Raw genomic sequence first — 144,179 nt, forward strand, 5'->3', positions numbered from 1 at the left:
CGACCCCTAGTTACAAACGGACCTCTGGATGTTGGTAATTCACTGTACTTTAGCCTCAGGCTACAATCATCAGCTAAAACAGTTATCACAGGTGTCTGTAATGAAGCTTTATTGTTAATCCTGGGTCTTATGACTACCCAACATTTTTAAAATCCAATTTTACAGAGGCCATAAAGAATTTTGCCTGGGGATACAATTATAAAATATACAGTCCCGACTTACATACAAATTCAACTTAAGAACAAACCTTCAGAACCTATCTTGTACGTAACTCAGGGACTTCAGACTTCATGTATGGAATTGCGCTAGTCTTAAACTTCACCAGATTTCTAGAGGAGGGGCAGAAAACTCAGCTTTGAGATGAACACGCACCGGAAACACAGGACACGAGCTGGCAGGGTGCTAGATAAACTTTCATTAAATGTTTTTATAATTTTTAACCGCTAATGCTAGAATTTTATAAAAAAAACTGTTTTGGGATAAGGTATTTATTGTCTTTGAGGACATGGGGAAGGCTCAAAAGGGGTCCCTGGTTACAGGTTCCCTTTAACATCTTAAGGACAGTGGCATTTTTCAGCTTAAGGACAGGGTAGCATTTTCCAAATCTGACATACATCACTTTTTTCATTACAGATTGTACTTTATCATAGTTGTAAATTTTGATTGATATGATATGATGTGCTTATTTCTTGTTTTAAAAAAATTAGCATTTTTTATGTTTGAAATATCCTGCTTTACAGACAAATGGTCAAGGCGTCTAAATAAGTTGCTTTATCATATGTTCCCTTTATGTTGGTATCATCCTTTTATTATTTTAGGAGGTCAGAAGGTTAACAAATTGAATAGTATTTTTACATATAAAGTTTCAAAAAGATTTTAATAGGCTAATGAATCAGAAACCTCCTTAATTCCCCCTTTGAATTATGCTAAACTGCTTTTAGGTTGTTTGTCAAACCTTTATGGAAGCAAGCAGTAGGTGACAGCTGCCAGAAGGGGGACAACTGGGAAACACAAGGGGTTAACAAGCATGTAGGGAGGTGTGTGCCCTGAGTGTCAACTATCATGGGCACAAGAAATTTCAAAAATGCGTGCGTTTTTAAAAAACGGATGCGTTTCTTAACGCATGCGTTTTTTAACGGAGTGCTTAAAAACGGAAGTCACACGTATGCGTTTTCAATCCGTTTTTGGCCCGTTTTGCTTAAAAACGTATTGAAAACGGATTGAAAACGCATACGTGTACCATCACCCTTAGGGTGGTTTCACATTGGTGTTTTTTTTTCACATCAGTGATTTTCCACTGAACCCATTTTGACTTACTGATTGAGACACTGAAATGAAATTAGTGGTGTCTAGTAACTGCGAATGTATAAGATAACACAGAGACAATTATTTGTTAATTCAGAGACAACCATCTGCTATTAGGGCCATATAGATATACAACAATATTCTACACCTATCACTGAGTTTCTCTGTATACTCATTTCATTGAGGCTCTGTGCATACATCTTATACGATACTCATACTAAACAGTTGGTATATCCCACTTGTAATATCTCTGTAGGTAATCCCGGGCTATTAATCTACACTATACCAATACATAGGCCACCCATTGATGATTCTAGAAATTTTAATAGTCTACTGATCCACTGAGCACTTATGATGAGGATTATCATCTTTTCATAATTATGGATTAAACATTATATTTTAAGTTGCATGGATATGGGTCATCAAGGACTGTTTTTACAGTATTTTGGCTTCAGGAAACATACAGATTGATTTTCTCTTCCTGGCTTCAATGATTTGTCACTGATGCCTTACTGACCCATTCTTTTCAATGGGCTTTTTCACACTTCAGTTTTTTTTCACTCATCAGTTGTTGTCAGTGAACTCAAAAAGAACAGGTTCTAAACTGATCACTGATCAGTAAAAAAAAAATGAAGTGTGAAAACACCCATTGAAAAGAATGGGTCAGTAAGGCATCAGTGACAAATCATTGAAGCCAGGAAGAGAAAACCAATTTGTATGTGTCCATGAGCCAAAATGGACTCATCAAATGGAAAAATCACTGATGTGAAAAAAAAACCCTGATGTGAAACCACCCTTATTGAGAAGGCAAATTATGTTTGTCATTACTGCTGTTAAAATTATAATCAAATACATGTAAATATAATTGAAGAAATAAGACCTTGTGAATGGACAGTAAAAAAAACCTTAGGAAAGAGGAGAAGGACAAATTAGGGGTGTTTTACTGCCCCTCCCCCCAAAAAAAACCTGACTGATTGACTGTTCTTAACCTTCGAACTCTTTTGATTTCTGATGCTTATATACAAATTTCCAAATTGAGCCGACAACACTGCCCAATGTTTCGGGTGCATCCACATGTTGCAGTTAAATCTGCATAATCAGTTTTGAGGTGGTTTTAGGTACAGTTTGTTAGCAAGTGAAAGGCATGAACTGAAGAGGTGAATCACATTTGGTGAACAGGTTTTCCTTCAAAATCAAATTTACCCGTTCAGTTGATGCCTTTCAGCTGTTAAATTAACAAAACTGCACCTAGACCCGCCTCAAAACGGATAACAATGCAGCACGTGGATACACCCTAAAGTGGAATAACTTTGTGTCACTTGTTCTCATCATGTTCAACATTGTATAATGTGGTCTGAGGCTGCTTTATCCTATAAGATATCCATCATCTGAAGAGATGATACTCTATTCTGTGTGAACTGCCGGTCCATGATGCATTAGATATACTGAGAGTTTGGACGTTCAGCTATAACCTGCGTTAGGATTCTGGCCAAGGCTATAGTAGATTCTCCTCCCAGTCGATTCCTGCCCTCTTTTCAAAAAAGTAGTCTGGGGGTGGCGAGAGGGGGGGGGGAGGTCTCATTTCCTATATTTGCTGCTTCATTACATATTTTAGATTTTCCTAAGGTATTTGTTTTGGAATTCCTAACTATAAGTTTTGTCATACCCCAAAAGAATCTATTTTATCACTTATTCTGAACAGAGTTACTTATCTTCCAGTTCCATATCTGGACATTTACTTCCTTAAAGCCCAATCTGGCATAGATGTCAACTAACTGTAACCTGCCTTAGTTTTTTTGGCACAGGGTTTAGTAAATTTGGCTGGTCAGGGCATCGATGCCCACCTTGTACTCCACCCCACCACACCCACTGGCGCACAAGGCATGATAGATTGTGGCCATTGTGTCATCACATAAAGCTCTTCCTAATGCTATCAATTAGGGATATGCTTCTGTACATGGGATTAATACATTACAAGAGCTCCAAAGACACCTCAACAACATTACCTGCCTAATGTAATGTATGCAAATTTGTATATTTTCCAAAAACTAATTAAACAGAAAAAGGGACATTCTATCCTATCAAAACATTTGGCTTGGACATAGAAGAAATTAGGTTATCCTTCTTTTTATATTTTACATATTCATGTTATACAAAGTTCAGTTGTAGGCACATTTTACCAATAGTAGAAAAACAAAAACCTCTCTTGTGACCAGAGTACCACATTACTATCCAGGAGTACAAGTATATTCCCTAAGTTTAGAACATACTAAGGCTTGTACTTCATAGTTGACTGACTGTAAAGGTGGCCATAGGTTACTGATTTCTCCCTCAGAGTAAATGCCAGTTTTTGTCCATCTTGAGGACTCTTTCACATTGGCGTTGTTTTTCACATATGTGGTTCATTGATTTTTATGGATGCCTTTACTGAGCCATTGGTTTCCTTGGGCGTTTTCACATTTGTTTTGTTTTGTTGTTTTTCACTGATCCATGGAAAAAAATGTGGAACCCGTCTGTTGTTTTTCACTGATGCGGATCATGGAAGGCGATGGAAGTCTATGGGTTTGCAAGATAAACTGATGGCAGGTGTTAGGGCGTGGGGACAAATGGAAGCAAAATGGAGACACAGCAACAAAATCTGAGCACACGTGCCAATGTGAAACCACATTAAAACTCTATATCTTACCCAACTTATCCATTCGCTTCAGGATTGTAAATCAGTTAACTAATATAAAATACAACTACGGTTTCATGGTAACTCCAAGCACTTGGGGGTCCTTGTCATGTACAGGTTTGATCACAGTCGGTATTTTGTCTGTAGATCATTTTCGGTCTAACAGGATTGTGATCTGGTAATTGCTATAATAGACCATAACAAGTATGGAACATGTTAAATACATACGTTAGTAGAAAAATAGATTTATTAAATTAAAACTTTTCTTAAATATATATATTTATATATTTTTGGCCTATGCTCATGCTCAAAGGTTTTTCAGTCAAGGGGAAAATATGCATGCTCCACCTGCTACCCTCCTTATTTGGGGATTTTATTTAGCTACAAAAACCCCTAATTATTAGAAAGGAATAGGCGTGGCACTAATAAATCACAGTGGGATGGTAGCTATATACACAGAGGCAATATCATCGTTGCAGTTTTCTAATCAGATGTCTTGGTGTAGCATAGTAACATAGGATTCTATTCACCAATGAACTTTGATTGAATGATATACAGTCATAAGCACTTAAGAATCTCTTACCAAAACAAATATTTCCCATTCGCATATTAAGGCTGGTAGTATCCAAAAAGGGATAGTCTTATAGTTTTTTTTTTACACATAAAAGTTCAAACATTTTTAATAGTTTACTGTGATCATGATCATACTATGAGTTACTTGCTCATTAAGGTTTTTATAGAACGGGAAAAAGTGCTAACTGCTGTAGCCACTGTAGCAGATTGCTTGGCTAACTGGCTGACTACAGTCTGACCATGTCCTGCTGTGCGGGCACTGGATTCCTCTGCTGCTCTGAGCAAGAATGTATAATTCCTCACTACTTCTTCTACTTTGTTTAACAGTTCCTGACGTTGACTTTCTGATCGAATAACAAAAACCAATTTTACAAAAGTCTCAATCAAGCTACACAGAACCTGAAAGCTCGAAGTCACAGCAGAAAGCATATGTTCTGGATTCTTGTCAACTCCAGCCATTCTCCTACAAGATGCCCTGAATTCTTTAAAGCGCACGGTTAACTCTTGTTTGCGTTGGCCTAGATGCACTGAATTTAGCTTAGGTGCTCCTGCCTCGGTGCTGACTAAGCACTGGCGCAAAATGGTAAGAAGTTCACTGGTGTCAAGTTGAACAGAAATAAATCCATCGGGTAGAGAATAAGAACGTCCACGTAATGCATTAACCTTAGCAAGACTGCCCTCGAAAGTGGCAATGCGCAGATCAATCTCTTGTGTTTGAGTATCATCAGGGCCACTACATACAGTAGCATCCAGTACTTGAAGGGTTTGACTTAAAACAGGAGTGTTATCTGAATTTATTCGCATTCCTGGAAGGATCTGCATTGGAATGGAGTAGGATAATTCATCCTTATCATTGCTATCATCAGCAGATAAGCATCTACGGCAGTTAAAGCAATGGCGGAAAGAGCAACATTTTTCTCCTGTAATTGACCCTTCCTCTCCAGGCAACTTAGTTTGGACAGAAATGATGTCTCCTTGTCGTGGGAGAATAGTAGGAGCCTTTGTTTCCTCCTTGTTTCCTGATGTATCTAGTGTTTTGCTTTTAGGCATCATAGAGTCACTGTCTTTCTTCTGTGGTTTAGTAGGAGGCTGGTTATAGGGTGGTTCTTTTTTATCCCCGTCAGTTACACTACATTTTTGTGGTAACTTTTTATATTGCACATTGCTCTCACCATGAGTTGTGGAAGTGTTGATACATGAAGGCATCTTTTCTGTTCCCCGGGACTCAAGACTTGAGGACCTAACAAGTCTTACACCGGTAGGCCCTATTCCATCTGCTCTCGATCTGTTACTTAGTTCCGGTTCTAGAACAGGGTTAGCTGGGACTCGTATACCTCTTGTAATACGTTTACAATCACAGCTACGCCTCTGTTCTCGAGACATTCCAGGTACTTTTTGCAAAGGACTACTCCGCACCTGACATGAGCAGCGTCCGGGTACCAGTGGACAAGGAACTTCGCGTTGTTGTCCACTTATTTTTCCCTGTGGCTTCAGCAGTTCTTCAAGAAACTCCATTTCGTATTGCTTAACCTTGAGCAGCTGTGCTTGACGCTCATCTGTTTCCCGTCTCATACGCGTGGGGAATGTTGCAGAAAAGAGTTTTCGCAACTTGAAAGGGGCTCGAGCTCTCGGTTTTGCCGGTGCATCACAGTCTTCAAGATGAATTGGAGTAGGCACTTTTTCAGGTATTCTCAAGGTTGTTGCAATGTCAGTTTCTGATTTCATTATTTTTGCATCGTCTCGTGGATGTAAAAAGCTACTAGAGGCAGGAGGCGGGATTTGCTCAGTTTTGAGTACTTTCTCACTTGTTTCTTGCTTTTGTTTGCTGGGGTTTAGTGAAACTATATTATCTATATATGATTTAGGCATCTCATTTTTTTCAAGGATGTTTTGGCTTTGATGCTTTTCCTCCAGTGTCTTGGCAGAGCAAGCTTTAGCATGGAGCCTTTCATCATCTGTTGGGGATAAGTGAAGTACACCATGTCCTCCATTACTGGGTTCACATGATGTTAAGGCCACTGCTTGTGGTAATTGGCAATCACACAAGCTATCTGTAGAGAGTTTACTTTCCTCAATATTTCTATCCTTCTGAAATTTCAACCCATTCTTGAAGCCTTTTTCTGTTGAGGGTGAAGAGATTGTGTCGTAAGAGCTTTCTGTGAAAACTGGAACAGGTTCTTTATTCGAAACATTTTGTGAGATTTTTGTGGTCCTTAAGGGTGTGGTAAAACAAGGGTCGTCCCTAGATTTTTCAGGAGATGTATGTGTGGTTGCTTCATTAGGTAAATTAAATTGTGGATTTGTAGCTGTATTCATTGACTCTTGTGGCTGGCCAGCCCCTATTAAATGCTGTTGTAAAACGGCAGGCTTTAACAGAGGGCTAGCGTCCAAACGACCTAAAGAGTAAGGAGAGGAGAGGACAGCCTGAGCTGTACACGTCTGGATTCTAAATGGGAGATCCTTCCGAGAAAGCAGACTCTCCTTATTAAGGTGCTGGGCCAAGAAGTAGGCAGTGTTGTGATGCTGCTTCATTGCTGTCACCATATCTGAAACATCAGTGAGTTCTGAGGAGTTGGTTTCATGACCTGAGTCCAGGGATGACTCAGGAGTAATGGTCGCGAGAACAATGAGGCCTGCAATATAAAAAAGATATATCATGGAAGCAAGGTTATGACATTTTGTTGTCTGTTCATGTCTGCTATCAATATATATTAAACAGCCGGCCCCCTCTTTAAAAACACCTGACTTACAGATGACCTCTAGTTACAAACGGACCTCTGGATGCTGGTTATTCACTTTAGCCCTAGGCTACAATAATCAGCTGTTGTAGCTATAAAAGGTGTCTGTAATGAAGCTTTTTTGTTAATCCTGGTTCTTATGAAAACCCAACATTTTTAAAATCCAATTGTCACAGAGACCAAAACAATTCTGGCTGGGGTTACAATTATAAACTATACAGTTCCAACTTACTTAAAGGGGTATTCTCGTCTCGGCATTCACATTCAGTTTCATTAATCTTCCATATATAAACATTTCTTCAATTGGATGTTATTAAAAAAAATGTTTGTGTGAAGATAATTTCCCATAAACATAGCCATGTTGTCCCTTAGAAACGAGATAGCTTCCTCGGTTACGACCACCTCACATTTTGGGAGCAGTGGCCAGACATGTACTATGGAGCCCTGCCTGACCTCCTGGATTCAGCGATCATTACTACAGGATGGCTGGGGGACATGTAGTAATTCTCAGATATTTCATATACAAAACTTTTTTGTTTATTTGTGCAATCCCTTCAGCAGAGGTGGCCGTATCCGAGGAAGCTATCTTGTTTCTAAGGGACCAAATCCCTACATCTAAATGCTATGTGGTAGTTGAGCCGTACATGCACCTACCTCCAAGCTGTGACATTGACTCACTGGTTCTATCAGTGAGCGCATGCCCACCCAGCTGTACTCAATTGTATTGCACATGCAGTGTGCTTTTCAGGAGCTGCTCTGCATGTAGGGTGACACCTGATGCCCCTCTCAGGCAAACAGAGGCGCATGGGAATGGTGTGGTGAAGTAGGAAATACTAGTGCCACTAATCCAGCTAGGCTCACCACTGCCAGCTAGACAGACGGTAGGCTCATACCACTGCCACTGCGCTAGCTAGTCCAGCAACTCGGCTAACACCTACCTATAAAGGTAGAACTGGTGGTAGGTGCATGAATGGGATGTGAATATAGCCCTTTTTAGAACTAATCAGTACCTTTTTTGTTCCTTCTACCCTGAGATCTTCGTCTCGTAGCTGCGTGCCCTTGTCCTAGAAGCCGGAGTTCTGCACATGCACAGTAGCTCCAGCTTTGGAGCAGCGGTCTCACATCCGGCGGGCCTGTGTTCTGCCCATGCGCAGAATGCCGGCTTCTTGCATGAGGGCACGCAGCTACGAGGAGCTGCACGATGAAGATCTCAGGGTAGGGGGAGCAAAGAGGATACTGGGGCGTGGAGTATCCACGACGTGTAGCCTCTTGTCCGGCTACTTCACGCCCCAGTAGCCACTTTACAAGATTTACATATTAGGGCACTAAAGATTTTAAAAAGATAGCGGGGACGTGAGGATAAGCTCTAAAAAGGGCTATCCTCACGTCCCATACATGCACCTACCACCCGATCTACCTTAATAGGTAGAATCGTGGTGGTAGGTTCCCTTTAAGTATGATCTTGTAAAATAATGGTGATTTTTTTTTTAACACTTTATTTTGTCTGGAGGCTACAATAAAGATAGTAGATGAAAAATTGCATTCCAATCCTATTCCCATTCCAATTAATGAAAACAATAGGATAATTGCAACATACCTGCTGTAGGCTGAGGTGTTGGGCTAGGAAAGTCCTCAGAAGCAGCAAGAGCCTCCAAAGCTTGCAGGGTGGAAACTAAAGCATCATCAAGTTCCTTAGCATGATCTTTGACTGTCCGGGTTTGGACACTGTCAATTAAGGTGACTGGTAACTCCTCATATCCACATACTGGCATCACAATGTCTTTTTCCTGTTCCCTACCTTTATCTTGAACTTTTACCTCAATCCTTTTGGTTTCTTCCTCATCTGAACTGTTATCATCCCCAAATCCTGGAGGTGGGGGGGCTGCAGAAGGCAAAAGAGTCGCTGTCTCGCCTATCTCCCTTTCATCTGAAGCACCTCCTCTTTCATCCTCATCCTCTTCTTCCTCTTTATTTTTCTTATGCTCAGGAGGCGGCAAGGATATGAGATCAACTGTGTTGTCCCTACAGGATGAGGATCCACATGGGATTTTGCATTTCACATCCACGCCGCCTCCCTCCAAATTCTTTATTTTGGCCTTACAGGAGTCACAATAGAACTGGGCATTCTCCAGTTTCACCTGTGTGTCCATTGTGAAGGAACGGGACCTGCTGACTTCGGGCGAATCCGGGATCCCCACCGATCCAGGTTGGCTGGATGTGCCCTTGGGTGTGGGATCAGACTTTGTTCTTGGTCTGGCTTCGTCTGAAACAAGATTTTGGTTGACATCTCTCCCCTCCTTGTCCCGTAAGTTGAGGTAGCACAAACCGATAGGCTCCTGGTTCTCTGGTGGGGCACGGGTTGCAAGAGTTGGGCCCTTTGAGAAGGAGAAATCCGCAGATGAACTGGAGGGGGGAGCTGCCTTAGCCGAGGTTGGCACGCGTGGCACTGTGGGCATACTGATGTGATCTAAAAATAGATTTTACACAACACAGTTCAATTAAACAGCATTAAAATCAGAACTAATCAATAAATCAATAAAAATTAGTTATGGTATATGTATAAATTTGCTTATGTAAGGTTTTTCTGGAATGAAAGTCGTTAAGTGGAGATCGGTTGGGGTCCTGTTTTCAGAGCATTGAACAGTTCCAGATGGCAGTTGGTATCTGGTCAAATATATATACGCTACCTGGGCTGGCTTCTTGCCCACTATCATATCATTATAGACCGGGTTTATTTCTAACGAGAGCTGGCGGTAGGTCTACTGTCTGGACCGAGCTCTCACTGAACGGAGTAAAAAAGGGTCTCTTGACCTTTCAGGATTCTGGGTAAGTACTGTACCGGAAGTTGTGTGGGCCACTCTTTCGCACTTTCTATGTCTCCTTGAACCTGTGTGGCCTGGAGTTGTCTGTGAAAACAATAGCTAATTCAACTTACATACCCCTAATCGACAGCAACTTTCAGATTTTATCTTTGAGGGTGCGGTTACACGTCGCGTTTAACGCATTGCAACAGCTGCAGAGAGATTTGCCTAATTAAACAGCTGCTAACACTTGTGTTTACAAAACGCAACCGTTAATGCATTATTAATGCATATTAACTGAATGTTAACGCATGCATTAACACAAGTGTTTACATTTGCATCTTGTAAACACAAGTGTTAACAGCTGTTTAATTAGTACATTAGTACATTTTTAAAAAACTTTTTTTGCTACGAAGACGGCGCGAAACGGCTGTCGTCTTCGCTCAAACCCCTGCTCCTACCTCTACCACATGTCGGATGTATTTTATCTACAAATTTTTATTGCATTAAATGCATTTTTTATATTGTGGGGTCACTCTTAAACCTCAAGGGGACCTCTAGGGGGAATCTACAATGATAATCTTGATTTCCCCTATTTCTTTCAATAGTATTGTTGTCCTTACGATGCCAATACGATTGAAAGGCATGGCAGTGCTGGGAGTAAAATTCTCTATCATAAACAAACATAAAGCTTTGCCAATAGAACTGTATATTGTCTATAGACAGTGCAGGGCCAATCCACAAGCAACTAGATTCATCAACAGGCCTTTGCTTATCAAGCTCCCAAATGTCCCAGCAGCTCATAGTAGGTCTCCAAGTATTCTCAACCAAAACTATGGATGAAGAGATATTTGGATAAAGGCAAAGGCATTTCTGCATAAACTACAGTAGAAGGGGTGGTCCGGGAATTAAAATGTCACTGCCCTCCTCTGTTTGTTTAAAAAGGCCTCTGGTGCCATCCTGACCACTGGCATGCGCCTGCTACAATACGAGTTCAGGCAGGAGCGGGCACGCACCAGTGGTCAGGACAGCAATGACAGTCTCTATAAACAACAGGTGGTGTATCAGTAGTTTATTGTTTTTTAAGCACCTCCACATCCATTAATCATTTTTTATTTTTATCTCCAGACAACCCCTTTAAGTGTGAAAGATTTGCAGTCTGCTCAGCGCCATCTGTGTATGGCTTTTACAATACACGGGACTGTGTGCTATTCTATAAAGCAATGGATAGGACACGGTCCATAGAAGCATTACAAATTTATGTTCCAGCTAGTTTCCTTTTTGCTCAAAGACAGTACGACTGCATTAGTTGGGAGTAGACATAAACAGACCCCAACTCAAGACCAACTCATGCCCCCACTCTTCTCCCTGCTTAGGTTGCTGTACACAGATTACTCTCCTCTCTCGCCCCAAATAAGGGCAAATCCTCCGCTGATCTCCTGGATCCAGATCTTTTGACTCCATAAAGTGAACCACACTTGCACCGCACTTGTCATCTCTGTCTCTAAACCACAATTCCAGAATGGGAAGCCCAACCCCATATTTGGATCCTGGAAACTCTCCAAACAATAGATCCATTTGTAGAACGTTGAGACAAAACCGCACACTCTTTGCGGACATTAACTGAAAAATTCCAGACTCATACCTTCCTTTACTTTGCATACCTACAGGCGATGAGTGTACCTTACCACATCTACTGGCAATGACTGGGACAATATTTGCACAAGGCAGTACATATTTCCGCCAACTTCCTCCTGGGATGTCACTGGCGGGTATGGGGGTGTAGTCACTATATTTACCAGATCTCAATATTTGGGATGTAGGGCGATTTGGAGACAGGGAGAGACCTTTCCTGAGACACACCTGCTGAGCTACAGTACATCCCCTTCATTGTTTGTTAGGAAGTGTTTGGCTAGATTGACCCAGTGCTATTTTGCTGTAGCCGTGGAATCAGAAAACTGTTGTATCTAACATCTGTGGCAGCTTGAAAAGCGATTTTACAGGCCACCCATTCCGCATATTATTTTTAATATTCATTATTATTAGTAGTATTCATTATTTTTAGCCAAACTCTTTTCTGCATTTGAAATGGACTGGGTGGAGAATAGGGTAGAAAGGTTCTTTGAGACTTGGGAGTCCTTTATAAGGGTTCGGTCTATAAGGATTAAACAAAGGGTAGAAGAATGCATTCTAAAACAACTAACAGGTATAGGTCCATGTTGTAGGATAATCTGATGTGATGTGGTTGAGGTCGTTGGGTGCTCAGGAGCCTTTGGTGTGGTTTGTTTCTCATCTCCCTCCATTCAATTGTTACTTTTTGTTTTATTCTCTCCTTGTCAATTGATCTTTAAGTGCCGCCAGATGATGGATATGGTTTTCGTTTATTCTGATTAATTCTGTCTGCTGTTAGGTCTCTGATGTACTCCTCCTCTTGTGTTCGCATGTCAACATTTACATAATGGCCACAAAATTGATTTGTATGGAACGAAGGTTGATTGCCGCTAGCAATGTGATACCTATAACTCTGGTATCGTATGGCATAGAGGGCATATATGGATTGTTTTCATACTGTTATGATTTTGTGAAAATAAAAATGCAAAATAAAAACATGTGGGGTGGATTTATTTTTTCTTTTATGGAGTCTGATTTATTATTATGGACTTGGTAAGGAATTTTTCCTATTATGGGTTATGGCACGAACCTTAGGTCTCATGCACACAAGCATGTACTATGAGTTAGCCGCACAAACAGCCGGTAACTCATGGCCCCATTAATTTCTATTGGTCAGGTTCACGGTGGGGTACATTCCCCAGTCTTTGCGCCCAGGCCAGACATTTGGGGAGTCCGCATGGTTCACCTGCTGATGTCAGATGGACAGCAAGCATCAGAATACGGCACATTGCTTGCAGCCAGCGAAATGCACACTTTTATGCTTATAGGTTGTTTTTCCTCCAAAACTGTATAATTATTGGTTGGCCTTGACAACCTGCAACATTATTTAAAGTTATGAACTATGAATTCTACAATACCTTGATCATACTACGAAGTATAATATTGGATTACAGTAGGGTTTAAATATATTCTTTCTGTGGATAAATATGATAGAACTGATGAAAGTCATACCTGCCTTGATAATCTGAGGAGGGGGCAAGTGACCTGTTCTGTAAAAGATGCCTTTCTTGGGGTCCACCAGCAGTCGATAATATCCGGCCACCAAACAAGCAAAGCTTGTGGCTTCAGGCCAATCCATGAGCAATACAAGAGACTGAAAAAGAGGAACACAAGGACATAAAAAGAAATTGTAATAAATTGCTTAAAATATAAGAAAATAGGCAAAAATATTTAGGCAGGGTTTTTTTTCAAGATATACTGACAACATACAGTTGAAACCAGTCAACTACATACACTATATAAAAAGACACCTTTGATGTGAATAGTATCAGAATACACTCTTCCTATCTTTTCCCCGTGTAAGGAGCGGTACGGTGCTCCATGCGGTCTATTGGGGATGTATGTACGGCCACAAGCTTGTGGTTGTACATACGTTCCCCATATGGTCCGGTGAATTAAATCTGCAATCATTACCTTGTACAGAAAGGCAACACTGTTCCAACACGGTCTTATCTTGCCAATTAATAATTTTATTCCAATATAAGAAACTTTTGTACTTTATGTAAATCAGCCTCAGAACAGGAAGGGGGGGGGATTAGCCAGATAAGCAGGCAGAGAATTCCCCTGCTACCCCTCCCATCTCCTACTCTTTTCATCCCCCCCTTTCTAGCTCGTCATTACTTATTGAAGTGTCACTTATCTCCAGTTTTGTGTGGGTTGGTTTAGGTTGCCACCTTCATAACTGTCTCCTGCTGTGCCTCCTGACCCATAACCTTTCCTTCCCCCTTCCCTAACTACCTGAGAGATAGGAGATGGCCAACAAGAAGCAGAGGCCCAGTGTGACATTTCCTGCTCCAACAGACAGCAAGGAATGAAGGGAACTGTATACATCTGTATTTAAATATGGGCAGGCGATCCCGTAATACTAGTTCCGTACAGGGAAAAGTCTGTGGCCACAGTAGAATATAAGGTGGGGGAGATAGGAGGAGATTATGTGATAGCTTCTTGAACTCTGGCGCAGCTGCTGAAGTTTTGCAGTATTTAAAAATAGCGCATCCATCTGGGTTGCGATTTATGCCCCGCCCACCAATGTTTCTTATTGGGCATCTCAAATGCGCATAAATTGAGAGTAGACATAATCCTGACTGGACTGTGCATGCCCAAAGTTTCTAGCGAGATTGTACCAGTGAGATGAGTCAATAAGGCACAGGAAGGAAATAATGAATATGCAGGACTCACTTTCTGGGAATACATGGATTGGACTCACCTCAGTTAAGTTACAAAATTTATCTTATGGAAAGGAAAAGGATAAGGGAAATGCTTTTTATAGTTTTTAATGAAGTGTGTATTTCGGGTGGGTTAAGTTCAATGGCAAAGTCTCTTTAATGCAAATCATCCTCAATAAATAAACTTAATCCGAGTTTTTATGTACCTTTGTGTCAGTGACGCTGGTTTCAACACGCGCTACGCCTTGAGTTTCTCTGAACAACTGGACCTTTGTAACTTGGGTGAATTCAAATAGAACAGTTGTGAGATTGGTCTTCAGATCAATGACGTGACTGATTCCATGACGGGGACCAACAAGAAGTGTTGTTGCTGGAGTTTTTTCATCCTGCAATAAAAAAAACAAACAATATAAAGCACAGAAGGCCGATGAGATAAAATGATAAAGGAAACACATACATAAGCATGTAATTTTTATTGTACATAGAGGACATAATGGGATATCTGTTTATGGTTTCCAAAGCCATTTCTAAAAGAGATCATCTCGCTAGGCCTTTGGGGTTCTATTTTATCAGGGGTCTGAAACAGTACATTAGTGCAGTCAATTACAAAGGCCGGGACAGGTGTAATTATAACAGTAAATATCTACACAACCAAAATCCACTGTGCTGAAAAGTTTATATACATTGTCTATACTTAGACAAGGGGTATTCTGGGAATATGGACGTCTGATACAGCTGCTCTGGTTAACCCCTGCAGACCCAGCGATTACATCACGTGAGCACTGCCAGCTCCGGCATTAACTGCATTGAGCTACTTCAGCACTATGCGATGAACAAAGGAGAAGGCAGAAGCGATAATAAACTGCTTCTGCCTTCTCCCTAGGGTCTCTGGCTGTGTGTGACAGCCAGAGGCCCAATCATGCTCGTGCATTTAGTGTTGGGGCAGTCAGGACCGAGTTCTTGTGGCCCTTTATATGTAAATGTAATAAATTAATATAATTTTTTATTTCTTCTTTACTTTAAAATATCACAGATTTTTTTAGTTTTCTGGTGAACTATGTACACTTAACTACAATACAAGGCATATGCTGACATTAATCAGGCTGTATGTTACCATGGCAACTGTATTGAAGAGGACGCCAGCGAATGTTGGCAGCTCATTTAGAATACGCAGGTAACGCAGCTTGGCTTGAATGATAGACATCTGCAGGGAGAAGAGAAATAGCTTTACATCATGCAGTGACACTGTCACAATATTACTGTGCTGTTCACCTTACCTTGTTACCAGATAATTGGTTTTGGTGAATTTTCAGATGCTGAGCCAGTGCCTTGCGGAGGGATTTTTCTTTATAGACCTGTAACAGGGATGGAGGAAGGAAAGGTTCCAAGCCCCATTCTTTTCTAAAAAAGAAAAAAAATACAAAATAAAGAGCATAGCTTTAACAGTCTTTGATTAAAAAGATCAACATGAATTTAAGGATAAAAATGATGCCCCTGTCACAATTTTTTGGTTTACTGATAAGGTGATTTAAAGGGAACCTGTCACTAGGGGGCAATTTTTAGTTGGAATCACGTTCCCACAGTACTGTATATCACACACTTTTTTTTTTAATTGTTATGGTAATAAACCATATGAAACTTTACCTGGCTCCCAGCCAGATTCCTCAGCTGAGGTCGGAGGGGGCGAGGGGGAGGGTTCCAAATCATAATGTATCATAACGTATCATATTCTCAGTACATAAGTGCTAGGATAGCTTGCTGTGGTGAGACGACATCAGGGGGAGGAGGAGAGAGAGAGCATTTAGGAGGGGGTAGGAGAGGCGACGCTGATGAGTTGAGGCATCCAGGAGAAGACAGAAATCCCTCCCCTACCTGAGACTTGGCTGAGGGATCTGGCAGGGAGGCAGGGAAATTTTCATCTGGTTTATTTCAATAACTATATAAGGCACAGCTGTTGACAGGTTCCCTTTAGGCAATGTTAATCAACTTTTTGTATAGATGAGAAAGTGTTTGTCCCAAGTACCGTATTTTCCGGACTATAAGGCTTCCGTGGAAATACAAAGTGCGCCTTATAGTCCGGTGCGCCCTATCTATGGCACAGGGCACAGGGCAGCGGACCATACTTACATAGGTCCCCGCTACCGGAGACCGGAGATCTCCAGCGGGAACTGCAGACCACGCGGCATGAACAACTTCTGCCGCGTGGTCTGCAGTTCCCGCTGGAGATCTGCTGTCTCCGGTAGCGGGGACCTATGTAAGTATGGTCCGCTGCCCTCCTCCACCTCCCCCTCACCTTCCCCGCTCACCTTCCCCGCGTTCCCCGTCGCGTCTCGGCGTCGCGTCCCGTCGGGTCTCCGCCACGCCCCCGGACCTCCGCCACGCCCCCGGACCCCGCGCCTTATAGTCCGATGCGCCTTATATATGTAATTATTACATATATAAGGCGCATCGGACTAATGCGCCTTATAGTCCGGTGCGGCTTATAAGCCGCAAAATACGGTAGTAGTAAGGACAATTTGTTTAGAGGCAGAAAAAATATTTTAATTGTGTCTATTTTTATTTGTACCTGAGCACACAGCTAAAAATCCTTTGATAATATGTGCGCTATATAAATAAAGGAATTATTATGGAGGTCCAGAAGAGATGATTGCATTAGGACATTGTCGCTGGCATACAGATTGTTATTCTTAATAATGGGACTTATTTACTAAGGGTCCCCAGATCGCATTTCCGTCGGACTTCCCAATGTTTTTGCACGGGATTGCACAGCTGGGACAGGTATTTAGAAGGGGATTGTGTTGCACGCGATCTGATTTTGGCGCAATTGCCCCGGCTTTCATGCATCAGAAATCGAGGGGGGCTGGCCCGGCGGACGATCCGACTGATTCGGACTGAGCGCGGGATTTAATTTTAAAATTGTGTCGCAAGACAATGCACTTACATGCACCAGGAAGAAGAAGGTGAACTCCAGTGGACCTAAGCGGGGAAGCGACAGATGCAGGATATCGGGTGCACAATCTTACTGAATCGCGCCAGAGTGCATTATCGTTGGAACAATGCACTTCGGGTGAAATCCTCATTTAAATTCACAAATAATAACTATACCAGAGAAATATCATGTCTCCTGTTTGCAGTGCAGCTTAAAGAGCTAGGCAAGGATTAAAACATTGGGGCACATTTACTAAGAACAGTGCAGTGTGTACTATGTGCAGTTTGCTTGTGTATAGTGCAGGTATTTAGGATTTCTGGCGGACGTTCTTCATGAATCTGGCGCTCCCTGCACTGCCCCGACAGAGTGCACCAACTTTTTTTGGTGCACCTTTAACATAGGGCGTGCAACACAATTCTGTTGGACACTGAATGATAAATCGGGTGCACGGTCTGACTGAGCACTGAAACACCACCTTCAGTGCATAAATTTTTGTCGCATGAAGCGTGCTATGGAAACTTCTTAAATACCTGTACAAGCAGTTTGCACCGTGCAAAGTCTGACAGAAAACTGGCGCATGTCCCTTGGTAAACGTGCCCCATTGAGTGGGTTGCTCAATTGCTCTCAATCATCTCATTAGCCAGCATTAAAGTTTCTTTCCTGACAGTTATTGGTTTACCCACCTGTGTGTTAATTATTCCTTGATCTAAATCTATTAAAAAATGAAAAAAGGAGGGTAACACCATGAACAATGCACCCCCAGTAAAATAATTATACCCCCCAAAATAATAAATCACAGAATTCACAATTTTATCTTTATTGACAAGATAAAGACAAAAACATTCATTACAAATTTTACCAAAAATGGTCATCAGATGGAGTCAGGCATATAATGATGAAAAACTAGGGTTGTAAAGAACACTATGGGGCACATTTACTTACCTGTCCGACGGAGTTCAGCGAAAGTGTCCAACGATAATGCACTGTCGATTCCCGGCTCAGTGCGACACAATTTGAAAGTTAAATCCTGCACTCAGCCAGATCGCCCAATTGCACGCCCCCTAATATGTGTCGCATGGAAGCCACCGCAGGTGTGCCAAAAAAAAGATCGCGTGCGACACAATCCCGGCACAGACGCCTGTTAAATACATGTCAAAGCCCTGCAATCCCCGAAAGAGATGGAACGTCCGGCGACAGTGAGATCCACGACCCTTAGTAAATGAGTCCCTATAAGTGCATTCTGCTAACAGTGTATCATTGCTCAAAGTCAAACAGCTTCAAACCATCTCAAGGTGTTCAGACACCAGTAACACCCTACCCCACATGTATTTCCAGTAACATCTGGCTTCCTCTGGGTTTCCATATGATGCACTTACCCTACTCTGATTTCAGGTCTTGTATTTCTGTAGTACTTTTGGTTTTCAGCCCTGCGCCAGGACCTCCTTGGACCAGGGGACTACAAAGAAAGTGATGCCCCATGGTCAGAGGAAGTGATGTCTCACGGTCTGTGGAAGCCAGTAGGTTCTGTGAACCCAGGAGCTTCCAGCCGGGCGCAGCAACCAGAAACCAGAATATAAATGTGGATATAACATGAAATAATTTGAAATAAATTCATAATCAAAAACATTTTTTTATATTATGTGGTAATTTATTAAATAGTACAATGTGGCATTTAATATTAGAAATCGAGGTTAGTTATGGAGTCTGCTGTGACTTTTGTAATTATCTATGGTACAGTATTTTTGTCTTGTAGCATTAAAATATGCTGCCTACACATAGAGCAACATATTCTATTGACAGTTGTGTCTACATTTCTGCAGAACAGATGGACATCTGGCTTAGTCAACTTCTTTATTTTAGTCTTTTTCCACCAACTCTGTTCTTTTTGGAGTTCGTCATATGACATTTAGGGGAAATATTATTTTAGCACCTGTCGTATTTCTCTTAGGAGAAAAGTTAGCATTTCTCATCCACCCTCTAGGTTTATTTTTTGAGCTTATGCTGTCACAATTTTTTTTTTTGCTATGAAAGAAGTTGTGTCACATGGATTAGGAAGTTTACAGCATTATTTTCTCAACTTCTCAGAATTGTATAAATTGTTAAAGTCAGAAAAATGTTTCAATATAGAAAAAAACCTTGCTAAATAGTACCTGTATTCTTTAGGAAAATCATATCTTTGTAACTGTTTGTATAGGTTTGTTCAAGCTAAAAAGTTTTAACACAGTAAACGGGTATTCTCACAAAGACAAGATTGTAGACAAGATGTACTCAAGATAACAAAATAACACATTTTCTAATCCACTGTTATTAACAATAAACACAACAGCATTTTACAGATATAATTCCAACCTGTCTCTATCAGCCTTGGTGTTTACAATATTGGTTGTCCCTGAATCCGACCATAATTCGTCGGACTATGGTCAGATTCTCATGAATAGCTTCTCTGTTCTGTACACTGCAGTGCTCTCTGCATCTGTCCCTTCCCCCTGCTTTACAAAATGAATTCAGACACAGGCACTTCCTGCTGGCAAGCAGAATGCAGAGACTTACTCTAATGGCTACAAACAGATAAGGTCTTTATCCAGAGGAGGGGGACGGAGGCATATAGCAGAGCTAACTCTGTATATGTTATAGGTGAGCAGAGATGTAGGTGTCATGGATCTCATCATCTCTGATCTATCTCATCTCTATTTTACTATGTGTCAGATACTAGTAGAATGTTCAGAAGATAAACTGCAGTGTAGATAAATCCTGTATCTCACAGGACAGAGGAATCATAAAAATTAAAAATTCCTCTCCCACAATGACCACCACAGCAATACAACTGTGGTAAAATTGTAAAGTTTTACAAAATGATCTTAATGGTGTAAATATCGCTAGGGGAATAACATTTGAAAACTTTCTCATGTGCAAACCCCTTTAAGGACATATGATGAATATGCTCATACTAATTAGTGGCCTATTGTCGCAATAGGTCAAGTATTCTCGTCCTGATGATTAAACTGACACTGATTAAACCGATCAGTACCAGGACAGCGGCTCTTATAGACCTGCATCTGTACAACTACTATACAGAATCAGTGAAATCCTCACAGCCATGAGACACAGCCAGTGCCGAGCCAGGCTAAACTGAGGAGGATGGCAAAGAGACTGCTGCACATAGGTAATCAAGATAATAGGGACTGATTTGGCAAGCTCTGTGCAGCGCTGTGGAGTATGTTGGTGCTAAATAAATAATTATAAGAATTATTATTATTAATAGGCAGTGAGTTGTTCTGCATTAAGTTGTTCTACATATCAAGAGCTATTCTTTTGTAATAAAAAGGACAAAAGCAGTATGTGAAAATATTATGTAAACCCTTACTGCTCCGACAGGAAAAAAAGAGCAAAGTAGCTTGATGCTGCTAATCAAATACCCTTGATTTATTGACCATCAGCAATTCTGACCTCCACTATAAATGCAAAAGTTTTGACATTGGGGGTCATTTACTAAGGGCCCGATTCGCGTTTTCCCGACGTGTTACCCGAATATTTCCGATTTGCGCCGATTGTACCTGAATTGCCCAGGGATTGTGGCGCACGCGATCGGATTGTGGCGCATCGGCGCCGGCATGCGCGCGACGGAAATCGGGGGGCCTGGCCGAACGAAAACCCGACGTATTCGGAAAAACCACCGCATTTAAAAACCGAAAAAGTGTCGCTTGGGGATCGCTTACCTTCACCTGGTCCGAGGTGGTGCATTCCGGCGCGATGAGATGACTTTCAGCGCAGCAGCGCCACCTGGTGGACGGCGGAAGAACTACATTCATAAATCCCGGCCGGACCCGAATCCAGAGCAGAGAACGCGCCGCTGGATCGCGACTGGACCGGGTAAGTAAATGTGCCCCATTGTGTTGGTCCAAAGCATTCAGCTTTGTGTAAACACAATGCCAAAAAAGGAAAGACATCAGTGATGTTACAGAAACAACTGCTTCTGTCAATTTTCCTTTACAATGTTCAAGCTCATGACAGTACAACAAGAAATGACTTCCTTGAAGAGTTTTATAACCGACGATATGATACTTTTAAGAAGAAAAAAAAGGAGGGCAAACGTACCCACTGTTTCCTATGGGACTGTTCACATGTCCATTTTTATCACGGATGTGCAGAAAGTGAGAAAAAAACACATGCACAACATCCCTATGCAGACAGTTTTTTTCTTCAAATGTTGCTAGGGACCCAACTTGGCGGAGCAAGAAGTAGATTAGAAACCAATGAGCTTTGGCGTACGAATACAATGTGGACTGATCACAGACATCACGTCCGCATGTTTTGCAGATGAGTAGCGGACACGCACGTCGGAATTAGCCCTAATTTATCTTAAATTTTTTTATTTATTTAATTTAATTGTATTATATGCTTAAATATTATAATCTCCATAATAATCATCTAAATAATAATAACAATAATCTCCTTAACCCCATAGCGCAATAAGACGTACCCGTCTTGCTGCGCATGGGGGGGTATGAAGAGGGCTCACGGGCTGAGCCCTCTTCATACTCACCGGGCGTTTGCTTCATAATGAAGCAAATGCTCGTCGCTAGTGCCTGAAGTCGCAAATGGCAATTTTTTGCCATTTTGAAAAATAGAAAAAATTCTATACAAATTTGGTATCCCCGTGATCGTATTGACCCAATGAATGAAGTAGACTTGTCATTTGGGGCGCACCATGAAAGCTGTAAAAACCAAGCCCACAAGAAATGGCGCAACTGTGGTTTTTCATAATTTTCAATGCATTTAGAATTTTTTTCTTGCTTCCCAGTACACGGCATGGAATATTTAATACCATCACTACCAAGTGCAATTTGTTACACAGAAAATAAGCCCATACACAGCTCTTTATATGGAAAAATAAAAAAGTTATAGATTTTTGAAGGTGGGGAGTGAAAAATAAAAACGCAAAAACGAAAAAGGGCCCAGTCCTTAAGGGGTTAATAATAATATCCTTATTAATAATAATAATAACCTCCATAATAATAATCATCTCAACAATAATAATAAAATAATCTCTGTGAAGATGTAACTCTATATACCAGTGCATGGAGCCCGTGTCACAGTGCAACAACGAAGCTCTTTCTTACATAAAAAACCCTCCCATTGTCAGCCAGTGAGCCCATAACCTAGTGGATAGAGGCTCCCTATCTCTATGGCAGGTGGAGCGTGGAGGTTGTGAATTCAAATCCTAGGCTGGGCAAAACATTATTTAATTGAATTAACTGGAGACCTTGTGTCTGGGGAAGCCCTGGGAGATGTGGTGACCCATATATGGACAGATGGTGATATCTCCCTGATGACGTGGTCCCTACTCTGTCACTAACCCAACACACATCTACAGAAAGGATTCCCTGCCCAATATCTGCTCTGGGGAAGCCCTGGGATATGTAGAGACCATATATGGACAGAAGGTGATATCTCCCTGATGATGTGGTCCCTGCTCTGCTGCAATCTCGACACATCTACTCAAAGGATTCCCTGCCCAATGCCTCCTCTGCAGACAGATACAAGGAGTCTGTAATGTCTGTGGAAGTCATTCAGTACCGCACGTAACAGAAACCTGGTATTGAACCGTTGTGGCTTTGAAAGTATTGAGTACAGAGGTTTTGATGCATTGTGCAACCCTACTTCTTTCACTCTCTGCAATCATTGAGTCTTCTGTATATCAAAGTATTCTAGAGTGATATTTGAGGTCCTCTATCCAACAGCTATAGCTAGGCCAAAACTGGTTCATTCATAAAGGCAGTGAACACAACAGCAAATCTAAAAAATGGCTAAAAGAAAACAAGACAGTATAGGCACACGGGCAATTTATATAAAAGAGTGGGCAAACCTTTTAAGAGACAAATGCATCAACTTATGCCCACAAACTGCTATGACCTGAAGCAACACTGTACAGAAGAGCGGGAACAAAATCTGTGAGCTTTGAAATCATAGTTCAATAGGAAGAAATCTGGAAATGTAACGCTTTATAATGAAGATAAACTTAAAAAAAATACTTCAGGCCTTGTAATATATATATATATAATATATAAGATAATTTTCATAAGAATCTAAAAACAGGTATATATGTGACCAAATACAAACAAATTTTCTTACTCAACTCCACGTAGCGAAATCTTATGACCTGGGCGAGAAGAGCTCACACTGATGTAGATGTGTAATGCAGTGAGCCCCAGGAGCATTTCCGGTTTGAGTTCAGCTCCAAGCCGCTCTTTTATCACATCATTACGACTCTAAAAAGATATTGGATATATAGTAAGATAATGGACAATTTTATGAGATATAATGATTACATAATAAAATTACGCACATCTTTTATACAATAGCTTCCAAAAGCACATAAAGCATTATTTGGTCAAAACATTGGAACAAACCATTTCATAATAGGGTGTTAGGAGGTTGTTACAGCATTCACAGACTTTCAAAGAACTGTACTGTACCTCTTTATGCCTTGGATTTTATAATACATGCATATAGATACTACAGATTATTAGCCATAACACCATCCTGCCGCGAACTTCCACAGTCACACTGCTCTTACAGTAAAGAATCCCTGTCTATACTGATGGCAGAATCACCTCTCCCATAGGTGTAGAGGATATCCCCTGTCTATGGTGATGGTAGAACCACCTCTCCTCTAGGTGTAGAGGATATCCCCTGTCTATGGTGATGGTAGATCCTCCTCTCCTCTAGGTGTAGAGGATGCCCCCTGTCTATGGTGATGGTAGAACCTCCTCCCCTCTAGGTGTAGAGGATGCCCCCTGTCTATGGTGATGGTAGAACCTCCTCTCCTCTAGGTGTAGAGGATGCCCCCTGTCTATGGTGATGGTAGAACCTCCTCTCCTCTAGGTGTAGAGGATGCCCCCTGTCTATGGTGATGGTATAACCACCTCTCCTCTAGGTGTAGAGAATGTCCCCTGTCTATGGTGATGGTAGAACCTCCTCTCCTCTAGGTGTAAAGGATTCCCCCTGTCTATGGTGATGGTAGAACCTCCTCCCCTCTAGGTGTAGAGGATGCCCCCTGTCTATGGTGATGGTAGAACCTCCTCCCCTCTAGGTGTAGAGGGTCACATGAATATTTTGATGAATTAGACCAGTCCAGGAAACGTAACTAATCAGCCGTGTTTCTGTGAGTAACAGTGATTACTAGCTTGGCCAGGTAAATGACGTGCAACTTAGTTCCTAACACCTGACAAAGTGAAAAATTTGTTGCGTTTTATAAGTTTGCGTTTACACCTTCAGTTTTTCAGATGAAGTTCTTGAAGCCAAAAGCAGGTGTGGATGATAATGGTTATAGAACCTATCATTGAAAATAGTTACTCCTCCTATTTTGTTCACTCCACTCCTGCTTCGGACAGCAAAAACTGCATCTGAAAAACTGAGCGTGTGAACGCATCCTAAACAACCAGTCACTATAAGTTGAAAATCCTACAGTTCCTTATGTACGAGATGTGAATGTTACATGGACCGTGACACTTGCATAATGCATTGACATAGGGATTAAAACCAAAAATGGTGACAAAATACTTTGCAAAAGATATTCAAAAACACAAAATAAATAATAAGGGAGTCTCATGATAGACCCTCATCTAGCTTGTGGTCACAGCAGAAAACACATCACAGAGTGGGGGTCATTTACTAAGGGGCTGATTCGCGTTTTCCCGACATGTAACCCCCGAATATTTTCATTTTGCGCCGATTTTCCTTGTATTGCCCCGGGATTTTGGCACACGCGATCGGATTGTGACGCATCGGCGCCAGCATGCACACGATGGAAATCGGGGGGGGGGGGGGGGGGGGGCGTGGCCGAGCGTAAACCAGACAGATTCGGAAAAACCGCCGCATTTAAAACAAAAAAAGTGGCGCTTGGGACGCGCTTACCTTCACTTGGTCCGGCTCGGGGAATTCCAATGCGTTTAGATGCTTTTCAGCGCAGCAGCGCTACCTGGTGGACGGCGGAGGAACTACCTTGATGAATCCCGGCCGGACCCGAATCCAGCGCAGAGAACGCGCCGCTGGAACGCGAATGGACCGGGTAAGTAAATGTGCCCCAGTATGTCAGACTGACAAGTCATGGACGTTCCTCACCCCCAGCAATAATGAATGATTGCATTACAAAACTACAATTAAGCTCCAGAATACCGGCAGCCACTGGTAGTAGATGTGCTGCTAATTCCAATCCTGACGATCCGCTGGATGGGGGCTACATCTGCCTTTGTCTGGAGATGGATTGACTGCTATTTATAAACCTCCATTGATAATATATGGCAGATGAGTCTGAAAACTGTCCAAAAGAAGATCTGTCTTGTTCCTAGCAATCAATCACACCACATATGCAGTTATTCACACTCTAGAAATAAAAGCTGTTCTGCTATTACTCGGGCAACAACAACAGTTTAACCCCTTATAGGGAAGGTATCTCCAGTTTTCATTTTGACACACACCAAAGTGAGATGACAAAACTATTATTTTTATTCAAATATGTTTTTAATATCTGATTGTAGATTATTTTCGGTCCATTATTACGGGGCCGTCCATCTTGACTGAGCTCTAGTAACAGCATTTGGTGACATGCTTTACAGCAGCCTGATGGCCATTGGAATAGTAATAGTCTAGAGTGGACTGTTTGCTCTGTGCAGGAAAAAAGGTATTTTGGGTGTTCTCTCTACTATTGTTTTCCTGTCAGTGATGTAAATTTGGTGATTGCTATATAGAAAACCCCTGCAGCCAGTGCCAGTCTACAATTAAAGGAAATTTACCATCAAAAACCAACGCGATAAACCAGTACCGTTTCTGCAACTGGGCAAATTGTGCGACTGCCTGGAGTATATATGTAAATTTGGTGTGCTCTGTCCATATGTACATTGGGGGTTCTAAATATGTATGTATGTATGTATGTATGTATGTATGTATGTATGTATGTATGGACCCTGCATCTGGTGCTTTATTTTTGTGTGGAGTTTGGTTCTGGTGCTGATTTTATGAATTGAGCTAGGTTCTGGTACTGTAGTTATATATTGACCTTGGTTCTGTATATATGTGCTTGGCTGTGTTCTTGTTCTGCCTTTCTATAAGGAGCTCAGTTCTGGGGCTATATTTTTGGATGCAGCTTGGTTCTGGTGCTCTATTTATGTACTGATCTCTGTTCTGGCTCTGTATTTATATATTGAACTTAATGCTTTCTCTATGTACTGAACTTGGTTCTGAGGCTGTATATATGCACTGCCCTTTTATAATAATTAACAACATGACTGTGGTAATCATTTTATATTTGTTATCCATGGTCACTTTCCTTCTAATAACAACTTTTAAAATTATGCGAATAAACCAGATGTGCTCTGGCAGGAGGAAGCATTACTAAAGCCCCTCCGGGCAGTAGCTTCATAGGCTGTTACACTGTACATGAGCAATTCCCCCTCCCATTGTGTGCTAACACTCCATGCCATGAGATTACAACAGGCAGAGGGAGGGAGAAAAGAATTATAATAGAACAACCTGGTTAAAGACTTCCTTTTTAGGACCGGTTGTGGCACTAGTGTTTGGCAAAACTCACCTGCAGATATTACATGATTTGTAAAGCACTACGGAATTTGATGGCGCTATATAAATAAAGATTATTATTATTATTATTATTACTCTGCTATAGCCTTCTACTATATAATTTTCCAGTTGCATGTTATTTTTTGGTCATATTTTAACTTTTAGGGAATGGGATGAGTAAAAGAAGATTTATCGGGTGTAGGTGAGTCCTACTTGACATCTCTTATTAGTTGGTCTAGTTTGCTGCGCCACAATATAGAATTGTCTTGCGCACAAACTGAATTTTCGGACACACTGATTATTAACTTTTAAGACGAGAATTCTTTTTTTTTTACAAAGGACAGAGCCCTTTTAAGAGAAGTCAGAAAACTTCATAAATATGGCCTAAAACCCCCTATAAATGTGGTGCAGATGATTTCAGGAGCAAATGACTCCGGTATTCTGCCATGGACAAGGAGTTTACTGCAATCTAATACTATAGCAAGCAATAAACGAAAGGTGCATTCACAAATTCAGTTTTTCAGACGCAGTTACTAAATCAAATAAATGCTTAAATTATTGTCATTATTATTACCTGTATATATAGATATTCAAATGCAGCCGGGTCAGAGTGGAGAATATCAGCTGGATCTTTGGGAAAAAAGCTGACTCTAAACAAACATCTCATGCCTTGATAGTGAGTCCGATGCACAACCTGGAAAGATCAAATGTACAATCAAAGGTTATTTTATAATGTACTTTACTTTAAATAGCACAGAAATCTAATATCTACAGCTGAGTATCTGTGTATGTGTGTGTGTATGGCAGTTTGTATGTCCGCTAAAGGAATCTGCATCGTCGTGTTTACAATTCCCAAATTTTGCACAGCAGCTCTCTGTTTTTCAGAGAACGTCTTAGACCAGACGTTCCAAAATCCACTTATTATCCACCATATACAGGAGCCTTTGTCTGCTGCTGCTGTCGTGATTGGAGTCCTAATTGGTTGCTATTCTGCCACAGGTGATTAATATGAGCTCTGAGCTGTGATTGGTTACTACAGAGTATAAGACAGCTTATGTGTGAGGTAAAATGTATAGGGGTAGAGAAAGAGAGACAGGCAGAGGGAGGCAGAGTGAGAGACTGGCAAAGAGAGGGAGAGTGAGAGACAGGAAGAGAGAGGGAGACTGAGAGACAGGCCAGGAGAGTGAGAGACTGGCAGAGAGAGGGAGAGTGAGAGACAGGAAGAGAGAGGGAGACTGAGAGACAGGCCGGGAGAGTGAGAGACTGGCAGAGAGAGGGAGACTGATAGACTGACAGAGTGAGGGAGACTGAGAGACAGGCAGAGAGAGGGAGAGTGAGAGACTGGCAGAGAGAGGGAGAGTGAGAGACTGTCAGAGAGAGGGAGAGTGAGAGACTGGCAGAGAGAGGGAGAGACTGGCAGAGAGAGGGAGAGTGAGAGACTGGCAGAGAGAGGGAGAGTGAGAGACTGTCAGAGAGAGGGAGAGTGAGAGACTGGCAGAAAGAGGAAGAGTGAGAGACTGGCAGAAAGAGGGAGAGTGAGAGACTGGCAGAAAGAGGGAGAGTGAGAGACAGGGAGAGGGAGAGACAGGAAGAGAACGGGAGACTGAGAGACAGGAAAAGAGAGGGAGACTGAGAGACAGGCCGGGAGAGTGAGAGACTGGCAGAGAGAGGGAGACTGATAGACTGGCAGAGTGAGGGAGACTGAGAGACTGGCAGAGAGAGGGAGAGTGAGAGACTGGCAGAAAGAGGAAGAGTGAGAGACTGGCAGAAAGAGGGAGAGTGAGAGACTGGCAGAAAGAGGGAGAGTGAGAGACAGGGAGAGTGAGAGACAGGAAGAGAGAGGGAGACTGAGAGACAGGCCGGGAGAGTGAGAGACTGGCAGAGAGAGGGAGACTGGCAGAGAGAAAGAGAGTGAGAGACAGTCCAGGAGAGGGAGAGTTAGAGACAGTTCAGTAGAGGGAGATAGAGGCAAGGAGAGGGAGAGTGAGAGACAGACCGGGAGAGGGAGAGACAGGCTGGGAGATTGAGCACCCGTGCCATTGGTTCGCCACCACTGATATAGGCCATCAGTCAGTATACTGTACTTTCTTTATGATTTATACATATAAAGGTAAGTACTGAGAAGACAAACACTGTATTCCCCTCTCTGTACATAAATAGTCTGTTTATCAATGCCGTGATGCAAACTTTAGCCAGAATCCAAATTGTAGTACCAAAAAGCATTGAACCCTCCAAACAGCCTTTAGATACTCCACATGTGCCCTTACATATAGATCTCCTCTAAGTGTGTGTTGTAGACGGGAATTTACATAAATGAAACCCCTAACCGTTTCATGGTTCTAAGATCCTTTTTGTACTTTCTTTAACCATGTAAGTGAATCTATATTAAAGGGGTTGTCCAGACTTTAAACAGACTATAAAACTGGCCTGGGGTGGGGGCTGTACGAACAAACAAAGCCAATGGTAAAAGCCAAAGTTTGGCTTCACTACAATTTATATCATGACACAACACACATTTTCTTCTGGTATACAATTTTTTTTCAATTAGCTCTTCTGGATTTCCTGAACATGTTAACCTAACCTTAACTGACCAGCCATAGGTGTTAGTTATTGCTATTAACTATTTTTTTTCCTTGTAATTGGTATAAAAGTCAATGTTGAATTGTACTATCAATGGTTTTTATATACATGATATATAAAATGCTAGTAGTCTTACCATACTAATCACAGGCACATATGTATTCTCCGCATTCACTTGAAACCCCTTCTAATCTCCTGGTACCCTACTGCTGAGCTACTTGATCTCCAGCTTCCTAGTCTCGCACATGACATAAGTAATTTAGATCCTTGCCCTAACTCACATCGCTTACACCTACGTATAACATTGTCAATGGTGGCAACATGTACTACCTACTGACAACCCTATCCCATTAATCTATCAACCTGATCAGGGGCGTAACTACAGTGGTAGCAGCCATAGCAGCCGCTATGGGGCCCGTCGTGTCAGGGGGCCCTATCATACTACCTGACACACTAAAAAGTGGAGTGCACCATTATATATATATATATATATTATGCTGCACACTGTACAGCATAATATATATATATAACATATATGTGATGTATATATGCTCTATATGTATAAATGTGTGACTGTAACTTGTATGTGTGAGTATATAAATATGTTTATTTTGATTAAGTGAGAAGGGGGGCCCCATGCAAAAGGCTGCTATGGGGCCCTGCTTCTCCTCCTTACGCCACTGAACCTGATCCACAATATATGACATTGGTGCACCAGGAAGAGAACACACTGCACTTCACAACACCAGGCCACAGTATTGGTACCCCCAATTATACCCAAGGATGGACATCTATACGTTTGATCATTCTTGGTATCCTTTTTCAATTATTATACATGTATTTTACTTCCATTTCTCACATGAGCTAGTGGTTGCTTGTCCTGCAGCAATAAATACTTCTGGTTTTGATCCGACGCGGTGTACTCGAGAACAAGAGAAAAATGATCACGATGACGAAGGGAAAGACGGTCTTGAAGGGTAACCATGACATCCTGTAAAAGAAACAAAACCAAATTTACCACAACCAAACATATACCTTTGGAAAGATGGTGGAATTTTAGAAAGTCTTACCTTTACTGTGGTCCTTCCATCAAAGGTAAATGACTTGATTTGTCCATTCTCCAAGAATACTTTTAGTACATTGGGTATGAGCAGCAGAGGGGGGGAATCCTTCATTTTCAACATGTCCTGATAACAAAAATAGAAGAAGGTTGAGGAGAAGGAGCGGTAATGCTGAAACCCAGGAACGGTGCATTCGTGAAGAAAAAGACTTTTGAAATTCTTGGACTTCGCAGCCCTGGAGCAACCAAGGAAAGCTGAGAACAGTTTGGGCGGACCAATATGCATAATAATGCACATATCTTGCGGCTGGTGGGGCGCTAGTTCCTTTCTCTTACCTCCCATTCCCATGTAGGAAAGCCAGCTCAAGCTGTGAGAGGTGTGCATAGTTTTGCATATAGAGTGTGCCCGAGCTCTCCTCTGTACTCTGTTACCCTTAAGCACTCCAGGGCTGCAAACTCCAAGGATTTCAAAAGTCTTTTTCTTCACGAACAGACCGTTCTTGGGCTTTAATGTTCACCTGCATCACCCCAGCAGTGGTAAGTGATCGGTGCTCAGAACCACTGTATAGCAGTGGTAGATTTCCTATAAAATAATAGTATTATAAGTTGGTTATAGTAACTACAGAGATGATAGACATGATAAAAGAAATGATGTGATAGTAATGTTAGAGAATCACGCTGATCGTTCTGGCAGTAGTGGATTATAATACAGGTTTTTTGGGCGGTAGCCCGGGGCCCAAGACTTCTAGGGAGCCCGTGGCCACTACTGAGAAGGACCTTCACCTATGAATTCCTCATTCACCTGTCCCTGCTCTCAATTCACATGTACACAAAAGCCATTTCAGGACCATTGAAGGTCCTCCAACGGTCATGAAAACGGAGATTGTCTAAGGAAGAAGGGACCAATCTTCCATTCTCCAAGAAGCTTGATCTAGTACCATATGTGGGAAGTGAATTCCAGACTTGTAGGGGCCATGACAGTTTTAATCTGCCCCTGGTCAGTGGGTAAAAAAAATGGTAATAAGTAAACTGTGAGCAACATTATAGAAACGACTGTATATGAAATATTGAAACAACAATATATTAATTATATATAACAATATTTGAATTATATTATTGGGACAACTATTATTTGGCATCAGAGAATTATTAGCACTATATTTAGATCTCAGTATCCCATGGAGTGACATTCACTGTTCTTATTATCTTTGTTTTACAAACTTTTAGGGCCCTGGAATCTTCTGTTTCTTTTTTGCAGATATCCCATGTGTTTTATGTCCGTAGCTGCCCCATTTCTCGTAGATTATACTGTCTGTTGGCTTTCATGTGCATTACCAATGACAACAATCATGAGTACTTACATCAAGAATCATTATTCTTCTTAATATATAGTATATAAACTAAGCAGATTGTGCAGTGATTATATTCTAATCAAACTCTAATAAAAGAAATGCTGCAATATCCCATTACCCTTTCGGTCCATCAAAATGTTCTGTTATTAACTATTTAAGTAAAGTAAATAAAACATGTTTTTATGCAATATGTGGAATATGTAAATTAAAACAATTTTAACAGTACGGCCAGAAAGTTTTACCACCCATAAAGGGTTTTTCCTCCCAGACAAGTTAGACCCCATCCACAGTACAGGACCTAACTTGCTGATTGGTGGGGGTCTTAGTTATGAGACCCCTACAGATCACGAGAACGAGGGGTACCTCTGTTGGACCACTCGTCTCTCACCAAGATGAAAGGAGCAGATAGTCTTTCATGTCCGTTCTGCTCCATTCCTCTCTATGGAGCTAGCGGAGATTGCCGGGGATTCTGAAAACCCCTTTAAAGAACCCATCATTATCTGTATAACTTACTGGGTCTGTATCTCCCACCGTCACAAGTTCCGAAAATCTCACTCTTCCTGGGTTGGAACGCAGTTTTTCCTTTTTGGCTGCACTTATAAATGCCGATTTAGGAGACTACAAAGGAAATGTTTTGTCAATACAATAGGTTGCATGAATAACAGAATTGGTTGGCATTACAATGGCTTCCATGTGCATAAACAATAGATAGACAATATACAATAACAGGGTTACACCCGTTTTCACGTTTCTGAACAGCAAAACAATTATAGAGGTGGTGAGTCAAGGAAACATTACTATAATACTACTGACACTACTAAAGGTAACATGAAATAAATACTTCTATGTGCCTACCACTTTTTAATGTTTTATGTGTATGAATGTAATATGCTATATGCATTGAGCAGGACACCAAGGCAGGCTGGATGCAGGTTTTTCTTACCAAGGGTGGAGATATTCGGGAAGGTTCATTATGCTTTCTTGTATTTTTGTGCTGATATTATGTTATGTTTTTGGAGCTGACCTTTCTTGTGCTTGTACACATGGCAGCGCCAGTACAGGGCGTACCTGGACAAGTGCCGGGGCCCAGAACTGCTGGGGCAGTCCAGATTAGGCTGCGTTCACACAGCCATATGGGGGATGTATATACGGCCGACGAATATATGTTGTATATACGTTCCCCATAGAGGGCAATGGGTGCACGACGGCGCTCACCCCATCCTCCTCTCCCCGGTGCTGTGGTGTGCCCGGCGGGCACACATTTATGTTCATGTAGCCTTAGACTGTACATAAGGAATCCATGGGGTATGGGGACTTTATCTAATTAATCTACAGGGGGTGAGGGGGCTTTATATAAAATAACCATGAGGGGGCTGTTTGGGATGATAAACTAGGGAATATTTTAGAGAACAGGAGACTGCTTTACTTTATGAATTTTTAATGCCACATGAGTTTACTGCAAAAGGGCCTACTGAGGCTCAGCCGCCCAGGGGCCTACTGAAACCTGGAGCTGCTTGTACATCAGTAAAGGTACAGTCTTTTCTAGTCGCTCAAAGGTATGTGATCACCTGTCTCCTCACAAAATTTTTGTGGTGTGTTCAAAGCAAGAACTTCTGTGTAGATGTATCACTTTATCAGTTTTCTGGCATAAAAGCAGTGGACAAGAATTTGCGATTAAAATGGTGAATACCCAGCCTCCACACCATATGGGCATGGAGGAGGCATAGAGAGGCGCGGTGGCTGGTGGAGAGGGCAGGAACAGGGACTATCTGCCCTGTTTACTGTTTTTACCCAAATCTACGCCAGATGCAACCTGGTGTATTTTTGCTTACCGGCCGTGACACTCTTAAGGCCTAAGCCTCTTGATGTATCCAGGGCGATGAGGGAAATGTAGCCGCTATCATACAGTGGTGCAGGGGGAATTATTATTTTTTATGTAAGGCATAGCACTCAAACCATTTTTAACAACAGTTTTACACTCACCTGGTGAGGATGCAGTACTGTCAAAGTTATTGAGTCCTTTGCATTTCTGAAAAAAAAAATATACTCTAATAAAATGGAAAATAATAATGATAAAAATCTTTATTATCCTTACTATTTATATCTACCGTATTTCTTTAATTTCATTGAAGCAGAGCGCATTGAATATTTTATGGTACAATTTTTTTATACCTGACAAGTTCAATGAATCTGTCTCTCGAGGCCTCGCTCACATCCTCATCATTTATTGCTAGGATCTGATCTCCTGAAAGTAGCTTGTTTTCTGAAGGACCTCCTGAAATGAAAGAAATCTACAATTCAACCAGTAAGAAAAGTACATTACATAGAAATATTAAAGGAAATCTACCTTCAAAATCCATCCTTAACCAGGGACACTTACTTATAGATCCGGGCACTGTGACTGTGGTAATCTGCTTATATTTGTTATCCGTGGCCTCCTTCCTTCTAAAAATCAACATTTAAAATTATGTTAATGAGCCTTAATGCCTTAGGGGGGACTTTACCCACTCCCCTTTGTGCTGCTGATTCACAGGATATTACACAGTGCGGGAGCACATCTCCTCCTCGAACTGTGTGCTGAAACTTCTTCTGCTGTCCAATTACAGCAGGCAGTAGGAGGGGGAAGTGCTCAGGTAGCATAGGGGAGTGGAGACAGTCTAACAGCCTGTGAAGCCAGAGCACAGATGGGCTCTGGTAACACCCCCTGGAGCCCTTCAGTCTCATTAGCATAGTTGAGTTTAGATAGATGGAGGCCATGAATAACAAATATAAGACGATTACCACAGTCACAGTGCCTGAGTCTTTGAGCACGATGGATTAACTTCACAGAAATTTGATGTGATTAACATTTTGTATAATTTCTTTCCCATTTCTGTAACTAAGTCAGTATTTTTCATTAATATTTTTAAAATAAATGAAACCTACACAAAAACAAATATAACAAAATGCATTGCATATTCATGATCCACCTCTGAATTTTTCATACTGCCCTAGACAACAATAGGACTTGTTGCTGCTTTTTTAAAAATTCTTCTTCAACAATAGTGGTTATATAATCCATTGAGATGCTGAAAATCTCTGAAGTCCCTGCAAAAGGCTTTGATATCTCTGCGGAAACAAGTTTTGCTACAAAATGTCTCTTTGAAGCGCCTAGTTTTGGCATTGATGTTTTCTGTTCAGTTATGCTTGGGTTAGTCAATTATTTCCTATGGAATTTTTTGACAGACAATATTTCCGACATGGGAGAATCCTTTCCTGCTGTTACTATTATATTGCATAGACACTTTTACAATTATTTGTGTGTAACTATATGCCCGCGCATTCCTTGCAAAAGAAACATCTACCGTATTTAAGAATGATCTACCACCAGGATCAGGGATTGTAAACCAAGCACACTGACATACTGGTGTGTGCCCCCTCTGGTAGGATCTGCTCTTCTCTTAGTTTCTTATGCTCTTGTTTTACAAGAAAAAGGCATGTGTTAATGGAGCCTGGAGCCCCGCAGATTCATTTGCATAATTTCTAACTTTTTTTTTCCTAAAAACAAGGGCATAGGAAGCTTAAAGAAGAGTGGACACACCCTTATGTCAGTGTGCTTGGTTTATTATCCTTAATCCTGGCCGTAGGTTTCCTTTAAGCACCACATAAATTTAAAGAAATGTACCATTCATTTTTATGCATTGTGAACCAAAAATACCATGAGAATGCTGTAGCTATACTGATGCAGAAACTTATCTTGTTTAATTCCTGAACTGAGTGGTTTTGCTCAAAAAACAATTATAAAATCCAGGATCTTGAGAAAGCTGAGTACATACTGGCTGTTGTGTTTTACGCAGTTTCCCGAACTGTCCAGACAGACTCATACAGCTGGATGACTCATACACATCAGCTGGTGCAGTGATTGATTACTTCTGCCTGTCAGGGACAACACAGTGATGACTTGAAGTCTTAGCTTATGCTGGGCAGGACAAGGCTGCAGCAGTGCATAATTAGGGTAAGAGGAGAAGCGCCGGAGCAGCCACAGGAGCAACAGAGCCTCATTATCATAATTTTATAATAGTTTTTTCAGTAAAACCACTAAATTCAGGGTCTAAACAAGATATGTTTCTGCATCAGTGTAGCTACTGCATTCTCAAGGTATGTTTGGCTCACAATGCATAAAAACATATGCATAAATACAAATGATAGATTTCCTTTAATTTCCTTTTGTTAATTAAAACCAGTGAAATAACACGTTAACTTTTTGTTTAGTTAACTTAATTAAATGTGTACGTTTTTCAAAATGATTTTATTCAGCAGCAGGAATGTGCTCTATGCCTATAATGTATATGTGCATGTATAGTATCACCATGATTGCAATGTACTGCAGGCAACAGAAAAGAAAAACGTGATAAAATAATGAACAATAGACACTTCACAATGCATGGAATATGGAATTACTGATAATCCAATTTCACCTGAGATGACAGATCGTACTACAACAGGTCGTGCACTGCCAGCAACAAATCCAAAGCCAGCTCCGGGATGGCGCACAATGATGACCTTACGTACAGACTGAGGGGTCAGCTGACCACATTCCATAGCACCTTTCCACATCACATGACTGAGCAAACAAAAGGAAAAAAATAATGCTGTAATTTATCATACATAAAAATACTATATTACATACAAACATATATATGTATATATATAGTAGTCTGAGCACTGGTATTCATTTTTTACAATGAGGCCCAATGGATTACAGACTTAAAGGGGTATACCCACGGGGACAAGATTCTTAAATATACTCGGGATAACAAAAACCTATTCGCAAATGTTATTCACCGTAATACAGCATTTCAAAGATTTAATTCCAACCTGTCTCTGTAGCTCGTGGTGTTTATAATTTTGGTTATCCTTGGATCCATACATTTTCTGCCTATGGTCAGACAATTCCCTCTAACTTCTCTTACATTGCAGGAGTAGGGGGAGGGGTAGGATGCAGACAGCACACTACAGACACAGACACTTCCTGGTTTTTCAGCACATGCTCCTAGCAGCATGGAGAGGACATAGGAGCTCTGCAAACAAGAAAAGCTCTGGATCACAGGGGAGGGTGTGATATAGCAGTGGTGACTTTGTTTTATTGATTAGGTGAGGCACCAGAGCTGAGTGGGTTATTGTGTCTTATATCCATCTCATGACTCTAATCTGTCACATCTCTCTATCAGACTGTTCAGAAGCTAAATGAAAGTGTAAATAAACCTGTACCCTGATAATCAAAGCACATTGAGACTCCCCGCCCACACTCTGGAATCTTACATTGACCATCACTGAGTGATAGCAGCTAAAACAATAATAAAACTGTGTAAAATTTCAAATAAAGGGGTCAACAATGATCCTTATTAAAATTTGAAAACTTTCTTTCATGGGCAAACCCCTTTAAATCAAACATATACATTCAGAGATTGTTCTGGCTTCTATGTTAAAAAGAGGGCCATTACGTGATGTGAACAGTGCCCTGAAAAGGGAAACAGTGTATTTGGAGCTTACAAATAAGGAGATGCTAATGTTTAAATAAACACAAATAGACATACATTTATATACATGCACACATGAACACGTGTGAATCAGTTGTGATCTGAAAACAAGTGTTTTTAAATGTGAAATTACTAGTTAGGAAAGTAATTTAAATCTTTGCTGAAAGATGTCCAACTCGGATGAAAGCTTAGTTTGAACAATAACTTCACTGTTCTCCGAAACCATAGGTTTGTTCTCCAGAGTACCTTTGGAGTGCATTCGAGTAAAAGATGGATGAAACAATTCCACCTACAGGTTATCAAGTCATGTCAGAAGGTGCATGATGAGTGTTTGCTTATAAATGGATCTGTAACTTCTATATCATCATTTACAATACAAAATGGTCCAAATCACTTCTATTATCTTACAGTACCTGGACAGGACTGGGATCAGACTGTGTCTGTTGTTCTGTCAGAAGTTCTTTGATAGACTGGTGTGAAATGTCTACAGCTGTTTACTTCACAATTCCTTGTAGGGTAGATGACAGCCGATATATTGGATGCAACCAAGGCCATTCCTGGAAACTGAAAACAATCATCAGTCATTCTCGGAATAACACACAATCAGCTAAATTGAATGAGTTACTCAGTTTACAGACTAGCATAAAATAACATGGTTGGTGTTATATTACTCACTGCTATCAGACCTAGACTGTTGATTTACTGCTAACAATAAAATGTTTGGTTTCGGGCAAAGTAAGTGCCAGGTGTGGAAAGCAAAATGGCTGTCGCCTTGTCTCATCCCTCTCATGGGTTCATTACATTTCACGTGCCAGGAGAGGACTGGAGTGAATCGCACTTCATCAATCTCTCTACCACATCTGGGTTCACGGAATAAATATGTTGTAATTGTCAGTAAATTGTTGGTAAATGTTGTGAAAACATTGCAAATTTTTGTGCAAAATGACAGGTGAGACAGTTGATGTAACCACAATGATCAATTCCCCGAATGTCTTCAGAGTCCATCACAAAAATCCACTTCTCCGAAGGAATTAGCATTATTCCCAATACTTTTTCCAATGGTTGTCTCCCAAGGATGTTGCCCAGGTTTTTTTTTTAATACAATGGATAGTCTTCCAGTGTGGCCCAATAGCAACCTGCTCACTAACATTCACATACAGCTCTCTGTTCACCTCCCAGCTTTAGAAATGTCTCCACCTGCTCTTCAGGAGATGGAGTGATACTTATTGATGATTGACAGCTGGGAATGTCTCCAGTGTCATATCCGGAGTATTAGAGTCATTAGGCCAGGGAAAAAAAATCATAAGTATGTATTAAATGGTAAAACAATACACAAAGCCACAGCAGAAAAACATTTGCTGGACTGTGAAAATAATTTAAATAATTAATGCCAGGCAGCTGTTGACAAGGTAATAAAAATTTAATGATGTATTACAAGAGGTATAGTTACTCATGATAAGAACATGGAGGCATTTATGAAGGCTTGTCCTCTTTGTTCCCACCTTATGCTACCTCTACGCTAAGTGGGTGTGGAGGGACGTAGAGTAGGACGTTTCGGTGCACTGGCTACAGCATGCTCCTGTTCTTGGCACAGGTCATAGCACAAATGTCCAGCCACACTGTATACTGTATACTGACACTGGATATACTAAGAGGCCAAAGCCTCTTGGTAGTACTTTGGGTGATCCTTTCACCACATTGTTTTACAAATACAGCTTGTGGCAGGATCCTATACAGCCCTAGTAACTATCTGACTCCCTTCTTTTAGCTAAAAATTGTTTCCCTCAGATCCCCACAAAATCAGAGTTATAAACTTGCCTGGTATCTATACATCTTTACAGCGAGACAAGGGGGGCGTGGCCTGATGTCATGTGACCAGGGTGAAATCATCACAGGTCCTTTAGCCTCTTAACATTAGCTTCTACACCTCTCCATGAAGGCTGCTGTGATTTCATGTGATATGATTTGCTGTGATTTCATGAGATATATGCTTGGGATACAGTTTTCTATTGTTAAAAAGCTAAAGGACTGCTGCATGCAGAGATAAAAAGGGGAGGAGCTGATGGATTTAGCCGAGAAGGGCACCCTGACCTCAACTCACTTTAAACATGCTTGGACACCAGGTAAAATTATAAAGCTAAAAATAGCTTTAGGGGTACAATTTTTAGCTAAAAAAGGGTGTCAGTCACTAGGGCTCTATGGGCCCTAGCTTTATTTGTGAATAATGTGGTGACAGGTTCCCCTTGAAAAATCAGTTTGTAAACTTACATGCAACTCAGCTGATGTGAGTCCAATTATATTAATGGGTTCTGCATATGTAGTGTTCACTTCCCTGGCGCTTTGTTTTTGATTGATAGGTCTCACTAATACAAACATGCTGCCTGTATGGAACTAGTACTTAGGCACCTGTCAGCTACTGACATATACAGCTCCCTTTATTTTCCCATTGTGGGGCTGTAGTAAAGGTAGAAAATTCTACACAATCCCTTGCTGGAGAGAGATAGATAGGGGTTGTATGTGACTTAGCACTGCTACATCATTAACCACTCCCACAGAAAGGTGGGGGCTGATAGAGACCTGACTATATGAAGAGAAATCAACCTCATGCTGCCCTCAGGAATTGCCTTCAGCAAGTCATATGAGGGTGGGGGGAGGGGGTTAGTAGTGTAAGCCTTAGTTAGGAGGTGGGGTATACAGTCTGTATACTGCAGCTCTCTACCTCCATGGCAGGAACATAGGATATCAATAAAAGTCTTTTTTAGAAAAATGATGGCTCTAATTCCATCTAAACTTCTAAAACATCTAAAATGTACTGTGTGTGGTGGTGGGGTTTCCCTTGTAACCTTATACTTACCTCTCTCCCTGCTCTCTTTCTTCCGTGGAGGCACCTGTCACTGTCAGCTTCTGAAACTCATGCCGTTGCACTATTTTTAAAGCCCCGCCCCCATGTATTAAAAATAAACTAAACCCAGAATCCCTTATAAGGATCCTTCTGGCTCATGGGCCTGGTTGCAACTGCAGTATCCATAGTTAATTCACTGCCATACAATTTTAACACTAGTGTATAAGCAGCTCATAGCTGAACTAGTGCAAGGGAGGGTGTTATGGGAACATGGTATAGGGATTTTTTTTGGACTAACATATTGGTGTCAGAAAATAATTGTTTCACAATATGGTCTAAAAGGCATCAGCCTTACAAGGCTTTTTGCCTTCTTCAGGATTTACACTGCTAGATTATTGATTGGGTTTAATCTTCATCTTTATTCAACATAATCTACTATTATTACACAATTCCAGAGCCAACTTACTACAAGACAGGTTCTATAGGTTTGTTCTTAAGTTGAATTTGTATGTATGTCGAAACGGTAACTGTAGTTCCATACAAAACATTATTTTTGCCCCAGTGTCAATTAGAGTTTCAAAATTTTTTGCTGTAATGGGACCAAGGATTATCAATAAAGCTTCATTACAATCAACTTACAGCTGATAATTGCACCCTGGGACTATAATAAAGTATCCAGAGAGCTTCACCAGAGGTCACAGTGGGCAGAGGGGTCCGTCTGTAACTAGGGGAGTCTGTAAGTCAGATGTCCATAAGTAGGGGACCACATGTATTCACGTTCTTACTGCAGGCCAAGTCACATGTAGAAGAATAAGTAAAGTATCCTAATAAAGTAATGTCAGATATAAATAATATATTGTCACAGTATTATGCTCGAGATCTCTGCCGTTTTACTCAGGCAAGGGAGAAGAGTTGAAACCTTTGGCCATGGTTTTAATAAAATAATACCTGTAAATACTGACTTTGATTCCCGGAGGCGCTCTCAAAAGTGCTGACCGACTGTCTTTATGAGGAATATATATAATACAATTAAATATAGGTTAGGATGTGCCTATAACCCTTGTATAGATGAGGACATTAATAGGCAATGCAGAATTCCCTGCAGATTCATGATCCTGGGGTGAATCCCCTCTTCCCTTGTAGCACGATGCTAGTAGTATGGTAGCATCACGTCCGGTAGAAGAGCCGGACCAGCAATTATCTCTTTAGATGTCCTGGTCATGGCAAGGTAGGTGCTTTAATTATATTTGCTGACTCTGTGTAGAGCAATCACAGGTGCCATCCAGGAAAATACAGAAAATTCTTGAATGAGAAGGTCTGTCCAAAGTTTTGTTCTGTGCTGTGTATATCCAGAAAGGCAGGCAGCACTCCAATTTTCAGTGTCAAAGGTGAGGTTTATTCAAGTGTGGCAAAATTTCAGTGTGAATATACCTTTGTCAAGCCTTGACAAAGGTATATTCACACCAAAATTGTTCCTCCAATTAAGTGTTCATAAAAGTCCATCAATAAATTCTATGCTATTAAAACAGGCAACTCTTCCTCGATGAGGAAATTTGGTCTGGGAGAAGAATTCATCAATATAGTAAATGTATGTATATGTATGTATTGCCCCGGTAGCCAAGATCCGAGTTGGGGATAGGGAGTCAGAAACTTTTGAGTTGTCCCGAGGAACTAGGCAGGGGTACCCACTTTCCCCCCTCCTGTTTGCCTTGTATATGGACCCACTGGCGATTAAAATATGAAACACAGACTCAATACAGGGTGGGGGTTGTGGTGGATGCAGGGAAAAAATTTCCCTTTACGCCGACGGCGTGGTTCTGTACTTACTCCCAAAAGCAATCCGGCTGGTTAAAGAATTTGGTTAACTCTCGGGCCTTAAAGTACACTGGGGCAAAACCAATGTAATGGCCTTGGACAGGAAAGTCAAGGAGTGGGTAATAAAGAGGGAGATCTAACGTGTGTGACAACTTTAGATATCTGGGGATTGCAGTGTCTAATAAAATGAGAGAAGCTTGGTCCATCTGCCTCAAGTTCTCTATGTTTTACCAGCAGCGCCAATTTAGATTGATTTCTCTTTTTCAGATTAATAGAATCATTACTTAATAAGCTGATCTGGGGAAGGAAAAGCGTTAGAATAAAGATGGAATGCTTGTATAGGCCTATGGGTGAGGGGGATTTGGGATTACCTTTTTTGGGGGGTATTATTTAGCGGCACAAATAGGACGATTGGTGAACTGGAAGGACAATGATTTTTGTAGGAAAGTTATGCAGTCACCAGGAGGGGGAACAGACACAATCCTTGAGTCACTGGAAGGCTCCCTTATAAAAAAAGAGCTATTTGAGAAGTGGCCCGAGGGATTACATTAGTGAAAGCCTGGAAGGATCTTAAGAAAATCCTACAGCCACAAGGATATTTGCAAGAAACCCCCCTATGGGATAATCCAAATTTGGCCAAACTGATGAAATTACCTGATATAACTTTCTGGCAAAAACTAGGGATCAGATATGTTTCCCAAATAATGGTATATGACCAATTGTTGTCCTTTTCTACACTTCATGACTACATGGTATGGGTTAAGGGAGCAGGATTGGATATGTAACTACCAGTTAGTACACGCATTAAAAAGTAAATCAAACTACATTAAATTTCACTTGGTTACACACGAATGTCTGGATTTGATAAGAAATCCGGAAAAGCAGAATAAAGTTGTTTCTAGAATATATAGTTATGTGAGAAATAGTTACACAAAACATATGAAACACAAGTCACAGAATAAATGGGAAAATATTATAGGGACTTTGGATGACTAAGAATGGGTACAGGTACAAACAAATATTAAAACATGCTCCATCAATTGGAATCACAGGATAATCACAGATTCATTTTTTCTTTATTCACCAGTTATATTATACCCCGAAGGGCCTTTATAAGGAGAATTCAAATTACTGGAAGTGTCACTTAGTAGATTCTGATTTCTTTTACCTGATTTGGTCATGTCCGGGAATCCGAACTTTCTGGGATGAAATATTTAGAAAGATCTTATTACCTCTCCATATCGATCTAGGCCATACTGCAGGAACTGCTATTTTTGGTATATTGGATTAGGATACAGTGAGACAGAAACATGAAAAAATGATTAACAAACTAATGAATGTGGCCTTGGTTTGTATTGCCCAAAAATGGTGCGCTAAAGACTACCCAACAGTAAATCTTTAGCACAAGCTTTCCCTACAGATCAAAAAGTATGAATCTATCTTGATTAAAAACAGATTGCCAGGATCAAAAATATTTTTTTATTATTTTTGCCCAGCCAGCGGGCATGAGGGTGGGTAATAGAAGGTAATTCTTCTTTTTCTGTTTGCCAAACTGATACACAAGAAGATAATGGGTATTGGTAATGTTACAAATATAGAGGTAAACTTAATTGGGTCTTTTAGCATAATGGCATAAAACAGGCAACTCTTTGGTGAAGCCCTTTTTCTGCATAATGTTGAATCTCCTAAAATAGCATCAAATGGAAATGTCACCATCATGGATAGCAGCTGGATGGTTGTTTGTTGGCCTCAATCTTCATGAAACGCTCCCTTTAATCCCTTATCACCATGTGACGTACTACTACGTCATATGCTGGCTGCGGGTTTATGGAGAGGGCTCATGGACTGAGAGCCCTCACTGAGCTCTTTAAATGGGAAAATAAAAAAGTTATAGATTTTTGAAGGTGGGGATTAAAAAATCAAAACGCAAAAACGAAAAAGGGCCATAAAGGGGATAAAGGATAGAATCTTGATTGTAGAAACAACTAAGGAGGGATGAACGTAGAAACTGAATATGTAGAAAACAATGGCCCTGGCCTCTTATATGGCTATAAAATAAATTTATAGAAAACCAAAGCGTACACATAAAGATTTACACTTAAAAATATGAGATTGATACATAGGGTCACATTCACACCGGAGTTTACTGACAATAATGCACTGTGCTGCGATTCACTAAGATTGTGTGCCCAATATCCTGCATGTGTCGCTTCCCCACTCAGGTCCGACAGAGTTCACCATTTTTTAAGTGGTGCATGTAAGTGCATTGTTTTGCGACACAATTTAATTCGGTAAGTCCGAATCAGTCCAATCATATAATGCGCTCCCCAATTTGTGTCGCATGAAATCCAGGGCAGCTGGGCCACAAAAAGGGTTGCATGCACTAAAATCCCAGCGCAGACAATTGTTAAATACCTGTGCAAGTCGTGCAATCCCTGAAAAAGGTGCACATTCCAACTAAAGTGAGCAGCGCGACCCTTAGTAAAGGAGCCCCATAGATAATATTGTAGTGAATAGAGAATTACTCTGTCCTACGAAGAATGATGGTGACAGCAGAGCCCTCCATGCATATCCCCAAGCCCTGCGAGAGAAAGCATTTTGCTGTCTTCTGTCACATGCTGCTGACCAAATGGAGCCATTTGGCGTTATGTGGATGCTCCCATATCCCCACAACTAGGTTATATCCGAAATCCAAACAATCGAGAAAATCCTCCATAGATTCACTCAAAAAATACATCACTCAAAAAGGGGATATTAACAAAGAACCACATTTAAAAAACATGTAAACTATGCATAAATATTTTGTCTAGTAAATGTTGCAAAAACACATCTCAGGCTTAGTTGTAGTTATTTTACAGTTACTTGAAACACAACACAAGCCAATAAATGCCACAATGCACGGAGGAGCACAAGAGCAGGCACACTGCAGGATAATAAATATTCCATTTTGATTTTTCCTTGAGCAGAATGTCTAAATATAGAATTGCATATATATTAACATGGCTTCTGCACCCAATGCTAAAGTTCTTGGAGATCTCCGTACTTCAGATAGTAGTGCAGTAGTGTTTTAACTTTACCAATACATAGGATCAGGCCAGCTGTTATGTTATATTACACGGTGTTATATACTGTATAACGTCTCCAGATACCGAAACATGTTTATATTGTGGAGTTTATTATCTCACATTGACATAATAGCACCTGAGAACAAATATATGAAGCCACTGACTACTGCTGGGTCTGTGTTGTCCTTCGACCCCCACTCTAAGGTCTTTTCATTCTCCTGTGACTTTATGTTCACGATACGCATGAGTTTGGTGGATCTTTTAACCCTTCCTAAGTATTTCCCCTTATATATTTTGTTCCGTCTGTGGAAAACATCAATCCAAGGTCCATTTTCTTCGTGGCTCCAGGCTCCGCCATGCCTGGAAAGTTTTTGAAGTGTATCCCTGGAGATTCATGTCTTATCGTGATGATCATCTACAGGAAAGGCGGTTTGACCATTGTCATAAATGTGGATTCTTTATTGTAAGAACCATAAGAATATGAAACCTGTAGCCACATGATGATGGGATGGTGGATATAAGGGGCCTTGATGCCTTCATAAGGGGCCTGTATCTTATGGGAGCAAGATTTTTTTAATAGAACATCAATTCAGGTAACTTTTGGACTGCCATAATTGAAGTTGGGGAGTAATGTTTTCCTTTATTGTGGGTCACTTTGTGGGTTTTTTCCTCACCTCCAAATCAATACTGTAGTACTGAAGGATTGACCTGTACAGGCAGTCCCCGGGTTACATACAAGATAGGGTCTGTAGGTTTGTTCTTAAGTTGAATTTGTATGTAAGTCGGAACTGTATATTTTATCATTGTAATCCCAGCCAGAACTTTTTTGGTCTCTGTGACAATTGGATTTTAAAAATGTTGGATTGTCATTAGAACCAGGAATAACAATAAATCTTCATTACAGACACCTGTGATAACTGTTACAGCTGATTATTGTAGCCTGGGACTAAAGTATAGAAAATTACCAACATCCAGGGGTCCGTTTGTAACTAGGGGTTGTATGTAAGTCGAGTGTTCTTAAGTAGGGGACCGCCTGTAGTAGTTAACTGTGTATGCCTCATGCACTGGATTACAAACTGCATGGAACGGATTCTGATGTGCATTTGAAGTATATGCTAAACGAGAGTTGGATGAATGAAGATATGGTGCCATGTCTGTGCTCTAGTCTTGGTTCTTATACTGTATATGTAGTCAGCATGTTTTGGTACCATCTCATTTTGGGATGAAATTATAATTTCTTTCATACAATTTTGGGAACTGTTTGACCATTCAGTTTTAGGAGGACGTGTAGGCGAGGGTAGGTATTTAACTACAGTGCTACCCTAAAACCCACATTGGGTGGTTCCTCCCCAACTGCATATCTAAAAAATATTCAATGATATGTGCATCTTTCTGATGCTGTGCTAAATGTGAATTAATGAGGGAGAAAACACTATAGAATATACTATAATGCATTGTGCGGTCACGGTATATTATTTGAATATGGGGGCACATAGAGGTGAATTTTTAAAGGTCAATATTACTAAGGAGCACAGTGAAGTCCATAGTTGTTATCCAGGGGACATTATACTTGAGTGACTATGGTATTTTTAGGGTTGCAGTGTGAAGATGTGCTCCAAATGCCACAAGACAGCAATTTTGTAGTGATAAATCATGGCAGGCAGCCCAGATATGCAATATATTTAATGAAGCTATATATGCATGTGTGGTTATTCATTGCTTACATATATTTATTGGTAATAGACGTATTCTATTGATAATCAAAAATGTAAGGATTCTTAACAAATTGGTGAAGTTTGTAATACTGTAGAGGTTTATTATTGGATGTATTTGTAATTTGTAAAAAATATCAATAAACAAATAAAACAAAAAAAAGAAGATGCTTACTTCTTTACTGTCACGGGTGCTACCACGACCCACGCCTCGGGTTGCGGGCTCACCTGTGGCCCTCTCCATGCTCCAGAGCTCCGGCACCCCAACTCACCTGTCCTTGTTCCTTGTTGCGTCTGTTGGTCGACCTGGTGGTACCACATTGCAGCATGTCCAACCCGCTTTGCGGCAGGCTTTGTGAAAACCGGGTGCCACCTCCGGTCCCAGGTGTCGGCTTACGTCAGTGTCCGTGGTGGTCCAGTGGATCCACTACCCTTGGTGCCTGACATTTATCCTTTCTTCATAAATGGGGGGGACATTTAGTTTGTATTTTTATTCTTTATTTTTTTTCCATTTTTTTATTGTAAACTTTTTTTAACTACTCTTTCGGGCTTTTTCCGCTTCTAGACCAGTTTGCACCACTAGCAATCAAATACTAATTACCTCTCCTATGAATATGTCTTCAATGCTCTAAAACTGTTGAACTGATGAATCTTTCGTACAGATTAACAGATATGTTTAGAATACAGAAATTCAGAAGTGTAGTTCTCATAACATGAAATAACACCACAATGAATTCATGTAAACTTTTTTATGTAAACTATTTTAATATTCAGATTTTGGATAGTTTCATTTGATTTGATCAACAAAGTACACGCCATCACAATTCTTTGCTTTATGCTGTAGTTGAGATAAAAAACCTATTATTCTCAACTTTTATCAAACCTGTTTTGATGTGATTTGGAGCCATTATCTTACACGTTTCTGTCAAAACAGCTGATTCATCTCTACTCATTTGCATATCAGAAAAACTGCTGTAATTAAGGTACAGATCCTCGATAGCAGAGAATTGTAGGTGATATGGGGAGAACTTTTATCCCTTTAGCTGGAGGCATCACTTGTGTGAGGGCTAAAATTCTAGTGACAGGTCCTCTTTAAATATGTAAGCCCCTTCACAAGTTTCAAATTCCCTATTTGGGTTTTTATATGTTAGAGAACTTTGAGGAAGACATAAGCTTTATGTTTTAACATTGATCTGTGTCATCCTAGTGCTAGATTTCTATCCTCACATTGAAGATGAAGAAGGGAGCAATGGGCTTCCAAAACGTGATGTCTACAATATCAGTGAAAAGAAGTTTTCCCACCAACTTCAAGTACAGGCGGTCCCCTACTTAAGAACACCCGACTTCCAGACGATCCCTAGTTACAAACGGACCTCTGGATGTTGGAAAGTTACTTTAGCCCTAGGATACAATGTTCAGCTATAGCAGTTATCACAGGTGTCTGTAATGAAGCTTTATTGTTAATCCTGGTTCTTATGATAACCCAACATTTTTAAAATCCAATTGTCACAGAGACCAAAAAATATTTGGCTGGGGTTACAATTATAAAGTATATAGTTCTGACTTACATACAAATTCAACTTAAGAACAAACCTACAGAACCTATCTTGTACGTAACCCAGGGACTGCCTGTAGACTTCATTGGCAACCCAATAGCCATCAAATCCTTGCCTGTTGTCCTAAGTAGAACACAGTTGAAGCAGAAGTCACTGTCCTTACATTATTTATGCAAGTAAGCACCCCCCCCCCCTATTTGATTTCCGATAGTAATGCTTTATCCAAATATTACTGCCCTATAGTGTGTTAATTGTATCTACTTTTTGTTAACCTGCTATCAGAGGCGGATTAAGACTGCCATGGCTCCGGGCTGTATGGATATTATAGCCCCTACATGGCTGGAATCACTTCCTACATATGGTACTAGAATCAAATTTCTAGGGGAATGACAGATTTGTCCTTTCTGCCTGCTTTCAATATGTGCTGTTTCAGGACCTTTGGAGGACCTTCAAAGGTCCTGAAATGGGTGAAGGTCCTTCTTAGCATAAACTATGGTGGGTGGTTTGGGTGGCCATGGGCTCCGGGCTATTGGCGAAAATGCCTATATTATAATCCATTGCTGCCTGTTATGGTGACACCTTTTAAATACATAGCTTTTTTAATTTGATGCTAAATATTTTAAGCCAGGGTAATTTTTTTTTGTACAAGACAAATAAGATAACACACATATGTCATATTATTATGGCTGTGTTGATGCCAATAGTTTGTTATGCTACTTTAAAAGTTTTTCGTACTGTGGAATTTTTTAAAAGCTTCTTGAAAATTTTTAAGTCCTGTCAAGGGACTTGTACATAGATATAGGGCCATAATTTGTAGCATATTTTTTATAAAGTAATGGATGTCTATGTAGGAAGTGATTCCAGACATGTAGGGGCTATAATATCCATACAGCCCAGAGCCATGGCAGTCTTAAACCGCCTCTGATAACAGTTTAACAAAAAGTAGATACAACCAACACAGGTTTGTTCTTAAGTTGAATTTGTATGTAAGTCGGAACGGTATATTTTATAGTTGTAGTTTATATAATGTTTATACATTAAAGAAATTTCATTTCTGCAGAAAGTTTTATTTTCTAAGAAGTCGGTTGGTGACATATTAAGCAGAGAAGGTCATCTGGGTAAAACTTTTACATTATAGAGCTTTGAATCCAAAAAGTAGCACAGTAGCAGAGCTATTATTACAGAATACAAAATGTCACCTATGTACCCAAAACTGAAAACTTTTCAGAATTTTTTTTTAATCCCCCCATTATTATCTATCAACTCTACAAACAACCCATGTCTGTCATGATAATCTACAAGCAACTCAATATTACTTTTTATGGTACAGCTTATTCTCTGAGGAAAACAAAATTACTTTTCATGCTGGAACTTTGGTCTTGATTCTTGATATCCATGGTCCATGAAAAGAATTCATCATGCTCTTCCAAAGGTCCTTCAAACTTCTGAAGAATCTGCATAGTATACAAAACACATTTGTGTGTCAAATGTCCGTATGCCTCTACGGTCAGCTTACAATTAGCCAAATCAACATTTATTAAAGCTGCCAAAGACCATCTTCCAGGAACTAAAAAGTGGAACCTAATAATTTTGCCTCCAATAAAAATTTTAATAAAAAGCGATGAAAACATCATTCTTTTAAAGTGTCACCTTACACTCTATACACTGTGTAAAAAAATAAGGCAGAATATGGCGGTGCAAGTTTTTAAATAAATTGGTCACAGCCTCCCCAGTAAATAGCCAGCCAGCCCCCAGTAGTATATAGCCAGCCTGCCCCCAGTAGCATATAGCCAGCCCCGTGCAGTATATAGCTTGCCAGCCCTGTGTAGTATAGAGCCAGCCCCCAGTAGTATATAGCCAGCCAGCCTTCAGTAGTATATAACCAGCCAGATCACAGTAACATATAGCCATGCAGCCCAAAAGCCCTCGGTAGTATATAGTCAGCCAGCCCTGAGTAGTATATAGCTGGCCCACGGTATACAGCCAGCCAGCCCCCAGTAGTAAATAGCCAGCCAGCCCGCAGTAGTATAAAGCCAGCCAGCCCGCAGTAGTATAAAGCCAGCCCACAGTAGTATGTAGCCAGCCCGCAGTAGTATACAGCCAATCAGCCCGCAGTAGTATACAGCCAGCCAGCTCCCTGTAGTATACAGCCAGTCCTCAGTAGTATATAGCAGCCAGCCCTCTGTAGTATATAGCCAGCTCACAGTAGTATAAAGTCAGCCAGCCCACAGCAGTATATAGCCAGATATATTTATTTATAAAAAAATAAATCATTTCAACACCTGGGAGGTCAAAATTCTTACTGCATCCCTTTCCATGTGGGGTACACTTTCTAAGATGTGATCACTTGCTGTGGATTCCACTAGGCCCAAAGTAATTTTGCAAAAGGAGCATGACATCCAAAAGTTGAGCAGTATGTATTACACCTAATGTGATCCTGGCTGTTAATGCAAAGGCTCAGTTGTCATACACAGCCGGGCTCTCGCACTGATCGCAGGGGCTCTGGTTCTGATATTTCCTAATGGCCTGGTGTGTTAAGGAGTTAAAGAGAAAGACATGTAAAAGATTAATAAATTAATAAGAAAAATGAACTGCTCCGTGGGACAAGGAGGTGAAGACATTTATTCATTTCTCTCTATAGAGAGGAACAAATGTGGTTTGTGTGGGGGAATATTATATATAGTTTTTATATGAGTCAATTTAATATTTTGTTTGTGTTTTTTAAATATGATCCATATATATGTGATTTGTACTATAATAGGACATGTTTCTGATGAGACTGTAAAGGTGTCCTTAAAGTGTAACTGTAAAGTTCCTTGACAAAAACTAGTTTTAGCACAGATGGGGAGCGTCTTTCATAACACTTCCAGTGATACCTGTATCCAAATTTGTAATGTTTTCATACTTTTCCAAGAATTAAAACCTCCTGTACAAAGAAAAATACTTCTTATTTTTTATTTTTCCATCTGCTGACACTAATACGGAGTACGGAGCTGTGGGTGGTGTCATTTTGTGCGACTTTTGATGGTGTTTTCAATACCATTTTTAGGACTGTATCGCCTTTTCGACTTTTCCGTTACCGGGTTAAACGCAGTGAAAAACTGTTAATATATTTTGATAGATCAGGCATTTCTGGATGCGGCAATACCTAATGTGCTTATGGTTTTTACTGTTTATTTATATTTATATGACAGGGAAAGGGGGGAGATTAGAATTATCAGGTTTCATTAATATATTTTTTTAAACTATTTTTTATTTTTACTATTTTTCAGCCCCCCGTAGGGTACTTTAACCCTAGGTTGTCTGATTGATCCTACCATATACTGCCATATATGACAGTATATTGGGATTTTCCTACGCATTCATTACAATGTGCTAATCGCATATTTTAATGAATGGGTTAAAACAAGACAGCCTCGGGTCTTCAGAAGACCCGAGACTATCATGGTGACCGATTGCCGCTCCCCGATGACACACAGTATGACACGGCTGCTGCTGATGTCATACTATGCGCCGGCTGTGAAGAAACATGGCCGCGCCCTGCAGGCTGTTGCCGGAGACAGAAGAAGACGGAAAACAGGACCCACGCTGATATCGGGGGAGCATCGCTGCACATCGGGGCTGCCAGAGGTTGAGTATATAAGTTGTTTTTTTTAAGTGCTGGGCTGGCTGTATTGACTCGTGTATAAGCCGAGTTGAGGATTTTCAGCACATTTTTTGTGCTGGAAAACTCGGCCTATACACGAGTATATACGGTAACCCCGTCATTGACATCTTTTTACATGGTTTCACTGCTCTTTATGTAGTCCAGATCTCTAGCCAAATCATTGTCTGGGCTGGGGTTTTGGGATCACATAATATATCTGTATATATCCCTACAACAGCATATCACTGCTCAATAAACAAAACACAAATGTAAAATCCATATGCTTTATTATCTCACTATTAAAACACCAAAGATTAACCTAAAAGCAAAAAAAAAATTCAGTAGTGGTGTTCGAAAATCCACTACAGTTTAGGGTCACAATGTTGATGTAATACATCAACATTATATGCAATCACATATAAAATTACCACTAGGAAATAAAAATAATACAAATACAACTAATGCAGGTTAAGATCAGTACTAGTATTGCACATAAAAAGTCATAACATATAATTGATAATGCTATGTAATAATGCATGCCCACAATAAAATACAAAACCTATAAGACAACCTCTCAAAAAGATATAACCAGCAAAGACAATAGATAAGCCAATGGATAATGGGGACACAATGTCCCCACAGGATTGGCCACCACCGCAACACCCCACATAAATATCCTGATCTCCCTTTTAAAAATTATTTTCCAAGGTCAGTCTCAGTTCTTCAGTACTCCTGAACAAGCCTCAGACTGGCTAGATCTTAAGGGACTATGAATGTAGATATTTAGGTCTGTATTCTTAGATATAAGTCAGCAATTGGGGGGACGGGGGTTGAGGGGGGGCGGCAAAGTGGCTGAAGTAGGAAGAGTTGTACTACGGTAGAACAGGTGGAGGGTTTTTGGGGGGTGGGATGAAACGATGCTGGGGATGTTGTCTGGTCGCAGGATGCTTTTTGGTTTTGTCTGCTCCTTTTTTCCTCTTTCTCGCGTAGAGGTAACATATGGGTACTAGGTTTATAACGTGGAATATAAGAGGATTAAAGGATCGGTTGAAACGCTGCATTATTTTTGATTATATTATTAAACAATTACCAGCAATTGTCATATTATTGGAGACACATCTTGATAAAGAATCTTTGGCTTTTGTAGACAGGAGGTGGGCTAGTGGTGTCTATAATTCAGTTTTTTCATCATTCTCTAGAGGTGTCTCTATCCTGGTTCATAGATCAGTCGGCTTCCAGGTATTGGAGGCAAAGTGCGATCCAGATGGAAGATACGTATTCTTGTTGGGTATATTAGATGGCATTAAATGGGTTGTGGCAGGTCTTTATATACCTCCCCCCTTTAAATATGATGTTCTGATAAGTCTACTGCGATTTTTGGAGAAGGTGGGGGATTGCCCCGTTTTAGTTCTCGGTGACTTTAATGCTGTAATGTCGGATAAGAAGGATCGTATGGGGAAAAAAAACCCGGCTAGCATAGTTGGGGGAGATACCCCCTTCGCTAGGTTTTGCCAGGAAGTCGGTTGGAGAGATGTGTGGAGATCCTTAAAGGGGGAACAACAGATATTTTCCTGTCACAATCGTTCGCATAATACCTTCTCCCGCATTGATCTAGCTTTGGCCAATGACCTTGCCATCGATCGGGTGGTGAAAATCCGGTATGATAATCGCTCTATCTCTGATCATTCCCCGCTGGTCCTTGAGTTATCCGGTTCTGGGAGAGCTGTTCTCAGGTTCTGGAAACTCAATACGCATTGGCTAGTTCTATTGACGGGTGAAGATAAAATTAAGGAAGAGTTATGTAGATTTATTGCGGCTAATAAAACCGCCGAGAACCTTGGGTTAATGTGGGATGCCCTGAAATCCTTTCTTAGAGGGATACTAAACTCAGAAATCATATACCTGCGTAAGCAATGGGTTAGACAGGAGAAGACATTGAAAAAGGAGGTGAAAGAAAAAGAAAGGGCCTTTCTTGAGAGTGGTTCGAAAGAGCGGCAAGACAGCTTTGATAGGGCACAAGAGGAATATAACAGATTTATGGCAGATAAGGCGATGCAGAAATTATTTTTCTTAGATCAGAAGGCACATTGCGAGAGCGGTGTACCTTCAAAGGGGCTTCTTCAGAAAATTAAAAAACAACAGGAGGAAAATAGAATAACAGCTATTAAAAACAATTTTGGGGATATAACCACTAATCCTGAGGAGATTAGAGAAATCTTTTTAAAATTTTTCCAAGGTATCTACTCATCAGATCTGGAGGCGTCAACAGGGGACATAAGGCAATTTCTAGATAATATTCAATTTCCTTCTCTCTCATTGGATGGGGCAGATGTGTTATCACGCCCGATAACCAGAGCGGAGCTTGAGGAGTCCCTTTCATCCTCCAGACGTAATTCTGCCCCGGGACTAGACGGGCTTCCATTAGAAATCTATAGTAGATTCGGTGCCATTCTTTTACCACTTATGATAGAGGTCTGGGAATTTTCTCAAAGGAAGGGTAAGCTGCCTGATTCGTGGTATGAGGCAAGTATAGTTCTGATTCAAAAAAAAAATAAAGACCCACTGGAAGCGGAATCCTATCGACCGATCTCGCTTATAAATGCAGACGCCAAGCTAGTGGCCAAATTAATGTCAAACAGATTAAAGAAGTATGCCCCAACACTTATACATGAAGACCAATGCGGCTTTGTCGCCGCACGTCAGAGTAAAACTAATATAAGACGCCTGTTTGCAGGTCTACAGTTGGGTCAGGGGGAGTCCCGCTCCATTCTGTCATTGGATGCCTCTAAGGCCTTTGATAGGGTGGAGTGGGACTTCCTATGGGAGGTGTTGTACAGATTTGGGCTTGGGGGCAAGTTTGTGGAGTGGGTTAGACTTTTTTATAGGGCTCCGAGGGTCTGTATTAGAGTCAATGGCGATTTCTCCCCTTTTTTCTCACTGTCTAGGGGGACTAGGCAGGGATGCCCCCTGTCCCCGTTATTATTTGCGTTTTTTATAGAACCTCTGGCGATAAAACTTAGGGCTGACAGGGAGATAGAGGGGGGAGGACCCGCTGGACCCGAGGATAAGATTATGTTATACGCTGATGATGTCCTCTTATCTCTTAAGGACTCCGAAATATCGGTGCCAAAAGCCCTGAAGGTAATTCAGGAATTTGGTAGATTCTCGGGTTTCCAGATCAATACCCACAAATCGATTTTGGTCCCGCTGGATGGGGCTTCACATCCCAATTATTTGCAGTTTGATCTGAAGGTATCGTCCTCATGCGATTATCTGGGGCTAAGGATTACGTCTAAGGTGGATGACTATATTACTTTGAATCTTGCCCCCTTATTGACAAAACTTAAAAATAAGGTGAATACATGGAATACGTTGCCATTAAATCGTGCAGAGAGAGTTATACTTATAAAGAGTGTACTGTTACCTCAAATTTTATATGTACTAACTAATTCTCCTTGCTGGATAGGTAAGAGCTGGTTTGGATTTATTCGTGCGATTATAAACAAATTACTTTGGGGGAGAAAAAGGGTCCGCATCAAACAAGAAACTTTAATGGTGGATAGGGAGAGGGGCGGACTATCGCTCCCCTCCTTCTACCATTATTTTTTGGCGGCACAGATACAGTTTATCTTGGAAAACAGACAGTCATCTATATTTTATGCGGTCAGTTCGTGGTTGGGGAGAAGATTTGAGTCAATGCCTGCATTATTGGAGTCTGGTCAATTGAAGAGCCTCAATGGTAAAAAGTTCCCTCTGGCGAGGCTACTGGAGTATACATGGAGAGACCTCAGGAGGTTATTTGACATTAAGGGAGGCTTTAAATTTACCCCTTTATGGGGCAATTTCAACTTTGTAGAACTTTGTAAAATGGAAGATATCGAGTTTTGGGAAAAAAAGGGGATTAAGTCTCTGGAGCAGTTGGGGGAAGATGGTACACTCCCTTCCTTCCAGTTTTGGTGTGATAGAGGCATCCTGGAGGAAAGGGATTTTTTTAGATATTATCAAATTGCACATGCATTTAGTAAAGAAGCACATCACGATAGGTTTACGTTACATGTAGGGGGTAATTTCATAGAACTATTAGGGTTAGACGCGTCACGACTTAATCTATCTAAAATTTATCACCTGCTAAGGGCTAGTATTGACCAGAATTTTAGTCATATAAGTCAAGCGAAATGGATAAATCAGGTTGGCTTTATCACAGCGGCACAATGGTGTGATATTTATAAGAATGTGGTCAGATCAACGATTAACTTAAATCACAGATGTACACAACTTAATATACTATATAGAATTTATTTTTCACCATATTTAATGTATAAAGCGGGTTTAAGTGAAAACTCTAACTGCAGGAGATGTAAGTACCCTCAAGCCGATATCTTACATGTGCTTTGGCTCTGCCCGAAGATCAACTCTTATTGGGAGGAGATCTTCATGAAATTGGAGGACCAGCTTCAATGCTCCTTCCCGCGAGTGGCCACGTTTGGGGTGCTGGGTCTGCTCCCAATCCCCTTAGATGATAGATCAAAATCTGATTTGGCTTTAAAGACTATCTTCCTTGCAAGACTAATATTAGTCAAACATTGGTTAGATGAAAAACCCCCAACAGTGAATGAATGGAGTAATCTAGTGAAACGTATAAAATCGTACGAATGTGCATATGAAAAACGTTACAGGAGGGGCAGCAGACTTAAGGATATATGGAATCAGTGGAGACTATAGAGACCCTCTATGTAGGGTACTCCACTGAGCATTTCAGCGGCCATCCAATATCTCCAGCATCGGTATAGGGTGGGGAGGGTGGGGGGTTGGGTGAGGGAATATGTATATTAATATGATGATATCTGTATTGTCACATGTTGGTGGCTCTCAATGTTAGGGAGCCCGATTTATGAAGTTATATATAAAGTTGTTATGTAATGTGGCAATGTATTATGGATATTTGATGAAAATAAAAATTAAAAAAAAAAAAAAAAAAAAAAAAGAGTTCTGGCTATATCGGTTTCTTCTCAGCTAGCTCCATACCATTTTTGAGATTCTGATCTTTGTTTTCATGGTATCCTGACTTTTGGCTTGTGTGCAGACTATTCTACTGTATTGTAATTTTGTACTGCACTTTCCCTTTTTGTTGTGACCTTGCTCTGGCAAATATTCTAATCTGTTTTTACTGTCTTATCTTTGTATCAGTGATTGCACATTGTCACCGGTAGGAATCTTCTACCTACTTCTACCCATTGCCTAGGGTAGGCTGAACTGCAGCTGGGAAAGGGATTAGCCTCAGGGCCCACTGTTTCTGTCTATGTATTCAGTCTGTTTCCAGACACAGTGTAATAGCTTGGTTCTGGTGTTTATCCAAAAAGGTCCATTTTGGCATTAGTGATAAAAACCTAAACTGCCTCATTCCACAAAGCGCCCAAAGCTGTGATATCATTGCTACAATCATCTTTTCATTTAATCTGTAACTTGAACAAGACTTTTGCTTCTCCCTCCATAGATAACATTAAAGGATAGATTAATATCTCAGCAGTCTAATTAATTTGTGGTTCTACTGAGATGCTTAAGTGTTCCCTTAATTATCATAAGAATAAATAGAGGGTAAGAAGTAATTATAAGAAATACAGGAAGCCAGGAAAGTATCAGAACCTGGAACATGCAGTTATTTCATCTATCTCAGTCTTTCTCAAGATAACTACATACATGAATTGAACCATCATATCAATAATTTAAGAAGTAGAAGTATCTGGCATGGTGTGCAGGAGCATGCCTTGTACACAATGTATGAAATTGTACAACTGTGGCAGAATATTGATTAAGTAGTTAAAAATACAACCTCTGCCGCAAAAAAACAATCAATCGTGCAGCTACATCTGTGGACTAATATAAAACTTAATGCTATTGAAAAGCAACAATAAGCAAACACAAATAAAATTAGCTTAGCCCTTAAGGTACAAAATATTTTAAACATGTTTCGTAGAACAAAGCTGCATGTGCAATGCATACACAGATCTTTGAAAATTAACACATATTCATCAAGGTTACTACGTTAATAAACAAAGCTTGTTACATAAAGGTTAAATCATGCTGGTAAAGCAATACAGAAAGTTTGTGATAAATGTGACACCAATATAGAGAGCACATACAACACTGTGAATGTTACAACTAATTTTATCTTAAAAAGGTTTTTTTATGTTTAACCGACTTCGGTCCTAATGAACCTTTCCGAAGAGATATTGTTAAATATTGCTAACCCAATCAATGCCACAATGAAGCTGCCGTACAGAATGAAAAGGATGAAAATAACAGAAGAGAATTAAAAAATGGGTGGGAATAGAGAGCTGAATAAGAAGATGAAGACTGAGGGGCAAAGGATGATATCATAGAGTACTATCATTTACTCAGCTGGAGGATGGGATAAAGAAGGTGATTACCTGTGGACACTTTAGTGAATACTTCTGTATTGTTACTGCTTTTCATAGTCATCATTTGTGAATAACAAAATACATATTGGAAGAGTTTATGAAGCAAACTCCACAGGTGTAATTGCTAGGAAAAATAAGAAGTGATCTTAACAGAGGGAAAGTAATGCTTGCCATAACTGGTGCCACACAACTGACAGTATTTACACTGGAGGTCAAACTTAGAGAACACACAATTTCCAAATTCCAAAGGGTCATTGTGTAGTCCTATCTGAAAATATCCTAAAATGAGAAAAATAGCAGTATTTTAATCCTATTACATAAATTGTATATATTCTAAAGAACAGAATAAAAATGTAAATGAGATAATTGTAAAAGACACTGATCAAAATTAGTGAACACTTTTAGATCCCTGCAAGTTATGGATGTTAAGTTATGGGTGCTGTTGTGATGTCGGGAGGTGTGGATTTATTAGTGTATTTTTTACTTAAAAACATTTGACACAGGCACTGTGTTAGCCAATCATTCAACAGAAAGCATGGGGGGGGGGGTTTGTCAGATGATCCTACTGATTCGGACAGATCGCGGGAATTAACTTTAAAATTGTGTTGCATGGCGACTTAATGATAATCTGCTAAAGGACCCTTTATGTGTCGCCGAACTTAAGTCCACTATGGATAATTTCCTAGCAACACACTCGGGTGAATCAATACCTCTTCCCTTGGTGTGGGAAACTCTTAAAGGGGAGTTTCGTGGTGTATTCATTAGGCATGGCACCCGTTTGAAGAGGGAGAAGGCGGCGAAAATTACATCCCTAGCACGGGAGATCAGTGATTTGGAGTCCCGCCATAAATCCTCCTTGGCTCCTGACCTCCTAGTGCAACTTACGGGGAAAAGGGAGACATTGAGGGGACTACTCGACCAGGCCCATCTTCATCATAGAACTCAATTTTCCCGCTATTTGTATGAATATGCCGATAAATGTGGAAGGCCGCTAGTGAGGCTTCTACACCCGCGCAGTGCAGCAACGTTCATGCCTAAAATAAAGACTGCCAATGGGGGGCTTACGCATAACCCAAGGGAGATTGTAGAGACCTTTCGCAGTTATTATGATGCGTTATATAACATCCGGCCACAGTTTGCAGATATGGGTGAGGGGGCCCTTCTAGATCGCATGCGGGAGTATATTTCTGACACCGCGCTACCGGGGATCACTAGCGATTCTACTGAATCATTGGAGCAACCAATAGGAGAGGGGGAGGTGCATCATGCTATCAGGGAAACCCCTTCAGGCAAGAGTCCTGGACCTGATGGGTTTACGCCCGCTTTTTATAAACTCATGAGAGAATCCCTCACCCCATTTCTCACCAGGGTGTTTAACTCTATATCTACTGGCACCCCATTTGCCCCTCAATCGTTGGAGGCCCATATAAGTGTATTACCGAAGCCGGGCAAAGACCCTACGGCCCCTAGTAGCTACAGGCCCATCTCTTTGATAAACGTGGACATCAAATTATACTCCAAAATCCTGGCTAACAGATTAGGCCTACTTCTGCCATCAGTGATACATAACGACCAAGTCGGCTTTGTGCCTGGGCGGGGAGCATGGGATAATCTTAATAAAACAGCCTTGCTGATCTCTTGGGCCAAATCATCTAAAACCCGATTATGCATCCTGTCTATCGATGCGGAGAAGGCATTTGATAGGGTCCACTGGGGGTTCATGAAAGAGGCGCTAAAGCAAATGGGTCTAGGACCGGGATTTGTGGACAAGGTAGCAGCTCTTTATACTAGTCCATCGGCCAGAGTTAGGGTTAATGGATCTCTTCCGGATCCTCTGTTGATTAACAATGGCACCAGACAGGGGTGCCCATTATCCCCTTTGTTATACGCCATCGTGATGGAACATCTGGCGGTAGCAATTAGAAAGAACCCGAACATCCATGGAGCATGCATAGGGGACACGCAATACAAGGCGGCCCTATACGCCGATGATTTATTATTGTACGTCTCACAGCCCCGAATTTCTCTTCCGGCCCTACTCCATGAGTACGAAAGGTACGGTCACCTGAGTAGTTTCAAGATAAACTACACTAAATCAGAAGCACTAAATATCTCTCTGCCGCCAGATGAAGCACAGCACGTGGCTGATAACTTCCCATTACGATGGCGTACCGATCACATTACATATTTGGGAATACAGATCTCCCCTTCCTGTGATGAGATATATAATCGATATATAATCTTAACTACGCCCCTCTATTGGAGCGCACTCTGAGAGATCTTAACAGCTATGATAAAAAGAGGCTGTCCTGGTTTGGAAGGATAAATGTGCTCAAAATGGATATTCTTCCTAGGTTTTGTATCTCTTCCAGGGCGCCCCAATAGCACCCCCCCTTCTTTTTTAAGAAGTTGAGATCAGCAATGACTCGGTTTGTGTGGGGATCCAGCAGACCAAGGATAGGGTGGCGGGTACTTACTAGGCCTAAATCAGCTGGGGGGGTAGGTCTCCCGGATCTTCAGATATACCACTGGGCTGTTACTCTTCAACGTCTCGTAGATTGGCAATCTCATTCCAAGACAAAGCAGTGGGTTGCTTTAGAACAGAAATTCTCCTTAGTTCCCCTGGGATATCTTCCCTGGATAGCTAAACATGCACTTCAATCCCTAGCAAAACAAGCAAGGTTCTCCCGTGTAGCAATTGAAGCCTGGCACAAAATTTTGCACAAGGGCCTTTTGTCCCATAATCGTGGTCCCCTCACGCCACTTCTTCACAATCCCGCGTTCGCCCCGGGGAAGGACAGGGACTCCTTCTTACTTTGGCACTATACAAACGATCCTCGTATGGGTAGCATAGTTGAGAATGGATCCCTTCCCACATTTGAGGCTCTGCAGCTCAAATGTCCGGATGTTCGGTTATCCTGGTTCGAGTATACTCAACTGCGATCATTTGTCGACAGCGAACGGGCTGCATTCGATTCGAGCAGGATGCCCTTTGAGGATCTTCTCAGTTCACGGTCTCCCCAACCCCACGTCATCTCACAAATCTATTCCCTATTACAGTCGGAGAGACTCACAGGCGACCCGGGATACATCGGCAGGTGGGAACAGGAGCTGAATACGGAGTTTACTCCCCAAGATTTGGAAAAAATGTACACCTTCACACATAAACTCTCCATTGCCTGCGCTGCACAAGAAAAAAACTACAAAATTCTCACCCGATGGTACCGTGTACCCGAGATGCTGCATAGGTACTATCCTGGTGTTCCAGATGTATGCTGGCGCTGTGGGAGTGATGGTGGATCCATGCTTCATGTGTGGTGGGAATGTGATAAAATTAGGCCTTCCTGGGAGAAAGTATCTAGCACTTACACTGCGGTCACCAGACGTAAGGTCACATTCACTCCTAAGATCGGCCTATTGTCCGTTCTTCCGGGAACTTTCCGTTCCCAAAAAAAGGGGCTTCTGCGCTTTTTCCTAACCGCGGCCCGCTCAGTTATTCCACGCTATTGGAGGTCTCCCCTTACCCCGCCATTCATTGATTGGGTGCGGGAGATGAGTCACATATGCCGTATGGAGGAACTTACCGCAGAAGTCAATCAGACAACGGGGAAGTTCGGGGAATTATGGCAGCCGTGGTTCCTCTTCAAAGAGACCCCGGAGTATAACAGCTTATTTGTCTAAGGACTGGATCAATTTGTAGTCCATGTCGCCTGGGTATTTGTCTGTGTCAATCCTTAGCCCTGGATGTGTGTCCCTGCCCACCCCCCTCCTATCCACTCTTTTTCCCCTTTTTCTGAACCTTTCCTTTATCCTTCTTTTCTCCCCCCCCCTCTTTTTTCTTCCCCCCCTCCCTTTTTTTTTCTTTTTTCTCTCTTTTCTCTTTTTCTCAAAACTGTTCTTATTGTGTTATAGTAGTTCCTATATATTTGTTGGATTATCAAAGCCATATGGGGTGATGTCATCAGAGAGCAGCATAATGAATGGAGCCTTATGACAATGTTACATGGGCCTCCTTCGCTGCTATCCACGACTTCGACAACAATGTTACTTCCCTATTATGGCTTTAGCAATGAACAATGTTACATTTTCTGCATAATTTGTGGGGCGGAAGTCATGCTTGATCTCCTATGTACGATTATACTATCCACAAACATCTCAGAACGGACCTTCGGGCCCGAAACAGGATATATCTCCAATGTCTATATACTGTGTGGTCCTGCGTGACCCCTGCCTCAGGGTTGTGTGTTCTCTTTTTTTACATGCTGAGTACTTTCATCTGTATAACTGTCTATGTTTCCTGTGTTGTTATAATCAAAAGAAAAAATCTAATAAAAATATTTTGAATATAAAATTGTGTTGCATTCAATGCACTTACATACATCGGGAAGAAGAAGGCGGACTCCGGCAGACCTGAGCGGGGAACGACACGAGCAGGATATCGGGCACACGATGTAAGTGAATCGCGGCAGAGTGCATTCTCAACGGACACTCCGGATCGGGGAACGCGCAGGACCCGGTATGAGTTTTCGTTTCCATTTTGAGAAATTCACAACCTTTTTATCACTTTTATTTAAATTCTTTTGCGTGCTGTAATGGTGAAAATGTGACATGGAACAAACTGGGCACTTTGTGACATGGGAATAACTAACAAGGTAATGTTTAATTTTCATTTACATTCTAATTAAAGCTTAAAATTATGATTTAAATATCTAGGTTTATTATTTATTTATTTTAACTTTTTTTAAATCACTCATACAAAATGCAGTACATTGCCTATATGCATCTGTATTAGACTATAACTCTGGAAAAGGTACAGGTGTAAGAATATGGCAATAAAAAAAATCATTTAATTTTTTAAAAAAAATTATTTAATTTTTTAAAAAGTAATAAGGCATAAAAAACTATAAGAAATTGGTATTTCAGTAATCATGTCAACTTAAAGAATAAAGGAGGGATGTCTTTTGAGCAATAATATCCATAAAAATATGGATACCAATTCCACCTCATTTGGAATATTTTTCCAACTTCTACTTAGAATATTAAATAGTGTCACTTGCATGATCCACATATGGCAAAATATAAAGGATAAGACTTTTGGAATGCAGGAAGTTTAAAACATAACCAACAAATTGAGACAGTCTTAAGTGGTTTAATTAGCCATTTTTTTTCTATTACAGGCAGTCCCCGGGTTACGTACAAGTTAGGGTCTGGAGGTTTGTTCTTAAGTTGAATTTGTATGTAAGTCGAAACTGTATATTTTATAATTGTAGATCCAGACAAAAAAATTTTTGGCCCCAGTGACATTTGGAGTTTAAACATTTTTTGCTGTAATGGGACCAATGGTTATCATTAAGCTTCATTACAGACACCTTACAGCTGATTATTGCAGTCTGGGAATATAGTAAAGCATTCAGAAAGCTTCATCAGAGGTCAGAGGGGTCTGTCTGTAACTATGGGTTGTCTGTAAGTTGGGTGTCCTTAAGTAGGGGACCGCCTGTACTTTTATAGTTGCTACAAAACTATAATAATAATAATAATAAAAAAGAATCTTTATTTATAAGGCACCCTAATATACTGGATAACTTTACATTGGGTCATTGGGCACACATACAAATAAATTAAGACATTAAAGAGTAACAACATAGTCAGATAAAACAAAGCAAGTGAGGGTCCTTTTCGCAATAAAGAGGACAGCGGGCGTCACAGGAGGTATAAGTGCGTGTATAATGGCCCAGACATTCTTATAGGGCAGTGGTGTTGAACCTATGGCACGGTGGCAGAGGTTGCACTCAGGACCCTCTCTGTGGGCAGCCAGGGCTTAACCCCAGCACAGAGTTTGCCAGACAAGACTGAATGTCTCCTCCTGCAATCCAGGATGTGCCACAATCAATGCCATTTTTATCATTTAAAGCTTTATTAAAAGTTAACAGCAGTTAACATCAACCAATGAGATAGAACAGAGTAAGGCAAAATTGGAGTTGCCTTTGTAGGCACAAATAATGAGGAACGCAAACAGATCCTGTTGTAAGATTTCGGGTGCATTGACAATAGCATTCCAGTGAAGACAAGGCTTGTATTTGTGAGTAAATTATAGTTTAACATGTAACCTTAATACAAACATTTTGTCGAACAACAAATATAAACTATAAGGGGGATCACGGAGGAGATATTGGGTAGGTAACAACGGTCACCAGCAACTCAGAAACTAACAATCTTGTAAAGTACAGTACCCAGGAGAGCCCAAAAACATCTGCCAATGAAGCAAGGTGTTAAAGTACAGAGTGCGGTCAGTGGTGGATTATACTATTACCTCTTTCTCTTTGTCAACTAGTAAAACATGGATTCCAAGCCAAAGGATCACGGTGTATGGAGAGGAGAAAGAGAAGGTGCAAAATTCAAATGCAAGGTTGGTATGTGAAGACTTTGCATATAGTATTATGTTCACCTTACTAGTGTCTTCAGGTTTGTGAGTATCAAGATGCATGTAGGGATGCAAGAATTTCTTGCATGCAGATATGGGCATGTCGAACATGAAGGGGATGGCTGCCTCTGGTGAGTTGGGAATTACAGTACCTGCAATGTGCTTAATAATCTGGAGAACAGAGGAGCAGAAGCCACTGATGTGGGGGCAATGCCGCTCAAGGACCCACAATGCCAGGATGCCAGGACTTGTCCGGTACCGATGGAAACCATGTACAAGGGAAGGTACCATCTGGAGTGAATTTTATAACTATTCTCTTGGTGTTTAGAGATTATGGGGCACATTTACTTACCCGTCCCGTTGACGCCGCCGATCCGCAATGTCCGACGAGGATTCAGAGCTGCCGCGATTCACTAAGATCGTGCGCCTGATATCCTGCATGTGTCGCTTCCCCGCTGAGGTTCGCCAGAGTTCCCCTTCTTCTTCCTGGTGTATGTGAGTGCTGATCTTGCGACACAATTTCATTTTTAAATTCCGCTGTTTGTCCGAATCAGTCAGATTGTCCGATGGCCACGCCCCCCGATTTGTGTGGCATGAAAGCCGGCGCCGATGCACTGCAATCCGATCGTGTGCTCCAAAAACCCGGGGTAATTCAGCGCAAAACGAAAACATTCTGGAAATCCGATGGACCCTTAATAAATTTGCCCCTATGACTGCTCATTGGGACAAGAAAAAGCATTTTGACCATTAGGTATTGGAAAACATTTTCTCAAGCTTGGATTTCCAGGCATTAGAAAAAGCAGGAGTAGTTGAAGGGCTAGAGGTGATCAGCAATTTGTACTTTACTGAAAGAGCATGAGAGGTTCTAGTTGAAGCCATACAAAGATGTTCAAAATTTAAAAGACATAAAACAGAAGTCGTTGATTGTACTGAAGATGGTGGGAGGAGGTGGAAGTGATGCCTGGCAGGAGCTTGGGTAGGGGCTGAAAAACATTGCCCGCTATTGTGTGTGTTAATCTAAGGGGTTTAATCTTTGTTCTCTACAGGAAAGACCTCTTTGAGACTCCAGGTGTGAAAGAGTTTGCCCATGATGGGAGTGAGTGGTCCTTGTGCATTAATCACAAAGTGACATGATCTTCAGTGCTATTTTTAAATGACACATCCTTTGCTGACAGGACCGCAGAAGGACCTGTAGATTTGAACAAGGCTGGATTTTGAAGACCGATTAACAGGGAGTTACTGCTCGAGACGGGAGCGAATCAGAGCAACAATTAGCATTTTAGTGGTTTAAATTGTAAGAAAAAGGCAGATTCTAAAAATATTTTGAGGTGCATGCAGCTTGAGTGTGCACATGATTGACTATATGGGGCAAAGGAGAGGTCAGAGGTCTTGATGACCCCAAATCAGCGGGCCCGCTGCATCGGGTTATGGTGACAGAGATTAAGAGCTCAGGGTTGATGATGAATCATTCTAGCTACTACAAAGGTAATTTTTCTATATTCTAATTTTCTGCTTTAGGTAAGATTATAGTAAACGGAATACAGTGACCTGAGCTGTTGCTTCCAGTATTTACAGGTATGTTTTACAGCAATCACATCAGCCATAGGGAGTATCTATCTAGAGAGGGTCATTGATGTCTTTAGAAAAGTCTTCAAGACATGAATTGCAACCTGTGAAGAGGTCGTTGTGGAGGAATACTTGTAGATAAACTGTGATCAATAGCCATTTATATTGTATCATAGTTTCATAGTTTATAGGGTTGAAAAAAGACACTTGTCCATCAAGTTCAACCAAGGAAGGGAAGGGATTGGATGAGGAAGGGATTTAGGGGATATAATTCTATATAACATAACCATCAATGTTATTTAGGTTTAAAAAAGCATCTAGACCCTTCTTGAAGTTCTCTGCTGTCCCTGCTGTGACCAGAGCCTGAGGCAGGCTTTTCCACAGATTGACAGTTCTCATAGTAAAAAAGCCTTGTCGCCTCTGGTGATTAAACATTGTTTTCTCCAGATTGAGACAGTGCCCCCTCATCCTTTCATTTTATTTAATCTGAAACAACTTACCACCATATTTTTTGTATGGACCATTCATATATTTATATAAATTAATCATGTCCCCTCGTAGTCGTCTCTTTTCCAGACTAAATAAATCTAGTTGTTTTAATCTTTCCTCATAACCAAGACCCTCCATACCCCTTATCATTTTTGTGGCTCTACGTTGAACCCTCTCCAGCTCCAGGGCATCCTTTTTATGGACCGGTGCCCAGAACTGGACAGCATATTTAAGGTGAGGCCGATCCAATGCCTTGTACAGTGGTAATATTACATCCCTATCCCTAGAGTCCAGACCACTTTTGATAAATGACAAGATCTTGCTGGCTTTAGAGGCAGCTGATTGACATTGCATGCTGTTATTTAAATTATGATCTACTAGTACCCCCAGGTCCTTCTCAACAAGGGACTCTCCCAGATTTACTCCCCCAAGGACATATTTTGCTTTTGGATTATTAGCCCCCAGATGCATAACCTCATGCTTAAGGTGTTTAAGGTTCAATGTGATATAATGCACTGACTGAAAATTTTACAGGATAATGCACGGTATACAGAACGGCAAGTGTCAGTATATTACATTAATAGATGTAATAGCCAAGATGAAAATTGCAGGTAATTTTTTATATAGATTGTTAAAAAGCAAAGCAAACACAATATAATATTCCAAGGCAGATATATCATGCCTAGAAAATCATAAAAATGTTATCGCTCCAAACATTTTAGTAATACTAGAAATTGTTATTGTCGTGTAGATGCTTAGTACTATTTCCCGAAAAAATTAAGTTGTGGTATGTCTATTAAATTTTCAAATAATTTTAGTTTTTTATGTTTATATTATGTATTCTTATTAGGTCCTACAGCATTGCTACACTCTTTTTATCTCTTTGATATGTTTGCTATATATATACACATCTATGTATTTGCTGAATAAAAAATAAATAACCAATCATCTGGAAATGAAAAGTAGACATTATGCAAAGAATCCAATATCCTGCTGAGACTAAAAGCATGATTTGCTCAAAACGCATCAGCTAACACCAATTTTTAAGGTGGAAATAAAACGTGAGGTTTTTATCACAGTGCTGGAAATCATCATTATACTACAGAAGACACCTAGACCCAAAGGAGTAGTAGGTCAAATAAATGATATTTTATTGGCCTTATTTAGTACAATATAGAAATGAAATGTAAGAATTCCAGCCGCAGTAAAATATTTCAAAAAATTTAAAAAGTGAAAAAATCCTCCCTTAAAGTCATACAGTCCAGTTTCTCTATTATACAAATATAATTCAATACTCATGATATGGTCTGTATATGCTAGAAATGAGAGAAATTATATGCATAATAGGGGGTGATTTATTGCACATATCTTAGAGCAAAAGTGTTCCAGTTGTTCATCGCAACCAATCAGAGCTCAGCTTTAATTTTATAAACTGTTGTGGGAAAATGAAAGCTGAGCTCTGATTGGTTGCTATCAGCTCTAGGCCTGAAACAAAAGCTGAAAAATGGCTCTATAATAATTCCATTTATAAGTCAGGGATGGTATGAAAGAGGAATAAAACTTGCATGCTACATGACTAGATTGGATACATTTTGAAATATCTGCACCCTATAACTTCCGGCAGTGTGGCAACAGTGAATTCAGCGAAGGGGTAGAGAATAGGTTATTAGTATCAAAAACAGTCCCTTACTATGAGTGGTTATTTTACTATACTACTATGTACAGGCAGTCCCCGGGTTACATACAAGATAGGGTCTGGAGGTTTGTTCTTAAGTTGAATTTGTATGTAAGTCGAAACTGTATATTTTATAATTGAAGTTCTAGACAAATTTTTTTCTTTTGTCCCAGTAACAATTGGAGTTTCAAAATTTTTGCTGTAATTGGACCAAGGATTATCAATAAAGCTTCATTACAGACACCTTATATTATATATATTATATTATTACTATGTATATCATCATATTGTGTTTCTTAAACTCATGTTTAAGATTAAGTTTAATAAACCTTTAATAAAATACCATGATGATTAGAGATGAGCAGACCCAAAATTTCCATTCAGGTTCAGGGTTCGGGTGCGTCCCATGTGACTAAGACATATTACCAGACTGGCAGCCTAACAGCCGAACTGTTGCCGCTAGCTGCTAGCCAAGGCTGTGATTGGCCAGGGGAGCAACTAGTCATAACTAGTTGCTAGGGGCGTCAATTTTCCAGATTGGCTGTTCGACAGCCAATCTAGCAATGTGTCACAGTCGTGCAGGACACACCCAATCCCAACCAAAAACTTTGGGTCCGCTCATTTCTAATTATGATGTCACCTTCTTAAAAAACTGTAAACATACAAAACTATCACCAGGACCACCCTAATCTTTTGTTACATTTAAATCATAATTCATAATAATTTTCTATCCCTTGTGAGGGACAGACAATATAGACAAATACATTTCATCAAACAGCACAGATTAATATTTCAGATATAGCCAAAAAAAAAATGTAAACCTTTCATAAATTCTTTTGAGATTAGAGACAACAGTATTTTACCACCAACAGAGATGGATGAAATTGACTTTGTTGTGATGACACTTTGGACATATTTGAGTATACTGACAACCATTGAGTAGGAGGGTCTATAGGAAGCATTAAAGGGGTCTACCCAGGAAACAAGTTAGGCCCTATCCCCAGGATATGTATAATAAAAAACAGGCGATTCTTTATACTTGCAGTTACCTACATAATGTAAGTGCCCTAAAAATATGATGTGATGGTTTAATTATTTATATAACCAGAAATAAGTGGTTACCCAATCAAATTCCTGGAGATTTTGAATTATAAAAATAAGCATCCTCAAAGGGGACATTTCATTATTTGAGATGTAAGTATTATCTTATGAAGCATATCTTCTACCACATATTTTTTCCCATATTTGAGTTATTAAATTAGTAGTGGGGAATAAATTAAATAAAGCCTAGTTTAGGTTTAGAGATACATAAACTTGGAAGACAAAATCCTAAATAAAAGGTGATAGTCAAAAAGCCTAGTGCTAACTATCCATAGGCACCATCCTTGCCATCATAATATGGAAACTTTACACCCTACATAAGAATTGACTGACTGCCTGTCACTGCAATGTGACGGTGTTCATAGCCATCCAGTCTCATATAACCCTGTCATCTGGAAAAATTATATAATTAAAGGACTAGAATTAATAACATTTCACAAATGGATCAACAAATTTAAAGGAAATCCACCACCAGGATTTTAAACCAAGCTCACTTATATGCTTCTAATCCCCTCTTGTAGGATCTGCTCTTTTTTAGCTTTGAATGCAAACAGATTATGCAAATGAGCCCTAGGGGTTAATTGATCCTGGAGCCACTCAAGCTCCTTAGGGCATAAGAATAAAGAAGAGCAGATACTGCCACACACCTGCATGTATGTGTGGTTAATTTTCTTTAATCTTCCCATAACACTGAAATATTCAGAACCAGAAATTAACTTTGTGGGTACTCTTTCATAAAATCATGAACAATTTGGAAATGACTAATATCAGTTACCCTCCTATTTAAAAATGATCAAAATACATCCCATAGGCCATTTAATATAATTTCATCTTTTCCAGCCCAACATACATTGATTAAAAATTAAAGCATATTATCTGACTTGAAATCTCCCCCTCTGAAGCCATGGGGGTGGATTGTCCCATTCGGGAATGACTGGGTCGAAATTACAAGTCAAAATCTGGATGGCAATTCCAAAGAACATTCAAAGTTCTTTGTGTCTTGAAGCTCCGAGAATGTAGAAGTAATAAGATATTGTAATCCTGCCCCTATACTGAGCAATGGATTGGTGGTAGTTTGTGTGCCGGAATCTTCTTGATAACTTCTCAAAAACAGTGAAAAGGAAGCAATTTTTTTTTTTATCTTTGATAATCTCATATAGCTGAAGATACTAAGAGCTACTTCAAGAACACTAAATCCATATCCTACAAATAAAAAATTCAAAGTAATATTACAAGACTCTACTAGATTATAGACAAACCCTACGTCTGATACACATGAGATATGACATTCGGGTGATACAAATTCATACAATTCTTTAATACATTGAATACACAATTACATCTAAGAAGTCTACCTCAGAGACATTGAAACTCAGCTAAATCAATCCTTCCTACATCACCCCCTTCCCCTGTGGCTTAAAGAAGGCACCAAATCTGTATTGAAATTTAAGTTCTGGGATAACTCCTAGCAGTGCCGACTACCTCCGGAATATTTTGACTTCTCTTTTCCAATATACCTGATAAAGGTTTAACATCATTTCTTTAATATCTCCCTATCTGCAAGACTATTACTTTGCTTTTAGTTATGATTGCATTGGGGTCCATTGAGTCTAATGGTGTTAATTATGAATAAACCCACTGGATAAAGACCTTTTCTTATCTGTCGGTTGTAGAGTAAATCTCTGCACATTGCTGCTTGCTGGCAGAAATTGTCTGTGTCTGGTAATGGAGGGAGAGGGGCAGAAAGTACTGCAGTTTGCAGACAAGAAAAGCTATTCATGAGAAGAATCTGCCCTGCCCGACCATAATCAGAAGATTTATGGTTGGATCCCAAGGCGAAATTGTATACACCAGGACTGATAGAGACAGGTTGGAATTATATCTGTGAAATGCTGCATTTTTGGTCATAACATTGTATTAGAGAATCTGTTTTGTTGTTATCCTGAGTATATTTAAGAATCTTGTCTTCGTGGGAATACCCTTTTAAGATCTGCGTTCATAAAGGAGTATTCTTGTCTGGGCATTCTGATTCAATTTCATTAATCTGCCATATTCAAGAAATGCGCAGAAGAAAAAGTGATGCAAATATATGGCCCAAACAATAAGTATTTAATGAAACAAGTTTATTTGTAATTGATTACCCCTGAGGAAGTCACAACAGCGTGACGGAATGCGCGGGGTCCTTCCGCCACACTCCAGCCCTTTCCCCTCCCCCGTCTGATCTGCTCCATCTCACCCATGTTCTGCAGGAAAACTGTCGCTCATAAACATAAGGCATACAACAACAACATTACCATAGTCCATTTTACTGTAAATGTTACCATACTGTACTATAATACTGCCCCTTATGTACAGGAATATAACTACTATGCCATATACCACCGCCAGACCCCCAGAATATATCTAGCCCTCCCCTGTATATAGCCAAACAACAACCCCAGTATACAGTCAGCCCCCCCTATATATTGCTAGCCAGTCCCCCCAGTATACAGCCAGCTCCCCCTGTATTTTGCCAGCCAGTCCCCCCAGTATACAGCCAGCCCCCTGTATATAGCCAAACTGCCCCCCCCCTAGTATACAGCACATTCCAAACATCTGAATTGTCATCCAGGGATTTTTTTTTTTGTAATATTTATAATAATGTTCCCCCCCACTCTTTCCTCTCTAATTTTTCTCTAGAGCTTCTCACCTTTCCCGCGATCCACCGAAGCTCCGCTGCTACACTCCGGCCGGCGGTGACAGCTTATTGAGCGCTGGCGGCTCACAGAATATGACATCAGTCGCGTGTTACCGGCGTATAAGACGACCCCAGGCTGGACAGAAGATTTTTCAGTCTTCAAAAGTCGTCTTATATGCCGGAATATACGGTAGTTCCATTATTCAAAAATAAAGCTCATTCAAAGCCAAAAAGTTAATAAAAAATATCAAACCGCTCATAAACACAGTATACAAAATAATTAGAAGGTGACATATAAGGTCTACAGTACATAATCCTGTATTTGCATGGTAATGTAAGCTGTTTAGACCATGAAAAACCTTTCAGTGCTAGGTAGCTGTCCCTTAGAGCTTTACAATTTTACATTTTGTGTATGTTGTTAGTAGCAGCAGGACTGTGAAATAGACTGAAAGTGAAGTTCTAATCCAGATATGCATCTCATGCAAATGCTCTGTGAGGGTCGTTTAGCCTGAAGGGCTATTTCCTCTTCCCGCTGTGGGGCCCCACAGCTCCTCCTCTCTGCTATAAGAAAGAGCTGTTTCTGGTTGGATACTACAGCAGTTATTTGCGAACCAAAATGTATAAGCATTAAGTGAAAATTAAGTACACCTTGAGAGTGCTTTTACAAACTGGTGCTTAAACTGCATCACACATGCATTGTATATAACCTTGGTTAGTTTTGAGGTTTCTCATGGTACAGTTTATGATTTTGATGGTGAAACCTGTCAAAGAAATGTCTCCTCGTTTTAGCTGTAACTTAAATTAAGAAACTGCACTTACAACCACATCAAAACTGAATGCAGTTCTTTGCAATGCAGGCTTCAAGCAGTTTGACCCTTACTTTTCCGATTTTATAGGTGTTATAAGGCTACAGTGCTCTTAATTAACTGATCATTAGCAAATGTGTCCTGTACTATAAAAGCAGAATTTTTTGTCAGTCTGTTCGTCTGGAGCATTCAGGTGCTTGTTAATACAATACCAAAAAGAAAAAAACATTATTAAAGGAAATATACCACTGAAAAAACATAAAAAACCTATAAATACTCACCTCTGCTCCTCCTTATCTTGATCCCAGCAATGTCCGATGCTAGTCTTGACATGCAAGGATCACCTAAGAAAAAAAAGTTATAATTAGCAGCCTGGAGTTCGTGGACAAGATGTCCGGCACTTTGGGCTGTTAATTATGCATGTCCACGCACCGTCTCTTGTGTGACGCCACCTTGCTCTCCCATGCTGCCAGCAGGGGAGAAGAAGGTGGCGAGGCCATGCTTAATTAGCAGCCTGGACTGCTGGACATCTTGTCCAATGCTCCGTGCTGCTAATTATAACTTTCTTTTCTAGGAGACGCCAGCATGTCAAAACTAGCGACGGACAACGCGCAACAGTATCAAGATGAAGAGGAGTGGAGGTATTTGTATGTTTTTTTAATGTATTTTTAGTCATTGATTTCCTTAATTGTTATCAAAGAATCACTTTTTATCAATCTGGAAAATGTTTACGTTTTACAGTAAGAAGATTATTCCAATTATAAAACATTCCAGACAATTTTCACAACAATATAATACTCAGAGAAGTTTCAAAAACCCCACAGCTACATCTAAGGCTCTACGGGCCTCAGTTAGCATGTTTGATGTTCAGTTATTGCCAATTAACTACTGGATGAGAAAGATTTATTTGGGAGGTTTTCCAGAAAAAGCCTCTTTTTTTTCTCTAAAAGCAACATGGAAAGTTGAAAAGTCGCATCTGAATTTGCAAGACTTCTGAGACAATGATCTCTGGACAGATAAATCTCAAGTGGAGATGATTGACCATAATTTACTGCTCAACCTTTGGCGGAAACTAAAGACAGAATTTAAGCACGAACACCTCATACTGGCTGTAAAGCACAGAGAAGAGGAGATGAAGTAGGCGTTTTTGCAACCACATGTCTTGGGAACAATAATGAACTTCTTTCTATACCAAAGTATTCTAGAGTCAATGGTGATGCCAGCTATCTAGTAGCAAAGACTTGATTAAACTAGATCATGAAACAGAACATTAAAAGAAAGCTAAAATTTTGACTGGTATCAACCATTCATGCTGCTTGGTAGCTCTAGCAGAAGGAATACAGTAATGTTTGTATGGAGCCCTGCTCCTGTGCTGAAATGGGCATTCTCATCTGGGGATTAATATTTATTTAGTTTTATTCATTTGCCATATATATACACATTTCTTCAATTACATGTTATTACATTTGTGAAGATAATTTCTCTTGGATACGACCAACCCCACTCTCTGATCACCAGGATTCAGTGTTCATTACCACAGGGAAGCAGTGGGACATGCTTTAACTCTGGGTCATTTCACATGCAAAAACAATTTGTCTTTTTGTGCAATTTGTCCTGCAAGGGTGGTCGTATCCAAGGACAGCTGTCTTTCATCTTTAAGGGACCATATCACTACATTTATGGGAAATTATCTCCACACAGGTAATTTTTTTTATAACATGCAATTGAAGAATTTATATATGACAGAGTAACCTGAGGACCTGTCACCCCATTTATCGGCACTAGGAGCTGCTTACTAAAGTAAACCTCCGGTAGCGCTATCTAACACTGCGGCAGGGTATAGTGTAATTGTTGGACAGCTCGCAAAGCTGTCCGACGTATTCATAAGGGGGCGGGGTTGGGGCGTGGATAGGGGCTGTGACTGCCGCCTAGCGCGCGGCAGTCATTGCCGGCCTATGGAGCGAGCGGGGCGGTCCGGGGTAGAGGCAGCGCCTCGGACCGCCCCCTCATGAATACATCGGACAGCTTTGCAAGCTGTCCGATGATTACACTATACCCCGCCGCAGTAATACTTTAGTAAGCAGCTCCTAGTGCCGATAAATGGGGTGACAGGTCCTCTTTAAGTACAGGAGCAGTGCATCCAACAAACATATTACTGTATTCATACTACTGGGGGCTACCCGTCAGCATTAATGGTTGATATCAGTCAAAGTGACGGTATATTTCCTTTCCCATCACACCAGTGAACATAAAACAGAATATTGATTAAATATAGAATAAAAGTGTTACATTTTTCTGAAAACAGCCCCTCACCTGACAATAGTTAGCATTGTTGCACCTAAGCCCCATTCATTTTTAAACAGTTGTGCAGCAATACCAGCACCCGCCATAGTCAGGTGTGGAAAGCAGCCATATTTTTCAACCTCTGGACAAAACTTCCCTGAAAAAGATACCTCCATTCAGGGCAAATGCAGCAGGAGCCAGGCTATTTCTAAGGGACGTATATACGTTTCTAACAATTTAAGTAATAAAACGCAAGTATGCCTAGGGTATTATAATTTATATAGGTTTAAGTTATACTTATATTAGTATTTGATTATGAAAAATGAATGTCACAATTTTATGAATGAACTTTGTAATACGTCATATGCATTTTTTTCGAACACTTCCTTTTTCCGCTTGTATTTAAACCCCCCATTATGAGTTTATGCTATAGTATTTATACCAAGTTACTGATGAAGAGCCCAGTACAGACTTGAAACGCGTTTTTATAGCATTTTTTTCATGTCATGTCATTTTAAAAGGTTGAAATTAAAAATCCAATGTTTTCGAACATGTTTTTGGGCCTAGAAGATCCTTGCAGCGTGCCGAGAACAAAAGTGGCAAAATACAGCCAAATATATACAGGAGCCAGGCTATGTGATATAGCCAGCTTCCTAATGCTGATCCCACTGGTACTTACCTGCCTGTGATCTCCAGGACATACATGTTTGTCCTGGGGCACGATCTGTCCCCTAATTAGAATGAACTTGCATCTCCTGTTTCATTAGGGGTTAGGAAGGTTGTGCATAAAAGAAATGCCTACAACCCTCACTGAACTGAAGAGACTGTGTGAAATCAGAGTGGGGCAAAATTCCTACAGAGCAATGTGATAGACTGGGTAAATAATGACACGGAATGATTGTATCAGTTGCATAAGACACGGGAAGTAAATATGCAAAAACATTTTTCCTTGGAAAAATTTTCCTATGGAAAACATTGGGGGGGATTTATTAATTGTGTCGCAACCTCGAGAGTCGGCATCTGAGATATGACGATAGAAAGCATAGCCCAATGTATTAAAGTAGCGCACGGCTATAAGTAATTAATGCGCAGACGGAACTAATCAGTCGGGTGCAATAAAATGCAGACACAAATGAGATGTGCACCAAAATCTAACATGATCTGCGCCTGTTTTTTTTTTCCCTTTGATTTCAGACCATTTTTTTCCTGGTCTGTTCTGCGCCAAAAATGTGCACCTAAAAACGGCAACAAACTGAATATAAATGTGGCGGATGATGTGGAAAATATAGGCCACGTCCACTTGTGCCAAAAAAAGACGAACGAGTTGGGATAGTCGGAAACGTCTGTTCTTTCTGGCGCAAACACATTATGAATGATCCGCAGCACTTTTGCGCCCAAAAAAACATGAGTTTCCGACACTCTTCTGGCGCATATACGATAATACATCTGCCCCATTGCCTATTAACTAACTAGTAAGGCAACCCCCTTAACATCAAGAAGCCAAGTGACATGATGTAGGACAATAGCCAAAACTGTAGACAGCGCTGTTTCTATGTTTTTACATCTAATCAGCACATTGTAGGGAATTGGTTCGGCTAGTTGAGAGGGCATGGATGCAGGTCAGTGAAGAAACTAAACTCCTTAAGGAGAATTTACTACTTAAAGTCACTTTTGTAGACGCATGGAATCCTTGCATACTCCACTATGATTGTAGGATGGAGAGATGCAAAAACGTTTTCCTGTGCTACCCTGAAAGGCAGCTCCCTATACAGTATATCAAAGTATGATGTACTAAAAGTGACATGACTCAAGATGTCAAAAAGTATGTACTTTCCAAAAGGAAAAGACTCCCTAATTTGAACAGTGCTTTTTCAATGTTTTTATATCTCATCAGCACAGTGTGTGGAACTGGTTTGGCTTAATGAGAAGCTATAGATGTAGTTCAGGGATGAAACAAAACTCTTTAAAGGAAATCTACCATCAGATTTACGCTGTTTTGTTTATGTACACAAACAACCCAAATCATATACAAAACGACTTTAAAAAATGTTGTAAATCAGTTGTAATACCCCACCTACATCACCGAAGTGCCTCTTGGCTCCACTAGCTTTTAATTTATGCACGCCCCCACTTCTTCTTTACTGGTCTCGGCTGTCAATCTCACGGACAGACTCTGACGTCACCGGCTGTTTGTGAAATCGATGGTGAAGACCAGGCTAGAATAAAGAAAGTTTCGGTGACATAGGCGAGAGTTCCTCTGGCTTAATTAAAGAGGACCTGTCACCCAAAATTTTTGCACTAGGAGCTGCTTACTGAAGTAAGAAGCTCCTAGTGCTTAAACAAGCGCCGCAGTGTTAGAAGGATAGCGTTACCGGAAACCTCCAGTAACGCTATCTAACACTGCGGTGGGGTACAATGTAAACACCTGACCGCTTGCAAAGCTGTCCGATGTATTCATGAGGGGGCGGTCCATGGTGCTGCCTCTTCCCCCTCGCTCCATAGTAAGCAGCTCCTAGTGCCGAAATTTTAGATGACAGGTCCTCTTTAAATTATTTTATAAAGTTTCTTTTAGAAGATTTATGCCATTCATGGACATAATAAACTGCCTCTACAGTTGATTTACATATTACTAAAAGAAAGTTTTTAACAAGTTAGGTTCTAGGATTATGAAATTACAGATTAGGGCAGAGGCAGCAGGAGGAACCTACCATCAGATCTACTTCTGTTGGTAGATTCCTCATGGTAGTTTTCCTTTAAAGGCCATAAGCATAGCTGCTGATGAAGTTGTACTTTTCTTAGTGTCCACATAATCAAGACCCTCCAGTCTTCGGAAAAACTAATAATCAACACGTTTTCCAGAGACTATAAAGATTGCATTTCTAGTTGTCTATCCATTGTATATCACATGTTTAAATCAACAAGATGATTTTTTATCAGTCCTATTCTTGGACTGATGGTGCTAATTCCACCATCACGGACATCATCTATCATCTTTTTGCAGCACATAATAATAGACAGTATTTTATCTGCATATGCCACCGAATATCATTTCCATTAAAGTTGGATTTTACCATTCCCTAAACACTGAATATGAACCTAACACACATAGCATGATCAGAGCCCACCATGCTCAGCTGTGGAGTGAATGTGTTATTTGTCAGGGAAAGGCTTTAATATCGGCAGAACTTATGTATCCAACAGATGCTGATTGCACAGCAACCGGAGCGCAGATCAAGAAGCTGTGCAGCGTTCAGTCAGTAATCATCACTATCGGAGAACTGTAATTATGTACACACATTAAATACCTCTGCTTTGTCCTGGGAAGAATACGTTATACAATGAATATTATTGTGAAGAAACTCATTTGACGTTGAATTGAATGCGACCATGCATCCGAATGCAACCTGTTGTTCTCGGGGCTTAGCCATTTTTTGCACATAGATGAGTGAAGGAGGATGACTGCAGTGTGGCTCCGTGCAATCCCACCGCTCTGTGCATGGACACCACTAGACCTATGGTCATCACACCTTTGGCTCGGATACCTTGTTGATATAACATTTTACATTAGATAAGATCTTAGAAAGGACTCGCGTTATGCGCCATCTGATCTTTCCAATGTAATGCTCGGTAGGTTAATCATCTCCACCCTTTATGCATTTCCAATGCAGACTTCATTATTCTTCAGTAAATTCAAAGTAATTATTATTTCGGCTTTGTATATTTTGTGTGTATTGATATAACTATAGAAAAGATGCCTATATATATAAAGGTCCATCATTTCACAGCATAAAATCCTCCTGACCATTAAACTTTCCCAATCTAAATACCTTATCGTGCTTACAATATCTGTTTCCTGCATGTCGCTCCCTACTAACCCTGGACATTTCCTATGCAGCAGCCAAGTTCCTTAGTGCCTTTTTGTCCGTCACATCTCCTTGCAGTAATTCAGCTGAATGCTTTATTGCTAATATAACATCTGCATTATCAAGAACAGGATCCCGGCGCCTTAATTCTGCTTTAGCATCTGCTTGCACTAAACCCAGCTGCCGATTCCCCTGGTTGCTAGTGTCAGAAACCCTTTCAATATGAATTTTCCAGAGTGCCCAATTGCAGTGCACAGTAATCGGGGAGTTCAAGGGTTAAATAATACCTCACGCCTCAGAGACGCAACTAGCATACAGAATAGTCTGCAAAGACAGAGAGCAAATACAGATCAGATGTGCAGAATGCACAAAATTGCGCATATATATATATATGTATATACATATATATATATTAAGTCACACGCACAAATATATATTTAGATGGTATGTACATTAATATATATGCTCTAACATTCTATGGTATATATCATTCTCCGCTCCCATATACAACAGATACAATCATATACATGACCTATCTGTGCATGTTACCTGTGTGATGGCCGCAGCAGGGTAGGGGGTCCAGCCAGTGTTTGGTGAAATAGAAAAGAAGTCAGTGCAGATGAGAAGGAGGTGAGAGAGATGTATAGAGAAAAAAGGGGGAGGAGAGGACTGGAAAGAGATGGTGGAAACATTCATTCATTCAGGGCATAGAGGGAAAGAGTCAGACAGAGGGAGGGGGAATTAATTTTTGCTGGTGTGAGAGGAGAAGGAAAGACTGGGAGGTGGGGAAAAAAAGCCTTGAGGAAAAACAAGTAAAGCAAACGGAGGGAAAGAGAAAGGGAGGCTCTAAGTGAATAGCATAGAGAATTGTAGATATAGGCACCCGGGAAAGATGGTCCAATCGCACTGGTTGTGATCTATTTGCCAATAATGGCGATGTGCTATAAATCACTATAATGCTTTGTGCATACATGCAGGGTGTCTGGGCACCCAACTGTGCAGAAGACTACAGTATTTGTTTTTGTGGCTTTCTAGATGGTAACACTTTCAATATAGGAAAAGAAATACAATGTCCAATTTTTGAAGAAGGTCATTACTGCAATAATTATGAAGATAACAAATATTGGAAGCTTGTCATAGGGTCATTGTAGATGCTTTAAAATTGAAGATGGAGAAGCATAAATACTTATTGTTTTAACATCCGTGACACGTACTATGCGTGTAATATTGTATTTCATGCATCTAAAAGAGATGCCAAAAACATTGGTCCAACAGCAGATATAACATGTATCAGAATGTGCAAAAGATGCCAATAAGGGGTTTATGAATCAATTTCTCAACATACTGGGCCACATTTATTAATAGCGAATCGGCACCGGAACGCCCCTTTTGGTGCAAGGTTTAGGAAGTGTTTGCACCAGTTTTGTGTGGAGGCTGCGATGTGTCTTCCATCACACAAAACTGCCAAAAACACTTCATGAATACATGTGCAAGCTATGGCAGAGAACTGGTGCATCAAGTTTAATAAATGTGCCCACTGTATCTAAGCTTTATTTTATTTTTGGCAAATAGTTCATTTAGTTTAAAGGGGTTGGCCACTTTACCTCATGTGTTTTGTAATGTGTGTGTAAGTGTTGGGGGAAGGATATTAACTAATTTACCAATATACATCTATGAATAGTTCTGCTCCACTTTCTTGATATGTAAAGTGAAGCCTCTTGTCTTCTGCCTCATCAGCCAGAGATTCCTCTCCATAAAATGGCTGCTCATGGAAAGTCATGTGATCTCTAACTGTCCATGAGCAATCGCCCTGCCAGGAACTTGATCTTATATTCATGAAAACTATCCTATGGTTCTGGCAGGGTGATTGTTCATGGACAAGTATCCTCCATCTGCAGCCATTTTATGGACATGAATCTCTGGCTGATGAGGTAGGAGAAAGGAGGCTTCACTTTACATATCATTAAAGTGGAGCAGATGTAGTGCAGATGTATATTGGGGAATTACCTAATATCTTGCCTCCACACACCTTACAAAAAACATGAGGCAAAATAGCCAACCCACTGTGAGGGTAAAAACTCCCCAAAGCATTTTCCTATCAAAATTACAGATTTTCATTCCATGTAAATTCATAACAGTGATGTGACTATAGGCCATTCAGGAGAAGTCTACTATGCTGGATTTTTTTGGATTGTATCATTGTGTTTTAGTAGTTTAGTTTGAATTAAGATGCAGGTCAATCAGGTCTGACCTATAATACTACAGTGTTGATCCAGACAGAAAAAGACAAAAAAAAAAAATAGGCTGAAGTCAAACTCATCATCGGGAAAACATGGCAGCCAGAATCAATCCTTAGATCAACATCCTATTGTGAGAATCTACATCCTATAATGTGTAATATTTTACTATCAAGAAAGTTATCCAGTGGATTCCACTTTTCATCCCTTTACTACCTAGTAGCATTGTCCTAGTACCACTGACTGAGGTGGATCCATGTGGGCTGTGTTATTCTCATATCTTATGCCATAGCAAGGTGAGCAACATTGACCAGTTTCTGGTAGAGGACATTCTCTGTATATAGTGGCTTCTACCTAAGGAGACTCCTGTCATTTTAAATTTTAAAAAACCCATTGATACCCATTTTTTTGTCTTGCAGCTCATTGTAGTAAATAGGTTGTCAAGAATTAGAAAAACATGGATGCTTTCTTCCAAAAACAGTGCTACATCAGTCCACACTGTCTATGTTAATTTCTGTGGTGCTTCACTACCATAGAAGATACAAAACCTATGAGCTATTGGCTGTTTTAGGAAGAAAGCTTATGTATGTTTTAAATCCTGAAAAAAACTCTTTTTTGGGGATAGTCCTGATAGCTGTCAGCTTTGCTCCTCTGCCACTTCTGTAGGTTTGATGCATATGATGTGGCATGTTGAGCGATACACCACCTGTGCTGAGGCAATCACTGAGAGAAAGGGCTGTAGGGAAAATATTCTATAGATTGAGGCCTGTAATACCAGTAATAAAAATCTGCTGGAGATGATTGGAGGACATAAAACCCCTGGAGGGGCACAAGGAAGTAAAAGACAGGAGATAAGCCTGAAAACGATGTAATATCATGATAATACTGCAGCCCAGTAGCCATCAAGTACTGTGCAAAATCTAGATGGACATGTGCCTGCAGCAGTAAACTGGTGATTGGCATGGACCTCTGTGTGGACATAACAGCTATGGACAGCCAACAGAACCGGTTATGTGTCCTAATAATCCCAAATAGTTAAAAAGCTGATAAATTAGTCATATTAATGACATGGCTGAAGAATATTTTTCAGTTGGTCTACTGCGGCTCTGGTGAAGGACCACGTCCAGTAAAGCATCACCCTCAGTTTATTGATCATACTTATTAATTTTATAAATGGTCCTCAGTGACTCCTGTATATTACACTTCTATATACTCCAGCACTGCCTCCTCAACTCTCTTTGTGTGTTTTTTTAAGTAAAACCATGAGATATGGTGTTTCCCTAAGTGATGATGTACAGTATTTAGAATTAATAAATCCAACAGGACTAGAGATGAGCGAGCACTAAAATGCTCGGGTACTCGTTATTCGAGACGAACTTTTCCCGATGCTCGAGTGCTCGTTTCGAGTAACGAGCCCCATTGAAGTCAATGGGAGACTCGAGCATTTTTCAAGGGGACCAAGGCTCTGCACAGGGAAGCTTGGCCAAACACCTGGGAACCTCAGAAAAGGATGGAAACACCACGGAAATGGACAGGAAACAGCAGGGGCAGCATGCATGGATGCCTCTGAGGCTGCTTAATCGCACCATTATGCCAAAATTATGGGCAACAGCATGGCCATGACAGAGTGACAGAATGAAGCTAGATAGCATCTAAAACATCCAATAATTGACCCTGACACTATAGGGGACGGCATGCAGAGGCAGCGGCAGCAGCGGCAGGCTAGAGAGTGGCATGGCGACATACCCTAAATGGACTCAGGCTTCAAACCAATGGGTGGCAGAGAGGAACCAAAGGAGGTGAGCAAGAAGCGCTCAAATAATATCGGTACATGATAAAAGTTTGCCAGTATATTTTGTGGATTACACAGCAGGGTGGCGACAAAGTTAACATGGAAGCCATGAAAACAATCCAAAATTCTGCCTGACACAGCTCGTTTGATAAGGGGACCGCTGCCAGGCGAGCTTTTGCCAATCCAAGCCCCTGTCTCTAGGCTACTCCCCAAACAGCACTTCTAAGAACCTTTTGTATAAGATCAAGTGTAGTAGCGTTCTTATAAGTTTGGGATATGGCGGGTGAGGGGAATGTAAACATCTGCGCAAGAAGCGCTGAAATAATATCCGTAAATGAAAAAAGTTTTCCAGTATATTTTGTGGCTTACACAGCATGGTGGCGACAAAGTTAACAAGTTTGATGCGGAATGCCCTGTAATAGCTCTTGGGCGGTGTGCCTTTTATCACCTAGGCTCAGCAGTTTGAGCACCGCCTGCTGTCGCTTAGCGACGGCACTGCTGCTGTGCCTAGAGCTACCGACTGATGGCGCCATGCCCACGGATGGTAATTCGGAGGAGGAGGAGGAGGTGGAGGAGGGGTGGGAGGAGGAGGAGGCATAGCAGGCCTGAAACACCTGGACCGAGGTAGGCCCCGCAATCCTCTGCGTCGGCAGTATATGACCAGCCCCAGGGTCAGACTCGGTCCCAGCCTGCACCAAGTTAAGTGTAGTAGCGTTCTTATAAGTTTGGAATATGGCGGGTGAGGGGAATGTAAACAGATGCGCAAGAAGCGCTGAAATAATATCCGTAAATGGTAAAAGTTTGCCAGTATATTTTGAGGATTACACAGCAGGGTGGCGACAAAGTTAACAAGTTTGTTGTGGAAGCCATGAAAACAACCCAAAATTCTGCCTGACACAGCACGTTTGATAAGGCGGCCATGTATGGAGGCAGTGAACTAGTAGTAGATTAAAGGTGCTGCAGTTAAAACTATGTTAGTTGGTTCTTGGCATGGAGCTGGCGCTCCGCTGCCAGGCGAGCTTTCGCCAATCCAAGCCCCTGTCTCTAGGCTACTCCCCAAACAGCACTTCTAAGAACCTTTTGTATAAGATCAAGTGTAGTAGCGTTCTTATAAGTTTAGGATATGGCGGGTGAGGGGAATGTAAACAGATGCGCAAGAAGTGCTGAAATAATATCCGTAAATGGTAAAAGTTTGCCAGTGTATTTTGTGGATAACACAGCAGGGTGGCGACAAAGTTAACAACTTTGATGTGGAATCCATGAAAACAACCCAAATTTCGGCCTGACACACCTCGTTTGATAAAGGGACGATGTATGGAGGCAGCTATATGGACGACTTTTGGAGGTAGCAATGGAGACAACGTGTGGAGGCTGCTATGGAGACAATTCAATTTGGATAGTGCCTGTATGTGGCAGTCCAAAAAAGTTTTCAAACCAGAGGAGCAGGTAGGTGGCCCTCCAGAAAAATGGAATAGATTGAGTGCCTGTATGTGGCAGTCCAAAAAAGTTTTCAAACCAGAGGAGCAGGTAGGTGGCCCTCCAGAAAAATTGAATAGATTGAGTGCCTGTATGTGGCAGTCCAAAAAAGTTTTCAAACCAGAGGAGCAGGTAGGTGGCCCTCCATAAAAATGGAATAGATTGAGTGCCTGTATGTGGCAGTCCAAAAAAGTTTTCAAACCAGAGGAGCAGGTAGGTGGCCCTCCATAAAAATGGAATAGATTGAGTGCCTGTATGTGGCAGTCCAAAAAAGTTTTCAAACCAGAGGAGCAGGTAGGTGGCCCTCCATAAAAATGGAATAGATTGAGTGCCTGTATGTGGCAGTCCAAAAAAGTTTTCAAACCAGAGGATCAGGTAGGTGGCCCTCCATAAAAATGGAATAGATTGAGTGCCTGTATGTGGCAGTCCAAAAAAGTTTTCAAACCAGAGGAGCAGGTAGGTGGCCCTCCAGAAAAATTGAATAGATTGAGTGCCTGTATGTGGCACTCCCAAAAATTGTTTAAAACAGAGGACCGGGTCGGTGGCCCTCCATAAAAATTAAATGCATAAAGTACTATAGCTAGAGCCAGTGGGCCCTGTAAAAAAATAGCCAGTTTCCTCTGCTTTACTGTACAAAGAGGAGGAGAAGGAGGAAAATGAGGAGGAGGAGGAGTGGATAAATTATTCAGGTTGAGCTTCCTTCACCTGGTGGAGATTGGAAATTAGGAGAAATCCAGGCTTTATTCATCTTGATAAGCGTCAGCCTGTCAGCGCTGTCAGTCGACAGGCGTGTACGCTTATCGGTGATGATGCCATCAGCTGCACTGAAAACCCGCTCGGACAAGACGCTAGCGGCAGGGCAGGCAAGAACCTCCACGGCGTACAGCGCCAGTTCGTGCCACATGTCCAGCTTTGAAACCCAGTAGTTGTAGGGAGCTGTGTGATCATTTAGGACGATGGTATGGTCAACTACGTACTCCCTCACCATCTTTCTGTAAAGATCAGCCCTACTCTGCCGAGACTGGGGACAGGTGACAGTGTCTTGCTGGGGTGACATAAAGCTGGCAAAAGCCTTGTAAAGCGTACCCTTGCCAGTGCTGGACAAGCTGCCTGCTCGCCTACTCTCCCTCGCTACTTGTCCCGCAGAACTACGCACTCTGCCGCTAGCGCTGTCAGAAGGGAAATACTGTTTCAGCTTGTGCACCAGGGCCTGCTGGTATTCATGCATTCTCACACTCCTTTCCTCTCCAGGGATGAGAGTGGAAAGATTTTGCTTGTACCGTGGGTCCAGGAGAGTGAACACCCAGTAATCGGTGCTGGAATAAATTCTTTGAACGCGAGGGTCACGGGATAGGCAGCCTAGCATGAAATCTGCCATATGCGCCAGAGTACCAACGCGTAAGAATTCACTCCCCTCACTGGCCTGACTGTCCATTTCCACCTCCTCCAACTCCTCCAACTCCTCTTCTTCTGCCCATACACGCTCAACAGTGAAGGACTCAACAATGGTCCCCTCTTGTGTCTCGCCAACATTCTCCTCCTCTTCCTCCTCATCCTCCTCCACCTCCTCCGATATGCGCTGAGAAACAGACCTAAGGGTGCTTTGGCTATCAACAAGGGAATCTTCTTCCCCCGTCTCTTGTGAGGAGCGCAAAGCTTCCGACTTCATGCTGACCAGAGAGTTTTTCAACAGGCCAAGCAGCGGGATGGTGAGGCTGATGATGGCGGCATCGCCACTGACCATCTGTGTTGACTCCTCAAAGTTACTCAGCACCTGACAGATATCAGACATCCACGTCCACTCCTCATTGTAGACTTGAGGAAGCTGACTGACCTGACTACCAGTTCTGGTGGAAGTTGACATCTGGCAGTCTACAATCGCTCGGCGCTGCTGGTAAACTCTGGATAACATGGTCAGTGTTGAATTCCACCTCGTGGGCACGTCGCACAACAGTCGGTGAGCGGGCAGTTGGAGGCGGCGCTGCGCTGCCCTGAGAGTGGCAGCATCTGTGCTGGACTTCCTGAAATGCGCACAGATGCGGCGCACCTTCGTGAGCAAATCAGACAGATTGGGGTATGTCTTGAGGAAACGCTGAACTATCAGATTTAACACATGGGCCAGGCATGGCACATGTGTCAGTCTGCCGAGTTGCAGAGCCGCCACCAGGTTACGGCCGTTGTCACACACAACCATGCCTGGCTTCAGGTTCAGCGGTGCCAGCCACAGATCAGTCTGCGCCGTGATGCCCTGTAATAGTTCTTGGGCGGTGTGCCTTTTATCGCCTAGGCTCAGCAGTTTCAGCACCGCCTGCTGTCGCTTAGCGATGGCACTGCTGCTGTGCCTAGAGCTACCGACTGATGGCGCCATGCCCACGGATGGTCGTTCGGAGGAGGAGGTGGAGGAGGGGTGGGAGGAGGAGGAGGCATAGTAGGCCTGAAACACCTTGACCGAGGTAGGCCCCGCAATCCTCGGCGTCGGCAGTATATGACCAGCCGCAGGGTCAGACTCGGTCCCAGCCTCCACCAAGTTAACCCAATGTGCCGTCAGCGATATATAGTGGCCCTGCCCGGCAGCACTCGTCCACGTGTCCGTGGTCAGGTGGACCTTGTCAGAAACGGCGTTGGTCAGGGCACGGATTATGTTGTCTGACACGTGCTGGTGCAGGGCTGGGACGGCACATCGGGAAAAGTAGTGGCGGCTGGGGACCGAATACCGAGGGGCGGCCGCCGCCATGAGGCTGCGAAAGGCCTCGGTCTCTACTAGCCTATAGGGCAGCATCTCCAGTCTTAGCAATCTGGAGATGTGCACATTAAGGGCTTGGGCGTGCGGGTGGGTTGCACTATATTTGCGTTTCCGCTCCAGCGTCTGGGGTATGGAGAGCTGAACGCTGGTGGATGCTGTGGAGGATCGTGGAGGCGACGATGGGGTTTTTGTGGCAGGGTCCTGGGCAGGGGGCTGACTATCAGCTGACACAGGGGAAGGAGCAGTGGTGTGCACGGCCGGAGGTGAACGCGCTTGTTGCCACTGAGTGGGGTGTTTAGCATTCATATGCCTGCGCATACTGGTGGAACCCCTGCTGATCCTGGTTTGGCAAATGTGGCACACCACAGTCCGTCGGTCATCCGGTGTTTCCTTAAAGAACCTCCAGACTTCTGAAAATCTAGCCCTCGCCGCAGGAGCCCTCGCCACGGGAGCTTCACTAGTTGACACATTTGGCGCTGATGCACCAGCTCTGGCCCTGCCTCTCCGTCTGGCCCCACCACTGCCTCTTCCAACCTGTTCTGGTCGAGGACTCTCCTCCGTCTCAGAAGCACTGTGTTCACCCGGCCTCTCAACCCAGCTTGGGTCTGTCACCTCATCATCCTCCGATCCCTCAGTCTGCTCCCCCCTCGGACTTCCTGCCCTGACAACAACTTCCCCACTGTCTGACAACCGTGTCTCCTCATCGTCGGACACCTCTTTACACACTTCTTCCAGTACGTCAACAAGGTCATCATCACCCACAGACTGCGACTGGTGGAAAACCTGGGCATCGGAAAATTGCTCATCAGCAACCGGACAAGTGGTTTGTGACTGTGGGAAGGGTCCAGAAAACAGTTCCTCAGAGTATACCGGTTCAAATGGCAAATTTTGCTGGGAGGGGGCAGACTGGGGGGGAGGAGGCTGAGGTGCAGGAGCTGGAGGAGTGCCGATTTCGGTGACATGGGTGGACTGCGTGGAAGACTGACTGGTGGACAAATTGCTCGAAGCATTGTCGGCAATCCACGACATCACCTGTTCGCACTGTTCTGGCCTCAACAGTGCTCTACCACGAGTCCCAGTAACTTCAGACATGAACCTAGGGAGTGTAGCTCTGCGGCGTTCCCCTGCTCCCTCATCAGCAGGTGGTGTCTCACCCCGCCCAGGACCACGGCCTCTGACCCCTGCAGTAGTTGGACGCCCACGTCCCCGCCCTCGTCCTCTACCCCTAGCCCTCGGGTTAAACATTTTGAAAATGAGAGTTATAACTTTAATTTTTTTTTTACCTTTTTTTTGTGTTTTTTTTTTTTTTGTGTGTTTTTTAGTTTTTAAAACCAAACGATGCTATCCTATTGCTATGGCTATTTTCTAGCCAAGTATGAAAGTACACTGCTATGCCAGATGAGATGACGCTGAGTTATGAAAAAAATAAACGGAAAATAAAAAAGGAAATGGCAGACTGTGCCTAATTGAAATCCAACCCCGGGCCCTAATAAATTTTCCCACTTCGGTCTTTGCGATGGATATGTGCGTCACTAAGCGCAAAACACAGTGGTCGAAAGTCTCACTCCAAATTGCTCACAATTTGCTAGTAGATGCACAGCAACAACTACAGCCACCAGCAGATCAACCAGAAATCAAATATATATAACGCTACTGTAGGCGTAAGTAAGCCGTTTGGATTCTCCTATGGCTATTTTCTAGCCAAGTATTAAAGCACACTACTATGCCAGATGAGATGACGCTGAGTTATGAAAAAAATAAACGTAAAATAAAAAAGGAAATGGCAGACTGTGCCTAATTGAAATCCAACCCCGGGCCCTAATAAATTTTCCCACTTCGGTCTTTGCGATGGATATGTGCGTCACTAAGCGCAAAACACAGTGGTCGCAAGTCTCACTCCAAATTGCTCACAATTTGCTAGTAGATGCACTGCAACAACTACAGCCACCAGCAGATCAACCAGAAATCAAATATATATAACGCTACTGTAGGCGTAAGTAAGCCGTTTGGATTCTCCTATGGCTATTTTCTAGCCAAGTATTAAAGCACACTACTATGCCAGATGAGATGACGCTGAGTTATGAAAAAAATAAACGTAAAATAAAAAAGGAAATGGCAGACTGTGCCTAATTGAAATCCAACCCCGGGCCCTAATAAATTTTCCCACTTCGGTCTTTGCGATGGATATGTGCGTCACTAAGCGCAAAACACAGTGGTCGCAAGTCTCACTCCAAATTGCTCACAATTTGCTAGTAGATGCACTGCAACAACTACAGCCACCAGCAGATCAACCAGAAATCAAATATATATAACGCTACTGTAGGCGTAAGTAAGCCGTTTGGATTCTCCTATGGCTATTTTCTAGCCAAGTATTAAAGCACACTACTATGCCAGATGAGATGACGCTGAGTTATGAAAAAAATAAACGTAAAATAAAAAGAAACTGGCAGACTGTGCCTAATTGAAATCAAACCCCTAATAAATTTTCCCACTTTGGTGTTTGAGGTGGATATGTGTGTCACTAAGAGCTAAACACAACGGTAGCAAGTCCCCCTGCTAATTCCTCACAATATGGTACTAGCTGCACTACTAGTGCCAGCAAGCCCAGCCACAAGCAAATAAAAAAAAAAGGATAACGTTATTGTAGCCCTAAGAAGGGCTGTTGGGTTCTTGGAGAATCACTCCTGCCTAACAGTAAGCTAATAGAACACCCTAACGCTTTCCCTGACCAGCAGCAGCTCTCTCCCTAGCGGCATCCAGACAGAGAATGATCCGAGCAGCGCGGGCAGCGGCTAGTCTATCCCAGGGTCACCTGATCTGGCCAGCCAACCACTGCTATCGACGTGTAAGGGTACCACGTCATGCTGGGTGGAGTGCAGAGTCTCCTGGCTTGTGATTGGCTCTGTTTCTGGCCGCCAAAAAGCAAAACGGCGGGAGCTGCCATTTTCTCGAGCGGGCGAAATACTCGTCCGAGCAACGAGCAGTTACGAGTACGCTAATGCTCGATCGAGCATCAAGCTCGGACGAGTATGTTCGCTCATCTCTAAACAGGACCCAATAACTTGCTCTCTGTTCTTGCTTTATGTCTGCCATTTTTGATGTTAACTTAGGCAGATCAACTGAACTGTGATATTAACTATAACTATGTGCATTTTGTATTCTGGAATAATATTTGGCAAATCCACTTGCATTTACATTTAAGAATGACTGTTTTTTATTGAAAAGAAAAACAGCCTTAGCTGTTCCTGCATCTACCTACCATATATACTCGAGTATAAGTTGAAGCACCTAATTTTACAACAAAAAACTGGGAAAACTTATTGACTTGAGTATAAGCTTAGGGTTGGAATCGCATTGATCACAGCCTCCCCAGTAATGAAATGCCCAACAACCTATCAGTCACGGGTGGTCCCACTTATCGCGGGCTGACCCCCGCAAGTGCCGCTCCCCGCAAGTGCAGCGCCAGTGCTGAAAAATGGCCACATCGCTCCGTGCGCGGTGCACCCTAGGACACGGGAATGCGTCAGCCTCAGAAAATTTAAAGGGCCATTTTCCCATAAGGCTATTAAAACCTGCCTCTCCCATCACACCCTGCCTGATCTTTGTGCCTTGAGCCTTGGAGAAAGCTATTTTGATGCCTTCCCGTTGTGAACCTGTTTCCGTTTCTGACTTCGCTCCTTTGCCGCCTGCACTGACCTGTTGCTACGACTCTGACTCCGATCCTGTGCTGCCCGTCCTGACCTCCTGCCTGTCCCCGACTATGAAATTGCCTGCCGTTTCTGTACCTCGACCTTGGCTGCCACTGCAGACAAGTTACGCCTGTGGAACGACCTGGTGGTTGCACGCCGCAGTAGGTCTAACCCGCTTTGCGGCGGCCTCTGCTGAAAACCGGGTACCACTTAGACTCTGGTCCTAGGTACTGGCTTGTGACCTCTGAGCCTAACACTCTCCCTCTCTCAGCAGCCTCTCCCAACTAATGAAATGGCCAGCGGTCTCCGCCCACTAATGAAATGCCCCATGCAGCCCTCCCCTCACGAATGAAATTCCCCATGCAGCCTACCCTCATTCATGAAATGCCCCAAGCAGCCCCCCTCATTACTAAAATTCCTCATGCGGCTTCCCTTAGGAATGAACTACCCTATGCTGCCTCCCCTCACTAATGAAAAGCCCTATGCAGCCTCCCCTCACTAATAAAATGCCCCATGAAGCCTTTACTTACTAATGAAATACCCCATGCAGCAGCCCCTACTAATAAAATGCCCCATGCAGCAGTCCCTCCCTAATGAAATGCCCTATGCAGCCTCCCCTCAGTAATGAAATGCACTATGCAGCCTCCACTCAGTAATGAAATACCCTATGCAGCAGCTGCCACAAATAAATTGCACTCCTCTTCCCTCTTGTTTTCATGTGGAGCAGGCAGAGACTTGTCTAAGCACCCTGACCCGACTCTACCTGCACTGCACAGAAGAACGTGAAGCATGTGGATTGGGCTGTACCTTGGCCTGAACTCATGGGCTGTACATGGTGCAGTGGATGGGAGTCTACTGAACAGCCGCGCTGGAACTGTATTAATGTCTATGAACAATATATTTCCATTTAATGCGAGACTCTTATACACTGCAATGTGTGTAGCCCATAGGTTTTGGTCAAGATATGGCCCAATTTTTCCAGACTTCACATTTTCGTGTGCATGAGCAGGAAGCCAGGGACTTGCTGGGGAGTGCCCAAGGGTGAGTATATAAGTTTATTTTCTTCATATATTCGAATATAAGCCAAGTGGGGCTTTTACAGCATAAAATTGTGCAGAAAAAGTCAGCAATGGCTACTACAAAGTCAACTGTGCACAATTTTCTGGTATAATCTAAACAATCCCTCCCCCAAAGAAATTCAGAGGGAATGTTGTTTGTAATTTAGAATAACTTGCTGAAAAATAAGATGATTTTTGGCACAACTCTGAAAACTCTGGGAAATATACAAATAGTCTTTCCATTATGTGACAAAGAAAACATTGCCTCTTCTACATCCTTGTAAGGCAGCCCCTTAACATCAAGTATGACTTTCAGAAACACTATTTATTGAAGCCAAACCCGCATATCTGTTCCAGAAGGAACAGATTCCCAACGGAGACGGCGCTGGTTGAATGTAGTTGCATCTCTTTAGTACAGTGTATGGAACTGATTTAGACTGAGAGGCTTTTGACAAGGATCTGGAAGTAAGAGTTCTCCTTACGAGACATTGCCAATTAAGGCCTCACTCAGCTAAACCAGTTCCCTACAGTGTATTATAGAGACACAACCACATTGAAACAGCGCTACAGTTGAGAATCTGTACCTTATGGTTACTGGTTTGGCTTTAATCCCACATCAAGTCATTAGGCTTACTGAGAGTCATGCTTGATGTAAGGGGGCTGCCTTACAAGGTAGCAATAGAGGCATTGTTTTCCTTGTCACATCCTGAAAAACGTATTTGCATATTTCCCAAAATCCCCTAGTGGATATGCACATCTATATGCAGTAAGTCTCCACACGCCTGCAAGGTGGCCCAAATTGGTGACATCTCTGTAAGAAGAACTCTTAATTTCTGTGTAAAATAAATGGTTTGGAAGACAAAGGTTGTGGTTTTTCTTGAAAACCTTCTGTACTTATCTTTCTCCCAGACTCCTGTGCAATAACTCTGTCTCCATCTGTGATCCATTTCTTCACGTGGTCCCTGTTTTGCATACTGGGCATCAGAAAACGAGGAAAGCTCAACCTACAACCTCAGCAGCCAAGGACCCTGTTGTGATCATTACTGTGATAAGGTCTACAGGATAATCCTGCGTGTCTTTGGAAGAGCATCTAGTGCATGTGTGTATAGGAGGACGTAAAGATGGCTGCAAGCTTGTGGCTGTGCATAGGTCGTCCATAGACAGCAGTAGTTGAATGGAAACGGTCCATTGAGCACGTCTGCTCACCGCTCCGCTCTGTAGCCGCACAAAGATAGAGCATTACGGTCGTGCAGCATTATTTTCAATGGAGAGGGTAGGGGTCACCCCTCCTTCTCTCCAGCGGGGCTCTCGTATGCCCGTTCATGTAAATGTAGCATAAAAAAATTATATTAGCACAAGGACTTCAAGTAAAATGAAAATAACTGTCTTAACCCCTTGTCCCCTGCTGGAAATGATTGTGAGTGTTAACTATTAAAATGTCTTTGGCAAAGATGCTGGAGACATTTAAGTTGTAGCGGAGCATGAGTGCCGCCATGTTGGATTATCTATCCGTCCCCATGTGACCTCACGGGGGGCGGCCGGCGGTCTGTTACCACGACAGCATGGAGTCTACGTTAGACTGGGGAGTCTCCTGGGACTCTATTCTGCAGGAAAACTGCCATATGCTGCTATATTGCAGTTATAGCAGAAGCTTTCAGACACCCCCTGGGGTTCAAGTAGAAAAAAAAAAACAAGTCTCTACACTGTAGTATGAAATGGTTATTAATGTCAGAATATGGCAAAATTAAGAAGAATTTTTTTGTACACAGAGTTTAATTTTAAATTCTTTAAAATCTGAAACTTAAAGGACATCTACTACCAGGATGAAGGATTGTTAACCAAGTACACTGACATACTGGTTTGTGATCCCTCAGGCAGGGATCTTCTTTTATCTTCTTATTCCCTTGTTTTAACAAAAAAATGTAATTTTCAAAGTCTTTTTTTTCTTAAAAACCAGGGCATAAGAAGATAAAAGAAGAATATATACTGCCAGATGGGGAACACACCAGTATGTCAGTGTGATTGGTTTACAATCCTTCATCCTGGTGGTAGATTTCCTTTCACAACAGCACTTGTACTTTGTAAGTATTTGAGAATATGTTACTTGACATTCCAACACTGTATATGTATTGAGAAACATCAATGTATCTATCTAAGGCACTAAGCCAGAGCACTTGGATAGCTAATACATCAATGGTGTCTGCCATTGTCTGCCATTGTGCTACTTATGTAATTTAATAGATTTTGTGTATTCAGGGTTCTCTGGGATGTCATCCTGCATAACTGCATCTTCCTCCTTTCTATTGTTAGTACTTGTCTGATGCTGATAAAAATTAATATAATTTTATTACATTTGGTTGTGGCTTTTGAATTTTTTGGAAGGAGTGTGTTTATATTTCATCAGCCATTATTTCTGTGATTTTGCTAAGATTGGACATATATGATGGGAAACTGATATAATATTTAAAGAGAACCTGTCATGCAAATTAAACCACCCAAAATAAATACTTCATTAAAAATTATGATTACTGTACAAAGCATTGTCCTTATTCCTAAATTGTTCCTTTCCATTGCTGCAATGTTACAAAAATCAGTCTGTAAACCTATATGCTGCTCACCTGATGTGAGTCTAATGACACTGTGTGAGCCCAATAAAGCCCTGCATATTCAGTGCTTACTGCCTTGCCTCCTTGTTCCTGATTGGCCTCATTGCGTGGTCATACTGTAATGTGGAACATTGAGAAAAAGTTCTGTTACATTATTGGCCACTCCATGTCATGTGACGGTGATGTCATCTAAAGCCCTGTAACACTTGCACAGTCTACCCCATGTATAGATCTGATCACATGAAATTACAGCATGACTCCATGGAGGATGGGAAGGAGTAAATGTCCATGGAGGCATGCTGTGATCATGCCACTATATTGTCATGTGATCATATACATACAGCACAAAGGGTAGACATTTCAATGTAACTGGGTGAAGGTCCTTAGATGACATAACCCTGGTCACATGACATGCTGAGAAGAGGCATGCGAGATAGGGGTAGAGGAGTAGATGGCAGTGGCCGGCCAAGCAGGACATGCCCTGTCGGATGCCAGGTAATATAAAATAAAGTTTATTTATGGGGATTAAAGGAAAACAATATTTAGCTAAAAGAAGGTTGTCAGTTAATAGGGCTCTATGGGAACCCGTCACTAGCTGTATATAGCTTCAACGTACATATTTATGTTTATTGTTTATTCTGGTTCCTTCCTATGAACTAATCCTATGACTATGGATTAGTTCTGAAACGCTTTAATAGCTCCACCTCCTCCTTTAATGCTTTTCCCTATTATCACTTTCTGACATTCATTTTTGTATCAATGCTGGAGTTATCCTTTTTTCTATGTGTCCTACCTCGTAGCGGACCAACTTTTTACCTCCGTGCAGTATATAGACACTCGGCATCCTACATTTTTGGTGAGCTGAAAAAACTTAGATTATTAATATAATATATATTATTAAAATATAATTTTTCTCTTTTCTTTAATGATAAATTACCCCCAATATCGCTATCAAATTTTGTGAATTTAAACATATGAAAAAGAATAAATGCAGGTAAATTCATGTTCCAAAATGTGACACCAAGTATACAGATAACAATATGCTGTTGAGGAAGCCCTGACTGAATTTGATCCCTGGGGATCCAGCTGTGCTGCTCCATCCATGGTAACCCCAGGATGACCTCAGATGGTACACTGTGCATAATGAAGAAGTTCTCCCAGTGTATTGATCCCACCTGAAGAGTAATAGTAGGTATATATTAACGGAAACATCTTGGATCTAGAGGAATGTATTGATTTCTTGAAGCTGCAGGAGACCATTACAAGGACACCAAGGCTAATTTCAATTTGCATGCAAATTCAGAATACAAGAAATAAGTGCCGGAACCACAACTAATCATCAGCAGTAAACCTGTCCTGAAAGGACAACAGAACAGGTATGGGGGACATACCTGATCACTCAGATCCCTAGGACCGTCAAGGCGGTGAAGTCTTCTGTATCTGGAGTTCTGCTGGAACAGCAGAAACACTTTCTATATGCCCACGCATGATGATGATGTGGGAAACATCTTGTAGGTCACCATCCTAGTTTTTAGTTTTGGGGGGAGTTTGTTTTCACCTATGCCAGGGCTGCATACATGGAGGTGAGGTGAAGACTATTGCAAAGTAATTAGTAATTATTAAATGTGGGACCACTTTTGCTTCCTTTGTTGCTTGGTCTTGCTTGGAAGTGGACTGGGCTGGGCTTTGAGTGGCAGATGTTATGATTAGAAATGGGTGAATTTGTAGAAATTCAGTTCGACCCGATTCCCTGAATTTTTTAAAAAATTTGATTTGATCCGAATCGTATCATGACGAATCATGTTATAAAACAGGTATTTCCTGGCTGCAGAGAGCCTGTAGGGTGTTGTAGAACGTTGTGCCATGTTTAAGTATGCATAAGGAGCGTGGTTTTGTCTTCATACGATGTTGTGTTTTAGTATGACATGCACATGACAGCCGCCGCTCTTAGAATCGCTTCACTCTTCAATTCCATAGGAACTTACAGAGGCCAACTTGACCAAAAATGCAGCAGCAGGAGCCCACAGAGTGGCACAATGACAGTGTAGAGGTGGCAGAAACATGGTAAGCCACAGAGTGGCACAATGATAGACTGTGTAGCTTGAGGCAGCAGCAGGAGGTCAGAGAGTGGCACAATGACAAATTCTTTAGCTGACAAAAACATGGTAGGCCACAGAGCGACACAATGACAGAGTGGAGGTGGCAGCAACATGGTAAGCCACAGAGTGTCACAATGACAGAGTGTGGAGGTGTGTGACAATTCCAGTCCCTGGTACAGATGGTGGGAGGCAGATTGAGCAACTGGCAGCAGATGTGTGGCATCAGGCGGGTGGCAGCATTAGAATAGTGGCTGAGGCAGGTAGTTAGAATCCAGACTCATTTCTCAATGTTTAGGGCAGGCGTCATGGCTGATCTAATCTGATGCATAAGGCATAGGTGTGTTGAAATCCTGGCCAATCCACGCCTGATTCATCTTGACAAGGTCAGTCTCTCAACATTACAGGTGGACAAGCGGGTTCTCCTTGGGGTAACGATGGCCCCCGCCCCCCGCTCCATGTCCTGCTGCTGCTGGTTGCGGCTACCCTCCTCACTAGGCGGCTGAAAGAAGCTGCTCATTAAGCACTCCAGACTTAAGCTTCTGCTGATGGAGCTACCCCCCATCTCCCCACAGCAGCCGTGGCAGTAATATGTGAGCAATGACTGCCAGGAATCCCCCGGTCAGACTTGACAGAGGATGGACAATGGTGCACATAGGCAGCGGCCAACTGTCTTTTCAGTATTTCTCTATAGTACGCTAGTTAGTTCCTCCCTGTCGGCAGCTGGTAAAAAGTCACCCATATTTGTCTGGTAGCGAGGGTCCAAGAGGGTGGAGAGCCAAAACTCATCCCTATGCCGGATGTTGACTATTCGGCTGTCACTAGAAAGGCAAAGCAGCATGCTGCAGGCCATCTGCGCAAGTGACTCTGAGGGACTCCCGGCCTCCTTCTCCACTGTATACTGCCACGGTGCTTCTGGGTCATCTGTCTCTTCTTCTACCTCCTCTGGATGCTCCTGCTCCTCCTCTCTTGTCACCTGAGTGGAAAAACCACTGATTTCACCAGACTCTACTTTTGCTCCCATGTCCTCCTCCTCCTGCAGTTCAGCCCCCACCGGACTCATGTGTCCATGAGATGCAGTCGGCACTTCTCCAGTGCCCTGACCAGACAGATTTTGCAGCATGAGTTCCAGGACATGAAGCAGTGGAATGACGTTATTCATCCCGCAGTCCTGGCGACTGACTAATAACGTGGCCTCTTCTAAGGGCCTGAGCAAACGGCAGGTGTCACGCATGAGCTGCCAGTGGCTGACATCAGTTACACTGGTGAGTACTTCGTTCCGCTTGCATCTTTGAAAAATCATTAAATCATTTAATTTACTCTGTTCATACAGGCAGTCTAACATATGGAGGCTGGAATTCCAATGGGTGGAAACATTGCATATTAGACTATGTTGGGGTAGGCCATTATGACGCTGCAACTCGAAGGAGGGTGTGCTTGGCTTTGTAAGAATGGCTGAAATGCATACACAGTTTCCTGGCCATTTTTAGAATGTCTTGCAGATGGGTCAAAGACTTAAGTAATCTACTAACAACCAGATTGAACACATGCACCATGCAGGCCGCATGGGCCATCCCTCCTCGGTGCAGCGCGGACACAATGTTTCACCCATTTCACCGATTTTCAGTTGTCGCGGAGAAAGACACACATTGATTTCTTATTGCATGGTGTGGAACAGTTCTTCCCCTGTGTGACTTTGTTGGCCCAGGCAAACGAGGTGTAGGACTGCGTGACATTGCTGTGCCCTGTTCTACATATTTGTGAAGGGCTGGCACTGCCTTTTTGGAAAAAAAATTGCGGCTTGGAACTCTCCACCTCGGTTTGGTAGAAGCCATTCATTCTATAAAGGGTTCAGAGTCCACGAGTTGGAAAGGGAGGGACTGCAGTACCAACAACTTGGACAAGAGCAGCTTCTGCACCTGAGGATCGCTGGACGTATACAGTTGTCTCTTTGTAATCGCCTCTTTCAATGACCGCTGGCACCATGCATAGCGAGGAGCAGGAGCATCTGGACCGGGAGATGATGTCAAAGACAAACCGCTCCCTTCGGCAGAGGTACTGGAGTCTTGATTGGCTGAAATGGCATGTGTGCCACTAGGTGCTGCTGCTGTTGCTGCGGCGGCAGAATGGACCTCCACATCTGTTCCACGTTTCTCCCATGCCATTGGATGGTGATGCTGTATGTGTTGGCGAAGGGCCGTGGTGCCAACGTTAGCTCCCTGGCCATGCTTCACTTTCTGCCCGCAGATTCTACATATACACACGCTCGGATCCTCTGGTGTTTTAACAAAAAACTGCCACACCGCTGAGGTGGTGATTTTACTGCCAACACTCTGAACTGAATGACTACTAACGGCACTGCCTCGCTGAGCCCCTGTATCACTGCTTACTTGGATCTCCATAGCGGGGATTGTACCCCACGGACGTTTGGCTCCTGTCCTCACACTGCTGCCACCCTCCTGACTCACAGCCACAGTAGCGACTTGATGCTCGCTATGCTGCCTGATGCGCAAGCTGACACCCTCTTCTCCTGACTATGACGATGAATCCCTGGCTTCACCTGGCTCCCAAGTGCGATCGGCTACATCATCATCAATTTGTGTTTCCCTGTTACTGCTACCCTCCTCAATGGTCTTCCTGTGCCACTCTCCACATCTCTACTTTCCCGCCTACTGCACAAAGCAGTGGATGTCTGCCCCACCTCTTCACTGCCAAGCAACTACTGACTGTCCTCAAGAATTCAGCCTCGCTATATAGTGGCGCTGAGCCCAGACCACCTAGTAGATTTCTGGCTGAGGGAAATGAACAGGACAGAGGCTGGTTGAGGACAAGTGAGCGCTGCTGACCTGCTCCTTGGCCATGCCAGCTAAGGGTTGTATCTGACGAACCCACAAACTCTTGGCTGGGGTTGTCAGATGTCATCTGGGAGGAATTGGATAACTTAGTCAACCAATCGACAACCTTTGGGTTATCTATTAATACATTGCTGATAGATGACATGGCAGTTCTGGCCTCACAGAGCCACCACTGCCGCAACGTCCCCTTAAAGTGCTGCGCCCTGTGCCTGCTCCACCGGCCACCTCTCTGTCCGACATATTGGTTAATCAACTATGTTGATTTGACACGGATCTACTTTATTTAACAAAACAAATTGAAATTTGTGGTATACAGAAGCACAAGATCTGACACCCTTGAATTGGAGCAGAAATCACTACAGAAAGTATGTGGATTCTACACAGATTTCTTTCTATTCACTTTAGAAACAAAAAAGAACTGCTATTTGTAGTATACAGAAGCAAAAGAACTGACACCCTGGGATTGAAGCAAAAATCACTACAGAAAGTATGTGGATTTTACACAGATTTATTCCTCTTCACTTCAGAAACAAAAAAGAACTGCTATTTGTGGTATACAGAAGCACAAGAACTGACACACTGGGATTGAAGCAGAAATCACTAGAGAAAGTATGTGGATTTTACACTGATTTCTTCCTCTTCACTTCAGAAACAAAAAAGAACTGCTATTTGTGGAATACAGAAGCACAAGAACTGACACCCTGGGATTGAAGCAGAAATCACTACAGAAAGTATGTGGATTTTACACAGTTTTATTCCTCTTCACTTCAGAAACAAAGAATAGCCGCTATTTGGGGTATACAGTTACGCCAAAAAACCTACACCCTGGGATTGTAGCAGAAATCACTGCAGAAAGTTTGTGGATTTAACACTGATTTCTTCCTATTCACTTCAGAAACAAAAAAGAACTGCTCTTTGGAGTATACAGAAGCACAAGAACTGACACCCTGGGATTGAAGCAGAAATCACTACAGGAAGTATGTGGATTTTACACAGATTTATTCCTCTTCACTTCAGAAACAAAGAATAACCGCTATTTGGGGTATACAGTTACGCCAAAACGTACACCCTGGGATTGTAGTAGAAATCACTGCAGAAAGTATCTGGATTTAACACTGATTTATTCCTATTCATTTCAGAAACAAAAAAGAACTGCTCTTTGGGGTATACAGAAGCACAAGAACTGACATGCTAGGATTGGAGCAGAAATCACTACAGAAAGTATGTGGATTTTACACTGATTTCTTCCTTTTCACTTCAGAAACAAAAAAGAACTGCTATTTCTGGTAAACAGAAGCACAAGAGCTGACACCCTGGGATTGTAGCAGAAATCACTACAGAAAGTATGTGGATTTTACGCTGATTTCTTCCTATTCACTTCAGAAACAAAGAAGAACTGCTATTTGTGGTATACAGTAGCACAAGAGCTAACACCCTGGAATTGAAGCAGAAATTACTATAGCAAGCATGTGGATTTTACACTGATTTCTTCCTATTCACTTCAGAAGCAAAAAAGAACTGCTATTTGTGGTATACAGATCCCCCAAAACAGACACCCTGGGATTGGAGCAGAAATCACTACAGAAAGTATGTGGCTTTTACACTAATTTCTTCCTCTTCACTTCAGAAACAAAAAAGTGCTATGAGGGGTTTAAAGATTCCTCAAAACGGACACCCTTGGAGCAAAAATCACTACAGCACAGTACAGTAGAAGCAGCTGGACGTTACAGGCAGCACATGCAGTGTGAAGTGGCAAGATTAGAAAATGGCTGCCTCTTTTTATAGTCTGTGTGACATCACATAAGCCTGCCGGTCGCTGATAGGCTTAGAGGTCTGCACATTTGATCAAGGATGTTCCTTTCTCCTTCCCAGAGTTCTCTGCCCCCACGTTGTGCTCGCGCCCATTTTGGTAATAAATGAGGAAAACTTTGTTCCCACGAATCACCATAAACTTCGGCTTCATGACAAATCAAATTTTTCCTGAAATCCGATTCATTAGAATCCATTCGCCCATCTCTAGTTATGATGTTATCTTTCATTGATGGCCTGTTGAGTCTGTGGATGGTAAAGAGGCTGTCATAGGGCATAAACATAGTGCTTAGTACTGCCCCCTTATTAGGGGTTTTTGTTAGCATTCTTCTGTGAGTCCTACATTCTAGGAGGTTGAGAGAGTCGATGGGCTTTCATAGCAGCTTTTATAACATTTAGAGCTAGAGTTTATATATCTGCACAAAGAGCACTCTCTGTGCAACTTCTCCCTAATGGCTTCTGACCTAATGGCTTCAGGGCAGCGGGATTCCCCTTGTAAGTGGCTTTCTTTAGCACTCCCTAGCGCTGGACTGGTCATGGCCGCTTGGTCCAGGTGGAACCGGCCTCTACCATGCCAGGCATGTTTGGCAAGTGGATTTCAAGAAGAAGGGGAGGCCACCGTATGGGAAACTCCTATTATATGCGTGTGTTAGGGAATTTCCGGGTAGATGGTAGAAGGGAAGCCCTTGATGTTAGTGGCAGCCAGGGATCACATGTAGAGACGATGTAGAACTTCAGCTTATGGTTCCTTTATTCCAGAACTTCAACACAGCAACAAAACAAACTGAGGTAGAGGTCCTATCTGCTGAAGTTTGAGGTAGCTGGTTGGATGCAGTCTTGCAAAGAATGCTCACAGCCCACATTCAGGAACTGTCTCCATATTTTACCCCATCAAAGTACTACTACCTTCAGGTATTGTATTAAATGTCCAGTATTAAATGCCCTTTCTAGAGTTCCCCCTTTTCTATGAAATATCTCTTGTCTACGTAGAAAAATGAAATTGCCTGTAATCCAAAGTCATGTGAAAATGAGTAGATTTATTCACAAGATCACATCAGACTTGTGGTTCTAGTGCTGCAGTACTGTTAAAATGTTTTTAACTGTCAGTAGTGCTGAAAGATGAGCTAAAGAACTGGATATGTGGGCATCTCCTTTCAAGCCTCAATCTCTGTGAAAAGATGACACCTCTATGCTTCTTTTCACATTACCTTGTATTGTGTACCTTTGCGGTACCTTTGTTGTGGTAGTAGGCTAGGACACTCGCTGGAACACTGCAATGTCACGGTGCCACCTGTAGCAGGGCGCCGCCATCTTTTACATCCGATATCCACTAGTATCCTGACATCGCGATGGAAGGTAAGGAGGTCAGCGCGCATCAGGGGTATGATGGAAGGTGAGTAAGATTTTATTATTCTACCTAGGGCTGTATATTGTTATTATAGGGGGATTGTATATATTATGGGGGGTGTATATAGCTATAATAGGAGTCTGCATATAGTTATTTATTATATGGAGGCTGTATATAGTTGTTATAGGAGGACTGTATATAGTTATTAAAGGGGCTGTATGTAGTTATTATAGGGGGACTTTATATAGTTATTATAGTGGATGGTATATAGTTATTATAGGGGGGTTGTGTACAGTTATAGGGGCTGTGTATAGTTATTATAGGGGGCTTTATATACTTATTATAGGGAAACTGTATATAGTTATAGGGATGCTGTTTATAGTTATAATGGACTGTATATATTTATAGGGGGTATATATAGTTATTATAGGGGAACTTTATATAGTTATTATAGGGGGCTGTATAGAGTTAATGCTGTGGGACTGTATATAGGTAATGTTGGGGGCTGTATATAGTTATTGCTGTGGGTCTGTATATAGTGATTGCTATGGAGCTGAATATATTTATCACTGGGGGCTGTATATAGTGATTACTAGGAGCTGTATAGAGAGATTTCTGGGGAGCTGTATATAGTGATTACTGGGGGCTGTATATAGTGATTACTGGGGTGCTGTATATAGTGATTACTGGGAGCTGTATATCATGATTGCTGGGGGGCTGTATAATGTGATTGCTGGGGGGCTGTATATAGTGAGTGCTGGGGGAGCTGTAAATATTTATTACTGGGGACTGTATACAGTGATTTCTGGGGGGCTGTATATAGTGATTGCTGGGAGAGCTGTATATAGTGATTACTTGGGGGCTGTATGTAGTGATTGCTAGCGGAGCTGTAAATAGTGATTGCTGGGGTAGCTGTATATAGTGGTTGCTGTGGGAGCTGTATATAGTGATTGCTGGGGGGGCTTTATATAGTGATTGCTGGGGGGGCTGTATATAGTGATTTCTGGGGGGTGTATATAGCGATTTCTGAGGGAGCTGTATATAGCAATTGCTGGGGGCTGTATATAGTGATTGCTGGGGGACTGTATATAGTGATTGCTGGGGGACTGTATATAGTGATTGCTGGGGGAGTTGTATAGATTTATTACTGGGGGCTGTACATAGTCATTGCTGGGAGACTGTATACAGTGTTCACTGGGGGGCTGTATATGGTGATTGCTGGGGGGCTATATATAGTGATTGCTGGAGAGCTGTATATAGTGATTGCTGGGGGGCTGTATATAGTGATTTCTGAGAAAGCTGTATATAGTGATTTCTGGGGGGGCTGTATATAGTGAGTGCTGGGGGAGCTGTAAATATTTATTACTGGGGACTGTATACATTGATTTCTGGGGGGCTGTATATAGTGATTGCTGGGAGTTCTGTATATAGTGATTGTTGGGGGAGCTGTATATAGTGGTTGCTGGGGGAGCCATATATAGTGGTTTCTAGGGGAGCTGTATATAGTGATTGCTGGGGGAGCTGTATATAGTGGTTGCTGGGGGGCTGTATATAGTGATTGCTGGGAATCAGATTTGAGTAGAGATGAGCGAGCACTAAAATGCTCGGGTACTCGTTATTCAAGACGAACTTTTCCCGATGCTCGAGTGCTCGTCTCGAATAACGAGCCCCATTGAAGTCAATGGGAGACTCGAGCATTTTTCAAGGTGACCAAGAATCTGCACAGGGAAGCTTGGCCAAGCACCTGGGAACCTCAGAAAAGGATGGAAACACCACGGAAATGGACAGGAAACAGCAGGGGCAGCATGCATGGATGCCTCTGAGGCTGCTTAATCGCACCATTATGCCAAAACTATGGGCAACAGCATGGCAATGACAGAGTGACCGAATGAGGCTAGATAGCATCTAAAACATCCAATAATTGACCCTGACACTATAGGGGACTATGCAGAGGCAGCGGCAGCAGCGGCAGGCTAGAGAGTGTCTTGGCAACATACCCCAAATGGACTCAGGCTTAAAACCAATGGGTGGCAAAGAGGAACCAAAGGAGGTGAGCAAGAAGCGCTCAAATAATATCGGTAAATGATAAAAGTTTGCCAGTATATTTTGTGGATTACACAGCAGGGTGGCGACAAAGTTAACAAGTTTGATGAGGAAGCCATGAAAACAACCCAAAATTCTGCCTGACACAGCTCGTTTGATAAGGGGACCATGTATGGAGGCAGTGAACTAGTAGTAGATTAAAGGTGCTGCAGTTAAAACTATGTTAGTTGGATCTTGGGATGGAGCTGGCGCTCCGCTGCCAGGCGAGCTTTCGCCAATCCAAGCCCCTGTCTCTAGGCTAAACCCCAAACAGCACTTTTAAGAACCTTTTGTATAAGATCAAGTGTAGTAGCGTTCTTATAAGTTTAGGATATGGCGGGTGAGGGGAATGTAAACAGATGCGCAAGAAGCGCTGAAATAATATTGGTAAATGATAAAAGTTTGCCAGTATATTTTGTGGATTACACAGCAGGGTGGCGACAAAGTTAACAAGTTTGATGTGGAAGCCATGAAAACAACCCAAAATTCTGCCTGACACAGCTCGTTTGATAAGGGGACCATGTATGGAGGCAGTGAACTAGTAGTAGATTAAAGGTGCTGCAGTTAAAACTATGTTAGTTGGATCTTGGGATGGAGCTGGCGCTCCGCTGCAGGCGAGCTTTCGCCAATCCAAGCCCCTGTCTCTAGGCTACTCCCCAAACAGCACTTCTAAGAACCTTTTGTATAAGATCAAGTGTAGTAGCGTTCTTATAAGTTTGGGTTCTGGCGGGTGAGGGGAATGTAAACAGATGCGCAAGAAGCGCTGAAATAATATTGGTAAATGATAAAAGTTTGCCAGTATATTTTGTGGATTACACAGCAGGGTGGCGACAAAGTTAACATGGAAGCCATGAAAACAACCCAAAATTCTGCCTGACACAGCTCGTTTGATAAGGGGACCATGTATGGAGGCAGCTATATGGACTACTTTTGGAGGCAGCTATGGCGATGACGTGTGGAGGTAGCAATGGAGACAACGTGTGAAGGCAGCTAAAAAGACGACGTGTGGAGGTAGCAATGGAGACAACGTGTGAAGGCAGCTAAAAAGACGACGTGTGGAGGCTGCTATGGAGACAATTTAATTTGGATAGTGCCTGTATGTGGCAGTCCAAAAAAGTTTTCAAACCAGAGGAGCAGGTAGCTGGTCCTCCAGAAAAATTACATAGATTGAGTGCCTGTATGTGGCAGTCCAAAAAAGTTTTCAAACCAGAGGAGCAGGTAGCTGGTCCTCCAAAAAGATTAAATAAATTGAGTGCCTGTATGTGGCAGTCCAAAAAAGTTTTCAAACCAGAGGAGCAGGTAGCTGGTCCTCCAGAAAAATTACATAGATTGAGTGCCTGTATGTGGCAGTCCAAAAAAGTTTTCAAAGCAGAGGAGCAGGTAGCTGGTCCTCCAAAAAGATTAAATAAATTGAGTGCCTGTATATGGCAGTCCAAAAAAGTTTTCAAACCAGAGGAGCAGGTAGCTGGTCCTCCAGAAAAATTACATAGATTGAGTGCCTGTATGTGGCACTCCCAAAAATTGTTTAAAACAGAGGACAGGGTAGTTGGCCCTCCAGAAAAATTAAATACATAGAGTACTATAGCCAGAGCCAGTTGGCCCTGGCAAAAAAATAGCCTTTTTCCTCTGCTTTAGTGTACAAAGAGGAGGAGAAGGAGGACAATGAGGAGGAGGAGTGCATAAATTATTCAGGTTCAGCTTCTTTCACCTGGTGGAGAATGGAAATGTGGAGAAATCCAGGCTTTATTCATCTTGATAAGCGTCAGCCTGTCAGCGCTGTCAGTCGACAGGCGTGTACGCTTATCGGTGATGATGCCACCAGCTGCACTGAAAACCCGCTCGGACAACCCGCTAGCGGCAGGGCAGGCAAGAACCTCCAAGGCGTACAGCGCCAGTTCGTGCCACATGTCCAGCTTTGAAACCCAGTAGTTGTAGGGAGCTGTGTGATCATTTAGGACGATGGTATGGTCAGCTACGTACTCCCTCACCATCTTTCTGTAAAGATCAGCCCTACTCTGCCGAGACTGGGGACAGGTGACAGTGTCTTGCTGGGGTGACATAAAACTTGCAAAGGCCTTGTAAAGCGTACCCCTGCCTGTGCTGGACAAGCTGCCTGCTCTCCTACTCTCCCTCGCTACTTGTCCCGCAGAAGTACGCCCTCTGCCGCTAGCGCTGTCAGAAGGGAAATACTGTTTCAGCTTGTGCACCAGGGCCTGCTGGTATTCATGCATTCTCACACTCCTTTCCTCTCCAGGGATGAGAGTGGAAAGATTTTGCTTGTACCGTGGGTCCAGGAGAGTGAATACCCAGTAATCGGTGCTGGAATAAATTCTTTGAACGCGAGGGTCACGGGATAGGCAGCTTAGCATGAAATCTGCCATATGCGCCAGAGTCCCAACGCGCAAGAATTCACTCCCCTCACTGGCCTGACTGTCCATTTCCTCCTCCTCCAACTCCTCCAACTCCTCTTCTTCTGCCCATACACGCTGAACAGTGAAGGACTGAACAATGGTCCCCTCTTCTGTCTCGCCAACATTCTCCTCCTCTTCCTCCTCATCCTCCTCCACCTCCTCCGATATGCGCTGAGAAACAGACCTAAGGGTGCTTTGGCTATCAACAAGGGAATCTTCTTCCCCCGTCTCTTATGACGAGCGCAAAGCTTCCGACTTCATGCTGACCAGAGAGTTTTTCAACAGGCCAAGCAGCGGGATGGTGAGGCTGATGATGGCGGCATCACCACTGACCATCTGTGTTGACTCCTCAAAGTTACTCAGCACCTGACAGATATCAGACATCCATGTCCACTCCTCATTGTAGACTTGAGGAAGCTGACTGACCTGACTACCAGTTCTGGTGGAAGTTGACATCTGGCAGTCTACAATCGCTCTGCGCTGCTGGTAAACTCTGGATAACATGGTTAGTGTTGAATTCCACCTCGTGGGCACGTCGCACAACAGTCGGCGAGCGGGCATTTGGAGGCGGCGCTGCGCTGCCCTGAGAGTGGCAGCATCTGTGCTGGACTTCCTGAAATGCACACAGATGCGGCGCACCTTCGTGAGCAAATCAGACAGATTGGGGTATGTCTTGAGGAAACGCTGAACTATGAGATTTAACACATCGGCCAGGCATGGCACATGTGTCAGTCTGCCGAGTTGCAGAGCTGCCACCAGGTTACGGCCGTTGTCACACACAACCATGCCTGGCTTCAGGTTCAGCGGTGCCAGCCACAGATCAGTCTGCGCCGTGATGCCCTGTAATAACTCTTGGGCGGTGTGCCTTTTATCGCCTAGGCTCAGCAGTTTGAGCACCGCCTGCTGTCGCTTAGCGATGGCACTGCTGCTGTGCCTAGAGCTACCGACTGATGGCACCATGCCCACGGATGGTAATTCAGAGGAGGAGGTGGAGGAGGGGTCGGCAGTATATGACCAGCCCCAGGGTCAGACTCGGTCCCAGCCTCCACCAAGTTAACCCAATGTGCCGTCAGCGATATATAGTGGCCCTGCCCGGCAGCACTCGTCCACGTGTCCGTGGTCAGGTGGACCTTGTCAGAAACGGCATTGGTCAGGGCACGGAGGATGTTCTCTGACACGTGCTTGTGCAGGGCTGGGACGGCACATCGGGAAAAGTAGTGGCGGCTGGGGACCGAATACCGAGGGGCGGCCGCCACCATGAGGTTTCGAAAGGCCTCGGTCTCTACCAGCCTATAGGGCAGCATCTCCAGGCTAAGCAACTTGGAGATGTGGACGTTGAGGGCTTGGGCGTGTGGGTGGGTTGCGCTATACCTCCTTTTGCGCTCCAGCGTCTGGGGTATGGAGAGCTGAACGCTGGTGGATGCTGTGGAGGATCGTGGAGGCGAAGATGGGGTTTTCGCACGGGAGGTGTTTGGGCCGGGGTCGTGGGCAGGGGGCTGACTAGCAGATGACACAGGGGAAGGAGCAGTGGTGTGCCCGGCCAGAGGTGAACGGGCTTGGTGCCATTGAGTGGGGTGTTTAGCATTCAGATGCCTGCGCATACTGGTGGTAGTTAAGCTAGTAGTGGTGGAACCCCTGCTGATCCTGGTTTGGCAAAGGTTGCACACCACAGTCCGTCGGTCATCCGGTGTTTCTTTAAAGAACCTCCAGACTTCTGAAAATCTAGCCCTCGCCACGGGAGCTTGACTACGGGCAACATTTGGCGCTGATGCACCAGCTCTGGCCCTGCCTCTCCGTCTGGCCCCACCACTGCCTCTTCCAACCTGTTCTGCTATAGGACTCGCCTCCGTCTCAGAAGCACTGTGTTCACCCGGCCTCTCAACCCAGCTTGGGTCTGTCACCTCATCATCCTCCGATCCCTCAGTCTGCTCCCCCCTCGGACTTTCTGCCCTGACAACAACTTCACCACTGTCTGACAACCGTGTCTCCTCATCGTCGGACACCTCTTTACACACTTCTTCCACTACGTGAATAATGTCATCATCACCCACAGACTGCGACTGGTGGAAAACCTGGGCATCGGAAAATAGCTCAGCAGCAGCAGGACAAGTGGTTTGTGACTGTGGGAAGGGTCCAGAAAACAGTTCCTCAGAGTATGCCGGTTCAAATGCCATATTTTGGTGGGAGGGGGCAGACTGGGGGGAAGGAGGCTGAGGTGGAGGAGCTGGAGGAGTGCCGATTTCGGTGACATGGGTGGACTGCGTGGAAGACTGACTGGTGGACAAATGGCTAGAAGCATTGTCCGCAATCCACAACATCACCTCTTCGCACTGTTCTGGCCTCAACAGTGCTCTACCACGAGTCCCAGTAACTTGAGACATGATGAACCTAGGGAGTGTACCTCTGCGGCGTTCCCCTGCTCCCCCATCAGCAGGTGGTGTCTCACCCCGCCCAGGACCACGGCCTCTGACCCCTGCAGTAGTTGGACGCCCACGTCCACGCCCTCGTCCTCTACCCCTAGCCCTCGGGTTAAACATTTTCCAAATTAAAGTGTAAACTTGAAAAAAAAAAAATTTTGTGTTTATTTTTTTTTAGTTTTTTATTTTTTTTAACAAAACGATGCTATCCTATTGCTATGGCTAGTTTCTAACCTACACTGACAGCACACAACTGGATTTTGTGCTTTGCAAGATGAGTTTGAGCTATAAAATGAAATAAAGGTAAAAAAAAAAAAAAATCAGCAGACTCTGCCTAATTCTACTCAAACCCCTAATAAATTGTCCCACTTTGGTGTTTGAGGTGGATATGCGTGTCACTAAGAGCTAAACGGTCGCAGGTCTCCCAGCAAATTCCTCACAGTATGGTACTAGCTGCACTAATAGTGCCAGCAAGCCCAGCCACAAGCAAACAAAAAAAAGGAAAATGTAACGCTATTGTAGGCCTAAGTAAGCCGTTGGGGTTCTCCTATGGCTATTTTGTAGCCTACAATGAGAGCACACTGCTTTGCAAGATGAGTTTGAGCTATAAAATGAAATACAGCTAAAAAAAAAAAAAATCAGCAGACTCTGCCTAATTCTACTCAAACCCCTAATAAATTGTCCCACTTTGGTGTTTGAGGTGGATATGTGTGTCACTAAGAGCTAAACACAACGGTAGCAAGTCCCCCTGCAAATTCCTCACAATATGGTACTAGCTGCACTACTAGTGCCAGCAAGCCCAGCCACAAGCAAATAAAAAAAAAAAAGTAGAACGTTATTGTAGCCCTAAGAAGGACTGTTGGGTTCTTGGAGAATCACTCCTGCCTAACAGTAAGCTAATAGAACACCCTAACGCTTTCCCTGACCAGCAGCAGCTCTCTCCCTAGCGGCATCCAGACACAGAATGATCCGAGCAGCGCGGGCAGCGGCTAGTCTATCCCAGGGTCACCTGATCTGGCCAGCCAACCACTGCTATCGACGTGTAAGGGTACCACGTCATGCTGGGTGGAGTGCAGAGTCTCTTGGCTTGTGATTGGCTCTGTTTCTGGCCGCCAAAAAGCAAAACGGCGGGAGATGCCATTTTCTCGAGCGGGCAAAGTATTCGTCCAAGCAACGAGCAGTTTCGAGTACGCTAATGCTCGAACGAGCATCAAGCTCGGACGAGTATGTTCGCTCATCTCTAGATTTGAGCTGTTTATGGCAATTTTGAAAAATTAAGCCTGAAAAATAAATTGTAAAGGTTTGCAGATAGTTTTCCATTTATACCATAACCATACTTTAAAAATCCCACAAATCCAATACAAAAAAGCAGCATTCCGTATCATTCAAATATTTATTCACATGTGGATATAATGCAAAGTTTTAGCAAACTCCACATAGCCATTATCAAGCAATCCCAATAAAAATCCAAATAATGTTGGTCAAGGAACTGGATTTCCCTGATCTTTATAACTTTCAATTATTAAAACTTTGGTTTGCAACCATACAACATTACACATTCACTGTAGGAAATAAGACTTTAAATGTTTTGATGAGATTATAGAAAACTATGTGTACAACAATATACAGGCAGTCCCCGGGTTACGTACAAGATAGGGTCCACAGGTTTGTTCTTAACTTGAATTTGTATGTAAGTCGAAACTCTATATTTTATAATTGTAGTTCTAGACAATTTTTTTTTGGAGTTTCAATATTTTTTGCTGTAATGAGACCAAGGATTATCAATAAAGCTTCATTACAGACACCTTACAGCTGATTATTGCAGCCTGGGACTATAGTAAAGCATCCAGAGACTTCACCAGAGGTCATAGGCGGCAGAGGGGTCCGTCTTTAACTAGGGGTCGTCTGTAAGTCGGGTGTCCTTAAGTAGGGGACCGCCTGTATAGACACAATTGTAACCATTAGTGAAGCAAAGATTCATACAGGCAGTCCCAGACTTAAGTGCACCCAAAATACAGATGACCCATTGTTACACATGGTCCTCTTTGCCCACTGTGACCTCTGGTGAAGCTCTCTGGATACTGTTGATTTACTGGACTTTAGCCTCCAGATACAATGATCAACTAAAAGAGTTAGCAAAGGTGTCTGCAATGAAGATTTCTGGTTAGTCCTTGCTCCCATGACAACCCTAAATTTTGAAAATCCAATAGTTTTAGGGACTCTATGGACTGATTTGGCAACTCTGTGCAGCGCTGCGTAATCTGTGTGCGCTATATAAATAATGGAATTATAAATTATTAATGATAGTAATAATTAATCATAAGTATACTTCATTTAATTATTGAAATGCATCACCTATAATCCATAATATTAAAACATCATCAATTTTTTTTCTTGGTGCACTTTGCTTCATGCTGTTGCAACACAATTGTGAATCGCAGTAATAAATGTGGCGCACACTGGGAACACACACGACCAGACTCCTTTAGGTGCTCAGTTTTCAAAACTGTCTGCGACATAAAAGTGGCACAAACAAAAAATACATGTGCCAGTTCCAAAGACACTTTTTTTGGTGCAATCTTGGACAAAATAATGGCGCAGACACACAAATATAGCTGGGACAATTACATTTGGCTTTTCCTTGTCTGTAAGCTAATAATATTCACATAAATAAACACTTGAAAGGGTTCACTGTTTGCGATGACTCTGTTCTGTGTTTCCCTACACTCAAATCTTTACTTCTGCATGTAGGTCCCCTACTTAAGAACACCCGACTTACAGATGACCCCTAGTTACAAACAGACCTCTGGATGTTGGTAATTTATTGTACTTTAGTCCTAGGCTACAATAAACAGATATAACAGTTATCACAGGTGTCTGTAATGAAGCTTTATTGTTAATCCTGATTCTTTTAACATTTTTAAAATCCAATTGTTACAGAGACCAAAAAAATTTTTTCTGGGTTTACAGTTCTAAAATATACAGTTCCTACATTCAACTTAAGAACAAACTTAAAGAACCTGTATCCTGGACGTAACCAGGGGACTGTCGGTACTTGTCTTTTTTGACTTGGGTTTTTTTTTTCAACCCAAACAATCTATTCTAACAAAATGTCCCTAGAAAACTTGTTTTACATGTAGCGAACTATGCTGTTGTTACTTTATCCAATGCAAATATAGAGGGGGGGAATTTTTTAAGACCTCTGGGTAGATCCGGATAGCGCATTAAATTGAATCCCTCTGAACGTCTGACCTGGCAGAGGTTTCACCTATAGTCTAAAGTATAGTAGTATAGCAGTATAGTATAGAATATATAAACTCTAAAGAATACAGGTCATTGATGCCCATACCCATCCTAGAAAAAAATATATTGTACCGGTAATGGGGTTTGTTATATGCAGAAAACTGGTGGGAGAGGCGTAATAAATCTCCCCCGTAGTGTCTCAGCTCTGTATTCATTCAAGAATCCATGTCAGCATTTGATTCTACTGAACAATATGAACTTTGTGAGCAAAATCCAATAAAAAACAACAGATGCTTTCGAGATCAAGGCTACTGGATCCTCATAAATGAGCTGTTTTAGCATGGGTTGCCCCATAATTGGCAGCGTGCAAAGTATTAAAGTATCCAACCAAAGGGGGTAAATACTTAATCTAAAATAGGGAGAGCATAAAACACAGGTGATATGGAAGGATTTATCGCTTCAGCTAAATAACCCATGACCGAACAGATAATATTTGATAGCTCTATCTAATAAATGACTTGTGTTTCGATATTGGTGTAGCTGAATTGCACTTGGCATACAGAAATACCTGAATTTGCTTTATTTAGTCACTTTATTGCCCTCTTTATTAAGCCATTTATTATCTATTTCATTATCTGTTGTTCGTTTTTTATTACTAACAACTCATTGCCCTTGCCACCATTTACTGTACCGGTACACTCACAGACAAAAACAATAAGGCATTAAAAAGAAGTTGTTGGAATCTAATAAAGCTTAATACGTGTGAATTTAATAAAGCATTTGTTATATTTTAAAGGAAGCTCTATACCCTGCTGGGCCATAACAGTAGCTGGAGTTATGGTGGGGCAGTAGGCATACTGGTTTGGTTGTAATCTTATAAATAACCCATTGTAGTCTAGTGGACACATTCACCGGAAACCCTTACTGTGTGTGACTGAGCATTGGGCTACTGAATGCGCTCTCTATGCTTCAATTTGGAAAAAGTGGGAGCCAGATACAGAAACATTTGGTAAACATGGCAAAAAAAAACTATTTAAAAAAAGCATGAAATCCATGCAAACAGCTCTCAGGAAGTAGACTGTATGTTTGACATGACCCAAATCCTTGACTGTTTTTTAGGGAGGAGTAATAAAAGTCGTTGGCCAACTACAGACACCTTACAGTTGATTATTGCAATCTTGGACTATAGTAAAGCATTCAGAAAGCTTTAACAGAGGTCAGAGGGCTCTATCTGCAACTACTGGTTGTCTGTAAGTCGGGTGTCCTTAAGTAGGGGACCTCCTGTACTGTTTGTGGTTTTTGGGGGTGGCGGAGGTAACTAGTTCCTTTAGATGCACACATTAGTGTGTTTATTAGTACAGCAAATAGGTCCCAAACTGTAGAATGTTCACACAGGCCTATACAGACAGTCCCCTACTTAAAAGCACCCGATTTACAGACAACCCCAAGTTACAAACTGACCTCTAGATGTCGGTAATTAACTGTACTTTAGCCCTAGGCTACAACAATTAGCTGTAGGAATTATAAAAGGTGTCTGAAAATAAGCTTTATTATTTATTCTGGTTCTTATGACAACCCAACATTTTTTAAATCCAATTGTCACAGAGACCAAAACTCTGTCAGGAGTTGCAATTATAAAATATACAGTTCCGACTTACATACAAATTCAACTTAAGAACAAACCTACGGACCCTATCTTGTATGTAACCCAAGGACTGCCTGTATTCAGCAAAAAGCAAAAAAGTGCTGACATCTTACTTCTAAGGTATCAGTATAATATAAACCTGCAATTATTAACCCAGTTTTTTTGTAATTTGGGGCTATATTTCAAGTTATTATCTGGGGCTATATTTCATAGGGGGAAATGTGTTTGAGTTTTTAAATTTTATGGCAGTCACCTTCTAAATACGTCAAGTAAATTTATTCAATGATTACTGTAATACCAAACTTGTAGTTTCCAAACGTCAAATGTTTAAATGATAATAATATCAAGAATTGTAAATTGGAGCAAAAATGTGAAGTATTATGAGTGTTTTATCATGTATATGACTCCAAAAAAGGAATTTAAAAAATGGTTTAAATACTTCTGTTTAAAAAAAACATTTGGTGGTGCTTTATTTTGAAATCCACCGCATATGTGCTTCTTGTTGTTTCACTAGATGAGTTTATTGGTAGTATTTAGAGGTTCATACAACTTTTTGAACAAATCAACAACATTTTTCAACATTTTTTGTGAACCTGTTAGTATTCAACATGATGGATTTACATTAAGTTTTATTCCTCTCGCAAACTTATTATCCTCACTAATTATTAACAAAAAAACTAAAATTTTTGGCTTTTCCATCAACAGACTATCTTGTAAGCTTTATTTAATATAGTAAAATAAATTTGTTGTTGGGAACATTTTAGAGCACAAATGACTTTGTGATCACTATTTGTGGTAAGTTGTCCAAAACTAAACAATTTTACAATTGATTCTAGTGCAATCAATATTATATTTTTCTGTCAGTAGAGATATGTCAGGTTTTATCATTATTATTAGTGGGTTGGATGTAATTTTTTATTGGAAAGATGATTTTTTGATAGCTTTTACAAGGTGAGGTAACTAGAGATGAGCGAGTATACTCGTCCGAGTATACTACTTGGTCGAGTATTAGCATACTCGGACCGGCTCGTTACTCGGACGAGTATCTCGCCGGCTCGAGATCGAGCAGTAAATTAATAAAATAAATTGAATAAAAGTATTTTTATTGTAAAAAAAAAATATTACACATGTTTCCAGATGTTTTACTTGTTGAAATAACACTATTCTTCACTTTGCAGGTGTTCGCACGTGTCTCCCAGTAAGTTAGGAGATGTTCAGAACATCTGGAATGTGAAGAATATTGTTCTTTCAATGTGTTCTGCACTTAAATGGTCCTGTATTCACTGTTTTCACTGTTTTTACTCTATTCTTCACATTGCAGATGTGCGCTCGTGTCTTCCGATAGGTTCGGAGATGTGCATTCGAGCATCGGGAAAAGTTTGTCTCGAATAACGAGCACCCGAGCATTTTAGTGCTCGCTCATCTCTAGAGGTAACCAAAATTCGAAATTCATCTTTTTTATTTTTTAGAATGTTAAGTGTATTTGCTTTTTTTCCATTTATTTTAATAGTGATAGGACAAATTATAGATTCCTTTTTTCTATAACTTAATTTTTTTTAAAACTCTTTTACTTAAATTGTTCATTTTTTTTTGTCCCATAAAGAAACTTTACTTTGCATTAATCTGATAGTTTGTATAATACATTGCAATATGTGGTCTGATGTATGACAATCTAATATACAGGCAGTCCCCGACTTAAGGACACCCAACTTACAGATGACCCCTGGTTACAAAAAGACCTCCATGGCCGCTGTGATCTCTTGTGAAGTTCTCTGGATGCCGGTGATTTACTGAACTTTATTCTGTGGCTTCAATTATCAATTACAAGGGGTTTGAAATTTTGCTTTTTTGTTCATTCTTGTTCCCTTGTCAACAATTTTTTTTTTTTTTAATCCAGTTGTCACAGGGTATAAATTATTTGTCAGGAGTTACACTTACTAAATATACCTGTTGTGACTTACATAAAAATTATACTTTTTGGCAGTCAGGATAATGTTTGGCTGCTCTGACTGCAATGGGCCCCCTTTAATTTGAGGTCACTAGTTTGGAACACCGAATTTATCTAACATTTATGTTTTGTGCCTATTTGTTACCAGCATATACAGGTAGATTTGTTTTTGCTATACAAACCCTCTTCTATTAAAGCATATGGTATGATCTAACCTTTCCAGAGTCACTTTAAATTGTTGTACGGTATACATACTCGTAAGCCGACCCAAGTATAAGCCGAGGCCCCTAATTTTACCACAAAAACCTTTTTTTACTCGAGTATAAGCCGAGTTTGGGTTTTCAGCACATTTTTTGTGCTGAAAAACTAGGCTTATACCCGAGTATATATGGAATATCTTTTTTTATGTAATTTTGCATAAAAACATGTTTAACCATAAAAAAATCGAACCGTTGACCCTTTTTTTAGTTTGTCCATGAATTCTATTTACGGTAAGTAAGGGGCCACTTTCCATAGATCTCCGTGATACACTGAACCATTAACCTGTTAAAAAGCTTCTGTGCCCTGCAATTAGCAAATGTTTACAGGATCTTTTTGTTAATCATTCTGAACACATTTTTGGTTACTGCAATATACATGTTATTAGTTATGTGGCACAATATGTTATTTTATTAATTTTATTAACTGCTTCTAGCTGATTCAGTCCTTTTTTAATCTACTTTTTAATTCTTAATCTGCCAAATGCTGCATTACATTTCATAGAATAAATGAAACAAGCTATTTTTAGTTATTTTTAGTTATTTTTATTCTGAAATTTTTTTCAAGTTGTTAAAGTGCTTGACTAACACTGAACACCATTTTACATTCCTCGTCTACACACGAACTTGAATAACAAAATGCAATTATTTAACCTTCACATGGTCTGAATGATAATCTGTATAGTGAGAATTTGGCTAATTGATTTTGTTGAATTTTTGGAGTACGGCACTTATTTATTTCAGGCAAGGCTTCTTGAGAAAAAAAAAAGATACCAGTTAATTAGTTCCAACCAAACCATCTGGGCCACCCTTTTCTGTATGAATTTAATAAAAGGATGAAATACCTAATTTACGACTGTCTACAAATCAGCAGATGATCTGATGCATAGCTTTTGCAGGGTGTAAAAGACTATGGGGCTTATTTACTAACGGCCCGTTTTGCGCATCTGGGACAGGGATTAAAAAGGGTTTAAGAGATCAGATTTTGGTGGTGCTATTGCACCGGCTTTCATACGTCACAAATCCGGGGGGGGGGGGGGGGGCGTACTGTCTGACGATTACGACGGATTCGGACAAACCGCGGGATTTAACTTAAAAATTGTGTCGCGAGCCAAGTACTTACATACACCAGGAAGAAGAAGGCGAAATCCGGCGGACCTGATCGGAGAAGCGACACATGCAGGATAACGGGCGCACGATCTTCTTGAATCGCGGCAGAGTTCATCCAAGTCGGACAGTCCAGATCTGGGATTGCGCAGGGACCGGGTAAGTAATTGTGCCCCTGTATGTATAATATATGTTTCTTTCTCCCCATCCATGACATAAAGTAGCGGTGAGTGGACCTGAACTTCCTGTTTGGGTTTGGAGTTCATGAGCATCCTGCACAACCCGGACATATTGCCAGATTGGCTGCTGAACAGCCAATCTGGCAAATTAACACCCTTAGCTACCAGTCATGGCTGTGATTGGTCAAGGGGACACCTCTGGCCAAACAAATCCATGGCTAGTTTCTAGGGGCAGTTACATGCCTGTTCAGCAGCCAATCTGGCAATATGTCCTGAACCCAAACTGGAAGTTTGGTTCAACTTATCTCTAATCTTGAGGGTTTGAGGCTCTGGTTGAAAATGAGTAAATTGTTTCTCAAGTGTGAATGTTATCCCCTACCTTAATGTCCTGGCTGGTAAGGCTCCCTCAAATCTTCCTAATCAAGCTTTTCATCACATCGATGAATAAGGAGGATAACAATGGACATCTTTGCCTGGTGCTGCTGTTGAGATCAAATGTGCAGACAGGAACCAGGTCATCCTATTTTTGCACTTGGGTTTCTGTAAAGGGATAGAACTGCATTAATAAAGCTTTGTGGAATGTCAAATTGTTTTAGGGTGGCTACCTTAAAAGGTCAAAAGACCATATCAAATACCATGTCAACATCTGTTTCAAGAGTTTCTTGTGTTTGCGTGCCATAAGACATCGGGGCAGATTTACTCAGAAAGTCGGAAACTGCACTAAAAGTGCTATTTCCGTGTATAATGTTGTGTGCGACGATTCACTAAGATCGTGTGCCAGAAATCATGAATTGGTGGCTTCCCTGCACCGGCCGACAGAGTTGATCTTTTTTGGGATGCACCTTTAACATAAGGCATGTGACAGAATTTGCGAGTTACATACGGCGCTCGGTCCGAATCAGTCGGACCAACTGACGGAACGCCCTCTCATTTTTGTTGCATGGAAGCCAGCGCAGCTGCGCAACGAAAGGGTTGCATGCGACACAATAGCGGCGCAGACACTTCTTAAAGGAAACCTACCACTTAGAATGGTAGGGGTGAGCAGTAAGTACCGAGCACCAGCTCAGGGTGAGCTGGTGCCAGTACCTACTTTCGTTAGTGTTATAAACCGCTGTATCACGGTTTTAACACTTTTTAAACTTTATAGCAGAAGCTGCTTCGGCGCTGCACGTGACCTTGCGCGCTCAACCTCTCCGGCATTTCCTATGTAGGCGTGCGCATGATCGTGCGCACGCAGCGCCGAAGCCTCTAATGCTCTAAAGTTTAAAAAGTGTTAAAACCGCGATACAGCGGTTTATAACACTAACAAAAGTAAGTACCGGCACCATCTCACCCTGAGCTGGTGCTCGGTACTTACAGCTTACCCCGGCCATTCTAACTTGTAGGTTTCCTTTAAATACCTGTGCAAGCCGGTTTAGCCTAGAAGAATATGCACAGTCCGACAAAAGTGAGGCCCAAAGCCCTTAGTAAATGTGCCCCATTATATTCATTAATTTAAACTACTGTGGCTTGCCTTTTGTATGTATTTTTGTGTATTATATATTTATACTATAATTCAATAATGTTTTTTTTGTGAAATCATATTCTTTTTCTCTTTTACATTTCATTTTGAATTTCAGGGTTAAACCACTTTTGTAGGTTTTGTTATTTGTGTCAAGAGGAATCAATTTCAAGGTACATAACTCTCCTGGTATTATCTTTCCCCTTGCCTGCCTTGAATGAAGCCAGTCAGCTCAATTATCTGTTGAAGTAGCGGTCCTAGTCTGTGCCTTTCATTGATCACTTCAATCTGTATGTAATAAACATATTGGGGCAGATTTATCAAGCTGTCTCAAAGTCAGAATATTTCTAGTTGCCCATGGCAACCAATCACAGCTCCCCTTTAAAATTATTCATGAGCACTGGTAAAATGAAAGCTGAGCTTCGATTGGTTGCCATAGGCAACTAGAAATATTCTGACTTTCAGACAGCTTGATAAATCTGCCCTATTGGATGATAGCTGCCACATTACTCTACATCTCTAGTGTAGAGGATGCCCCCTGTCTATGGTGATGGTAGAATCGCCTCTCCTCTAGTTGTAGAAGATGCCCCTATCTATGGTGATGGTAGAACTGCCTCTGCTCTAGGCGTAGAGGATGCCCCCTGTCTATGGTGAGGTAGAGCCTCCTCTTCTCAAGGTATAGAGCAGTGGTGGCAAACCTATGGCACGGGTGCCATAGGCGGCACTCGGAGCCTTTTCTGTGGGCACCCGGGCCATCGCCCCAGCACACCAGACAGGACTCTAAGAATCTTCCTGCAGTTCTAAGCAACTTAAAAGATGCTGCTTTCAGTGATATTTTGATACTTACTTAACTATTTGGGACTGTAGGAAGAGGGAGAATGTGTAGACAGGGCCGAAATTATCTTTGGAGGACCTCCTGCTGGCCCCACGATTTTCTCTGTGTACAGAGGGACACTGGAAAGAAGCAAAAATTATGAAAATTTTCCATATTTCTACTGTGTTGCTGTCCTCAGGAGGCCAATATGATTAAAAGTTGTTGAACAGGGAGCAACAAGTTACTGCTTTAACTTTTGGATGGCACCTCGCAATAAATAAGGCGGGTTTTGGGTTGCAGTTTGGGCACTCGGCCGCTAAAAGGTTCGCCATCACTGGTATAGAGGATGACCCCTGTCTATGATGATGGTAGAACCACCTCTCCTCTAGGCGTAGAGGATGCCCCTTTCTATGGTGCTGGTAGAATCGCCTCTCCTCTAGGTGTAGAGGATTCCCCCTGTCTATGGTGACGGTAGAATCTCCTCTCCTCTAGGTGTAGAGGATGCCCCCTGTCTATGGTGATGGTAGAACCTCCTCTCCTCTAGGTGTAGAGGATGCCCCCTGTCTATGGTGATGGTAGAACCACTTCTCCTGTAGGTGTAGAAGATGCCCCCTGTCTATGGTGATGGTAGAATCTCCTCTCCTCTAGGTGTAGAAGATGCCCCCTGTCTATGGTGATGGTAGAATCTCCTCTCCTCTAGGTGTAGAGGATGCCCCCTGTCTATGGTGAGGTAGAACAATCTCTCCTCTAGGTGTACAGCACGTCCCCTGTCTATGGTAGTGGTGGAACCAACTCTCCTCTAGATGTAGAGGATGCATTATTGTCCTGGCCACAAGCCTAAGTTTATAGAGAGCTTTGGAGAGATCCTTGAACTGCCCATTCAGGTATTTATATATTATAATGAGGTCACCCTTCAGCTTCTTTTTTTCAATAACCTCAGTTTTAGTAATGTCACATTGTATACGTGGCCTGACCAGTGATTTGTATAAAGATATGATATTTTATAATGGGCATTTATACCTCATTTGATATATCCCATCCTTTTATTAGCCTTATTAGCAGCTGCCTGGCTCTGGTTAATAAAATTAAGTTTACATTCCACCAACACCCCCAAGTTTTTCTCTGCTGAAGAAGTTTGACCAATTAATTGACTATTTAAAACATAGCTGAACTGTTTGTTTCCTCTGCCAAAATGGCTAAATTTACATTTATCTACATAACACTGTATTTGCCATCTATCAGCCAAGACCTCCTGTTTCCAAAACTGTATCTGTAATATAATATCCTACTCTGTACTAAATACTTTACAGAGCTTAGTATCATTTTTAAATATAAAATTTCCACTAGTTAAAGCCACAACTATCATTGATGAAAACATTAAAAACACTAACTAACCCACTGGTAACTACAATCCAATCTGAGAATGTGCCGGTAATGTTAACACCACATTAGCTATGTGCCAGTCCCGTGGAACAGAACCTGTTTTAAACAGCTAACATTTAATAGAGGATTTACATAATGCCAGATCATGTCATCCATGAGATCTATGGGATTTAAACATTTAAGTTACTGCTTAAATGTTGGACACTTTGCTATAAATAAATGGGATTTGGTTGTAGTTTGGGCACCCTTTACCTTTTATTTAGTTTTTCATTCATTAAGAAAAAAGTACACAACAGAATGATCCGGGGATCATAAAATCCTTGAAAAGCTGCAGTGTTCAACAGAACCACTGGGTGGCTATACAAAGACGCCTATAGCATGTCACTTTGCCATAGCATATAAGATAATATATTATATATATTATAATATTTTATCACTTTAACATAACTATTTGTGATAGCACATTATAAAAGGACATTGGTGACATAATTATTTGTGCATATTTCCTAAACACAATAAATTAAATCTATGAACCCTAAAACGCAAGATGAACCCCTATGGGGGTTTGCAAAAATGTGGGTATCGGTTACCGATCACATTTGTTTCTATGGAAACACATACTCGATTAGACTGAGCTCCGCCCATGGTGGTTGGCTCAAAATGCAAGGCAAACATGTGAACATAGGTTAACCCTTATAAACATTTCCTAATCAAATCTCTTATAAATGAATTATATACATTTTTCCAACACTACAATTGAAAAAATTGTTCACCACATTGGGGCTTATTTACTAAGGGTCAGGGATCGCATTTCCATCGGACTTACCTAAATTTTTGGGATTTGCGCCGCAGTGGCCGCTATTAAGCAGGGGATTGTGTCACACGTGATTGTATTTTGGCGCAGCGACGCCGGCTTTCATGTGACAGAAATCGGGAGGAGGGCCATCGGATTTTCCAACTGATTCGGACTGAGCGCGAGATTTAAGATTCAATTTGTGTCACAAGAAAATGCACTTACATTCACCAGGAAGAAGATGGTAAACTCCGGGGGACCTGAGCGGGGAAGCGACACATGCAGGATCGGGGATCGCGCAGGACTGGTAAGTAAATGTGCCCCATTGTATAACCCTTATTCTAATATATTTAATTCTAGACAATTCCTAACCCTAAATTTGATTCTTATTTCATTTCCTTAAACCAATTTCCTAATGGTTTATTTTTCCTAATAATGTGAAATCATAAAACCTAAACTACTAAACTACTCTCACTTCTATTATTTCGTTTTTCACTCGGTGACATCTGGTTTTGGTTGTACAGTACAGGAGGTCCCCTACTTAAAGGAAACCTACCACTTGAAGTGGCAGGTTTCAGAAGAAAACACCGAGCACCAGCTCAGGCTGAGCTGGTGCTGGTGCTTATTTTTGTTAGTGTTTTAAACCGCGGTATCGCGGTTTAAAACACTTTTTAAACTTTTTAAACTGTATAGCCGGCGTAGGGAGGTACGCGCTCGGCGCTTACCATGTACCGCCGAGCACGTACCTCCCTGCGCCGGCTATACAGTTTAAAAAGTGTTTTAAACCGCGATACCGCGGTTTAAAACACTAACAAAAATAAGCGCCGACACCAGCTCACCCTGAGCTGGTGCTCGGTACTTTCTTCTGAAACCTGCCACTTCAAGTGGTAGGTTTCCTTTAAGAACACCCGACTTACAGAGGACCCCTAGTTACAAACGGACCTCTGGAAGTTGGTAATTTATGGTACTTTAGTAATTTACTGCATTTTTTAAATCCAATTGTCACAGAGACCAAACAATTTTGGTTGGAGTTACAATTATAAAATATACAGTTCCGACTTACCCTACATACAAATTCAACTTAAGAACAAACCTACAGACCCTATCTTGTACGTAACCAGGTGACTGCCTGTATATGCTAAAAAATAACTGTAAATTAAGATTTTTTTTATCAACATTTTTGACTTATCAGTGCTTTATTTTTTTTGATCTGAGGCACATGGATGACAAAATCAAGAGTGAAAACAGGAACTATATAGCCTGAGCCACATACAATGGAATAGTTTCTGGTTAATCTTATCTAACAGCTGCACTGCAGCAATTTAACAGCAACATGGATGGGCTCTATACACATTGGGGGGGGGGGGGCATTTGTTTTTGACTGTTTTTTGGCAGATTTTTCTTGTTATTTCTTGCTGCGCCTTGTGCAATATATATTTTAGAATTCCAAGATTAGTAGTAGTCTAAAAATGAACTACCACAAAGAAAAAACTGCAGCCTACCCATTCCTGTAGGCTGTCAATGTAGAAGAGAAGCATGGAAGAGACCCCCATCCAGGACTTATATATTCTTATAAGTATAGTAAGATACAAACAGATAAAGATCCAGCTTCCAACATAGTCAAGTTAAACCATAAAGAATTTATTGGTCATATTAAAAAGATCTAGTTTTGTACTTTTGAAATCTCAGTTTTTACCTATAAAAATTCATATTCATAGTCATATTTTGCTTGAGATGTGTCAAGTTTGGAGCCTGGAAGGCAGTATCAATTTAGATGCCTATTTCTTGGGTTTTACAGCAACTAGAATCATGGTTCTGGTATAAGATTAAAGAAGAACATGTTGTTGTGCGCTAGAGAACTGGAGATACAGGAAGTTATAAAGTTAGGAATTGTACCTTTCTCTGCAGCTTGCGTTTCCAACAAAGAATTTACCTGGCTGTAACTCCAGTTCTGTAGCTCATAGAACCACTGCCCTGATACGCTTTGAAAGAGAAAATTCCCTTCTTAAATATGATACCAGCAACATGGTTGCTACAGAACCTAACATATAGGCATCTAAAGTGATGCTCTTCCATCTTCTCTGGCAAATGATAGTTATTATTATAACTAATATTATTATTACTATGATTATCATTATTCTGACAGTTTTCTGCTTATTTTCTCATGACTTTGGATGGGACTTTTTTATAGGGTGAGGTTCCACAAAAAAAAGGGGATTCTAGAAAGGACATTTTATACCCTACCTGTTGTGGCTGTTAGTTTGGTGGGTAAAAGTATGTAACAGTTTCCTTTAAGGCTGGTCTTAAACCATAATAAGAATATCTTATGAATAGCTAAAAAAATAATTCTGCAGGATAAAGCAACTCATTGATATATTTATTTATGGGTTAAATACTTAACTTAATTGAAATACAAGTCACAATTTTCTATAAAATGAGATATAAACTATATATCTTTAAATACTTTGGCCAATCATACCAAACAAAATAGTAGAAAATGAAGTTTCTATTCATTACCCGAATTCTTTTTCTTTTTTTTTCTTTTCTACTGTCCATGCAATTTAGTTTTTGATCATCAGATTGCTTAGCTATGGTGCATTAACCTCTAACCTTTACTGTATTTACTTGTAGAAATTGCCGGGTTATTTGTGGCATTTTCTGATATAAAGTACTTTCATATAATCTTATATTGTGTATCAGGAGACTGAATGTGGAATTTTTCTCTCTCATTAATGGTCGGGTAAGAAAATACTGATCATTAATGAAGAAATTGTGAATAAATTAACCTTTGCATGTCTGCATGTCTTCTGCATGTAAATTATATTGCCATTTTAATTTGGCCTCTTTCCAAATAAGTCATTTGTGTCACCTTTTAACATTGACACCCTTTTCAGTTTTAGTGTTTCCATTTATTAGTCCCCATTTTCCGAAAGCTATAACTTTTTTATTTTTCTGTTTAATGAGACATTTGAGTTTTTTTTTTACCTGCAAAACAAGTTGTATTCCTTAGTGGCACCGTTTAATATTCCATATGATGTACTGAGAAGCTGAAAATTCCAAATGTGGGGCAATTGACAAGAAAAGCTGTTGCACTATTTTTTATGGGCTTTGTGTTTATGGCTTTACATGACAATATGATCAATGGTTTTGTTATGTATTGTTATGTTTTTTTATGTTCCATGTGGAGAGTTTGCCCTTCATAAAACTCAATAAAGAGAAAACTGGGACAGAGACCCAGTCACGGCTACTCCCCCGACATTTCTGGCGGTGTTCCGGTCCGTGTATGAAGAACCTGCACGGCCTCCTCTACTGAGACTGCGCTGTTGAATCTACGCCAGGGGAGCTCTTCCATAAGAGAATAAGCTGTCCAGTTCCGTACCCTGGCCTCAGAACTCTCCTGGAACAATGCTGCTCTGTCTGCAGCTTTCAAAAAGGGACTCTCACCTCAAGTTAAGGACGCTCTGGCCGCTTGTGATCTGCGCTCTTCCTGAGTGGTCCGATCACCCTAGCTACCCGAATAGACATGCGGTTTAGGGAGCGTGCCAAAGAGTTACGCCTTGAACAACCCCAAGTCCGCCCACGTCATTTTCCTTGCCTGGCACCTGCTTTCCAAAGGCCACTCCAGCCTTCGGTCATACCATCTGCAGAGGAGCCTGACAGAGGTGGACAGAGCCAGACTCTCTTCCCAGGAGCATTTCAGAAAAAATCACGAAAATCTGTGTCTTTATTGTGCCAGTCCGGAGCACTTCATTGGGTCTTGTCCTGTCCATCCCCAATGTCTGGGAAACACCAGCACCTAGGGTTTTTGGGAGAAGTGTCCCCAGGTGTCGAGTGTATCCGCTTTCAGTTCCCGAGACTGCAGCAATGTCGGAGTACATCCAAGAGAACCTGCAGAGAGAGTATATACGTAAGTCCTCCTCTCCGGCTGGTGCAAGCTTCTTTTTCGTGACCAATGGCTCACTTCGTCCTTGCATTGACTATTGCGGTCTTAACAAGGTCACGGTTAAGAACCGCTATCCATTGCCATTGATCACTGAGCTCTTTGACCGCCTGCGTGGCTTGAAGGTTTTCTCCAAGCTGGATCTCCGTGGGGCCTACAACCTCATCCGGATCCGCAAGGGTGACAAGTGGAAGACTGCTTTTAACACTCGTGATGAACATTTAGAGTATTTGTCAATGACATCCTCAGGGATCTGCTCTATACTTTTATCATAGTCTATTTTGATGACATTCTGGTATTCTCCCCGGACTTTTAGTCGCACCAGTCCCACGTACGGCAAGTTCTTAGACAACTCCGGGCCAACAGCCTCTACGCCAAGCTTGAGAAATGTCAATTTCACCGGTGGAGCCTTCCTTTCCTTGGCTATATTATCTCTGACAGAGGTCTACAGATGGATCCAGCCAAACTGTCTGCTGTTTTAAAATGGCCGCGTCCAGAGGGTCTACGTGGCATACAGAGGTTCCAGGGCTTTGCAAAATATTACCGGGCGGCAGTTTATCCTGCATTTCTTCACTCTTGTGTCCCCCATCGTGGCACTAACCAGGAAGAGAGCCAATCCCCACCTATGGTCTTCGGTGGCTGAAGAAGCCTTCTCAAGCTTGAAAGCCGCATTTTCTTTAGCCCCAGTTCTCACTAGTCCTGATACTGAAAAGCCCTTTCATCTTGAAATTGACGCATTCTCCGCTGGGGTGGTGCTCACCCAGAAAAGGCCCAAAGGGCCCAAAGGCCAAACTATCACTTGCAGTTTTTTATCTAAAACTTTTTCCCCCGCAGAGAGGAATTACTCCTTAGGAGATAGAGAACTTCTGGCCATCAAACTTGCCCTGGAGGAATGGCAATATCTTTTGGAGGGAGCTCACCATCCGTTCTGCGTATATACAGATCATAAAAATCTCGTCTATCTCCAGACAGCTCACCGTCTCAACCCTAGGCAAGCCCCTTGGTCACTCTTCTTCTCACGTTTCAACCTTCTGATTCACTTCTGCCGTGCAGAGAAGAACATCAAAGTTGATGCCCTTTCCCGTGCTTCAGATGTTAGTGGTGAAGAGCTGGCCCCTTGGCATATTATTGCTCCTGAACAACTGGTTGTTGCAGCTCTGGTGGATCTTTTGCAATTTCCCCCTGGCAAGATATATGTCCGACCGGCACTGCGAAAGAGGATATTGGCTTGGGGACATTGTTCACGTCTGGCTGGGCATCCTGGAGTCGCAGGCGCACGTGTGCTCCTCTGTGCTGCCCCGATCTTTCGGCAAGTCACTCACCTTGCCGCGATGTAGCAGCGAGTCTGGCCACGCAGCGCGCACGTCCCCGCCTTCAGTATATTTAAAGGGCAACTGAGCCGTTAATTGGCACTGCCCATTTCCACCAATATCATTTAAGCCTGCCTCTTCCTGCACTCCCTGCTGGATCTGTGTGCCTACGCCAAAGAGAAATCTTCCCAGCGATATTCCTGCGTTCCTGGGTCTCCTGCATTCCTGTGTGAGTCCCGTGTATCCTGCGTTCCTGCTCCTGAGTTCCCGTGTCCAGCGTTCCTGTGTCTCCAGCGTTCCTGTGTGTTCTCGTATCCTGTATTCCCGTACCCATCTGCCTGGACCTCCCGTTGCTGACCCCGGATTGGACTTGATGTTGCATCTCTGCTGCCTGACCTGACCCTGTGCCTGGACCTGATCACGAGTCTGTCTCCTGTTAAGGTACCTCGACCTCGGCTGCCACCGCGGGCTAGTTGCACCTGTGGAACGACCTGGTGGTACCCTGCCACAGCAAGTCCATCCCGCTCTGCACTGGGCTCTTGTGAAGACCAGGTGCCACTTAGACTCCGATCCCAGGTGTCGGCTAGTACCACCTCCCGCGGTGGTCCAGAGGATCCACTGATCCCAAATCCTGACAAGTCCCTTGGTTTGCTCACACATTACCAAATTGTGCCAAGCCAGTGCTCACATACTAAAAACACAGAGGTCTCCTGAAGCCTCTTTATTTGGGTTCTAAGACCGGTAGAATTTGGTGGGTCCGAAAAAGAACAAATAATATGGTTCTACTGTATGCTTTTGTGTCACCCCTCATCCTCATAGACTGTAAGCATTTCTGTCACCCCCTCATCCTCATAGACTGTAAGCTCTTGTGTCACGCCCTCATTCTCATAGACTGTAAGCTCTTGTGTCACTCCCTCATCCTCATAGACTGTAAGCTCTTTTGTCACTCCCTCATCCTCATAGAATGTAAGCTCTTGTGTCACCCCCTCATCCTCATAGACTGTAAGCTCTTGTGTAACCCTCTCATCCTCATAAACTGTAAGCTCTTGTGTCACCCCCTCATCCTCATAGACTGTAAGCTCTTGTGTCACCCCTCACCTCATAGACTGTAAGCTCTTGTGTCACCTCTCATCCTCATAGACTGTAAGCTCTTGCAAGCAGAGCCCCTCACTCCTATTGTTCCATATGACTGTTTGTACTCTTCAATGTAATATTATATTTGAGTATGTCCCCTATGATTTGTTAAGCGATTATTTTGTTATTATTATAAAGAATAAGATGTAAAATTTTACTTACAGAGAAGAGGTTTTATGAAAGCGAGTGAAGCTGCACGCTCTGTTCATTCATTAAAAATACACATCCAGATCAGCATCAAAAGCAAGTTATTTCTTTTGGTGCACAACATATGAATATATTTTCTGGCAGGAGGCCTGATGTTGTAATGTTCAAGGCTGGTTATATTGCCTATAATTGAGAGGGCTATATTAGTTTACTCATAGATAAGACAGATCAGCGAGTTCAGTGAAAGATAAGGTATGAGGACGTGACACCAAACAACTAGAAAAGTGTTATGTATGGAGCTAAAAAGAAATTTGGCAACTCCCTAAAGAGTACAGTACTTGTAGTTCAGTTATACGGATGTAGATTTTGCTATTGATAACTGTGGATGATAAATTTAACATTGCTACTGGGACCCTACAATTACTAAAATGGGCATTTGAATGCAGAAGTAATAAGTACTACTTCCTTCACTATCTTTAGAACAAAGCAATATAGGAATAAGCCATATTGAACAAATAGATAATTAAACAATATTCAAAATCTAACCCTTGTATGTATACGATTACAAGATGTCCCAGCATGCTTCGATGGAGGCATGGAGAAGAATAGTCCATAGAGGCTTGAAGTGATCTCATGTGATCGGATACAAACATGGGGTAGACGTTGCAAATGTTAAAGGACCTTTGATGACATCACCCTGGTCACATGACATGAAATGTTGAATGGTGACTCAATGACTGGCTCAGGATCTGGCTGTATGCCAGGTAAGATAACAATGTTGATTTTATGGGGATGTGAGTGAAACGATTTTTAGCTAAAAGAAGGATGTCTCAAATGGGGCTCTATAGGAACCTGTCACTAGCTATATTTGTGAAAAATGTGGTGACTGGTTATCTTTAAAGCCCTACAATGGTGGATGAGGAATGTAACATGAATAAACTCAAAATGTGTCCCATATTGTTGGTTGGTCCAAGTTGGCAAGAGTCAAATTCAGTATAAGTAGGTGAGGTCAGTAAACTGTGATACATAGCCATAGATACTCATCAATGGATTAAGAAAACAACAGGACAATGTGGAAGAAGCAAACATGTAAGGATATAAACAAAAATGTTTACAGAAGATGTGACATGGGTGACATACCAAAATGGCAATGCATATAATGAATGGGGGATGAGGGGGCTGCATATAATGAATGGGGGATGAGAAGGGGATGTATATAATGAATGGGGGATGAGAAAGGGATGTATATAATGAATGAGGGATGAGAAGGGGATGTATATAATGAATGAGGGATGAAAAGGGGATGTATATAATGAATGAGGGATGAAAAGGGGATGTATATAATGAATGGGGGATGAGAAGGGGATGTATATAATGAATGAGGTATGAGAAGGGGATGTATATAATGAATGGGGGATGAGGAGTGGGCTGCATATAATGAATGGGGGATGAGAAGGGGATGTATATAATGAACGGGGGATGAGAAGGGGATGCATATAATGAATGAGGGATGAGAAGGGGATGCATATAATGAATGGGGGAATGAGAAGCGGATGTATATAAAAAATGGGGAATGAGGAGGGGGCTCACAAACAAACTAACTTCAATGTATATAATGAATGGGAGATGAGGAGGGGGCAGCATATAATGAATGGGGGATAAGGAGGGGATGTATATAAAAAATAGTGGGATGAGGAGGGGGCTCAAATGATAATGAGAGGAGGTGAACTACCTCCTTCATCAGATTTGGAGAGCTGAGCGTCTCCATATTCTTTTGTGGACTATTCTCTTTAGATTCCAGCAACAACAGTCGGGTGCTGGCGCCATAAAGTGGCGCTCTGTGCGCAGAAGGACTCTGATTTGCTTCTCTGTGCGGTTGCCGGCAGGAGAAGGAAGACGACAGGGAATGGGGGATGAAGAGGAGGCTGTATATAATGAATGGGGATAAGGAGACAATGTATGTAATGAATGAGGGATGAAGAGGGGGCTGCGTATAATGAATGGGGGATGAGAAGGGGATGTATATAAAAAATGGTGGGTTCGGAGAGGGCTGCATATAATCCATGTGGGGGAGGAGGGCTGCATATAATGCATGTGGGGTGAGGAGGGGGCTGCATATAATGCATGTGGGGTGAGGAGGGTGCTGCATATAATGCATGGGGGTGAGGAGGGGGCTGCATATAATGTGTGTGGGAGAGGATGGCTGCATATAATGCATGTAGGGTGAGGAGGGGGCGCATATAATATATTGGGGGTGAGGACGGGGCTGCTTAAAATGTATGGGGGTGAGGAGGGGGCTACATATCATCCATTTGGGGCAGGTGGGCTGCATATAATGCATGTGGTGTGATGAGGGGGCTGCATATAATGTATGGGGGAAAGGAGGGGGTTGCTTATCATCCATGTGGGGGAGGGGATGCATATAATGCATGTGGGGTGTGGAGGGGTCTGCATATAATGTTAGGGGGTAGAAGAGGGGGCTGCATATAATACATGTGGGATGAGGAGAGGGGCTGCATATAATGTATGGGGGTTGAGGAGTGGGCTGCATATAATGTAAGGGGGGAGAGGAGGGGGCTGCATATCATCCATGTGGGGGAGGGGGTCTGCATTTAATATATGGGGGGTGAAGAGGAGGCTGCATATCATCCATGTGGGGGAGGGGGCTTCATATGATGCATGTGGGATGAGGAGGGAGGCAGCATATAATGTCCGGTGAGGGGGATTCATATAATCCATGTGGGGAAGGGGGGCTGCATATAATTAAGCTATGGGCGTTGAGGGGGCCTGGGCTGTATATAATTATATAATTACTTCATGGGGGAAAAGACGGCTGCATATTATTAATCCATGGGGGGAGGGGGGTGCATATAATTAATTTATGGGGGTTAGGAGACTGTATATAATGAATTCATGTCGCTGTGCGAGTTTACTGCAAAGGGGCCCACTGAGGCTCTGTCGCCCAAAAGCCCACTGAAACCTGGAGGCATCCCTGCCAATATCTATTCAACTTCTGGAGCCCAAGTCATGTGGATGTATTTCCATCTGTGACTCCATGACTCGAGCTGCCATTTTAGATGCCCACGTGACTCCCAAGACTCCCAAGGTTGAATAGAGGTAATACATTTTCTAAATATGATTTCTCATAAACTGAGAAGCAGATATCAAATACATGTTTGTGCTACAGCAGCATGTTATTAACCTAATATGTGAAATACTGCTGAAAGTTTCCCTTTAAATCACATAATATAGAAAACCCTGTATTTCATACAGATAATAAAATCCGAGCAAACTAGAATGTTATAATTCACATTCCAAAAAAAGTAAAAAATAGAAAGCTACAGTAAGCACTAATTAAAGGTAGAAGACATTATTCACAAGGTTTATGATTCAAAACAAATCCAATTGATTTGCATTTTTAAGACTGAACAGTGAACAGATTTTTTAATGATTTGCTCCTCTAATGTTTCTTTATTCTCGTGCTTAATTTAAATCTGTATATGAGCTTCAATGACTGGATTAACTTTACTTTGTATATGTACTGCTTTACTTTATATTATGGTATGTTTTTAGGAAAAAAAAATGCAATTTAAAAAAAATACTGTATGTACAAAAACTTTAACCCCTTCCCGCCGAGGCCCTTTTTCGTTTTTGGGTTTTCATTTTTCACTCCCCACCTTCAAAAATCTATAACTTTTTTATTTTTCCATGTACAGAGTTCTGTGAGGGCTTGTTTTTTGTGTAACAAATTGCACTTCATAGTGATGGTATTTAAAATTCCATTAATATGTTGTGTACTAGGAAGCAAGAAATAATTCCAAATGCAGCGAAATTGGTGAAAAAAATCATTTGAACTGTTTTCTTGTGGGGTTGGATTTTTTGGATTTCACTGTCCACCCTAAATGACATTTCTACTGTATTCTTTGGGTCAGTATGTTCACGGAGATACCAAATTTGTATAGGTTTTATAATTTTTTCATAAATTTACAAGAATTAAAACCTCCTGTAATTTTTTTTTTTTTTTAATTTTGCCATCTTCTGGCGCTAATAGCTTTTTCATACTTTGTTGTACTGTTTTGGGTGATGTCCTTTATTGCGACTTTTGATGACGTTTTTAATGCTACCATTTTTAGGACTGTACAACCTTTTGATCACTTTTTATTGAATTTGTTATATTTTTCAAAAAAGGCAAAAAAGTGCCATTTTCGACTTTGAGCGCTATTTTCCATTACGGGGTTAAACAGGGAAAAATGGTCAATATATTTTGGTAGTTCTAGCATTTTCGGACACGGCGATACCTAATATGTTTATGATTTTTACTGTTTATTTATAAAGACACAAACTTTTCACCTTATATCTACCTGCGTTAAACTGCTGCTTTTTCCTTTGTACTTATTATAGCCATAGTTATTATAACTCCCACTTAAAGGGAACCTGTCATAAGAAATTAACACAATAATTAACCCAACCCAAATTAACCCAATGACCCACTACTAGTATATTGCCAAGCACCTTCAGACCTTCCAGATCATGTTTCTTTCATGTACCAGTAGGATGGCATCATCCAGAAAATTAAATGAAATAAAATGTAAATTGAAATAAACCGTTGAAATAAAATGTAAATTGATTGTAAAGTGATCCCAGAAAAATCCCATATAGAGCATAAGAACATTTATTAAAGGGCCAAAGCCACTCTAATGACTCTGACAAGCGGCGGACCTGCAACTGTCCCAAGGAGCGGGTCTAATGATAGATCTCCCCCTATATATACGTATGTACTGAGGTCAAACTCTTCCTGCCTCAAAACGGACATATACATCAATTTTTAGGAGAAATGGTAGGAATGTCTCTTGACACTAGATCATCAATTATTAGATGAGCAGAACACGACTTCTAGTGTTTAACTCTCCAGCTTCCTGACTTTATACAACCAAATTACATTTCAACTCAAATTTGATTTTCTGGATAATGCCACCACACTAGACCAAGAAAGAAACAAGATCTCCAAGCTGTTAACCTGTTTGTTAACATACTAGCAGTAGTTCATTGGGTCAATTTCTGCCGACAGATTCCCTTTAAGACTAGCACAGTTACATGTTATTCTTAGTCCCCTATAGCAACATCTTGCTCACACTATATCTGGGACAATGAATCATTTGACCTTGCTTGTCCACAACATTATGAATAATTTGTGAATAATATCTCAGAATACCAAAATACAATAATTCAAATATGAGGACACAAAATCAAACTGACATCTGCGGTGGGGCCAAAAACTACTGTGAATATTGTGTAAAGTTTTGGGAACGGGTGCAGAGGAGAGCAACCAAGATCATTAGGAGAATGGGGGACTTGAATATAAGGACAGATTATAAAATTTGGGATTATTCAGTTTACCATCACTATAGACAGGGGGCATCCTCTACACCTAGAAGAGAGGGGGATCTACCATCACCGTAAACAGGGGGGCATCCTCTACATCTAGAGGAGAGGAGGTTCTACCATCAGCATAGACAGGGGGGCATCCTCTACACCTAGAGGAGGTTCTACCATCACCATAGACAGGGGGAATCCTCTACACCTAGAGGAGAGGTGGTTCTACCTCACCATAGACAGGGGGCATCCTCTACACCTAGAAGAGAGGGGGATCTACCATCACCGTAGACAGGGGACATCCTCTACACCTAGAGGAGAGATGGTTCTACCTTACCATAGACAGGGGGCATCCTCTACATCTAGAGGAGAGGGGGATCTACCATCACCATAGACAGTGGACATGCTCTACACCTAGAGGAGAGGTGGTTCTACCATCACCATAGACAGGGGACATCCTCTACACCTAGAGGAGAGGTGGTTCTACCATCACCATAGACAGGGGGTATCCTCTACACCTAGAGGAGAGGAGGTTCTACCATCACCATAGACAGTGGACATGCTCTACACCTAGAGGAGAGGTGGTTCTACCTTCACCATAGACAGGGGGCATTCTCTACACATAGAGGAGAGGAGCTTCTACCATCACCATAGACAGGGGGCATCCTCTACACCTAGAGGAGAGGAGGTTCTACCATCACCATAGTCAGGGGGCATCCTCTACACCTAGAGGAGAGGTGGTTCTACCATCACCATAGACAGGGGGCATCCTCTACACCTAGAGGAGAGGGGGTTATACCATCACCATAGACAAAGGTTCTTTACTAAAAGAGCACTGATACTATGGAACTCTCAGGAGGTTGTTATGGTGGACTCTATGTATGTTCAAGAGAGGCCTGGATGACTTCCTGGATAGCAAAATTATCACGGGTTATGGGGAAAAACATTTGTTTCATTCTTAAAGGATGGACTTGGTGGACTTGCATATTTTTCCAGATAAAAACTGATTGTTAGTTGATTAATATTGCTTGTTGTTTCCATCTAATATTTAAAGCTGAGTGTATGTACAGTATGGGGGTATTTTTCATTGGATTTCTGGTCACATAGGGGGTTTTTGCAACTTTACACTGCTCAAAGGTCCTGCTACTTCACTATACTGGTGTAAATATTTTGTCTTTTTGCGCCTTTTTGAAAGAAAAATCCCAGACACATATAGAGCATAAGAACATTTATTAAATGGCCAAAGCCACTTTAAGGATATGACGAGCAGCGGAGCTCGAAAGACATACTTAGAACTGTCTCAAGGAGCCTGTCTAGTGATAAATCTTCCCTTATATACAGTACAGACCAAAGGTTTGGACACACCTTCTCATTCAAACAGTTTTCTGTATTTTCATGACTATAAAAATTGTAGAGTCACACTGAAAGCATCAAAACTATGAATTAAAACAAGTTAACAAAACCGTGTGAAACAACTGAAAATATGCCTTATATTCTAGGTTCTTCGAAGTAGCCACTTTTTGCTTTGATTACTGCTTTGCACACTCTTTGCATTCTTTTGATGATCTTTAAGAGGTAGTCACCTGAAATGGTCTCCCAACAGTCTTGAAGGAGTTTCCAGAGATGCTTAGCACTTGTTGGCCCTTTTGCCTTCACATTGTGGCCCAGCTCACCATAAAACCATCTTGATTGGGTTCAGGTCAGGTGACTGTGTTCCTTCTTAGCCAAATAGCCCTTACAAAGCCTGGAGGTGTCTTTGGGGTCATTGTCCTGTTGAAAAATAAGTGATGGTCCAACTAAACACAACCCAAATGGGATAGCATACCGCTGCAAGATGCTGTGGTAAGAATGCTGCTTCAGTATACCTTTAATTTGAACAAATCCCCAAGAGTGTCACCAGCAAAGCCCCCCACACTATCACACCTCCTCCTCCATGCTTCAAGGTGGGAACTATGTATGTAGAGTCTATTCGTTTACCTTTACTGTGTCACACAAAGACACTGTGGTTGATCTCAAATTTGGACTTTTTAGACCAAAGCACAGATTTCCACTGGTCTAATGTCCATTCCTTGTGTTCTGTGGCCCAAACAAGTCTCTTGTGCTTGTTGCCTGTCCTTAGCAGTGCTTTCCTAGCAGCGATGTTACCATGAAGGCTGCTGCACACAGTCTCCACTTAACAGTTGTTGTAGAGATGTGTCTGCTGCTAGACCTCTGTGTGGCATTGTCCTGGTCTCTGATCTGAGCTGCTGTTACCTGTGATTTCTGCGGCTGGTGACTCTGATGAACTTATCCTCCGCAGCTGAGGTGACTCTTGTTCTTCCTTTCCTGGGTGGTCCTCATGTGAGGTAGTTTCTTTGTAACGCTTGATGGTTTTTGCAACAGCACTTGTGGACACGTTCCCAATTCTCAGACTGACTGACCTTCATTTCTTAAAGTAATGATGGTCACTCATTTTTCTTTACTTAGCTGCTTTTTTCTAGCCATAATACAAATTCTAACAGTCTATTCAGTAGGACTATCAGCTGTGTGTCCACCTGTCTTCTGCACAACTGATGGTCCCAACCCCATTTATAAGGCAAGAAATCCCACTTATTACACCTGACAGGGCACCTGTGACTACCTCTTGAAGCTTTCCGGTGACTACCTCTTGAAGCTTTCCGGTGACTACCTCTTGAAGCTCATCAAGAGAATGCCAAGAGTGTGCAAAGCAGTAATCAAAGCAATAGGTGGCTACTTTGAAGAACCTAGAATATAAGACATATTTTCAGTTGTTTCACACGGTTTTGTTAAGTATATAATTCCACATGTGTTTCTTCATAGTTTTGAAGCCTTCAGTGTGAATCTTGAATTTTGTTAGTCATGAAAATACAGAAAACTCTTTGAATGAGAAGGTGTATCCAAACTTTCGGTCTGTACTGTATGTATGCATGTCCACTAAAGCAATCTGCACCGTCACGTTTCTAATCACAAAATTTTGCATAATCGCTCTCTGTGACTCAGGGAACATCATAGACAAGGTCTTGTGTTGAAATTTCACCCTGCTCTATACAGGAACCATTGTCTGCTGGCTGCTGTGGCAGTTAGCAACCAATCACAGCTCAGTTTGTATTTTGCCACAGGTCACTAAAATAAGTCCTGAGCTTTGATTGGTTACTATAGGCAATGAGTATAAAGCAGGTTATATGTGAGGTAATATGATGAAAAAAAATAAAGATATAGAGAGACAGAGATAGAAAAAAGAGAGACACAAACAGACAGAGATACATAGATAGATTTGATAGATAAATAGAGATAAAATATTATTTTGTTAACCCATTCTATTTTGCTATAGCTAAGATGAGTTAACTATCCCTGGCAATGCCGGGGGCAACAGCTAGTTAGTAATAAACATGAAGAAGAAAACATAGAGGCTAACATATTATCATGGTTTTCTGCTAGGTCTTTACCGCTTGGAAGATGCCATATGTGCTAATTTCATTTGTCTGTTTGTTGACAGCTTTTAATTATTAACCCCTTAATGACCGCCGTATCGGGATTCTACGGCGGTCATTAAAGGGGTATTCTCGTCTGGAATCTGCCATAGATATAAATTTCTTCAATTAGTTATTAAATAAAATGTACCTGTGTGAAGAAAATTTCACATAAATGTAATCATATGGTCCCTTAGAAACAAGACTGTGTCCTTGGATACGGCCATCTCCGCTGGAGGGATTGCACAAGGAAACAAAAAGTTTCTGAATATTAAATGTCCAAGGAGTTACTGCAGGTCCAGCACCTGTCCTGTGGTAATGAACGCTGACTCCATGTGTTCAGACAGGACTCAATAGCGCATGTCTGGCCACCGCTGCCAAAATGTGAGGTGGTTGTATCCGAGGAAGCCATCTCGTTTCTAAGGGACAACATGGCTACATTTATGATAAATTATCTTCACACAGGAACATAATAACATCCAATTGAAGAAATGTTTACATATGGCAAATTAATTAAATTAAATGTGAATGCCCAGATGGGAATAACCCTTTAAGGGTACTTCTTCTGACGCAAAGCCTTTCTACAGCGGCGTGTCAGAAGAAGATTTTAGGACATCGGGTTTGGTTGGTGCCGGTGTCGGCATGTGATGTCACAGCCCAGACCCGGCACTAACACCCGGGATCGGAAAAACTCAGATCCCGGGTGTTTAACCCCTTAGACGCCGCAGTCAAGCATGACTGGGGCGTGTAAGCGTGTCCCACGTGGATCGAATCCCCCAGTGTGCTTACCAGGGGATCCGATCCCTCCTGCTGCAGCCCCGGGTTCCGGCGAGTGACCCGAGGCTGCCGGCAATCCAATCCTTCCTGGCAGGAGCCGGCTGTAAGTAACTGAGCATGCTCAGCATGCTCAGTTATTTACACTATACACTGAAAAAGTGTATTGCAGTGTAAAGGCTTGAACAAGAGATCAGATGTTCAAGCCAAAGGATGGAAAATGTAAAAAAAGTAAAAAAAAAAAGATTAAATCATTTTATAATAATAATTAAATAAATAAATAAAATTAAAGTCCCATAATCTCCCATTACACATACAATGCAAATAAAGTATATAAATGACGAAAACATAAAAAAGTACATATTTGGTATCACCGCGTCCGTATTAATCTGTACAATAAATCTAAATCAATATTGAACTCGCTCAGTGAACGACATAAAAAAACACAAAAAACTTCCCATAATATACAATCTTTCATCAAACACCATCACAAAAAATGTTCTAAAAAGTGATCAAAAAAGTTACGTTCCCTAATATGATACGACTGAATAGAACAACTCTTTTCGCAAAAAATAAGCCCTCAACCAGATCTGACAACAGAAAAATACAGAAGTTATGTCGATAGTAAAAACAATGCGATTTTCTCCAATATTGGTTTTGCTAAGTAAAATTGAGCAAAGATAAGAAAAACTATATAAATGAGGTATCACCGTAATCGTAATGAACCGGAGAATACAGATAAAATATTATTTTTACGTTACGGTGAGCGGGAAAAAAAAGTGCTAAAAATCCAAAATAAAAATTGATTTTTCATCATTTAATTTATTATGAAATGGTCAGTTTTGGCCTAAATGTATTTATTTTCCAAAAAAATTAAAAAGTTTCTAAATCGCAGGTCCATATTGTTTTTACCCATGTGAAACACTTAAAGGGTTAATAGACTGAATAGAAGTTGTTTTACATAGATTGAGGGGTGAAGTTTCTATAGTGGGGTAATTTATGGGGTTTTACTATTATTTAGGCCTCTCAAAGTCACTTGAAAGCTGAGTTGTCCCTCAAAATGTGAGTTTGTGCAATTTTCATGAAAATGAGAAAATCGTTCCTAAAGTTCTGCGCCTCATAACATTCTAGAAAATTGAGAGGAGGCATAAAATATCATCTCAACATGAAGCAGACATTCCGTAAATGTTAATTATCAAGCTTTTTGGGTAGTTTTACTTCCTGTCTGGAAAGCAAAACATTTCAAACTTGGAAAATGAAGAATTTTTATGAACTTTTGCCAAATTTTCACTTTTTTTCAGAACGAAACGCAAAACTTATCATTTAAATTTTACAACTAACATGAAGTACAATGTGTCACGAGAAAACATTATCAAAATCAGCCGGATATGTTAAAGCGTTCCGAAGTTACAACCAATTATCGTGACACATTTCAGATTTGAAAAATCGAGTCTGGTCATTGAGCTGAAAACAAGTGTCGGTGATTACCCATCCATTTATCTCACTGCCAAACATATTTGTTTTTCAAACATTTAAATAATATCAGGATTAAAGGTGTGTTCTCCCCCTGCCCTACCTGTAATCGCGGCAGCAGTGAGCACTTAGTGGGAGGGGGAAAATGCTCCTTTAGAATGTAACAGATGGTAAATCTTCAGCATGGATGGGCTCTAGTAACACCCCCAGAAGCTTTTCTGGATCATTAGCATTATTGTAAAAGTTGATCTTAGAAGGAAGGAGACAATGGATAAAAATATAAGAAGACTTTGACAGTCACTAAGTGTCCCTAGTTTATCATGCCTGATCTTGATAGTAGATTTCTTTTAAATAATGCAAATATTAAAGAGCAGGTCACCCTTTGAGTTATTGCCATTTTTTACAAGGATTTGAAAAATAAACACTAAAATCAGTGTGAAAAAAAATCAATGTTACAACATACCCTACCATAAGGGCTTGCATCAGGAAACCAAATTACCTGTATTTACCTGGGCCGCATACAAGAAGGTCTTTGCTGGGAGTAGGAGGCTGGGTCCTGTGCTCTAGAGTCTGTGAGACTAAGTAGATGTTGAGAAGAGAGTGCATTTCAGCTGCAAAGATGAATTGTAACATGTATCACTACAGGGTGGCCCTGCCTAATGGATTACTAAGGGGGACCCTATCTAATGGATTACTAAGGGGGGCCCTGCCTTATGGATTAATAAGGGGGATGTACATTATATGGATTATTGAATGAGGGGGTACCAAGGTATATATGAATGAGAGGGTGCTTGAAGTGAGGGGTAAATATGATATACAGGCATATGAGGGGAACAGTGTGCTAAGTTGTATGTGAGGGTTATATATGATATATGCAGGGCTGCACTGTAGTCAGTTGTGGTGTAAGAAGAATTTATGATTTAAGTGGGGGTCGGTTGTGAGGAGTATATAGGATGATGCCAATCATGTCCGTTTTATAAACCCGCATAGATGAGTAGTGGCTGGAAGAAGTCGCCTGGAAAATCAGACCCAAGGGAAGAGACAACGTCAGGGACATCATATATAAGTCATTGAATTACACTGCAGTCCCTGTCTAGGACTCATATTTACTGCTATATGGTCACTATGTAATGTTTATGGTGTAGCACTAGGAATTGTGATTATTTTGGGGGCTTCCAAACAAAAGAACGATGCCAGCGATTCAGGGGATGTGTAGATGAAAAAAGTTTTCCTTTATCTAGAATCCAAATAAAACCTAAAGGTGGCAACAAGTCCAAACGTGTGGTGTCCCAGGAATATGACCTACGCGTTTCACTCACTTAGAGCTTAATCATGGTCTCTGTGTGGAGGTTGTGCCCGGAGTCTGTGGGGCTTATTGGTGTTCCTTGCGCTGGAAGTGGAACAAGTTCGAAGGTGAGCTGGAACATTGAACACAGAAAACTGGTGTACAAGCCCTGATAAAAATTCATCATACTTTTGCCTTTGCACAAATCACTAGGAAACTTTTTGTTTTTAAAATCCCACCCTTATTGGCTTGTACCATGATGCAATATACTGGCCAAATATTCATCATGTAAAAATTGGCCTGAGCTGAGGTAGGAAAATTCATTGCTGCTAAAGAACAGTTTTCATTCCTGACAGTATAGCAATGTGTGTATTACAAAATGCATTTATATTTGTCATTGTTGTGCATGGGAGAAGCAGACAAATAATGTTTGGATACCTATTAGCAAAGCATGAGAAAGTAAGGAGACCTGATTTTAACGGAGTTAGAAAAACTCTATGGGGGACATGTATCAAACTTTTTGCTTGCCTTTTTCTTTATTTTTTAGTGACTTTTGATGGTGTTTGTGCTCATTTGCGACTTTTTTTTTTTACACCTAAGACAACTTCCCCTCAAGGTTCGCCATTGTCTAGCTTTCTAGATTTTGGTGATAGCCCCGCCGACCATCTCGTTCGAGAAGTCGCTGGCTGCAGCGAGTGCGCCGGCACGAGGACAGGAACGCCTCGCTCCGGTCCACTCCGCCGCCAGCCGAGCCCCCCTTCACGCCCGCCCCGTCCCTGTGGCCTGGAGGTGGAAGAAAGGGGGAAATAATCGCAAGTGCTAGCAATACACTAGCATTTGCAATTATTTCAGGGCTTCTAAGTCACTTTAGTGATAAATACCCCCTCACAGGAAAAGACTGTGCGACACAGTTTGGTGCACAAACCAGACCATTCATTAGAAGCTGTAATATAGGACATGACCGTCCTAATACTAATAATACCGCGCCAGATTTATCAACGTACTGATAAATCTGATACAGCGGAAGATGGGCTGCTGCACTTTGCACCGATATACCATGCGCCACAGTAATAAATTCTCCCCGTTCTATCTTCTTTGGAGGTATTTTGTGTGATACTCTTCTAATTGCTGCTTGTAGGATCTAGGGCAGTGGTGGCGAACCTATGGCACTAGTGCCAGAGGTGGCACTCAGAGCCCTCTCTATGGGCACCTGCGCCATCACCCCACCTCAGACTCCGCCAGACAGGACTCAAGGCCTCTTGCAGTTCCAGGCAGCCCAGGACCCTAGAAAGAAGCTACAATGATAACCTAAGCTTTTTCTCCTTCTTTCTACTGTATTGGTGTCCTCAGGTGCCTATACAATTTAAACATGTGACAGAGCAGGGAGTAATAAGTTACTGTTTATATTGTCACATCGGCACTTTGCGAAAAATATGTGGGTTTTGGATGTAGTTTGGGCACTCGGCGTCTAAAAGGTTTGCCATCACTGATCTAGGGAATCTAGGGTGTTGGTTACAAACACATTTAATTCGTACAGTGTGACAATGTAGTCATTTTTGCCCCTTTGATACAAAACAAAATAAATACTAGGTTTGTGAGGAAGAAACAAAGATACTGACCCTTTTCTAACGGTCACTTTTGTCGAACTGTTCATCGGCGCAGCTTTGACAGGTATTTAACAGGGGTTTGCGCCAGCTTTCATGCGACAGAAACCAGGGGGGTGGGGTGGGCGTGCCATAGGACGATCGGACTGATTTGGACTGAGCGCTGGATTTAAGATTCAAATTGTGTCGCGGATCAAGCACTTACATGCACCAGGAAGAAGAAGGTGAACTCTGTCGGACCTGAGCGAGGAAACCAAACCTGCACGATATCAGCGGCACAATCTTAGTGAATTGCGGCAGAATGCAATATCATCAGACAATGCACTTTTGGTGAACTCCAAGGAAAGGGTAAGTAAAACTACCACCTAAATTCATCCAGTTTCATCTATTACCATGCAATGTTGATCCAGGGAAAGTAAAAAATAAATGTATTTACATCAAATTAACAAAACTTAAAAAACATAATTGAACACATTCACATAGAAGAAATGCAAATAAAAACACCAGAAGGTAAAATACTATCCATTTGAAAGCAATACAAAAAAACAGAACACAAGCAGGAAACATTACTGATCACTAGAGGGCAATACAAAACACAAATGACAAACAAGTAATGTTATTGGCAGTATAATAAAAATGAGAACAAGATACTGAAGACTGAAAATATAAAACAAATGATAAAAATAATGACTAATGTACAAGAAAATTCTGTTATCTGCAGAGGGAATGGGGCCGGAAGAGATTTAATCTGTCTACTGTGTAGTGACTAGATCACAGTCACCATAGTGTTATATAGCAGT

At 41.7% G+C, this 144,179-nt stretch overlaps 1 protein-coding gene across 2 annotated transcripts; it reads right to left on the bottom strand.

Annotated features, from left to right (window-relative positions):
- Nucleotides 1-1,870: 1,870 nt before the first annotated feature.
- On the bottom strand, nucleotides 1,871-80,156 carry FRMPD3 (FERM and PDZ domain containing 3). 2 transcript variants are annotated; one of them, XM_072123408.1, is made up of 17 exons: nucleotides 79,930-80,156; nucleotides 49,792-49,888; nucleotides 37,858-38,001; nucleotides 36,383-36,528; nucleotides 34,098-34,200; nucleotides 33,909-33,954; nucleotides 32,439-32,543; nucleotides 30,584-30,700; nucleotides 30,373-30,504; nucleotides 27,508-27,627; nucleotides 23,490-23,626; nucleotides 15,706-15,829; nucleotides 15,543-15,632; nucleotides 14,635-14,814; nucleotides 13,215-13,356; nucleotides 8,888-9,757; nucleotides 1,871-7,185 (listed from the first exon to the last, which is right to left on the bottom strand). In XM_072123408.1, the coding sequence occupies exons 4-17, from the start codon at nucleotides 36,519-36,521 to the stop codon at nucleotides 4,694-4,696; spliced, it is 4,797 nt and encodes a 1,598-aa protein (XP_071979509.1). In that variant the 5' UTR covers nucleotides 36,522-36,528; nucleotides 37,858-38,001; nucleotides 49,792-49,888; nucleotides 79,930-80,156; the 3' UTR covers nucleotides 1,871-4,693. The 2 variants fall into 2 exon arrangements, with proteins under 2 accessions (XP_071979509.1, XP_071979508.1); XM_072123407.1 differs by having other exon boundaries at nucleotides 37,858-38,008.
- Between the last annotated feature and the right edge of the window lie 64,023 nt (nucleotides 80,157-144,179).

This window comes from Engystomops pustulosus, chromosome 9 (genome assembly GCF_040894005.1).
Source record: "Engystomops pustulosus chromosome 9, aEngPut4.maternal, whole genome shotgun sequence".
In the NCBI taxonomy this organism is placed as follows: domain Eukaryota; kingdom Metazoa; phylum Chordata; class Amphibia; order Anura; family Leptodactylidae; genus Engystomops; species Engystomops pustulosus.

Excerpts from the sequence above, each read along its gene's own strand:
- FRMPD3 (XM_072123408.1), bottom strand. The coding sequence starts at position 36,521 with ATGTGGAAAGGTGCTATGGAATGTGGTCAGCTGACCCCTCAGTCTGTA. Across the intron at positions 30,505-30,583 it reads ATGGAAGGACCACAGTAAAG|GATGTCATGGTTACCCTTCA; the intron begins GTAAGACTTTCT and ends TTTCTTTTACAG. Across the intron at positions 23,627-27,507 it reads TTGAATATCTATATATACAG|AGTCGTAATGATGTGATAAA; the intron begins GTAATAATAATG and ends ATATCTTTTTAG.